The sequence below is a fragment of the Aotus nancymaae genome, unplaced genomic scaffold (assembly GCF_030222135.1).
Source record: "Aotus nancymaae isolate 86718 unplaced genomic scaffold, 86718_ANA_hifiasm-v0.15.2.pri h1tg000138l, whole genome shotgun sequence".
NCBI classification, from domain to species: domain Eukaryota; kingdom Metazoa; phylum Chordata; class Mammalia; order Primates; family Aotidae; genus Aotus; species Aotus nancymaae.
The window spans coordinates 2,176,908-2,280,901 of NW_026988553.1; the positions used below are offsets into that span (position 1 = coordinate 2,176,908).

Genomic DNA, 103,994 nt, shown 5'->3' on the forward strand with positions numbered 1-103,994 from the left:
TGACTATTTTTGGAAACCTAGGCAGTCAGATTTATTTTGCTCTTATACGTGAGCTCTGCTGGGGAGCCTCTGTCCTGAGGAGAGGACCCAGACAGAGGCATCTTCTGCCAAATTGTTCTCCGAGAGGGCTTTTTGCGTCGCACTGAATGATCAGTCTTGCTCGCTGCAACCTTGCCAGCATTAGGTATTTTAATCAAACAAATTGTCACAAGTATCTAGGTCAAAAACATGTACTTTAATTTATGTGTCTTAAATTGCTGGTGAGGGGGAATGTTTTTCCTCATGTTTATAAGTTGTCTTTTCTTTGTGAGTTATCTGTTCCTACCCTCCTCCTTTTTTCTGAGACAGTCTTGCTCTGCTGCACAGGCTGGAGTGCAGTGAGGTGGTCTCCGCTCACTGCAACCTCTGCCTCCCAGGTTCGAGCAATTCTCCTGCCTCAGACCCCCTAGTAACTGGGATTACAGGGCACACCACCACGCCTGGCTAATTTTTGTATTTTTAGTAGAGACGGGGTTCCACCACGTTGGCTGGGCTGGTCTTGAACTCCTGACCTCAGGTGATCTGCCCACCTCAACTTCCCAAAGTGCTGGGATTACGGGCGTTTATTGATGTCTTAGTGTTTCTCCTGTGGGCTTGAATAAACTGTATACATGAAAAAATAGTGACAATTTAACATATTTGTTGAAAATAATTTTTAACACCTTTGTTCTTTACCTTTTTTTCCCATGCAAAAGGTAAACATTTTGTATCTCACAATTATTTATGATTTCTTCCATTGCTTCTAGGCTTAGAAAATCCCTTTCGGAAAGTTGAGAGCTGTTCATTTGTGAGTTTTCCATGTGTCTTCGTGTGTGTGTGTGTGTGTGTGTGTGTGTGTATTGGGGTAGTGTAGTTGCATTTTTAAGATATTTAACTCTTTAGGTATCAGCAAGCTTTTTCTGCAAAAGGCCAGATGGTAAATAGGTTTCCAGTTTGCAGGCCACATAGTCTCTGTCCCAAGTACTCAACTGTGTGTGGTAGCCTGCAGGTAGCCACAGACAATGCAAAACGAGTGGGCCTGGCGTCTCAATAAAACTTTATTTGCAAGAGCACGGGGCTGCCAGATTTGGCACTTAAGCTGTGATTTGCAAAACTGTTGAATCCAAAGGAGATGTGTCTTGGGGAATCGTATGAGGTGACAGATTGCTAACCGATTGTCCCATCTCTAGTCGCAAATCGGTTGTTCCCTGGATGGTTTGCATGCACTGGCTGCACGGGCTGTCCCGCAGGCCCCTCTGTCTGCTCCTGTGCTGATGATGTGCTTCTGCCTCTTGTACGTGATACCGTTTCATACCTGACCTGCCAGCCCCACCTCAGTAATCCTAAAGCTTGCTTCTCCGTCTGGTGAACATTAGAAGCACTTCGTCAGTCCCCCTTCCTCCCTCCCTGCCAACATAAATCACTGGGCGATACATTCTCTGGGCATCCTCAGAGTTCTGATGCCGCCGGTGAGTCCTGTCCCCACTGGGTTGGGTGGCAGCTGGCTCTGTGCAGACGCTGCGGATTTGCCTCTCGGCACAGGAGGTGGGTGTGGGCAGGAGAGCACCGTCCTGAGCGAAGGCCTCCAGCTGAGGGTGGCCAGACGGGCACAGGAATGCCAGAGGCTCCTGATTGAGAAACACGAAACAAAGCTGGCAGCACAAGAGCCACTGCGGGGCCATCAGAAGGTGACCTCACATGACAGGACTTTGGTCTTTCCGCTGCTCTTTTGGAAATCACTGTCCTGACACTCAGAATTCCTTGCACTCTGGTATTTCAAATCTAATTCTGAACCAGGCTGAGGCCCAGGGCTGTGACAGTGGCACAGGGTGTGACCAAGTGGGGAGGGGCCCCTTCTCCAGATTGGACCAGCCTGGTGGAAACTGCTTGGCTCCCCCAGAGAGCAGCAGTGGCAGGAGAGTGTGTCCAGCCCCGAGTCCTGGGCAGAGCAAGGGCTCGCTAGGCACAAGGGTCCATTCCACCCCCACCATGGGCCTCGGCTCCATTTCTCCTGGAAGCATCCTGGACCACACACTGCCCCAGGCCCAGGAGAGATGGGCTCAGGGGTCTCCAGGTACTCTCCTGTAGTCAGAGGACGGCTGCCAGCTGATGGTCCGACGCCTGGTGCAGGAGAGGAGAGTGCCCGCCTAGCCTGGTCTCCTCCTCCTGGCCTGTGGTTCATCTGCCCATAACACTGTGACCAGCAGCGAGGCTCGGAAACCTCTGTCCTGGGGAATGGAGCAAGAGTCCCTCCTTGCAACCCATCTATGGGGCCAGAGGGTGAGGATGGGCTGGCCTGGGGGCCACTGCCCCAGACCCCTGCCCTGGTAGGCCCTAGAGAGGCCCCCGTGGCTGTGTCTGGAGGTGGGATGGGGCAGTGGGGGTGGGTCAGGGCTCCCGAGCCACCACCTGGCCCTCTGTGCCCCATCCACCCTTCCCTGAAGGAGGAAGCTGGGCTATAGCAGCATCATGGGAGGGGTGCGTGAGAGGGAGATGGGCAGGGTTGGGGTCTCCCCTAAGGGAGGAGGGAAGAGGGTGAGCACGCAGAGCAGACATCCACCCCTCCAGGTCCTGTCCCCACCCAGCTGTGCTCTCCCGATGCCTTCCCAGCGGGGAGAGCGGGCGTCTGTCCATGAGCACAGAGTGGGTGGGCGGAATGCGGCTGATGACAGAGGATGATAAGAGGGTCAGGAACTGGAGGAGTGGCTGGGGGTGGGGAGCTGGGGGACCTGATGGGCTGTGGGGCACGCTGAGGGAGAGACACGGAACCCTGCGTTGGTATTGCTTCCAGCCTGAGAGGTGCCCTCTGCCTCTGCACCCCCTTCAGGCGCCCCTGGAGTGCTGCAGGAGCTTTGTGGCACTTTCTCTGGGCTTTGCTGGAAGAGCTTTGGGCTCATATGCTGGGTTCCTCGGTCCGAAATCGTGTTTTAGGAGCCAGCAACACTCAGTTTGTGCAACTCAGACAGCAGCCAAGCCCTTGGTGACCTTCAGATCCTGCTGTCACAGCCTTGGCTGCAGCCTCTGAGGTGCCCTCTGTCTGGGTACCCTCACCACTTGCTCTTCCTCCATCACCGCAGTTGGCAGCAGGCATTCTGCCCCCCAGCGGGGAAAGTGGCACAGATGCTCCTGTGTGCTCATTCCTTGGGTCTGGGTCACACAAAGGCAGCCTCGACTCCCGTCTTCAGGGAGCCCCCATTTAGAAGTTTGCCTTCCAGATCCTTTTATTGGCCTCTGACCTTGAACCCAATGAGTCCCCCCAGCCTGTCCTCCCAAAGACTTTGGCCTGCTTCCAGAAACCAGGACGCCCCTTCTACTGCCCCTGCCAGGATTCCTAATGGAGCCCCACGGGACTCATTCCCTAAGAGGACACGTGTGTGTGTCCTGGTAGCGCCTTATTTAGTCACTGCCTGTCCGAGCTGGAAGGACTCAGGCCTGCCCACAGCCCGATGGCCTCCAGCTGCCTGTAATTTCCTTAATTACCTATTTAGGCCTTGACGGCTTCCGGTCCTCAGAGCTGGCTCTGAGATTGGAAGCGGGGTGGGACGGGCACCAAGGTACCCAGACAGAGCTGGGGCGACTTGGGGCACCTCTCCTCCCATCCACATGCTCTCTGGCTATGAAGGGCTGGGAGGACAGGGACCCAGTTTCCTACTGGACCCGAAACACAAGGTCTCCGTCCCTTTGCAAGCTAGAGTCTTCCACGCTGGCCACAGCCACCACGTTTCTAGGTCCCTTTGCCATCCATGCCATCAGAGCTGCTGGGCAGGCCAGGGCTGGCAGGACGGACGTGGGGAGTGCGTGGGAGTGCGTGGGGAGTGCATGGGGGCGGGGTAGTGGCTGGCCAGGCTCAGGCTGCAATGCAGCTGGCAGCCGGCTGTAATTGGATAATGCTTCCTGCTCCTTCGCTCTCTCCTTCTGCAGCTCTTGTCTTCTCTGGCAGGAAACAAATGACTGTCCCCAACCCTCAGTGCCCTCAGTGCATACTTCTGGCCCCAGTCAGGAAGGGGCTTCCAACCTCCCTGTGGGATCCAGGGACAGTGGCGTTGTGAGGGCCACCTGCGTAGGAGACAGGAGTGCTGTGGGGTTCCAGGCAAGTTTGGGGAAGCATCCAGAGACGCACATGGGTTCAGCCCCCTGCTGAACGGAATGTTCTGGCTTCACCGGTGGAGCTTGGTCCTGACCTGTGAACCCCAGGGTCCAGCTGGAGTCCAGCTGAGGACCTCAGGACAAGCCTCGGGAGGGGCGCATGCAGTAGGAGGGGCTGACTCAGCAAAGAGCATCGCCCTGTTTGGCTTCCTGGAGATCTCAGGGGCTTGAAGAAACCTCCCAGAAAATGAGCCCAGGGCCCTGGGGACCCAGCTCAGGGTGTGTGGCTAGGTGGAGCCCTGTCTACTCACCAACCCAGCGAGAAGGAACAGGAACCCATTTCACAGATTAAAAAGTGAAGGGCCAGGGAGCTTGAGTGAAAGCCAGCTGGCATGGCTGGGCCTCTCCAACTCCAGCACCTACACTCCGGAGCCCTGAGGTTTATGGGGACAGATTTCCTGCCCAGTCACTTTGTTGAACTCTTTTAATTGGTTCTAAGCACTTGCTTTTTGCTTTTCTGGGATTTTCTGGGCAGTAACTTGGCAGAGGAGCAATGTAGAATCCAGTGGAGGGCACGTTGGCCTCTCCTCCCGGCTTGCCTGTGACCTTGACTGAGCTCCTCCCTAACCACGCTGTATCTGAGCCACATCCACTCTTTGGTGGGGACCATCACCCCATGCCGTAGAGGCTTATGGCAGAGTGAATGCTAGGGACCGGGGGTGCCCATGATAGGACTGTCATTCTGCCCATTGCTCGTGGCTCTATCCTCTCCCTTCTGCTTAGCTAGAACTTCTAGGGAGCTCAGGGGAGTCTGGGGATTTTGTAGGTCTTGGAGTGAAGATTTACTCGGGCTATGGGCTTAACCTGTCTAACAGAGACCCCACATAATAGTAGCTTCAGTGAGAGAGAGTTGACTTCTTTCTCACGTAAGAGTCTGGCTGGCCAACCCAGGCCCAGCGCGATAGCTACTTGGCCCTCAGGGATCTGAGCTCCTTTCATTGTGTCATACATCGATTCCATCTGCAAGGTGGCAAAAGATGGATAGCTGCGGCAGCACGTGTTCCCACATCGGCGTTCCAGCCAGCAGGAAGGAGGGGGAAGGGCAGAGGAGGGCACATTCCTTGTCTTTAAGGACACGGCCCTGAAGGGCTGTCATCCTTGCTCATACCCGATTGGCCAGGACATAGTCAGATGCTCATGGTTAGCTGCAAGGGAGTTGGGGAAATACAATCGTTAGCCGGATGACAAGACGCAAGTTTCTGCCACACGCCTCTGGGGCTTCATTCACACCTCCTCAAGACACATTTGAGAAATGGAAGGTACCTATCTTCAGGCCAGACCTTCCCCACGTGACCCGGCCAGCCCTTCTGGGAACGGAATGGGGTCCATACCTTTGAAGAAGTGTGGCACGAAATAGGGCGCCCACCTGGCTGGGCAGGATATGGACAGTGTTAAAAGCCACAGAGGCTGTAGGGTGGGGGTAGGGTGCGTGGGGAAGGGTCTGCTTGGGTTTCCATAACCAGTAGGGGGTTTCCTGGAAGTTAAAATCCATGCGGGCAGACTGCTGGCTGATTGGGCTCGAAGGCACTGAAACTTGGGCACCACGGGAGGCCATTCAGGCGCAGCGTGCACCACCCTGGACACACAGCGAAGTGGCTGGTGGGGCCCGCTTGCATGTTCTATTGTGGACATACACATCTCGTAAAACACACCACGCTCACCATGTTTAAGTGTGCGTCCCGGGCATAAGCACGCTCCTGGGCTGTGCCGCCATCTCCGCCATCCAGCCGCAGAACCCGTTCATCTTCCCCAACTGAAGCTCTGGCCCCGTTCAGCCCAGCTCCCCACCCCTCAGCCCCGGGCACCCGCCCTTCTGCTGCCCGTCCCCCGGGAGTTCACGGCTCTCCTGTGAGGCCCGTCGCAGGAGTGGAATCCTACGGTGCCGGCCTCTCTGTGACTGGCTCCTTTCACTGAGTCCCATGTCCTCGAGGGTCAGCCGCGTGGGAGCCCGTCTCAGAATGGCCTTCCCATTTTTTTTTTTGAGATGGAGTCTCACTCTGTCGCCCAGGTTGCAGTGCAGTGGCTCGATCTCGGCTCACCTCCGCCTCCCGGGTTCACGCAATTCTCCTGCCTCAGCCTCCCTAGTAGCTGGGATTACAGGTGCCCGCCACCACGCCTGGCTGATTTTTGTATTTTTAGTAGAGATGGGATTTTGCCATGTTGGCCAGGCTGGTCTTGAACTCTTGACCTCAGGTGATCAGCCTGCCTCAGCCTCCCAAACTGCTGGGATTACAGGCGTGAGCCACGGCGCCCAGTTAGCATGGCCTTCCCTTTGAAGGCTGAACCCTACTCCATGGCCTGGATGGACCATGTCGTGTTTATCCAGCTGCCTGTCAATGCACATGGGGCTGCATCCACCTTTTGGCTATTGTGAGTAATGTCGCTATGAACTTGGGTGGACAAATATGTTTGCATGTTTGTGTCCCTGCTTTCAATTCTTTGGGGCCTATACCCAGCGGGGTTGGTGGGTACTCTGGGAATTCTGGGTTGAATGTGTTGAGCTGCCACACTGCTTCCCACAGCGGCTGTGCAATGTTCCATTCTACGGCGGCGCTTGTTTGAATGAGGGAATTCTGGACCGGACCTGGAGCCTCTGAAGGCAGGCAAATGTGTGATCTCAAGCTTGGCTAGGCACCCAAATCCCCAGGGGTTGGGGTGATGACTGTGTCCTGGTCCCCCTGCTTCTGAATGGAAGCCTCTGGACCCAGACTCTGTATTGGTAAAGTTCCCTGAGAGGGGAGGAGTGCCCACTCAGGGCTGGCATGGGCTGCTGTAGATTAGACTAGAGAGATCCTGCCACCTCCAGGCTGTTTCTCTGGGTTCCAGGATCCTCTGTGGCTGGACCCTCGCTAACGGGGCCTTCCAATGCCTGTGTCTTTCTGTGGCATCTGGCGCCGGACAGGCGGTTGCTTTGGCCTTGCCCGCAGCCGCCAGTGGGTCTCCAAGGTGTCCCCTCCAGGACTGCCCTGCATGGCAGAGCTTCGACAGGTGGGTGCACGCGGGAGTGGGGAGGAGGCACCATGGTGACGGGTATTGTTTTTGCCCAAAGCTGTTCCAGGCATGAGAGCCACTTGGCGCGTGCACAGACTGTACCAGGAACAAGGAGGAGGAAGGAATGAAGGGGGCGGGGGAGGGGAAGCCTGCCCCTTTAAATCTGTTTTCTCGGATTTTCTTTCCTTCTGTTTTCCCGTCCTCCTCCCTCCACCAGCACAAGTGGAGCCGTGAGGGCTCAGGAGCTGCAGCGGTGGTGCCTCTCAAATATTAATGAGGCTGTTCTCTGCCTTGGCTCCTTTCCTCCCCCTCCCTGGCTGCAAGCACGCCTCTTCCTTGGAACCCTCCTTTCCCCTCCAGGGGGGTCACCAAGGTGCATCATGCAGGGGGAGGGGCCGGGGGCAGACAGGAAGGAGAGGGCCTGCCACAAGGGAAGGAAGATGTGGGGTTAAAGGGTCTCCCAGGTGCACACCGGCCGCCAGCATCTCTGCCTGCTTGGGATCACGCCGGGCCAGGAGAGGGCAGGGGGGCTGCCAGCCTGAGTGCCCTCCTTCCATTGCGCTCTCCCCTCCTGCCCCCGCCTGGTCTGGGAGGCCACCCCGGGCCTGACCTCTCCTTGTCTCCTTGGCTTGCTCTTCCTGAGCCTGGAGGTGGAGAGAGACGGGGGATAATTATTTCAAGGAATCCCCGTAGTGAGTCACGTTGCTAAGTGATGGGCCTCTGGATGACGGGCCCATGCTTGGTGGGTCTGTAGGGAGCAGGTGACGGGCAGTCTGCTTCCAGGAGGGCCCGAGGTGGAGGGCACGTGCCCTGGTGGGCCCCCAGGCCTCCGTCTCCTGCCCTCTCACCCTGAGTTCTGCTTCGAGGCCACGGCATCCCAGGCCTGGCTCTGGCATCTGGATGGTCTGAGGCCCCAGGGGCTGCATATTCTCATCACTCGTGACTAGGGAGTGACTCCGGGACTGGGACTTCCTCCAGTACATGCCTCATCACCCCTGTGGGGACATATGTCCACACAGACCCCAGAAACTGAAGGGGTACTCAGCTGGGGTACAGCGGGGCTATTTTCGGGATGGAGAACAGGGCAAATCCCAACGCGTGCCCCACCTGAGATCTGGAGGACGGTGGTGGGGTCTCATCCCCGATCTGTCTTCCTTTCCGTAAAGGTGGAGCAGATGGCTGAGTGCCTGCTGGGGAGGCTTCTGCGGGTGTCATCAGAGCACCCCAGCAAGAGCGGCCGTGACCCACCTCAAGTCACGTGGAAGGCAGGGCCGGGAGAACTACCGCAGAAGCAGGAGCCTTTGTGAGCCTCAGTTTCCCCTCTGCAAGGCGGGGAGCGTTCTCCGGGCCCTTGTAGGGTGTTTCTGAAGGTGTAGTGAAAGAAACATGTCTGTCCAAGGCTGGCATGCAGATGTGGGCTGGAAACTCAGTGCGTGCTTGGGTCCTGAGGGGGCAGCCCGGGGGTGGAGGTGCCCCCACTTAGGAAGTGCCCAGCCTTCTGGAGGGTGCTGGGAGAGCCCCCAAAGCCCAGTTAGGGGTGGCCAGGGGAAAGAGGGCCCCTGGGTTTCTGGCCAGGTGGGTTTGAGTCACTGGGTGGGGAACAGGCACTGTGTGTGAACCTAGCAGGGAGGAGAGGGCGTCTGAGCCCTGCTGGAGGTGGTTGAGTGATGGGCCTGGACTTGGGCCATCCCCTCCAGCAGCACCCAGAGACATCTGCCAGGGACCGCCCTGGCTGTCTCCCCCAGCGAGGCCGGACAGTCTGTGTGGGGATGGCTCAAATGATGGAAGGTGCGAGGCCCCCTCTGTGGAGGTTCTCAATTAAATTAAGCCAATTAAGGTCAGAAAGATGAGAGAGCACAGAAATGGTATGTTCCCTGCCCTTTTGGTGCCTACAGACCGTTCTCGGCAGCCAGCCCAGGCCGGAAACTCTGTCAGGCCTGCAGAACTGATAGGCCTAGTGACTTCGGTTCTTGGCCATTTCAGTGATGGCTGCTGTCTTTATTGGGAATCAGGGAGGCCATCGCCCAGGCTTATATAGAACCCAGGGAAAGCAGAGTATATGCCATTTGGTCTCTACAGCAGCTGACAGTCAGTCTAGATGGGCTTTACTTTAACTGATGGCTCCTGTCTCCCCTATAGCCCATTGCATTCATGAAGACGATGAGAATTAGCAAAGCACCCCCAGCTCACCCTGTCCTCCAGGATGGAGACTCCACCTCCCAGGGCTCCAGGCTCCTCCTTTGTGGGCCAGGCCCCCATTCCCTCATTCCTTGAGGCCCCCGGCCCCATGCGGCCGCTCCATCACCACGTATCTCAAAGAGCTCAGGACCCAGCTCACGGGAGACAGGCTCACAGATCACTGCAATGCCAATGAAACATGATTGGGTCGTGGGATTATAGACTCAGGCGCAATCAATTTTGGCTGGGGAACTGGCAGAGACTCCTGGAGAATGTTCCACTTGAACTGTGACTAAGAGGATTCGTCAGAGGTCAGCAGGTGGACCTGGAACAGAGGGCGTGCGGTCAGGGCTCAGAACTGGCAGGGCTGTGCAGCTGGGGCGGGAGTGGAGCTGGGAGGTACTCAGAGGGAATCTGGCCTTTTGCTTGATGGGGTTGGGAGGCTGAAACAGGGGCTTGCTGGAGCGATGGTACCTGAACCAGGGAAAGTGGTGATTCACAGAAGGGTCGTGACCAGTGGCCGGACTGGAGGGAGCTTGCTTGTGGGGGATCCTGAGGTGGGGAGGGCCAGCAGGGCCAGCCGAGAAGAAGGAACTTGGCCCCGGGACCATGGCAGAGGGGAGGACTCCTCCTGGCACACTGCCCTCCCCATGAGTCACTGTGGGTCCACTCAGCCACAGCCATGGCAGTACTAGTCAGGAGGATCTGGTGTGGTTCCGTCTGGGCCACCCCTGTGGGGTCATGGGCAGGGACCAGGAGGGGAGGACAGAGCTGGTCTTGAGTATGCCCTGGTCAGAGGAGGGAGGATGAGCACGTGCCAGGGTGACCATGCCATGGGGAACCCTGCTCTGAGGAACAAGCATTTCTGTCATGGCCATGTGCCACCCAAGAGCTCACCAGACCAGCCATTCACTCTGTCACCCCCTGGGGCACAGAGAGTGACCCTGACAGTTGCACCAAGTTGCTGCATAGTGGGAATGTTGAGGCATGAGGCTACTGGAGCCCAGGGAAGCAAAGGTCCTGGGGCAGGGAGGGGAGGCGGTCTCAAGAGGATGAGGAGTGCAGGTGACAGCCGAAGCACTCAGAAGCCCTGCCCTCCCCATGCACCCAGCTGTCCTCTGGCTCTGCCACTTCCCCAAGCCAGCCTGTTTCTCACATTCACAAAAGCAGGTGCGATTCATCTACACGGCCCCCTCAGAAGGAGCTCTGCTTGCTGTCCCAGCCCCTGTCCCCAGCTGTCACACCTTCCAGTCTTCTCTCCCTGTGCCTGTCCCCTCACAGTTCTTGGCCCCAAGGCCTGCTGCCTTCTTTGTCCCAGCTGGAGAGGGACTGGGTTAGTTGAGACTTATCGAGTGCCAGGCATGTAGACAGGTGACCAACTGCAAGACAGGGCAGGGAGAGGTGGGGAGAGAGGGCAGCACAGGCACATGGCCACCATTTTGTCCCCTTATCTCCCAGAAGTAAAGGCTGCTTCGTGTGGAAAATGTTGCGAGATTAAACATGCAAATACCCATGCTTTTCAAACGTGAGTGACGATGGATGGAGAGTAAGGCATGGACTTGGCTGCCTGAGGCCTTCGTCACCTTGATTCGGGGCTCTGGGCCACTCATTTCCAGGGGATCCTTCTGAGCCAGGAGCTTCCCCAGAGACGAGGGGTCAGGGCCCCACTGAGGCCATTTCAGTTCCATGAGGATGTGGTGGGCTTAGCATGTGGTCCTGGGAGATGCTTCCACTTCCGCTCGGGCCAGGAAGGAGTGGGGAGAGACAAGCTGCAGGCTCAGTGGTGGGGGAGGAGGACCCGCCGAACACTGTGATGGCTGCAGGAGGAGCAGCCTGGGTGCTAGCGGGTCCCTGGATAAGGTGAAGGGGACAGGGAGAGGGATGACAACTTTGCGATGCTCGGCAGAGGCGGGTAGGCAGTCTGGCCAGGGCCGTGGCCTGGATGTTTTCAGTGTGGGGAGACCTTAGCTCCTTACCTTGTCATGTGGAGGGAAGAAGGGCATGGAGGGGAGTGGGTGGGACATTGGCAGACTCGCCAGCGACCCGTGGTTGCTTTGGCTTTCTCCTCCTCCCCCCTCGGCCACTCCCTTTATCCCCTCCCTCTCCTCCCTCCCTCCATCCCCCTTTCCCTCCCTCTGTTTGCCCCTCCCTCTTGTCCCTCTCTCCCCTCCCCTCTCTCCCACCCTCCCTCCAGGACTCCTCCTTTCCTCGCCCTGGGCCCCCCAGGCACCCTCAGGGCCACAGAAACTGAGCCACTAAAGCTGCACCAGAAGACCGCCAGGGACTCATAGCATGCCAGCTGCACCGGGGTGTCTTAACCAGATGAGAGCAGGGAGTGAGCTGGGCTGGACAAGCCCAGGACTGGTGGTGGGGCACGGGCAAGACCAGCTGCTGACCAGTCCCAGCATGCTGCCCTCACTCCAGCGTGTGTTCCCGGTGGATTGGGAGGCAGCTAGCTAGTGTTGGCCAAGGCAGGGTCCCGGCAGCACGCACCTGTGGTGGGCAGGACCCAGGAGTGGCACGGCCGGTTGGGCCTGGCAGAGCATGAGGGCCACTGGCCCAGCCTGGGAGGTGAATTTTGCACTTCGTGGATCATGGCACAGACTGAGTGAAGACTTGCAGAGAATATTCTGGAAGATGGGACCTCAGTTTTGTCTCAACTGCTCCTCGCCTCCTTCTCCCCAGGTGTCCACGCTTAGCAGCTTTCCCACCACTGCCAAACCTTGCCTGGGCACTGGGACCGTGGGTGGCCGCCTGGCCCTAGCTGCGGCTGAGCCGAGGTTGAACCTGTGAGGAGGTCTGACAGGCAGCATGGGTGACATGGCCAATAGTTCCATCGAGTTCCACCCCAAGCCCCAGCAGCAGCGGGAGCCCCCCCACGCTGGAGGCTTTGGGTGCACGCTGGCAGAGCTGCGCACCCTCATGGAGCTGAGAGGGGCCGAGGCACTGCAGAAGATCGAGGAGGCCTACGGGGACGTCAGCGGGCTCTGCCGGAGGCTGAAGACCTCGCCCACAGTGGGTAAGTGTGCCACCCAGCCCTCCCCCCAGCCTTCAGAGAGGCATCCTGCAGGCGTCCTTACCCCCAAGGCTGGCCAGGGTCAAGGGCCACCTGTGCCCCTCCTCAGCCATTTTCCTTGAGCGGGAGAGGTCCCAGGCAACCTGGGTCCTCAAGGGGTTGTGACCTGACCCCTCATCCCCACACCTTCAAAATCAGCAGTTCTCCACTCTATAGAGCCAGGTAGCGGAGGCGGAGATAGGAACCTCATGGGAGGTGTCTGCAGGGGGCACGCAGGCTGCAGGGAGGAGTGGGGATGGAGGAGGGGGGCTTCGGGCCAGGTCAGGAACTCTGGGTCAGCCTGGGTCTCCCTAGCTTTGTGCCCTGGAGCTGGTGCGCCCATCACACCCTGCCTCTGCTGCACACACCCGCACCGTGCAGCTGCTTGGGGCCTTCCCTCCTCCTTGCCCAGCCCCCAGGAGGTTGGGTGGAGGGCCATTTAGCCACAAGGGCTCTGGCCTCTCCCAGATCAAAGGAAGCAGATGGGCCTCAGCTGGCTGCTCTTCCCCCTGTCTGCCAGGCCTTGTTAAATATTTAAAATGTCAAGGCCCCTGGGAACCTGCCCGATTCTGCCATGGACCTCAGGAGCTCTCGCGTGCCTTTGGAGGCGGGGGCACGGAGTAGGGCAGGTGCACAGGTGGATGGCTTAGCCTCTGATGTGCTTCCGAGCGCCTCGGTCCTCAAGGCCACAGTGCAGGGAGCCGGCCAGGCCTCGATCTGCTGCCCGAAGAATGAGCAGCAGAGAACCGGCCCCTCCCTTCTTCAACCCTCAAGGTCCTCGGGCTCAAGCTGTTTGGGTGCCAAGAGTGGGCGACTCGATCCCCGCATCCCCCAGCCCAGTCATGTGCCCGGACCCTGTTACTCAGACGCGCCTGCCCCTCATTCCTCAGACACAAGGGCCTGAGCTGGCTTCGTCGCGTCCCAGGCCCCATGCCAAGACCCTGGCAAGGTGGGCAGACTTGGGGCTGGGCAGGAGGCAGGCACACCCCCGTGGGCAGGTGCTTTCTGGCCTGTGGCGCATTGCGGGAAGGGGACTATCTTCTGGCGGTCCGCTCATCAATCCACTCCCCTCTGCCTTGGGAGCACTCCAAGGGGATTCCAGAACCATCCTGGAAACCATGCTGCTGTTGTCAGGAAACCTGGATCTCAGGCTGAACTGAGAGGTGGGTTTGCCCGGGAACCTGGCCTCGCCTGGTCCCCCTCTGGGCTCCACAGGACTAGCTGGAAGCCAGCACAAGATGCTCCTAATCGAATTCTGATGGCATCTGGCCTCTGCTCCAGGCAGGCCACCCATCTGTGTCCATGCCGACCGGCCAGCCCCTGCCCCCACGCCCTGGACCTGGACTGCCTTCGGGCCTGCTGGGGCCGCAGCTGTGTTCCTCCTCCCCGTCAGTGGCTGCTGCGGTGCGGTGGTCAGCAGGACCCCGAGCCCACGGGAAGGCTAAGACCACAGGGCCAGGCTGAGGGCAGCTGCCCATTGTAGCCAAGGAGGGACGAGCCAGGCTACAGCTGCAAGGGCAGGTCAAGGCCAAGGGAGAGGCTGACCAGAGCGAGAGAGCTCCTGGGGAAGGGGCCAGGGTCCCGGCTGCTCTCAGGGATGAACTGGCCATGTGAGGCGGGGCAGGCAGGAGACAGACTCACATGGAGGCTCCAGGCTAAGGGAAGTGGAAACTCCAGGGGTCTTGGGAGCCCTCTCCTGCCCCTCCCCTCCCCCTCCCCCTCCCCCTCCCCAGAGGTCCTGAGGTTAGCATCTGCTTGTTCTCAAGTCACTGGGGGGTCTTGTACTGCCTAGTACTGACCCTACCTGGCTTAGCTCCTGTCATTCCGGGAGACAGTCCCAGTCCAGAGTGAGGTGCACACCCCTCAGCTGGGTCCCTGGTCCCCAGCCCCTCCCCACCACCCAGGAGCTAAGGTCCAGCGTCGCCCCCAGGCTCCCGATTGGGGCAAGCTCGGGCCTCAGCAAGAGGTCTTTGGCTCCTGAAGAAACCTGACCCAGGGGGAGAGAGGCAGGCACAGCTGTGGCTCTTCTGGGTGGGGAGGGCGCCTGTGGCCAGCGCCTAGCTGGGTTGAATGAGCCGCGGCTGCTTGGGCGGCGGCTTCTGTTCCACCGTGGCCGGGGCCTCCCCTGCCCTCCTCAGAAGCCCCACGGTTAGCCCATTCTGCAGTCATCCAGGGGGTCTTGTGTGCCTTCCCAGACCAACTGTGAGTGCCCCATGGGCTGGGGCTGGGCTGTCTGGCCACCTTGTCCCTGCAGCGGATGGCAGCATGAGGCCAGCTGCCCAGGGCTGGGAGCGGCAAGCTGCTGTTTGGCCACTAGGTGTCAGTGTGGGTCTGATCACCGCCCAGGACAGCCCTGGGCACTGGGTGAGCGCTGCGCGGGAGGGCTTGGGATCAGCCACAGCTGAGAATCCTGGGGCCGAGGGCAGCCCCATGTGGGGAGACAGTGTCATCCCACATGCCTGCCCCGGGAGAAGGTGGCTGAGTGGGTGTCCATGCCTCGATGCCAGTCATACATGTAAGCCTCCAGTACCTTCAGGCCAAGGAAGGCTGAGAAGTGAGCGTCTTCAAGGATGACAAGTGACAGAATTGGATAGGGACAGGTGGCTCTGAGTGGCTCTGGGTGTCATTCAAGTCACCATGTAGACGAGCACTTACACAGCCCAGCGGCCTCAGCATCCCTTGGCTGTGAGCCCCGGCTGAGGGCTTGAAGTTGGCCCTGGAACCGCGTGAGAACCAAGGCAGCTGTGTCCTGACAGCCCTGTGCTCGCCGGGTCCTATCAGGCCATGTAGGCTCTATCCTGAGCTTGGCCGTAGGCCAGAGGTCTGACTCATGGGCACCGGGCCCTCCCCACCTCCAGCCTCAGTGATGAGCAGCCCGGGGGCAGTGTCCCAGTCCCTTGGCACTGACCATGCTCATGCCCCCGTCCTTCAGCCCCACCCGCCCTCTTTGCAGGCTGTTCCTGCCCCCATAGATTGGGCTGTGCAACCTTGCCAGTCTTTGGGACTGGCTGGCCCCATCTTACAGAGCTGGGGAGGGGGGCTTTGGTCAGAAGCCTGAACAGGAAATTCATAGGCTGGGAGCTGGAGAGGTGTTTCCAGACGGGGCAGAGCCCTGGCCTGGTCTTTGGTGTCTGGTTGAAGCCAGGCTGTTGCCATCCCTGCCTCTGCTGATTGGTGGCCCTCCCCATGTCTCCACTAAAGTCCCCTGGACATTCACTCCCTCCCCAGGGGACAGTTGGCTGTTCTCCTCTATCCCGTATCCTGGCAACCCTTGGCTGTATCTGGCCATACCCTGCTGAGTCCCCTCTGTGCTCCCCTTGTTGAGTCCCGTCCCCTGCCTTCCAGTGCCCCCTCGGTGACAGTGTGGAGGTGACCAGGACAGCACAGGGACCTGGGACCTGCTGGGGTCCGGGAGCCTCCTGGCCTGTTTTGTCATCTGCGTGTCAGGAGGAGGGTGGCTAGCATCCCTTCCTCACACTAGGGACTCCCCGTGACAGCAGCCAGAGGGCTGCATGCTCGCTCCCACGTGCACCCCCCTCCCCAGCGGTCTGCAGAAAGGGTCGTGCCACAGGCCTGTGCAGGTCTTGCGTTCTGAGAGCTTACTGTCTAGAGGGAGAGCCAGGCACTGGCCAGGCGGCCCCAGAGGGCTGCTCCCACCCCAGGAGCAGTCAGGCAGGGCCACATAGGAGGCCTGGGACACACAGGCCCTGCTGGTCCCATCCTGTCCTCTCCTCTGTGCTTCCCGGGCGCTGTGCAGGCCTGGCGGACAACACCAATGACCTGGAGAAGCGCAGGCAGATCTACGGGCAGAACTTCATCCCGCCCAAGCAGCCCAAGACCTTCCTGCAGCTGGTGTGGGAGGCGCTGCAGGACGTCACGCTCATCATCCTGGAGGTGGCTGCCATTGTCTCTCTGGGCCTCTCATTCTATGCACCGCCGGGAGAGGAGAGTGAAGGTGAGGGCCAGGGCCTGGGCTGGAAGCAGGGACAGGAATGGGACTTGAGGTGAGGGGAGGGTCACAGGATGTCGAGACCCCAGTGACAGGGCTCTCGGTGACGTCTCCTCCACCGCTTCCCTTCTGTCCTCGGCACAGCCTGCGGGAATGTGTCAGGAGGCGCAGAAGATGAGGGCGAGGCCGAGGCTGGCTGGATCGAGGGGGCCGCCATCCTGCTGTCCGTCATCTGTGTGGTGCTGGTCACGGCCTTCAATGACTGGAGCAAGGAGAAGCAGTTCCGAGGCCTGCAGAGCCGGATTGAGCAGGAGCAGAAGTTCACGGTCATCCGGAATGGGCAGCTCCTCCAGGTCCCCGTGGCTGCGCTGGTGGTGGGGGACATTGCCCAGGTCAAGTATGGTGAGTGCCCCGGTCTTCACCCACCCCGTCAAGGAAGCTCAGCTCTCATTTCCAGGGAGCGTGGACCAGGGAGAGCCCTGGCACAGGTTCTCCCTGGTGAAGTGGGTGTGGTCACCTGCAGAAGGCCGGAGGTGGGGGAGGTGGGGGAGCACAGGGCAGGGCAGAACAGGAGAATTTCAGACACAGCAGGCCCCCCAAGAAGCGACTGTCCCCACAGCCTCCACCGAGGGCTTCCCCCACACAAAGAGTGCAAATGACCTTGTTCCCCAGGAGCAGGATGACACGGCTAGCTGTGGGTGTTTCCCCCCAGAAGGAGGGGGACTCCCAAGTCCCTTTCCCGGGTGGCCCATGGCACCTGATAGGGCCTCCCCCGGTGCAGCCAGGAGGAGGCAGTGGGGAAACCTCTGCTTCCCGCTGCTCTAGGAGACCTGCTGCCAGCCGATGGCGTGCTCATCCAGGCCAACGACCTCAAGATCGACGAGAGCTCCCTGACAGGCGAGTCTGACCACGTGCGCAAGTCAGCTGACAAAGACCCCATGCTGCTCTCAGGTGAGGGCCACCCTCCCAGCCAACCTGGCACCAAGGGGCATTGGCAGCCATGTGGCCCAGCATCCTGTCCAAGCCCTCTGCTGGGCTTGGCTTCCACCAGGGAGAATATGCAGTGGGGGTAGTGTTCCCTTTCCAGAAGGTTCCAACGTAGCCCAGTGTTTATCCCAGTTGGAAACGTACTGTGAAGCTGGACAGGAAGGCTGCAGGCCCTAAGTGGGCCCTGTGGGGGAGGGGGCTTCAGCCTAGTTTTAAGATGGACACAGCCTCTAGAGGCCGGGATACCCTGGAAGACAAGCCCCCACCGGGTGGTGCAAATTCCTGTCTCAGTCTCTGTGTTGCTGTGCCAGGCACTCATGTCATGGAAGGTTCTGGAAGAATGGTGGTGACTGCTGTTGGCGTGAACTCCCAGACAGGCATCATCTTCACGCTGCTTGGAGCTGGCGGAGAGGAGGAAGAGAAGAAGGATAAGAAAGGTAGGCTGTGGTGCCGCTGGGGGCCTCCTTCCATGCAGCCCATTTCTCCTTTGTGGGCCCGTGCAACTGGGGGCTCAGGGAGAGCCAGCCCAAGTGGGTAGGAGGCCAGGTCCTCTCTTCTGATTCTCCTTAGGGAGTCCTCTTCTGAGGATTTTCCCCCGGAGAGCTGGCAGGCCAAGGGCCCCTCCAGTGCTATGAACGGGAGCTTCCCTGAAACCACCATCCCCAAAGGCTTCAGGACCCCATGCCTACCTGGGCATGAATGGGGTCAGAGGGACAGGGGCTGCGAGGACCCTCGTGCCCACCCTCAGGGCCCATGCCCTGAGGTACCACAGATCCCAGGCCTGCATGGGAGGCAGTCAAGGAGGTGGGGGTCAGAGGTCAGAGAGGACTGGGACAGGTAAGGGCAGGGCCGCCCGCCTGTGAGTGGTGGCACTGCCCTGGGGCTTACAAATCAATGCAAGCCTGCGCCCGAAGGGCCCATTCCTCGCCCTGTGGCTGGAGTTGCCACTGTCAGGCCCTGCAGTGGGCAGAGTCGTCAGATCCTGGAACCTGAGGACTGTTCAGGGAGGCCCTGATGGACAAGATCAAATGGCTGCCACGGCCCCTTCTGGCCTCTTCTGCAGCCGAAACAGGGTAGGGAGCCATGCCGGAACGGGAAGGCTCTGCTTCCTGCCAGGGGCCTCCAGCCAGGGCCCTGGGGCCAGTGTGTAGGGCATGGGGGCCAGGGTCAGGCAGTCAGGGCCGGGGAAAAGGTCAGCCCTGAGCCCAAAGCCCCTGCTCCTGGGGCCTAGAAGCTTTGATGAGCCCCGCCTTCTGGCAGCCTGGGCCTGTGTCTCCCTGCACTGGCTCCTCTTGGTGGCACCAAGTCCCATGTCCCTGTAGGGCTCAGTGCAGTGTCCCACCCCAGCGAATGCCCTGGGGGTGCACAGGCAGATAGGCGACCCTGGGCCTCGTCCAATCTGGGCTGGAGTCCCGAGGCCTCTGTCCTAGGAAGCCCAGCTGCCCCTGCCTGGGCTGCGTCCCCACGCCTTGCACACAGGGCCCTCTCCCATGCCCACGGGAACCCATGCTCCTCTGGAGCCTCCGACGTTTTCTGTCCCTTGAATGAGTGTGTCTTTCCCAACTGTTCCAGTCCTCTCCTCTTTGAAATTGACAAGACCATACAGCCCCTCCCAGGCCCCATCTACCCCACCCCCCACCACTCTCCAGGCCCTCAGGCTGTGCTACTTAGGAGTCAGAGCTAGAGGGCTTCCTGCAGAAAGGGAACCCTGAGGGGGCCCTGGAGGGAGAGCAGCAGCTGGCGAGCTGGAAAGAGGGTAGCCGCAAGACCAGGGGGCTCCCTGCTCACCCTCCCCGTCGCTCCCCCATATCCCCGGTGGTTCATGCAGCCTGCCAGGCACACACCTAGGATCCATCCCTCCCACCTGCACCCAACTCCCTGTTTCTTGTCTCTTGACCTTGACTCCCACGCACCTTTCTCCAGGTGTCCTTCCCCTCCTCACCTTCCTCCACTCCTGTGTCTTCTGGCCAGGCCCAGCCTTCCTCTTCCAGCAATGCTCATCCCAGGCACCCCACTGCCTGCCTCCTCCAGAGGCCTCCCAGGGTCTGTGTGCAGGCTGGGTCTATAGTCCATGCTTACTTCGGGCCTCCACGGCCCCAAGGCTCTGCCGTCTCCCCTGCTGTGCTGCAGGATCATCCCATGTCTATAGGGGTCTCCCGTCCCTGCAAGAAGGCCGTCCGTGCCCACAGGAACCCTGGGCGGAGAGGGCCTGATCAATGCCCCAGCCCTGGCTGAGTGAGGGCCTCTCCCTGCTCTCCAGGGACCCCAGACCCCAACCCCAACTGCCTGGGAGCCACCTGGCACCATCTGTATCCCTGGATGCCCAGTGACATAAGTCATTGGATGGAAACTGACCACAGCCACCGTGGTTGCCCGCAAGCCCCTCCTGCCCTGGTCAGTTCGATTCTAGAGCTGGGGCCGGTGCAGATGTGGCCCCCAGGAAGCTCCTCTAACTGCAGCTCTCAGAAGGCGTGGCTGCACCCACCACCTGAGCCCCTGCATAGGGCCACTTGGGGCCCAGAGCGGCCTTCCAGGGCTGCTGCGAGCTGGTGCTCAGGCGGGCACTCCCGTGCAGTGGCCCTAGGTTGACCAACGAACTAAAAGTACTTGGCGGAGTCCTAAAGTCTTATTCCTTCTTCCCTTTAAAATACACACTGGGGCTGGGCGCAGTGGCTCATACCTGTAACCCCAACACTTTGAGAGGCCAAGGCGGGAGGATCACTTGAGGTCAGCTGGGTGCCGTCTGCCCGGTTTCCAGGGGTTAGGGGCCGTTTAAGTGAGCACCTTGAGCTGCTTTGCAGGGAGCAGGTCCCAGCTTCCGGGAACCTCCCACTGCCAGCCACGTGTGACCCAGGGCCCATCCAGGGCTGGCTTTAGGGGTTCACTGTAGGTCTGGGCTCAAGGCTCAAAGACCACGGGTCTGGCTCAGGAATGCCAGTGTTCATGGTGACTGTGTGCTTGCTGGGAGGTGCAAGCAGGCCCGTCCTCCCCACCCACTCTGCCATGTGCCCCAGGCTGTGCCGTGCATGTGCATGCCACACGGTGTCCTCAAGCCTTCGTGTCTGTCATCCCTCTTCCATTGTAGGCAAGCAGCAGGATGGGGCCATGGAGAGTAGCCAGACCAAAGGTAACGTGCACTGCTGCTCGGGCGCCACTGGCTTGGAGCCCTCGGGGTGGGCTGGTGGAGGGCGCGGTGCGGGGGAAGGGTCACCTGCTTTGGTGGCAGGAGCAGCACTTGGAGACCAGGTGAGTGGGTTGCACAGTCCCGTCCTGGTGCAGAGGTAGGAGAGGGCACGCCCCTGGGGCTGCTCAGGGCATCCTGGCCACAGACACAGCGCCTAGAGGAGACCTTAGCCCAGCACGGGTGTAAGGATCACCTGTAAGTGGGCACCCCAGGTCCACTCTGGCCAGATGAGGAAACTGAGGCCCAGAAGAGCTGACTCGCCTGAAGCTCTGGGTACCAGCCAGGGTGTTTCCCAAGCCAGCTTCCTTTCAGCCAAGTCTGTGGACCTGGGAGACAGAATGGTCCACTGAGGCACAGAAACTCGACTCTCCTCTCAGCCCCAGACGCCTGGTAGGTGCTGACACCCTGGGGCTGGCCTGCTCCTGGCTGTGAGACTCAGGAAGCAGGAGAAGGGGAGTGGGGGAGGCCAGTGTGGCCCACAGAGGAGATGTTGCCCAATGCAGCAGCCAGCTCTAGGTGCTGGGACTCCACGGGGACAAGGCAGGTCCTGGCCCTCAGGAAGGTCACAGGCAGAGAGACAAGCCGGCAACGCCCAGTGTGGAGCTGGGTTTGGGAGAGCACCGGGGGCAGCCTGATGGCTGAAGCCCTGGGTTGAGAAGGTGGCAGCAGGTAGGGTGCAAAGCTAGAGGGGCCCAGCTGGGTGGGGCCATTGCGTCCTGAAGCCCCTGGGAAGAGGAGCCATGGCGAGTAGCCTTGGGCTGCCAGGTGAGCAGGAGTAAGAGGAGGCAGAGGTGATGGCGGTAGTGCCAAGAACCCCAGTGGATGGGGGGCCAGAGTAGTGAGGGAGAAAGATGAGTCTGCTGCCCCCAGGTGGCTGTATTGGTCCTGGGGCCGAAGAGGAGGTAGGGTGGCCGGATTACTCTGGGACATGGAGTGGGTGCAGCCGGAGCTTGGTGAGGAGCGAGATGAGGAAGTGACAGAGGCAGAGGAGTGGGGACAGGAGTGAGCCAGAGCGGAGGACACACCGCCACCATGTCAAGAGTAGCGCGGATGAGGAGCACAGGACCCACAGGGAAGGAGGGAGAGGAGCCGTCTGCTCCAGGGAGAGGCGGGGAGGGTGCTGGAGGGACAGATGGAGCCTGAGCAGGTGCAGGGCTGGCTGGTGGGAGGACAGTGCACGGGGCTCCTGGGCCTCCCTGAGGGAGGTGGGAGGTGACATGGACACCAGTAGGCAGATGAGTCAGCTCAGGTTTCTGGAACATTCCATGGGCCACAGCCCTCTGCTCGCAGGTATTATTTGGGGCATTCCAAGACCGGTCACCCTGTCTGTGTGCCCAAATTCCTTGTGCTGTGTCTGTCCTCCCTTCTCCCGAGAGAACCATCTCTCTCCCACCTAGAACAGTGCTGGAGCCACCCCACCCACGCCGAGAGGGCCTGGGCTTAGGTGGCAGGAGAAAGGAAGTGGGTGGACTTGGCAATAAGAAAGCGCCACTGAATCCTGCATCCTCTCTGTGGTGTGGAATGTCTTTCCCCATGAAAGTCCCTTGTAACCCCTTCTCCCCAGCCAGGCTCTAACCTTGGCGATGGGGTTCCTCTGTGTGCAGCTAAGAAGCAGGATGGGGCAGTGGCCATGGAAATGCAACCCCTGAAGAGTGCGGAGGGTGGGGAAATGGAGGATCGGGAGAAGAAGAAGACCAGCGCACCCAAGAAAGAGAAGTCTGTCCTTCAGGGGAAGCTCACGAAGCTAGCCGTGCAGATCGGGAAAGCAGGTAGGGACGGCAGGAGGTGGTGGGCCCAGGCAAGCAAGTGGACATGGAAGATGCTGGGCTCCTGGAGATGAGCCCAGGCTGTGCAGAGCGAGGTGGAGGGGATGTGGCAGGCGATGTGGGAACCAGGCAGCCAGGGGCACAGGCCAGGGCCAGCAATGGCCATCAGGGCCTGGCACAGCCCTTCCCTAGTGAGCATAAATCCCAGACCCTTGACCAAAGCCCTGGGTCACACACCGAGCCACTGCCCATGAGGTGCCCCCACCCAAGGCTCCAGGCTCTGCCCTGGCACACTCGAAAGGCAGCTGGGGGCAATGTGGGGCTGGTACCCCGACTTCTGGGGGTTAGTGGGGGATAGAAGCTTGCTGGTTCTCCCCAGCAGTGCCTTTGATGCCATCAGGACTCCAGAAGAGGCCACACAGAGCCCCCTTGCAAACAGGCCCCAACTCACCTGCTGAGCCAAGCCAGGGCTGTTTATCCCAAAAGGCAAGGCAAATCCACAAGCCGTTCGCAAACGCCTCCGAGACCGTGACAATACCTCTTCTTCCCTCCTCCTGTCTCCTTCCCTCCCTCACCCCTGGCAACCACTTTTCTGTCCTCCCCCGGCTGTGGCAGGGCTGGTGATGTCCGCCATCACTGTCATCATCCTGGTCCTCTACTTTGTGATCGAGACGTTTGTTGTGGAAGGCCGGACGTGGCTGGCAGAGTGCACGCCAGTCTACGTGCAGTACTTTGTGAAGTTCTTCATCATTGGTGTCACTGTGCTGGTTGTGGCTGTCCCAGAGGGCCTGCCTCTTGCTGTCACCATCTCCTTAGCTTACTCTGTCAAGGTAATCATAAAACTTACAGCTGATACCGTTTACAGAAGCGGAAACTTGGGTAGGAAGCCATTAGGCACCTCGGCCGCAGTATAAACTGGGGGAAGTTTGGGATGGCTCAAGGGAGGAAGGGAGGTGCCGGGCAGGGACCCAGTGGGCCGCTTTCCTGACCCATCAGCTCAGGTTCCCCAGGGGGTCAGTATCTGCACAATGTGGGCAAGGGGATGGAGGTGCTGCCTGCAGATGCCAAGCGGGGAGGTGGGGGTCAGGAGAGGGCCCAGGACAACAGGAGGCAGTGGGAGGAGGGTGGGGGAGCCAGGGATGGGGTGGTGAGGTGGGAGAGCGGTAGGGGTGGTGGGTAGCTGAGAGGGGGCTCGGGCAGGGGAGGCCCTGGGTGCGCATCCCGCCCCCGCCGTAGGATGAGGCTGCTGGTGCCTTAGAGCCTTGCTGTGGGCTTAGTGCCACGCGTGGGGCTGGCTGAGCAGAACACAGTCACGTGGTGTTTGTGTTGCCATGTCTCACTCCCCCACCCCAACAAGCACCTGGGCCAAATGACCCCGCCCCCACCCTTTGCAGAAAATGATGAAAGACAACAACCTGGTCCGCCACCTGGATGCCTGTGAGACCATGGGCAACGCCACAGCCATCTGTTCCGACAAGACGGGCACGCTCACCACCAACCGCATGACCGTGGTCCAGTCCTATCTAGGGGACACCCACTACAAAGAGATTCCGGCCCCCAGCGCCCTGACCCCTAAGATCCTTGACCTCTTGGTCCATGCCATCTCCATCAACAGTGCCTACACCACCAAAATACTAGTGAGCTGGGGCAGGAGCGGGTGGGCAGGGCCGGGGCGGGAGCAGGGGAGGACCCAGCCAGGGTGCCAGGGGATCCACCGTGAGGCGCTCATTAGGCCCCCCTTGAGAACTTTTGCTTAGAGCCACAGTGGTCTCTGGGGTGCCGCTAACCCTCCTGTCCATCCTCACGGGTGGCTCTGGCTGTCGGGCAGGGCCTGCCAATTCTGGAAGGCCCTTCCAAGCCCAGTGAATGCTGGGAAACTGCCTTAGCTAAGGCATGGCCCTTGCAGTCCTCTAGGGAGACCTCCCTCTGCTCCCCGCCTCCCACACGCTGACAACGTGCTGACCACACAGGGATGACAGGGAGGGAGGTCTCAGGTCCCCGGTGCAATGCTAGCCCTACTCATCTTGCAGCCTCCTGAGAAGGAAGGCGCCCTCCCACGCCAGGTGGGCAATAAGACGGAGTGCGCCCTGCTGGGCTTCGTCCTGGACCTGAAGCGGGACTTCCAGCCCCTGCGGGAGCAGATCCCGGAAGACAAACTTTACAAAGTCTACACCTTCAACTCAGTCCGCAAGTCCATGAGCACAGTCGTCCGCATGCCTGACGGCGGCTTCCGCCTCTTCAGCAAGGGGGCCTCAGAGATCCTGCTGAAAAAGTGAGTGGCTAGTGGGAGGCACATGGCTATGCACGCAGTTTCTGTTTCTATTGTGGTCAAAGAGGGCAAACATAAAATTCACCATTTCAAGCACTTTACAGCGGACAGTTGAATGCACATTCACAATGTCCTGCAGCCATCACCACAACCCAGTTCCTAAACACTTCCATTGCCCCAGAAGGAACTCCAGAGCCACGAGCAGCCTCTCTCCACGCTCCCTCCCCAGCCCCAGAGCCAGTTCATCTGCTTCGTGTCTCTGTGGATTTGCCTTTCTGGACATTTCCTGTCAGACAACTCCTACTCCGTGTGGCCTTTTGTGTCTGGCTTCTTCCCTCAGTGTTAAGTTTCTGTTTCACCCAAGTCACGGATTTCCTCTTTTTTTTTTTTTTTTTTTTGCTCAAGCCATCCTCCCACCTCAGTCTCCCGGGTAGCTGGGGTTATATGTGCACATCGCCATGCCCAGCGAATCTTTAAATTATTTGTACAGATAGGGTCTCATCGTGTTGCCCAGGCTGGTCTTGAAGTCTTGGGCTCAAGCGGCCCACCCGCCCCAGCGTTGCGGGCATGAGGCACCGCCCCATTGGGCCCTGCTTTCTGTTTCAGGTTAATACCATTCGGTAGGTCATTCATCTGTGTACCTGCCCGTGACTTGTTTCCACCTTTTGGCTGTAGTGAGTCACGCTGCTGTGAACATTCATGTACATGAATGTGTGAACCCATGTTTTCCATTCTTTTGGATGGATGTCTAGGAGAGGAATGGCTGGGTCATGGTGTGTAACTTTTTGAGGAACCACCAAACTGTTTTCCACAGGGGCAGAACCATTTCACATTCCTACTGCTGACACACGAGGGTCCCACCTTCTCCCCATCTTCAACAGCACTTATTTTCTGCTGTGACAATGCTGGTGGGGCCATCCCCGTGGCCGTGAGGAGGTATCTGTTTCCCTGATGACTAATGACGCTGAGCCTCTTTTGATGTGCTGAGTGGCCATCTGCCTGTGTTTTTATCAGCGGGTTGTAAGGTTCTTCATGCATTCTGCATCCTAGATCTTTATCACGCTGAGGACAGTGTTCTGAGATGCACAAATGTTGCTGCTTACATGGGGTTTCTTTTAGAGATGATGCAAATTTTCTGGAATTGGAGATGTGATGGTTGTGCAAGTCTATGACTAAAAACCACTGAATTATCTACTTTAAATGGGTGGACTGCGTGGTGTGTGAATTATATCCCAATAAAGCTGTCAGAACAAAGGGAGGGAGCTTCACCTCCAGGCGCCCTGGCTTCCCCACACCCACTCAGCCTTCCTCGGCCTTGACCTCTCTGTCCCCCACCCACCTGGCTCCTCATGGCTGTCCTCCCAGGGCCCTCAGGACAGGGTCCTCTGCAGGACATCCAGGGCTCCCCAAAGGCCCAGGATCACCCTTCTTCCTGCTTTCAGCAGACTGGACCACCAAGTGCATCCTGCCTGGCCTCCCTGCCCACAGCACTCCCCCCAGAACTCCCCCCACCAGGGCCTCCTCCTCCCCAGAGCCATCCGTGCTGCTGTGGGGGCCTCAGCTGGCGGGCACTGGGATTCACAGAGGGACTGTCAATAAAAGGCCCAGCCCAGCTTCACTCTGCTGGCTGAGTGTACGTGAGCGAGTTACTGCCCCTACTCCCATGCCTCAGTCTCCCCTGTGGTACGGAGATCACAGGGCACTTATCTCTGGGAAGGGGTGTGAGAATTCCATGGGTGAATCCACATCCGTAGGAGGCCCTCCATCCGCACAGCTTCTGTTACATCATTTCCTTCGTTACCAGCGTTCCATGCGGTGGCAGCACGTGGCGCTCACAGCCCCACTGGCTTCTTCCACCGCGCCCGCCTCTGTGGCCCTCGGCTCCTTTGCTCCCTCCTCTCCCCACCCGAATCCTCCCAGTCCTGTCCCTTTTGAGAAGCTCCTGGAGTCATGGGCGCTCTAATGAGACTGTGGCTGCCTGGACTTGGTGATAGCGATTGTCCACTGAGTTCAGTTTTTGCCCATGGTCCATGCCCTCGCCCCATGGAGTCTGTGGCGGTGCTGCCGTAAGCCACGTGCTCCTGCCCGCCTCCCGGTCTCTCAGCCCGCAGCAGTTCATTAGTATCCGGGGGCTTCAAGCAGCTGAAATGCATTCTGCCCCAGTTATGGAGGCCGGAAGTCCAAAAGCAGGGTGTGGGCAGGGCTGCAGCGCCTCCAGAGCACCTCGGGGAGAATGTGTCCAGTGGCGGCCACCAGTGCTCGTGTTCCTCAGCTTCCAGCTGCCCCTCTGCAGTCTCTGCGTGTGGTCACACAGCCTTCTCCCTGTGTGTCTGTGTTCTCACATGGGGCTCTCCTCTCGATAGGACCCAGTCCTGGGCTAAGCCCCCAATCCAGCGTGACCAGCGCCGTCTCCTGTTTTTCTCTCTTGGCCTCCACTTTGTCTCTGCCCACCCCCTGCCTAGGTGCACCAATATCTTAAACGGCAGTGGTGAACTCCGCAGCTTTCGGCCTCGGGACCGGGATGACGTGGTGAGGAAGATCATCGAGCCGATGGCTTGTGACGGTCTCCGCACCATCTGCATCGCGTACCGGGACTTCCCTGCAGGCCAGGAACCCGACTGGGACAATGAGAACGAGGTCGTGGGTGACCTCACCTGCATAGCTGTCGTGGGCATTGAGGACCCTGTGCGGCCCGAGGTAGCCACCGCCTTCTCTGTGAGCTGCCCTGGTAACTGTGCCCTCTGCCCGAGCTTGTCTGGACTGGTAGGGGTGGCCTTTCTTCACACATAGCCGCTGCGCTCCCTCCGAAGCTCTCACCCTGGCATCCGCACAGGTCCTGGGTGGTCCAGCTCAGGCTTTACCTTCTTCCAGCTGAGAGGGTGGCAGTGGCAGAGAGACCCTCAACATTTGGGATCTGGTCCCCCCAGGATGGATGAACTGGAGGTAGGGCTGAAGCCTGAGGGACACAGGTTTAGGGATTTGGCTGGGGCCACTTGAAGAGCAGGACGTCCCGTAAAGAGCTCCCAGCAAAGGTCCTGGTGGGAGAGGGAGCCCAGAAGCATATCTCCATATGAACGATGCCACCAGGGGAGTGCAGGAAGGTGGTCCTCAAGGGTCGCGTGGCAGATGCAAGAGCAGACTGAAGGCGCACAGGTCAGTCTGGGCATGGCTTTGATGCTGGGAAGTCACTTTGCTGTTGAAAGATGGCAGAGCCTGGAGAGCGTGGAGGATACTGGGCCCCGGAGGGACAGTGCGAGGCGTGGAGGTACCCGTCTGTCTCCCCAGGGAGAAGCAGGGCCACTGAGACCTTGTATTTCAGGAGCCGCCCTGGGGCATGCAGGTGCAACCCCGGAGGAGAAGCTTCGGGACGCTCCTTCGGGAGACAGGGATTCATGTATTGGATCACATAGCAAAGACACTCAATTCAAAGACAGTACATCTAAATGCCAGCCATGGGTACTGGCAACAGAGCAGCCCTGCGTCCCGAGAACATGGCCACAACGTCTGGAGGGGGAGCACCTTGAGCCTGCCCTGGTGGAAATGAGGACAGGGACAGGAGTCCAGCCGAGGAAATGGGCCCTGCAAAGGCAGGCAGGGGCATGAGTCCCGGGCCCCACTGGGCCCGGAGAGCAAAAGGAAAGGGTGCCGATGAGGTGAAGCAAGGCCACAGCTGGGGAAAGGTGGGGAGGCCTCTCCCCTCACTGACGTACAGAGCAGAAGAGGGGCCTGAGGAGCAAGGACAGCTCCTTTCTGGCTTGAGAGGGGTTGAGAGAGAGTCCAAGTGGCAGACCACAGCGACAGTGCCAGGCTGAGGACGCCAGGAAGACCCCGGGTGCTTGGGGGTGTGGCAGGGCTGCAGCCAGAAGAGGGCCCTCGGGGCTGGGCCGGCCGGGGGCACTGGCAACTTCTCCAGACACCTGGCTGGCTGCGTGCTGGGGGGCCTTGGGGAGAAGGCGGGGAGAAGGCAGGGAGCAGGGCTGAGCAGGCGAGGAAGGACAGTTTGGCCTGGCCCTTTGCGGCCATGGGGAAGGAACAGGGCCACACACATCTGGCCTGAGGAGGCAGCAGGCCTGGGTTCACAGCTGCAGGTTTCAGGCTAGTCACGGCCACTTGGTGGCAGCAGAGGGGTGGCTTCCAGACGGTTCAGGACAGGAATTCACTCGCCGGATGGAGAGTTGTCTTCTTGTGGCTCTTGATCTTATCCAGCACCCCAAGACCCTCAGAGAGTAGAAAGTGTCCCCGAGGCTGGCAGCAAGGGACTCACCCCAGGGCTCGTCCTTCCGGGCCACTTGGTGGTATTTGCTGCAGGGATCATTGGATCACCCTGCCACAGCCTGAAGCAGGGCCCCCAGCTCTCACCGTGGCAGAGATCACAGCCCCCTGCCCATGGCCTCAAGGGCCGCCAGCATGTGGGGACTCCCAGGTCCATGTCCTTCCCTGCCCCTGTGTGTCTACCCCACCTGCCCCAGGCTCCCTCGGCCTGCGGGCTTGGCCACACCTGGGACACCCGCCCACTCTCGGGCTCTCCTCCTCGGGCTCAGCGACTGTCCCTCCAGGGCTTCTGCACTCACCCAGCGGAGTTCACAAACTCTGAACCTGGCTTCCCTGCCCCTCTGCCTCAGTAGCATCAGCTGCCTGACCCTGTCTCACTGTCCCCGAGCCCGAAGAGCCACATACCTCTTCATTTGGGAACTGTCTTCCCTGTCCCTCCACCACTGGGACAATGCCACCACCTCCCGGCCAGTCTCCTGGCTTCCTGCTCTCAAGCCTTTGCAGGCTGTTCGTCTTCCACTCCGCACTGGGGAACCTCTTTCTCTTTCTGTTTTTCCCGACTCTCATATGGTGCAGGCGGTCCCCAACTTTTAACAATGTTTCAACTTGGTGCAGAAGTGATGCGCATTCAGCAGAAACTTTACTTCGCGTCCCATCCAAGCATTCTGTTTCCCGCTTTCAGTGCAGTCGCCAGTGACTTTGTGTTCAATGCTTTTGCGCCACTGTAGACTAACACAAGTGTTCTGAGCACGTGTGAGGCGGGCTGCGCTAAGCTATGTCTGGCAGCTTAGGTGTATTAGATGCATCTTTGACTTATGGTATTTTCAACGTATCCTGGGTTTATCGGGACCTAATCCCATCGTAAACTGAGGAGGATCTGCGTTTGAAAACTGAAATACGTGCTACACAACTGAGGCCACATTTGGCTTGCCCTGGGGTGGAGTGAGATACATTATCCTACAAAACCTACAACTCCAGGAAAAACATTAACTCCTGAGAAAAATGTCTTAGGTTTTATACTGTTTAAAAAGAAAAAAAAGGGCTACAGAGGCAAGTGAGGAAGGAGTCCAGGTGGGAGCCCTGGAGGTGGCTGAGGGTGCGAGGCCCCTCCTCCTTCCTCCTTAGGGCTAACATGGCCCCTGCCAGCCTGTCCATTACGCAGGCTAACCCTACATCAGCAGCCCTGGGTCTGTTTTCCAGCTGGAAAATGAGGTTGACCCAGGTGACTCTTCCAGATGTGAATCTGATGATGCCCCAGGGCCTGGGTCTGTCATCACTGATCCCCAGGGCCTGGGTCTGTGTCGTCACTGGTCCCCAGGTCCTGGCATGGTGAAGGAGGGAAGCACCCACTCATTGTAGTTTGGCTGGGGCAAGACAGCCCCACCACCCTCTGGGCCCATGCCTCCACAGGGACCCCGCATGGGGACCCATGGTTTGGCTTGACTGTCACCTCTGCCGGACCTTGCGCTGCCTGCAGATCTGATAGAGGAAGGGCTACTGGCTCGACACAAAACATGTCTTGCCTCGATGGCCCCACCCACTCTCTTGTCTCTTCCAGGTCCCTGAAGCTATCCGAAAATGCCAGCGTGCTGGTATCACAGTTCGCATGGTGACTGGTGACAACATCAACACGGCCCGGGCCATCGCGGCCAAATGTGGCATCATCCAGCCTGGGGAGGACTTCCTGTGCCTGGAAGGGAAAGAGTTCAACCGGCGGATCCGCAACGAGAAAGGCGAGGTAGCATCCAGCTGTCTGCCGCCCCCGTCCCCCTCTCCTCCCTGCCCCCGCGCGCCCGCCCTCGATCTGCAGCGTCCTGTGCTTCCCCTCCCCAGATAGAACAGGAGCGGCTGGACAAGGTGTGGCCCAAGCTGAGGGTGCTGGCCCGGTCGTCTCCCACCGACAAGCACACTCTGGTGAAAGGTAGCCGAGCCCGCACACCTTCCTGGGGTGGTTGGCCTGAGGTTGTCTGCTCCCTGATGCCAAAAGTCAGGTTCCCAAACAGGTCCCCAGGGCCTGCCTAAGAAGCCGGGTCCATTTGTCCCATTAGCCCAGAACAGCAGGGCTGCGGCCCATGAGGTAACGGGGGTTCAGGGAGGGCCAGTGACTCACTCCAAGTCACATAACCTTTCTCTAGAAGCAATGGGTCTAGAGCCAGGGACCCGGGATTATGTTCCCAGGCCTTAACCAGTCAGTCCCCAATCCCCATCCTTCCACCCTGGCCCTGTCACTCAGTGAGACTTGGTTGCTTATTTGGGGTTAGGAGATGGTCCCGGTGATAGGGAGCACAGATAATTGGGACAGTCAGCACGTGTGCAATCCCAAAGGGTTTTCACGGCCAGCCTGTCCCCATAGCTCCCTGGGCAGGGGTTCACAGGGATGTGTTGACAGATGGGCCCAGCCCTGCCCTGCCCTGATCTGTCTTCCAGGGATTATTGACAGCACCAGTGGTGAGCAGCGGCAGGTGGTGGCTGTGACTGGGGATGGCACTAACGATGGGCCGGCCCTCAAGAAGGCGGATGTGGGCTTTGCCATGGTAAACCACCTGGTTGGGATCCCAACTCACCACAGCAGATGGGGCCTGTGTGTGTCCCATGGACTTTAGCTTTATACCAGGAAGTAGGAGCCAGTGTTGGGGCAGGTTACAGAGTGACTGAAGGTTCTTTCTCTCACATCTGGGCCACTTGGGCCTGTGTGGGCTCTGCCAGTCAGGAAACACGTGTTTAAAGGCATCTGTTGTGAGGCCCAAGGTGATAGTGGGCCCTAGACGAGATGTGCTGTGGAGAGGAAGGGGACGGGGGCGGGGGCTCATCACTGATGGAGTGCCCACCCCCAGTCCTCTCTAAATGCACTCTCAGCCCCAGAAGAGGTGAGCAGGGTCCCCAAATGTGCTCTTCCTCTGTACTTCCCTCCTGCTGCTCACCCACTGAGCAGGGTGGTCCTGCAGATGCCACCCACATGGCTGCTTGCGGCCCCACAAGAGGCTGGGCTCCTTTTTCGGTAGGCCACCTGGGGAACCCAGCCCAGTCCTTCCCGGCACCTGTAGCCCAGAGAGGAGCTCCAGCGCAAGCTTCACGAGATAGCGGCTCTCACGGGCCAGACTTGGGGCAGGGGAGAGGGCTGAGCAGCTTGGCACGGCTGCAACTGCGCCTCCCCAGGCTGTTCCCTGCAGGACTGTCCAGCGTGCCTTACACAGCAAGCCTCTCTGGAGTGCTAAGAACAGACCAGGCTGTTCGGTGGCCACGTGGTGGCAGCTGGCCTTTATGTGTAAAGCCGTGTTGATGCCATGTCATCAGTACCCTCTGCGTTTATAAGGAAAGGCCCCCTCACCATGACATGTGACAACTTACCGTGTGTAGTATAAGAATGTGTGAGATAAAAATCAGTCCTGTTCTCAGCTTTGCAGGGGAGGGGTGAGATGTTATTCAGAAGGGAACGTCAGGGAGCCAGCCCAGGTAGGGCAGGTGATCCAGGGGGGCTGGGGAAAGGACCCCCCAAATACTCTGTGTGTGTGAGTGTGTGTGTCACCCGTCAGGGCATCGCAGGGACCGACGTGGCCAAGGAGGCCTCCGACATCATCCTGACTGATGACAACTTCACCAGCATCGTCAAGGCAGTCATGTGGGGCCGTAACGTCTATGACAGCATCTCCAAGTTCCTGCAGTTCCAACTGACAGTCAACGTGGTGGCCGTGATCGTGGCCTTCACAGGCGCCTGCATTACTCAGGTACGCACTGAGGGCTACTGTGCCCCGGCTAGGACACCTGGGCTCAGGCCTGTGGGCCAGATGATAAGAGTGAGGGTTTTCTTTTCTTTGCTGCAGATTATTTTAATTGAGATCAAATTCACATGCCAAAAATTCACCATTTTTGAGTACACAATTCAACACTCGAATTTTGAGGACTTTCACCATCGCCTCTATCTAGCTCCAGAAGATTGTCATCATCTTGAAAAGAAACCCCGTGCTCCTGAGCAGTCACTTCCCCATTGCCCCCAAACATCCCAGCCCTCGGCCGCCACTCACGGGCTTCCTGGGTCTATGGATTTGCCTGTTCCAGACTTTACATTCCAATGGGATCAGATAATGTGGCCTCGTGTCTGGCATCTGGCTTAGCACCATGTTTTTCCTGCCTTTTCATGGCCTCAGAACACTCCACGGTACAGACTGTCACCGTGTGTCTGTCCTGATGAACACGTAGCTCGTTCCCACGTTTTAGCGCTTGTGAACGGTGCTGCCAGGAACATCTGTGTATGAGCTTCTGTGTGGGCTGTGTGTCCCATGGGAATGCTTTCTCAATAGTCCCATTTTCCTCATGGGTGAGTGTCTAGATTTTCTTCGATGCCCCCCTTAGAAAGGGGGTGCAAAAAAATACCCGTTTGTTGCTGACAGGGATTTGAAATGCCTGCTGATCAACTTGGTCTTTTCAAATATATTTTTTTAACTGAGACAAAAATCACGTAACAAACTTCACCAGAACCATTTTAACCTCTCTCTTCACCCCAAAATGATACCCTGTCCCCATGAGTAGTCACTCTCTACTCCCGTCCCCCAGCCCCTGACACCCACCCATCTGCTTTCTCTCTCTGTGGATTTGTCAGTTCTGGAAGTTTCCTATGAATGGAATCAGACAGTACGTGGCCTTGTGTGTCTGGCTTCTGTGAGGCTGATTTTTAACCAACAACTCAGAGGAGCTGAGAAGAAAGGTCCAGCTCAGAGTTTCTGCCTCCTCCTCCTCCTGGGGTGCAGGAGACAAGGAGAGCAGCCCTCACTCTGTTGCCCCAAATGGCAGACCCCATCGTCAGGCTGTTTTGTGTTCTGGGGTTTTTCACCTCCTGCGAGGGATTTGGAGCACACCTTCTAGATCACTGCCACCAGGTGAGAGAAGGGAGGCGGGCGTGTGACAGCCCAGAGAAAAGGAGATATCTGTTTTCACGGGCGTGAAATCCCAGTGACGTGGACCCCACGAGGAGTTTTCCCCCAGGCGTGACGGGGTTCCCACAGAAAGGTGAACGCCTCCTCTCCGTAGGACTCTCCTCTCAAAGCCGTGCAGATGTTGTGGGTGAACTTGATCATGGACACCTTTGCCTCTCTGGCCCTGGCGACGGAGCCTCCCACAGAGTCGCTGCTGCTGCGAAAGCCATATGGCCGCGACAAGCCCCTCATCTCCCGCACCATGATGAAGAATATCCTGGGCCACGCCGTGTACCAGCTCGCCATCATCTTCACCCTGCTCTTTGTCGGTAGGCTGGCCAGGGGCACGCAGGAGGCCTTCGGGACACTGTTGCCAGCACCTCGGGCTCAGATTCTGTCTGGTATCCCTCCGCCTGTGTCCCCGGGCCCAGTATGGGGTGGGACGATGCAGTTCTTGACTGGACAGCACCCAGGGGAAGGAGCAGATGGGCCAGGCCAGCAACCCTCCAGCGAGGCCCGCTGGGAGCCTGCAGCTCTTTCTCAGCCTCTCCTCCCAGGCCCCTTGAGCAGCTGAGAAACAGTTTGTCTCTTGACATCCTGCTCCCAGCCTCTACCTAGCCCCAGAGTGGCCACGGTAACCCTAGGAACAGAACAGCCCACAGTTACCCCGTGACGATTGCTCCCACGGAGTGACAGGGGTGCTGTGCTGGCAGCTGTGGAACGAGGCGGGCATCTGAGGAAAGCCAGCATTAAGAGCATCCCTTCTTAACCTCTTCCTTCTGCCCTCAGGCTCAGGGACAGCACCCCTGGGTCTGTCACTGGCCTGATGGGGTCTCAGGACTCTGGTCGGTTGAGCCTGTGGTCTGGCTGCCTTGTCTGTGGCCTTGTCTGTGAGCTGGAATTGGCCCCCTCTCGGCAGCTACACACTGTGGTCTCGCTCCTGAGTGATGCGTCACGCACTGAGATGGCTGTGCCTGAGTGGGGAATGTTGCCCGGCACCCGTGGGGGCTGCTCCCTCATGCACGCGCCCCCACCTTCCAGGAGAGCTCTTCTTCGACATCGACAGCGGGAGGAACGCGCCCCTGCACTCGCCCCCCTCCGAGCACTACACCATCATCTTCAACACCTTCGTCATGATGCAGCTCTTCAACGAGGTCAACGCCCGCAAGGTCCATGGCGAGAGGAACGTCTTCGACGGCATCTTCAGCAACCCCATCTTCTGCACCATTGTCCTGGGCACTTTCGGGATCCAGGTAGGGGCCGGGCCAGGGCAGGAGGCCTCCCCACCTCCACTCCCAGAAGAAGCCCCACCCCATCTGGCTTTCCTGTAGCCCCCAGTCCTCTCTTCATCTTCCAAATATCACTGGCCTTGCCCTGGGTTAGCCCACTGGTTTGCAAAACGGTTTCATGACCCTTCCTCAGAGCTAACTTTTCTCACGGGTGCTGGAAGGAGTCCTCCCTGGCCCCTCTAGATCTGCCATTCCCATTCCTAGTGCTTAATTCCTTGGCACGAGGCTGCCATAGCTCCAGAAGGTTCTTTTGCAGATGCCCTCTGTGATCAGTGCTGACACACTAACCTCTGCTTCCCACAGGGCTGTGGACAGGCTGGTCAGCCCCACTGTCTATTTGTAGAAAAACTGAGGTATAGTAAGGCCAATAGGTCAGGAGACAGTTGCCATTGGAAGACAGTTTATGACTCACAGATCCCTAGAGGAGGGGACATGGCACACCACAGGGGCCCACGTGGTAGAGCGCCAGGCAGGAGCCAGGGTGTGGGAGCTGTGGACAAGAGCCTGTGCTGTGGTTCCTTCGGGGAGGAGCGGGTGAGGCAGCGTGGCTGGTAGGTAGGCTCAGGACTGGCACTGAAGGCAGGACGATAGTGGCCGGGACTGCGAGAGTCCAACAGGGGGCAGGGTGTTTGCATCTGAGAATTGAATGCCTCCCAAGGAGGCGGGAGGCCAAGGCAGGGTGTGCAGCAGCTTCTAGGGTCCTCCAGAATGAGGCGTGTCCGGTGTGCCCTCAGGCCTGGTGTCACAGCCTCTGGTTCGCACCCAGGGGTGGTGGGGCCACACGCTGCTCTGTCACAGCACCCCTGGACCTGCCTCTCTCACCTGCCCTCTGTAGATTGTCATCGTCCAGTTCGGCGGGAAGCCCTTCAGCTGCTCCCCTCTGTCCACGGAACAGTGGCTCTGGTGCCTGTTCGTTGGTGTTGGGGAGCTGGTCTGGGGACAGGTGAGTGACAGCCCTGCCCCTCATTCCAAACTGCCCTACAGACAGCTTCTGTGATGGCCCCACTGCCCTAACCCTGCTCCAAAGCCTTGGGGTCCACACCCCAGGAAGCATACTGTGTCCTCAGGCCTCTGACACACCAGGACCCAGGGACAGGCCACAAGGGATGGTGTCAGCAAAAGAATGCAAAGGAACATGGCCGGGATGTGACATGGCCCAGAAAAACTGCCCATGATAAGAGTCAAAAATTGTCCCTTCAAACTGGGGGACATAGACTGGGAGCCTTGGACATCTGAGACCAGGGAGCCAGCGGGCCGGTTCCTGGCGAGGGCTCCTTCCTGGCTTGCGACAGCCGCCTCCTCAATCTGTGCTCACGTCTCTGGTGTCTCCTTTCTTAGGAGCACTAAGCCAGTGGGATCAGGGCCCCACCTTGGTAACCTTAATGAACCTTGATCACTTCCTTACTCCAAATCTAGCCACACTGGGCACTAGGACTTCAACACATGAACTGGGGAGCACATTCCGGCTTTTGTTTCTTTTTCTTTTTCTTTTTCTTTTTTTTGAGACAGGGTCTTTTCCTGTTGCCCAGGGAAGAGTACAGTGGTGCAATCATGTGTACCGTAGCTTCAAACTCCCAGGCCCAAGTGACCCTCCTATCTCAGCCTCCCACATGCCACCACAAAATACAAAACTTAGCCTCCCACATTCCACCACACCAGACTAATTTTTGTATTTTTTGTAGAGACGGGGTTTTGCCACGTTGCCCTTGAACTCCTGACCTCAAGTGATCTGCCCACCTCAGCCTCCCAAAGTGCTCGGCCTGGCTTTTGTTTTTGATCTGCTGGTTCTCTGTGCTGACCACAGGGGCTGACCGCAGCATTAGTGTCCTCGGGGACAGTCCACCCAATTCCTCTGCATCATTTAAGAATCCTCCTTTTCCTCTGCTACTGCACCTCACCTCCCAATCACACTCGAATCTGGTCTCTCCATGGAGTCCCTTCACTTCCCGAAACGTGGACTTTAACCACAGCCCAAGGGGGTGCCAGGCCCTCTTCTTGACCTTCTAGCTCTCAGGCCACTGGCTTTCCATATCCCCCCAGGAACATGGCACCAGCCTGTAGCTCGGCATCTCAGGGTTACCAGCTTGTCTTTTTCATTTTTAACCTTGTTCAATTACAAAGATAAAGCATCTTCAAGTGAAAAACTAATAGAAGGGAATGTCTGTGAACTAGTCCTCAAGTCCCCATCTGGCCACATTCAAGAAGGACACTGGCTCAGACACACAAGACAGACGGGACGTCTTATTCTGGAACTCCAGATGCCCATCATCCCTTCCTGCAGCTTCCCCTGTGTCCTTCTAGACTGTTCCCCCACTTCCCAGTGGCCCTCTCTTCACTCCTGCCTTTCCAGCTGCCACCCTCCTTGTCACTCCCCACCTTCCCCAGATGCACAGGTCTTCTCTAGGCCGATCTTCCCCCGGGAGATGCCCTCTCCGGGAGAGACTAGGCCAGAGCTGCAGGTGTGTCTCCCAGCAACGGTGTGGAGCAACATGCAGGGAGTACTGTCACCCAGCCCCTGCGTCCACAGCTTTTCTTGGGGTGGTTCGCAGAGCCATGCTGTGCTCACGTGGCTGGCCTCCATCTCCAGCCTTCCGGAGGCCCGGCTGTTAGTGTAGAGTACGGGGCATGGCCCCCAGCCCCCAGCCCCGGTAAGCGACACTGCTTTTAGGCAGGATATTCCAGGGGCTTAGCGATCTCTCCCAGGAGCCCTTGCTGCACAGCGCTCCACTCCTGGGCCCTTTGGCTGAATGGGACTCCATGGAGGAGGGGTGGGCCCAGAGCGCCACATACTCCTAAAAATGCACCTCAGCCCCCGGGCGAACACTACGCCGGTTCCTCAGGGGCTGCCAGTTCCTGGGGGACAGAGATGGGGGCTGCTCTAGCTTTACTCCCTTGGCTTAATCACAAAAAACAAATGACATCCTTTAGAGGAAGGAGGCTGCCGTCTCCCTCTGCAGAGAGGACCTTGACACTCATGCAGCTCAGTCCAGCTCTCACGGCCATCTCTGCGTGGCTCCCCCAGGTCATTGCCACCATCCCCACCAGCCAGCTCAAGTGCCTGAAGGAAGCTGGGCATGGGCCGGGGAAGGATGAGATGACAGACGAGGAGCTTGCCGAAGGCGAGGAAGAGATCGACCATGCCGAGCGGGAGCTCCGCCGGGGCCAGATCCTCTGGTTCCGGGGCCTGAACCGGATTCAGACTCAGGTAAGCCCCACCTCGCTCTTGCCCAGGTGCTTCCGTCCCGAGATGGTAGAGGCAAGTTGGCAGCCGAGAGCCGGCTGTCTGCACCCAACACCCGCAGGGAAACCCTCTGGTCTTGCTGCTCACGTCACAAAAGCAGCTGCTGGTGTCCCCTTTGCCATTCCAGGATGTGCCCACTGATGGCTGTGGCACTGAGGTCGCCTCTCCCTGACACCTCCTTCACAGCCCAGGTGTCCCTTGTAGCTAAAGGTGTGTGTGGGTGACTAATGGCTCTCTCAGAGGCACGGGCCAGTGCTGTCCTCATCACTGCGGGGGCTTCCTTTACTTGGCGGGAACTGCCCCAGATCATAGGCAAGTGACATTCTCGGGAAGACAGGCCCATTTCGAACAGCCACAGCGAGCTCAAGATTGACTGGATGACACCATAAATGCGATGGGGAGGCTTCATTTGGGATGTGGACTCTGGCCACCTAGTTGGTCCCTTCTGTTCATCCAAATCACGAACCGTTAGGGCCGGCCAAGACCAAGGCCGTCAGCTACGTTCCCCGCTGAAGTCAGGCACTTGCCATAGCTACCCCACTCCCTTGTTCCCATCTCCTCCCAGCCAACCTCCTTGCCAGAATGTTCCAGACTCGCTGTGTCTCCACACCCCTCCCTGGAACTCTCTTGTGATCCCACTGCAGCCCGGCCTCTGCCCACCACTCCCCAGAAACGGCGCACTCCTAGGTCTGCAAGGCTCCCCTCCGGCTCCTGAGGTCGGGCTATCCCTGCATCGCTCCTGCCTGCTGTGGGCACTGCCTGGAGACTTGCTGTCCTCACCCGCCTGGCACCCCCACCTCCTGCTCAGCCCTTGCCCCACCCTGCTGTGGCCCTTGAGCGCTGAAAGTCCTGGCCGGGGAGGAAGGAAGAGCCGCGCCCCTCTCCCACAGCAGCCCCTGCAGCCTCCCCTTCATGGCCTGCCCTTCCCCCAGCAGCCTCCAGAGGGCCACCCAGCATGCTTCACACTCCACCTCCTCCTGCAAGGCCTGGGCCACCGTCTCTCAGGTCACAGCCGTCGCTCCCTGCCCCTCCAGCCTCTGTCCCGGACCCCCAGTCGCACTGCCCCTGACATGGAGCGACTGACTGCTGCTCCTCCCTGGGGTCCTGTGCACTCGGCCGTGCAGCCAGGGCCTGCCTAAGCCACCAGCCCCAGGTAAAGCGGGAACACCTGGCTGGGCGTCCATCAGGAGTCTATCTAGGTAGGGCCTGAGGCCACACCCCTTCCCAGGGTCTGTCACACATCACCAAGGGCTTGTCCCAAAGAATCATCCATGCAACTTGCCCAAGACTGTTCTCGGTGCCCTGGGTCCTGTTCCCGCCCAGCGGTATCAAGGGCCCAGCCTCAGGGCAGCCCCACCCCCCAGGCCGCAGCCTCCCTTGCTTGTCTTGGCTCCACTGAGCCCCTGCAACGCCGCCCTCTGCAGTGCAACCGGTGGAGCCTCCCTCCATTGTTCTAAGGATGAAGTCCAGGCTCCTGACCATGGCCTTCAAGCCCCTGCCTCTCGATGTCCACCCATCCTCCTGCACCCCTGCACCCCCGGCTGCCTTTCCAAACATGCCCTGCCGGCCTGTGCACTGCATCTCCCCAACTCCCATGCGCCTCCTGGGGCCCTCATGCTTACAAAGCCCTCTCTGACTCCACTCCCACCATGGGCCACCTGTGCTGCCAGCCCGGGGCACTAGAGTTGGGGCATGTCAGAGTTCCTGCCGAACTTTCCAGAGCTACAGAGTCCCTAGGCCTACCCCAGAGACCACAGTCATGCAGGGCTAGGTCGGGGCACAGGAGAACTTCACATTTAAAGCTGAGAACTGGGAGGTGGGGCTGGCATCCGAGGCACCTCACACAGCGCAGCCTGGGAAGGGTGTCTTAGGTCTGCACTCTGAGCACTGTTACCTACCCCCTGGCCTGGCCGGAACACAGACAGCCCCGGCAAGGAAGGATGGCCTGCATCTCCCTCCCAAGTGCAAGGGCTAACGCCTCAAGCCCAGTGCCCGGATAGGCCAGGGCTGCAGTACAAAGAGCCTTTTCTCATTCCCCAAAATACATATTTGTGTGCTAAATTTAAAACACATCAAATGTTAGAAGCAGCACCCGTCTCCCCCAATGCCCTCCTAGCGGTTCAACTGTGCCTTCTACAAGACCATGCCTATGAGCCCCCCCAGCTGCCCCCAGATGGGCTCTATCTGTCATACCCCTGTTGTGCTACAGAGCCCAGAGCTGCCTAAGCCTGGGGGGGTGGGTGCGGAGAGCAGGACGTTGCCCCTCAGAGGCCTGCTTCACTTTTGCCAATGCAGCCGAAGGCAGCGTTAGTTTTTCCAGCAGCTGAGACAGCAGCCCTGCCCTGATCTGAAGTGTCAGGTGGCATCAGTGGTACCCTGGCCACCCGTGTGTCTCGTGTCCTCTGGCTAGTAGAAGCGGGTCCCATCGGCTAGTCTTAGAGCTCCGGGCTGTTCCAATTGTCGGTGCCCAGAGAGACACGGGCTGGTGACGCCCCTGCTTTGCCTCTGAGGAAACGGCGACCCCCAAGGCTTTTCGCTTTGACTTTGTCACGTGCAACTCACCGTGTTTCTCAGGAATGCCAAACCAGTCAGTTCTTTTAGCCAACTATGAAAGAGCATCTGCTCTCTTTGATTCGAAATACCTGCTTGGAAAAAATGGAGCTAAAGGAAAAGCCCATCAGGTTGTACATATGTCCTAGGCAGCTGGCCCCAGATTTCTGCATTTTATGAACCCCAAAATTGCTCTCCAGATTTTGGAGGCCGGCACACGCTTTTATGTTGCTAAGTGAAGGCATTTTGTAAGCTGCTACCTGCTCGCACCACGGTTCCACACTAACACATCAACGCACCAGGTGGGCAGGGTGCCTTCCAGAATAAAAGAGTCCTTCAAACCCACAACACGTAGCTGTTTGAAGTGCTCATGACTCGGTCTGTCTTTTTTTGCACCCGTTATAACCCAAAGAGAAGCTTCACCAGCGACTGGGCCTTGCTCCTGGCCCAGCTCTTGGGCTTCTGGGTATGGGGTGGTGGCAACTGTGGTATTGTCACTGATGTGGCTCTCCCACTGCGACACCATCTGTAGCCAGGCCAGGCCAACGCAAACCTTTTGCGGCAGGGAGAGTCCTTCCCTGAATCTAGACAGGAGACCACCCCAAGCCACCGCGACACCGTCACATCAACCATCCTCCCGTGCGCTGATACACTCAGTATGCATTCCTCACAGTCGCAGCCAGCACCACGAGGTTCCCCTTGTCACAAGCGAGCAAGTGGGATGTGCTGGCCAGAAGGGGACCAGGCAGGCTGAGAAGAACGAGGAGTCCTTTCCGAAGCACGTCAAGGGTTGAAGTGGCGGACATCCTCATTTTGCTCAGTTACGGGGGGAGTCTGAATACTCAAGCTGCCTTCTCCCGCGAAGCCCTGGCCCGTGTCAAGACACCTAGCTGAACCTGGTGGCCACCACACAGCCACTGCAGGACTCGGGCTGGAGCAGGTAGCTTTGGGCTCCAGATGCGCACACTGGCTTTGCTGTTCACGTCACCTCCAGCAAGATGGACACGAGTCCCCATGCCAGCCAAGGGCAGGTCAGGAAATCCAAAGACACTGGGTCAAGGCCCTCCCGTGGGCCTCAGTTTCCCCTTCAACTTGTGGAAAGCTGTAAGAGTGAGGACAAAGCGAAGCCATGGCTGCCGTTCAGTGGGAAAACGCCCCTTCCTGCTAGGTCCATTCGGCTACTGAGGTTCCGAGGGGGCGCCCCGCCAAGTCACTGCAATGAGCCGCAGAAGCTAGCAGAGACGGGCAGGCAGACCCAGCGTGAGGCACAAACCCTCAGGTTCTAACGGGAGCGTGTCCTGTCCCTCAGGTGTGTTGGGGCGGAAAAAAAACATTGAGAACTACGAAGTGCTTCCTGACGAGTGGCTTGCAAGGGGCATTTCTGAGATGCTTGCTGTATGCCCCCGACTCGCGACCCCTTCCCTTCCAGATCTCATGACCACTAACCATCTGCTCAGCAATCCCTCTGTCGGTGGGTGGCACAGAGGCCAGCCTCGGTCGGGGCCCTGTCCAAACATCGCCAGCTCCCAGCGAGCAGGGTGACCCAGTGAGGCTTTGCTGTCACCCTGGACAACAGTGCAAGCCACACTTTATCTCATTTTCTCTCCCACAGATGGAGGTAGTGAGTACCTTCAAGAGAAGCGCTTCATTGCAGGGTGCTGTGCGCCGGCGGTCCTCGGTCCTCAGCCAGCTCCATGACGTAACCAATCTTTCTACCCCTACTCACCTAATTCTCTCTGCTGCCAATCCCGCCAGTGCTGCTGGGAGTGAGTCTTGACTTCCCTTTTCTCCCATAAATGGCATCTCTGGGGAAGAATAAGCCTCCCCAGCTCGGCCTCTCTCTTTTCCAGTCTTGCCTCCCGCTCACCGTGGCTTTTCTGTTCCTTCTTTACCGCCCTGTCCAGTCCTTCCCGCCCAGACGGTGTCTCTCAAAAGCCATATTCTTTTATGAAATGTACCCAACGCACGGCGTCCGGACCTCCCGTTCTTTGCTCTGTCTGCTGTTTGCTTTGTGTTCCTTTCTTGAACCTGTCTGCCTTTGCCGACGGTTCTTCATGAACTTGGGCCGCTTCTGGAGGTGTCGAGGGTCAGGCCGGGATCTTGCTTGGTGTTCAGCGGTGCAGCGTCAGGGCAGCACGTGGGCTCAGGCCCGCCTTCCCAGGGCTGCAGGGGTGGCGGGCGCCTTTCCCGCACTGTTTGCCATGGAAAGATCCAGCCCACCTACCCAGGAACTGGAGCAGCCGCTTCCAGCATCCTCCTTGAGCTGGTTTCCTAAGGATCCCGCTGTCACCTGTCCCCAGGTGGGCTCAGTGGTAGCCAATTACTCCTGCAGAAGTGGTGCTGCGCCGGCAGCGTGCCCAGGTGTTCCTGAGGCACCTTCACTGTTTCCACATGAGCCTTAGCCCGATCCTTAACCCACACACTCTCCTCTTTGCTCTGAGAAACAGAGAAACCACTTCCGTTTGAGAGGTTGCCATGAAAAGTTCCCACCATGTTGGTCACATTTTAAACAGAACCCAGGGGCTATCCTAAGGCGGTAGAAACTTCCATAATTGCTCACATCTTTTACAAAGACAAAGGAAAGGCCTCTCTACTGCTGACCATACGCCCCGGGTGAGAGAGAACGCAGGGAACCCAGTGGGCCCAGCCAGGCAGTAAGCGTTCGCGCGTGGGCCCAAAGCCTTGCCGGGACGGTTCCATGCGACCTCTTTCCTTTCCTTCTAGCGAGCCCCCGAAGCGCTCCCCTCTGCCAACATGAACACGCCACCCCCTGCAGACCTTAACCACGCCTTCTTCCATCACAGACTCTTCCAGCTCGATTTCTTTTCTTTTCCTTTCTTTTCCTTTTCTTTTTTTTTTTATTTTTTATTTTTTTTAGGAACTGGTGAGAGGTCCCTGGTGTGGGTCACCCCTCCTCTTGCATAAGCTGTCATTTTGGGCCACTTTGTCCTTAAAGGAAGGGAGGAGGGCCGTCCTGTCCCGCTTGGGAACACAGCACGTGCACTCAGATTCAGACACACACACACACACACACACACACTCCTCCGAGCCACAGGCCACGCACACCTCCAGCTTGCTCCACACTCATCACGGGGCCACCTACCCGGGTCACAAATATTGGCCAACACCATGGTGGTTGGGCTGAAAAGCAGCCAGCATCCCCAGTGCCCTAGACGTGGGCCCGGAGGGTCCTCACCGCCACTCCACCAGGAGGCTCCGCCAAGTCAATTAATGACAGGAATGGATCGTGGCCTCCCAGCACCTTCCTTCCTGGGAGCTGAGGGGCAGCTTGGGGCATGCCTGTGCCCCTGCCTCCCTCCCCCTTGACTTCTTCCATATGTTGCTTTGCCATCTTTCTCTGTGCTTCCTGTCTGTCTGTCTGTCCATCTGCCCATGTGTTGAGTTAAGGGAAGGCAGCTGCCACGGCCCCACTCTACGTAGAGCCTTCTCCACAGCTGTGGCCTCATCCCACCCTAGGGCCAGCTCCTCACCCCGCTCCAGGTCCAGCCCAGCCCTGCAGTGGGGCCTGCTGTCTCTTCTCCCTCTGGATTCCCCCCACTTCCTCCCTGGGGCGGCCTCTCTCTCCTCTCTTCCTTGGCTCCTAGCACTTCCTTCCTGCCTTCAGCCCGCAGCCATCTGTTCCCCTCCTCCCCACCTCTGGAGCCTGGCAGTGCCGGGTAAGTACAGTGGGAGAGACGCCACCCCTCCTGCTGTTCACAAGCTATTCCATGGGGGCCCTAAGTGGCAGATAGCCAGAGGAGGGCAGCTGTCCCTTGCACACTGTGGGCTTCAGCAGAAGGCGGGTGGCAGGGCCCTCTGAAGGGGGTGCTGCTGTAAAGTCACAGGAGTCCTGATGTCCTGCCCGACAAAGGCCGGCCTAAAAGGCCCATCCCAGCTGAACATCAGTACCCCACAAAGGACTCTGCCGTGGAGGAAGATCTGGCTAGGGACCTGGCAACACCAAGGATGTGCCTGCTTCTGGAAGCCACCCGCCAAAACCATCTCCCACCAAAACCGCCTCCCGCCATCACCACGGTGCAGCGGATTGGTTTAGAACTCAGAACCCAACCCCCACTCCACGCCTCAAGGACCCCAAGACATCACCAAGCGCAGCACCCTCATCCTAGAGATCAGGGGAAGGAGGGGCAGCCAGGCCAGGGCTCGTCCCCACCAGTGCCCACCCTCTCCTAGACAAGAGGGCTGCCCCTACTAGGCCTGCAGGGTCTTCGAGTCACGTGGTTTCCTAAGGCAAACCCAGAGTTTCCCATCCTCTTTGCCTGCTCCAGGCCAGGCTACCTTTCAGCCCACCAGGAGTCTGGGGCCTTTCTGGGCACTGGTGCTGCCTCCATCCAAAGCCTTTCCCACTAAGGACCTCAGGCCTTCCAGGGAGAAGGGCCAGGGGTTGGTACCATGACATCCCCTCACCCTGTGCCCCCGGGGCCAATGCAGAAAGTAGCAAGAGGGTGACTAGGAGGAGTCCAGAGATGCAGGATCACTGGGGCTCAGGGTCACACATTCCAGCCCTCCCCACCCTATCTAGCCCTCCATGCTTTTGCTGCTTCCGGACTCAGGAGTCCCAACACAGGCCCGCCCCTCCTCTGCCTGCATCGTCAGACTGCGCTAGCCATGACCTCACTCCCGGCTTCCGGACAGCCTCCAGTGCCCCTCGCCTACCCAGCCTGCCCACCCGCACCATGCCCCAACCACACACACACCGAGGCCGCAGCATCCCTCTCCCGATGGGGTGTCCATATTCCAGAGAGCTGGCCAAAGAGGGGGGTTCAGCCGCTGGGATCTACTAAGGGCAGCAGGCCCAGGGGGCTGCGTGTCAGCCCCCAGGAGGGACGGGAGGGTGCGGGTCATTTGGAAAGCCCCACCAAAGCCACTCGAGAGGTCTTTTATGTCTGTTTTCCACTGGGATGCACAGACACACCCCAGCCACGCATCCTTCCTGCAGCGCCCACGCCAGGCCTGTGTGAGATGCTCGCTGTTGGAGCAGCTCATGAGATGGCTCCTGACCCGGCCCAGCAAAGGAGCAGGGGTTGGCCAGTGGGCCATAGGTCTGGTCTCATGTGGCCACAGGGGGTCCCTCGGGGCCGTTTAGTTCTGGTTAATCACACTGGAAACAGATCACAGCAGTTGCTTTGTTTTATTGAGTTTTGCAACAAGAAAACCTTGTGGCCAAAGGGGCCACATCGGGCCACGTGAGTCCCAGGCTTTCCTTGGACACTCCTTTCCAGGGCCCGGGGTGACATGCAGTCCACACTCGCAACCCATTTCTGGAGTTCGCTCCACTCTCAGGAAGGTCATGCGCTTTGAGCCAAGCCTCCCTACCTGGCTTCTGGGAGCAGTGTATTGGCATTTTTTCTCAGCTCTTTGATAGTCTGTAGTCTGCCTCCATGCTGGAAACAGTAGCAGCCCTCCCCAAGAGCCTGCCCTGCCCCAGGTTTTCCTGGAACCCTGGGCTCTACCACAGGAGAATGCCCTTCAAGGCAATTCCTAAAGTAGACACCAGAACGCAGCCTAGGGCAGACCCCAGAACCCCTGGTCCAAGGCCCTCCCCATCAGGCACTCTGAGTGCAGACTTCTAAGAGTGATTGGAGGTCCTGCAGCTGTACTCGCCTTCCTCCTGGGTCCTCTTCAGTCCAACCACCTGACAGGCCTGGGATTCGCCGCACCCAGGTCAGTTCAGCTGCTCAGTGCTGCTGTCAGGAGCACAGATCGAGGCTCACACGGTCCATGGCACGAGTGTGTACACAGGGTGGGAGGCCGTTTTCCTGAAACTTGCCAGCTGCGAGCAGTTCCGGCACTCGCAGACCTATGTCCGTTGTTTCTATTCTTTGGTTCAATTCTTTGGGGAGAGAGCCAGCTGTGGAGTTTGCATTTTCATTTTTCCTAATTCAAGCACGTGACATCCCCTGGGGGAGACAGGGGCCTTCCCCTTGCTCTTCCCCCACGTAGAAAGGCAAGACCGAAGCCATCTTCTCATCAGTGTTCAGGCTATCTGAGCTTGGCTTCTCATTGCCCGAGTTGATTGATGGTTCGTATCGCTACAAGCTCTTGAGGACACCTTTGTGTCACTTTCGAGTTGTGATTCACCCTCACGCCTACAGGGATTGTTTTGGGCCTGAAACCCTAAAGTTCCTGGCGAGCAGCTCCCCATGGGTCTCCCTGGCTGCTGTGCTCAGAATCTGCTCTAAATTCAAAGCTCAGATGCCTGGGGAGCTGACAGGTCCCTGCCTCCAAAGGAAGGTTCTGGACCAGTGGTTGTTGCCGAGCAGTGGACAGGCAGGGAAGAAACCGAGCAGAAGCATCTGAGCTCTGTGAGCCGTAGCGATTGAGACTGAGCAGAGAGAGTGGAGCCCCCGGGCACGCGGGTGCCCAGCACAGCGGCAGCAGGATGGGGTTTGTCTCTGCTTGAGGAATTAGAAGGAAGAGTGAGAAGGTGCCAGGCGCAGCTTCTGTGGTTTCTTTTTCACTGTGGTTCAGGAGCCTTTGCCTGACTGTCCTCTCTTCCTTCCTTTTCTCCACTCTTCTCGGAAGGGCAGGTGTCCCCCAGGCCTTTGCTTGTCTCCCTGCTTCCTCAGCCCTTCTCCACCCTCACCCTCCTCCCCGGCCCTGCACTGCCAACTCCATCACTTGAAGGCTAAGCAGGGGTACGTCTCCCCATGCACATAGCAGGCAGCTCCACTCCAACCGGCCAGCAGTGGCATCGCACATGGCACTCTACACCCACAACCCTTCGGCTTTGGCTCAGTGTGGCCAGGGATGGGCCTTGTCAGTCTGCAGCGTCACTCGCCCTGTGTAAGGCTCAGAACTGCTTATCCACGCAGATCAGGAGCCTGGGCCAAGCCAAAAGCACCTGGCGTGTGTCCTCTGGGCAGCTGGTAACAAACTGGGACAGCCTCTCTAAGGATGGGTACTTGAGCTAAGGTCAGAGGAAGGTAGCCCAGCCAGGCAGCAGAAACGACAGGGCGTTAAGAAATAGCTCCAGCCAGCTGGGCATCACGGAGTGGGTGGAAAGCCGTGGGGAGGGCCGAAGCCAGCACAGAAGACTGGTGCCAGGCCGTGTGGGCCCCAGACATTAAGCCCCGTCTGCTGAGACCCTGCTGGGTGCAGCGACCCAGACAGACAGACCCCTGCCCCAGGGGGATTCTCTTCCGGTGAAAGGCAGATGCAGGGGGCACTTGAAGGAAGGAGAAGAAGTGGGCACCGGGCTGCTGGGGGGAGCCTTCCTGGTGTGGGGTGCAGCCAGAGCAAAGGCCCCGAGGTGGGATGTGCTGGACGCTGAGGGGTGAAAGAGGGCAGAGCCAGAGAGGCCAGGGCAGGCCCCGAGGGCCACAGCCAGTGGAGAGCTTCCAGTGGGGGAGATCAAACACGCTCTGGCTTTTGTGCTGCCATGCTAAGGGCAGGGAGGGTTGGGGACGAAGTGCAGGTTCTGGATGGCGTTTGAAGGGAGCTGCGCGGCTGGGGCCAAGGGGTCATGCCTGCTAAGTTTGAGACTCGGCTTATAGGCCCAAGTCTGGAGCTGGAGCTGAGAGGCTGTTAGTCATCAGGAGAGTACATAGACCCAGAGGAGGGGTCCTCGGGTGTCAGGGGATGGGAGAGGAGGAAGGCTGGAGGATTGTCGGGAACACAGAAGTGTGGCAGAGGGAGACCGCAGGAGGGCACGAGGTGCGGACACGCAGCGGGGAGCCACCGTGCCTCACCCAGATGAGGTGGGGAGTCCCCCAGCCCAAGCTGACCCTCCTCAGCGTTCGCGGTTGCCTCGGCCACAGCCCTAGGGCCATCTTTCCCGAGAGTGCTTTCATTTCTTTTGTTTTTAAATTGTCCTGCAGTAAAACAGGCTTTGGGGGTTCCAGTTCAATGAATTTCCACACAGTCAGGACCTCGGCCAGTTCTGTTGCCTACTGGAAGGTTTGGAGCCAGATGGGGGAGCAATAGAGAGAGCTCAGAAACCACCTGGAGAACGGCCAGGCAGATGGAGGGCTCTGCTGCTGGGGACCCCAGGCGGGACACAGCAGCAGCAGCGGAACATGCTTCTGAGTTAGGGTCAGTCCCACAGGACGCACGGATGTCTGGCAATTGGGTCAGGGGGTCAGAGTGCTGCTAACGTTTGGCCAGAGCCCTGCACGGGGATGGGAAGGCTGCTGGTGGACGGAGTTCAGCCAGAGCACTGATAAGAGTTCTCCTCGGGCCTCCTGCAATTTGAGAGGTCCCTTAGGTATCTGAGGGGGGACACCTAGGAGGCAGCCAGGGCGGAAGTCTGGCAGTCTGGGAAAAGGTGGCGGTAATACAGCTGGCAGCTGCAGTATTTACGGTGGCCTGATGGTCTGCAGACAGCTTTAACAGCCTTGGAGGCCATGAGATTCCTTTGGGAGCAGCAGCGGTGGGGGCGGGGCACCCTGGGCTGGGAGCAGAGCAGGAGGTGGTGCAGGAGCCTAAAAAGATGGCAGGCGAGCCCAGGCTGGGGGAAGGAGGCCCAGGGCCGTGGGGCATCCTTGAGCACCAGGTAGGAGTCCAGCCCTCCGGATGCACCTCTCTTAGAAACGTCTGCTGCATCCATAAGACCAACGCCGAAACATTGTTTAATGGCTCAGGATTAGAATCCAGGGAACACAGAACCTGGCGAAAGCTGCTCACTGTCAGCTGTAACAGACTCACCTGGACGCCAGCCGAGCTTAGCAGCCCCAACAGCAGAGGCACATTCCCCACCTGTCTGCTGAGCAGCTGCTCTGGGCCAGGCTCTGGTGTTTAGCAGCAGACAAGGCAGATGCCATCCCGGAAGGGCACGCTAGAGCAGCAGAAGCCGGGCCTGGCTGCCCTTTGCGGGGTCGAGGCCTGCAGCTTTCTGTGACTCGATGGGCGTGGCACCAGCTGGAGTAGGCGATGCCCCAGATGCTTCCACCCTACCATCCTGTACCAGAAAAGGCCTAAAGAATGAGGCTACATCTGCACTGGCTGCGAAAACTGAATTCTGTTTCTTCTCATTAAAAATGTCAAATGATTCTCAATTTCTGTGTTACCTCTAATTCAGACAGCAGTCCAGCGATAAAGGCCTGAGTGAAAAGAGCTGACCATCTGCCATCTGGCAGAGGTGGCTTTCCCAAATCCAGAGAAAATCCTAACCAGATTTCAGATAAGATGCTAGAAAATTCCAATTTTGCAGAGCTTTTTGCTCACTTTTTTTTTTTTAGTTTAAATAGCAACCGGGTGGAGTATCTCACTCTGTTGCCCAGGCTGGTCTCGAACTTCTGGGCTCAAGCGATCGGCACACCTCAGCCTCCAGAAGTGCTGGATTACAGGCGTGGGCCACGGCTCCCGGCCCTGGCTGACTTTTTGCACTGGAAAGGGGATGAGGTTGGCATTGTTTCAGTTGATTCGGGCGCGCTGTGCCTGGCCTAGCTGAGTGGTTAGCCCCAGGGTCCAGCCCCTGGAGGGCTCAAAGGAAGTCACCAAAGAGAGTGATTCATTGTCTAAACTAGGGGGTGGCTAACTTTTCCTGTACAGGACCAGAGAGGAAATATTTTTAGCTTTCCAGGCCTGGTCTCTGCTGCCCCTACAGCATGAAACTTGAACCAGTAAAACTTTATTAACCAAAACTGGCAGAGAGCTGGGGTTAGCCCAAGAGCAAGCCCTGACACCTTGTCTAAATCCAGGAAACCAAATCCTAGCTAGAACCTTGGCACCGGAAATGCTTCAGAACTCCTGTGTCCACCCGCTCACATACGGAGGGACAGGCAGGTGCTGGATGAACCCCAGGGTCCGCCTGGCAGCTTGGCACTCCATCTGCTGCCCTCTACAGGGATGGCAGTACAAGGTGGGCCAGCTACCATTGGTGGCTCGGCCGATGCTGGCCTGTGCGAGGCCAGGCAGAGGCCTCCCCATCAACTCCAGGCTTCTAAAAGCAGGAGGGAGTCCGGGCTGAGAGGCCAGGGAGCAAAGAGAAGCAGCAGGGACTTGAGTGCATGAGGCAGGGTGGAGAAGCCGGAGGAAGGAAGGGCTCATTCTTGGCTCAGTGCCCTGCCAGCCAGTCAGGGGGCTTCAGAGGTGCTGTGAACTCAGCTGACGGTAGAGGGCCACTGTGCTAGGGGAGTCTGGGGCATGGCAGGAGCTCTTTCCTGCAGAGAGTTCCACTGATCTGAGGTCCGCAAACTCCCGTGGAAAGGGATGGCCAGGGAACAACACAGGGCAAAGCCCAGGGTGTGTGGGGAGGGGAGCAGCAGAGACTCAAGTTTCAGACTGTCTGACTGGGAGATGGAGGAGGACGAGGGAAAGGAGAGGATGGGGGAGAGAGGCCACAGGAGCACGGGCATCAGATTCAACCAGACCCAATCAGACTCGGGGGGCTGAGGAGGCCACAGAGGTATCTGAGCAGAGACGGGCTTCAGTGGGTGCAAATCCCAAGTGTGGCCATTCTTGATCTCAGAGTTCTGAGTACTGTGGCCAGGGCAGAGAAGTATGGACAGAGAGGAGGAGGGACAGGGCCAGGTCAGAGCTCTGGGGCAGCCAGGGACATAAGAGAGCAGTGGAGGAGATGGAGCCAGAGCAGCTGGTGAGGTGGAAGAGGGCCCGGCAGGGGCATTGTCAGGAAGCCATGAGAAGTTTCCAGAAAGAGGGATGATCAGCTGTGTTGAGTGACCTGAGGGATAGAATAAGACAAAGATAGAGAAGTGGCCAGTGGACACAGACTGTGGGCATGGCAGGTCCCAGCTCCGGCCGTGGGAGCTGGGGATGGAGGCCGGGTCCGTGAAGGAAGACCCATGCGAGAAAGGTGGGCGGTGCCCATAAGCTGGGGCCTTGCTCATACCAGAAGGTACTTCGGACTTTCTGGTAAGATCGAGAAGAGAGCCCCTCATCAGCGTTCTCTCCTGTTCAAATCATCTTTCTTTTCTACCAAATTGGAATTCACATTGGGCACAGACCCCAGAGGCCACCAAAGCCAGTCATCTCCCCAGGACAGGGAATTGGGAGGTCGCAGCCCAGAGCCTAGTGCTGCACTCTTGAGTTCCATAATATCTGCCCAGCTCAGCCTAGAGAAAGCCACTGCCACCTTTTCCTGCTTGCGAATCGGTTGACCAGACCAAGGCCCACACCTGAAAACCCTTCCCAAAGCCAGGCAGAGCCAGCCCATTCCGTAGCAGCCTCCAACCAACGGGTGGACATTTCTCATGCCATGATCCCCAGCCATTGATGTGGGTGGAACTTGCCAGCACCAGCAGGCCACTGACTATCTGTTTCCTTCCTTCCTTCCTTCCTTCCTTTCTTCCTTCCTTCCTTCCTTCCACCTTTCCTTTCCTTTCCCCTCCTTTCTTCCCTCTCTGCTCACACTCTGTCCCTCCGCCTCCCACTCCAGATCCGGGTGGTGAAAGCGTTCCGTAGCTCACTCTATGAAGGCCTGGAGAAACCAGAATCCAAGACCTCCATTCACAACTTCATGGCCACGCCTGAGTTTCTGATCCACAACATCCCGCTCATCGACGACACAGACGTGGACGAGAACGAGGAGCGCCTCCGGGCCCCCCCGCCCCCGTCCCCCAACCAGAACAACAACGCCATAGACAGCGGCATCTACCTGACCACGCATGTCACCAAGTCAGCTACCTCTTCGGTGTCTCCGTCCAGTCCCGGGAGCTCGCTCCACAGCGTGGAGACGGCCCTCTAATGAGAACTTGTCTCAGCACATGCACACATGCACACGGACTCACACGCAGTCACATGCACACACGCACGCACACACAGATAGCGACCCGCACACCTGCAAAACGGGGGAACAAGTAAGGTGGCTGAAGAGACGGAGGAAGAGGAGGAAGAGGAAGACAAGAAGGGGGAGGAGACGGTTCTTCATCCAAAGGAGGAAGGAGGAGAAGTAGAGGGTGCGCAGAGCTGAGTTCCACCTTTTTCTATTGACGCTTCTTTTTTAACGAACTACAGTCCCACCGCGTTTGCCGTTTGGGCTGTGCGGTGGGCAGGGGCTGGTTTGGGTTTATTGGGAGCTTTTGTTGCACCCATTCGGGAGAAATCAGATCAACATACTCATGCAAAAAAAAAAGTTGAGTGCTCTGCAGGGCTGTGAAGGGTGCCACCCGAGGGCGCCGCCTGCAAGCGTCCCTGCAGCCACAAAGCAACCCGTCCGTGACAAAAACTAGGCACACCTGCGGTGTGCATGTGTGTGTGTGCGTACACATATATGTATGTGTGTGGATCTGTACACACGCACATATATATGACCAGAGGCATATTTCAACAAGGAACTATTTATTGGCATGATATTTGCATTCCTCTTATCAGGCATTTTCATTTGGAAACTTGATTATTGAATGTAGTAAGGTTTTTTTTTCAGAGAACTAGACTGCAGGAATATCTGGTCAATCCATTTTCACCCCTCATCACCCACTCCCACCCTTCGCTCCTGCCCTCTGCCCAGCCCTACTGAGATTCCCAAGGAGAAGGCGGAGAGGGGACGCTCCAGGTCCGGACCGGGTACGATCAGAGCATTTGCACTGAGACTCCTGCCAGAGAGGAGAAAACCCTTTCAATGGAAGTCCTTACCTAAAAGGAAAGCACTGAAGCATTGATGAGAAGGAGCCCTTTCTTTGGTTTCTCCAATTCCACGTCCTTCATCCTGGCCACGCCCCCAACTTCAAGAGCACTCTTGGAGGTGCGGGTCCTGCCCAGAGTCCAGGGAGCAGCCCCAGCTGAGCACAGGTCCGAGGGGCCAGGTGCAGGGCCGAGAGTTCGAAAGAAGCCAATGGAGGGAGACAGGCCCTCAGAAGCCCAGAGGAGCTGGCGGTGGGAGAATGACAGCAGGCGTGTGGCCACAGTTCAGACTCTGTCCCCTCGGCACCCGGATGGACTCCCACTGTTTGCTCTGGCGAATGCTGAGGAGTGGTCAGTAGACAACCTCAGTGTCCACCCTACTCTGTGCGTCCAGAGGCCAAGCTTCAGCCATGAAGGCATGGATTTGTGGCTGAGCACCAGGTCCTGAGGGGAGCCTATCCCGGCAGTGTGGGCACCTGGCGGGCCAAGCCTCAGTTTCCCCCAAATGAGCAATCACTTGGGAGGGAAGTACAGAGAAGGCAGAGGGAGTAAAGAGGGGCCTGACTTTTGGGACCCTCCTGAGAAAGCCCGTAGGTCCACATAGGCACGCCCACGGTGACGCCGTGGAGGACCCTTGCCCTCGGCACTTGCCGCTGTCACGTTTTGCAGGGAGGTGGTTGGGCCTGGGGCTCAGCCGCTGGAGACAGCTGGAAGCTGAGGGACGGAGGTCGGAATGGAAGCCACCGACATGGACTGGCACCTTCTGGAGGCTTGTCTCACCTCCACCGTCCCCACTATTGCCATTAATGCCATGTCACCCCTGAGCAGGAGGAGTCAAATCTCGGGCAAAAGAATTGCAGTTAAAAAAGAAAATCCCACTTGAAAATGCCAGCTGCAGATAACTCAAAGCCATCCTTTTTTCCTAAAGGGCACACTGAGAATGTTACCCATTTGTAAACTGCTCCCTGATGTCCTTGTTGAAAGGATAATAAGAAAAAGGATCTTTGTGTTCTTCAACGAGAAATAAAATTCGAGACATTGAAATTGCAGAAGATGAGGCGCGTGCTGCTGCACTCACGGGCTTCTTCTCATTCTCTGTCGTAGACACACCGATAGGACCAATGGCCAATAGCTATTAAAAGCAAACCCCCACTACTGCTGTAGAAAGTTGCCTATGTAAATTTCAATTGTTTAGTCCCTAGGTCACCTTTGTACTGGGGTGTGGAGTTCAGAAACGAGGCATCATGACCTGGAATCTGTTGCTCTTGTTTCTGCGGTCTCATTGGGAAGCCCCTCCTTATAAAGCATTGTATTACCTGGAATGGCTTGGTCAACTGTGTTGAGTTCATAAATATGTTTTACATTTTTATCTGCCTGTTATAAAGATGAACAAAAAAATCTCAATGAGAAAGATCACAGATGCATAATAATTTAAAGTCTGTAGTTGAATTTCCTAAGTTAAAGAATAGACGAAAATTTCTGTGTATATTAAAAAAAATGAAAGGCTCCTATATCCTGGTCTGGATAACGTGTGTGATTTATTATTTGGGGAATTCCTGTATGGAACAAAACTAAGGTGCCTTCATGCATTTTAACAGAGCTGGAGAAGCCACAGGCAGGAGGGCGTTTCCCCTGGGTGTGCAGCAGCCTGGCCCCCGGGGCGAGGCGCTCCAGCTTCTGCAGGAGTCAGGGCTGTCTGGACTCGAAAGGGCCTGTAGCGGCAGCGCGGCAGCTCAGGCCAGTAATCCGAGCACTTTGGGAAGCTGAGGCGAAAGGATCCCTTGGGCGCAGGAGTTTGAGGCTCCCTGACACACATTGCACACTCCTCACTTCTTTTATTGTGCCAAAATACACATCTCGTAAAACACACCACGCTCACCATGTTTAAGTGTGCGTCCCGGGCATAAGCACGCTCCTGGGCTGTGCAGCCATCTCCGCCATCCAGCCGCAGAACCCATTCATCTTCCCCAACTGAAGCTCTGGCCCCGTTCAGCCCAGCTCCCCACCACTCAGCCGCGGGCACCCGCCCTTCCTTCTCCTGTCTGTCTCTATGGATTTGACCAATCTAGGCCCCTCATAGAAGTGGAATCCTATAGTATTTGCCCTTCTGTGGCTAGCATGGAGTCCTCAAGGGTCATCTACATTGGAGCGTGTGCCAGAATTTCCTTTCGAAGGTGAATCCTACTCCATTGTCTGGATATACCACATTTTGCTTATGCAATCAGGTATCCCTGGACATTTAGGGAACACGGGTATGCGAACCACCCTTCCACACCTTGCCTTCCATTCCTTTGGGCCTATACCCAGCAGTGGAATTGCTGGATCCTATGGGAACTCTAGCCTAACTTTCTGAGAAACCGCCACTCCATGGCAGCGGCACCATTTTCCATTCCAATCGTAGACGCCTTTGCTAACCCAAAGCCACAGGAAGAAAGCCCGCCATTTCACTCACTCCCTTAATCCACATGCGTAGGGTCCAGCCCTACAGGGACGTGGGGTGTCCCCTATTGCTGTGCTGAGGTGCTGGATCCGAGAAATAAGCAAAAACAGAAGGACAAAGAAAGCACAGCTGGGCTGGGAGGGGTGGGCATGCCACTTACACGCACAGACAGGCGAGGCCCTGAATGTCCAGGAGCATCTGTATTTATTGGGTTTAGGTTAGGGGACAGGGTAGTGAGTGAGGTCATCTTAAGGACAGTGATAGGGTCAAGACAATCATGTGCACGATAAACAAGGGGCCCACCCCCATTAGGTCACCTAGGCTAGGAGGTGGGCTGTGTGCAGTGAAGAGGATGCAGTGTGCACCATCTCTTATCTAAGGGCAGGCTACTTCTAAGGAATTCTATAGGAGGATGCTTTGAGTCAGCACAGCAGCTAAAGAGCTGACAAGGTCTACCGCCACCTGCTGGCAGCTTCCAGTGATTTCTATAGGAGGATGCTTTGAGTCAGTACATAGCAGCAGGGCTGACGAGGTCTACAGCCACCTAGGCGTGATTATACCGGAGGGGTTTAAAGCCCTGGGACGCTCGAGGGCTTGCTGGCCTGAGGCCAGCTTTCCACAAGAACTGGACGCAAGTTACTCCGACTCCTTTTCAGGAGGAGTGACTCTTGCTCCAAGCCTGCCATACAGCCAGTATCAGCCTGCCATGTAGCGCATGCCCTTTCAGGCAGAGGCACTACCACCTGAGCCACAGATTCTTGTCCTGGTATAACTGTTTTTCCCTTAAATCATGCTCCGCACCATGTCTGCTCTAGACATTCCTCCGACTAGAAGCAAGATATGATTATATATGTATAGCTGCTTATTCCTTAATTCATGCTCTGTACCGTGTCTGCTCTAGGCATTCCTCCAACTATGAAGTAAGATATAATTTTAAATATATATAACATGGAAAGAACGGAGTAGTACGATATTCTTCAGGCACTAATTGTTCCGACTATAAACTCATACATGATTATATAGAAAGGATTATATAAAGGAAATAGCTGAGTAGTAACACTATAAACTAAGATATGCTTCAGGCACTAACTGTGCCGGGGATCTGCTTAGGTCTCCTTCCTCGGTGCCCAGATGGGGGGTTGCCCACACACATGCTGCATCCCTGAACAACTGCGCCTGTGCATGCCCATGCCCCATGGTCCCACCCTAGCTTGAGCCCGGAAGAGCCAGGAACGCAATCCTGTAGCCAAGACGTGCCGATAGCCACCCTGGCGATGCCACTAAGGCCGCAGCCCCACACTTCACTGGATTTCTCTTTCCATTCTCAAGTTGGCAGCACCAGAAGATGGATTTTCCAGGAAGGCTGCCAAGAGAGGAGAAAAATGGCTTCAAAGTTACTCAAAGCAGCAGAGTCCATGTTTTAAAACCGGTGAAAAGACAAATCAGGCCATTCACAGTGGCTCACGCCTGTAATCCAACACTTTGGGAGGCTGAGGCAGGTGGATCACTTGAGGTCAGGAGTTCAAGACCAGTCTGGCCAACATGGTGAAACCCTGTCTTTACTAAAAACACAAATATTAGCCAGGTGTGGTGGCACACACCTGTAATCCCAGCTACTTGGGAGGCCAAGGCAGGAGAATCGCTTGAACCCAGGAGGTGGAGGTTGCAGTGAGCTGAGATCACATCACTGCCCTCCAGCCCGGGTGACAGCAGGCAGAAGAATTGCGGCATGCCCTTGCTGCACTGGTGTCCAAGTGCACGCTGAGCCACAAAGATGAGTGAGTCCAGATTGACCCAAAGTCCATGCCAAGACAGCTGGCCCTGCATGGAGAGACATCCTGCTATTCCAAAAGAATCGCAAATTCGTGTCTGTGAATTCCCGTCCACCAGCTGCTGCCATCGAACATGACACCAGTACCATGGGGGAAAATCGGTGCTCAGTGAAACAGCTTGGGGCGAGGAAGTCCCCCAACAGCTAAGCCCTGGGAGTAAAGCCTTGTGCAGGGGTCTCGGGGAGGCCCGTGTATGAGTGTCCTGTGGCTGCTCACAACAACAGAAACTTCTCTCACAGTTCTGAAGGCCAGAAGTCCAAAATCAAGGCCTTCAGGGGACACTGTTCCAGGGCCTCCTCTTAGCTTCGGGCGTTGCCGGCGTCCCCAGAGCTCCAACCCCTGCCTCTGCCGTCGTGTGACTTTCCCCCGCGTCTGTGTCTCCCTGTGCGTGTCTGCCAGTGTCTCTCCTCCTTTTTTCCATAGCTGAATTAAGAAGCTTCATTCTCACCCACAGCACAATTCAATGCATGCAGGAGGCTCTGTTAGGCTCCAGAAGCTGTTTCCAGCTTGCAATTCTGTCACCTCAGAGTCCTTTCTTTCTGGAGGTTCAGATGAGAAAACAGATGCTCTCATATGCTTACAGTGATGTGTCCCCGGGCTTAGCACATGACCCTATCCAGAATCACTGGGCACTAATTTTCTCCACCACAATGATTACCTGTTATTTCAAGCAACCACTATGTTCCCTATTGGTTTTACATTTTAACATTCCAGACCAGGCATGGTGGCGCACGCCTGTAATCCCAGCACTTTGGGAGGCCAAGGTGACAGCATTGGCTTGAGTCTAGGAATTTGAGACCAGCCTGGGAAACAAAGCGAGGCCTCACCCCTACTAAAAATAAAAAATGAAATTAGCCAGGCTTGGTGGTACACACCTGTAGTCCCAGCTACTCAGGAGGCTGAGGTGGGAGAATCGAATGAGCCCAGGAAATCAAGGCTGTGGCGAGCCATGATTGCAAAAGAAAGAAAAGAAAAAAAGAAGGCAGAGTGACGGAGGGAAGGAGGAAGGAAGGGAGGGAGGGAGAGAAGGAAGGAAAGAAGGAAGGAAGGAAAGAAGAAGGGAGGAAGGAAAAGAGGAAGGAAGGAAGGAAAAGGAAAAGAAAGGAAATACATTTAGCATTCCAACAAAGAGTGTGTTCTGGAATGAGACCACTTGGCTGTGAAGGCTGGTCCTATCACCCGTGTGATCTTGGGATCTTCAGCTAATTGATATATCCCTTTCCCTGCCTCAGGTACCTCATGTATAATAATAATATCTACCTTGTGGGGCTGTGAGCATCAAATGTGTTAGTTGATACAAGTAGAAGAGACTTAGAACAGTGCCTGGCAATACATGCGAGCTACTCAGAAAGTGCAAGTCACTGTTTCCCCATTTTATTGCTGAAGAGCCTGAGTGAGAATCAGAGGCTCAAGAGTCTGTGAACAAGACAAGATTGGCATAGATGACAGATGGCTCCTTAACATCACCAACTTCTTCATCATCAGTATCATCTGTCATAGGGATAGGGAGGTAGCACTTGGGAGGCCGAGGTAGGCAGATGGCTTGAGCCCAGGAGTTTCAGGCCAGCCTGGGCAACAGAGTGAGATCCCCTCTCTACAAAAAAATACAAAAATCAGCCAGCTGTAGTGGTGCACACCTGTAGTCCCAGCTACCTGGTAGGATAGGGATACATCCCACAATTGGGTATGTATCCAAAGGAAATGAAATAAGCGTGTGGAAGAGACAAATGCACTCGTATGTTTGTTGCAGCGCTGTTCACAATACCCGAGATAAGGAAGCAACCTGTGTCCAACAACAGATGAATGGAGAAATGCGGAATCCCATTCAGACAGAACAGAGAAGGCAGTCCTGCCGTTTGCAACATGGATGAATCTGGAGGACATTACATTAAGTGAAATAAGCCAGGAACAAAAAGAAAATTACTACATGACTTCACTCGTGGAGTTTTTAAAAAACTCGGTATCACAGACTGGAAGGGGAGGGGGAGGAGGAGTTGGAGAGAGGGTGGTCGATGGATACAAAATTACAATTGATAGGAGAAATAGTTTCCGGATGTGTGATGTAGAGTTAACAGTAACATATTGTATGCTACAAAATAGCTAGAAGAGAGGCTTGTAAATATTCTCACCACAAAGAAATGATACATGCATGAGGCAATGGATACACTATCCCATTGTATCATTATGCAACATAGTATTAGTGGAAACATCAAATTGTACCATAAATATATACAGTTACAAGGTAGTGGCTCACGCCTGTAATCCTAGCACTTTGGGAAGCCGAGGCAGGGGATCACTTGAGGTTGGGAGTTCAAGACTAGCCTGGCCAACATAGCAAAACCCTGTCTCTACTAAAAATACAAAAATTAGCTGAGTGTGGTGGTGCATGTTCATAATCCCAGCTCCTTGGGAGGATGAGGAACGAGAATCGCTTGAACCTGGGAGGCGGAAGTTGCAGTGAGGCAAGATCGAGCCACTGCATGTCAGCCTGGGTGACAGAGCAGGACTCCATCCCCCCGCCCAAAAAAAAATTAAATTGTAAAAGAAAATACTTTCTCTAAGACCACAAGATTTCACACCAGCAGGTTTTAAAATTAAAGAATGGGCACATCATTTTTTTATTTTGTGAGACAGAGTCTTGCTCTGTTGCCAGGATGGAGTACAGTGGTGCCATCTCGGCTCACTGCAACCTCCACCTCCCAGGTTCAAGTGATTCCCCTGCTTCAGCCTCCTGAGTAGCTGAGATTACAGGCACACACCACCACGCCCAGCTGATTTTTTATATTTTAGTAGAGACGGGGATTCACCATGTTGGCCAAAATGGTCTTGATCTCCTGGCCTTGTGATCTGCCTGCCTCGGTCTCTCAAAGTGTTGGGATTACAGGTGTGAGCCACCATGCCTGGCCAAAATGATTTTATAATTATAATGAGATGAACATGGTTAAATCCCACCAGCTGTGCAATCCAGAACATGCTGGGGTTTTTTTGTTTTTCATTTTTTGGTGTTTTTTTTTTTTGGAGATGGAGTCTCGCTGTGTCACCCAGGCTGGAATATAGTGGTGCGATCTTGGCTTACCGCAACCTCTGCCTCCTGGGTTCAAGTGATTCTCCTGCTTGAGCCACACGAGTAGCTGAGATTACAAGCGCACACCACCACGTCGGGCTAATTTTTGTATTTTTAGTAGAGACGGGGTTTTACCATGTTGGCCAGGCTGGTCTTGAACTCCTGAGGTCACCCCGGCCTCCCAAAGTGCTGGGATTACAGGCGTGAGCCACCGCGCCCCGCCTGTTTTTGTTTTTTGAAACAAGGTCTTGCTGCTGAAGCCTTGCCTGGGCTCAAGTAATTCTCAAGCCTCAGCCTACCAGGCAGCTGGGACTACAGGTGTGCACCACTACAGCCGGCTGATTTTTGTATTTTTTTGTAGAGAGGGGATCTCACTCTGTTGCCCAGGCTGGCCTGAAACTCCTGGGCTCAAGCCATCTGCCTACCTCGGCCTCCCAAGTGCTACCTCCCTATCCCTATGACAGATGACACTGATGATGAAGAAGAAGGATGTGGATGATATAGTAATTCTTTTTTTTTTTTTTGAGACGGAGTCTTGCTCTGTCACCCAGGCTGGAGTGCAGTGGTGAGACCTTGGCTCACTGCAAAAGACAAAAAAAGTTAGCTGGGCGTGGTGGCCTGTGCCTGTAATCCCAGCTACTCGGGAAGCTGAGGCAGGAGAATCGCTTGAAACAGGGAGTCGGAGGTTGCAGAGAGCTGAGATCGCGCCACTGGACTCCAGCCTGGCGACAGAGCAAGATTCCATCTCAAAAAAAACAAAACAAACAAACAAACAAACAAACAAAAAACCCTTACCCCGTCCGACATCATGGAGCGCCCCCCCGACATCACGGAGCGCCCCCCCGACATCACGGAGCGTCCCCCCAACATCACGGAGCGCCCCGTCCGACATCACGGAGCGTCCCCCCAACATCACAGAGCACCTCCCCGACATCACGGAGCGCCTCCCCGACATCACGGAGCATCCCCCCGACATCACGGAGCGTCTCCCCGACATCATGGAGCGCCTCCCCGACATCACGGAGCGTCTCCCCGACATCACGGAGCGTCTCCCCGACATCACGGAGCATCCCCCCGACATCACGGAGCGTCTCCCCGACATCATGGAGCGCCTCCCCGACATCACGGAGCGCCTCCCCGACGCTTTCTTGCGGTAGTTTTCTAGTTTCAGGTTTTGCATTTAAGTGTTTATTTCATCTCGAGTTGATGTCTGTGTAAGGTAGGAGGGAGGGGTCTAGTCTCATTCTTCTGCACGTGGATACCCCATTTCCCCAGCACCATTTCTTAATGAGACTGTCCTGTGCTCACTGTGTCTCTTGGCACCTTTGTTGAAAATCAGTTGGCTGTAGGTGCGTGCATTTTAATTTCTGGGCTTTCTATTCCGATCCATTGGTCTATGTATCTGCTTTAACGTGACATGCTGTCTTGATTACTATACCGGTTGTAGCATATTTTGAAGTCAGGTAGTGTGATGCCTCCAGATGGCTTTGACTATTTGTGGTTCCATGTGAACTTCAGGATGTTTTTTCTACTTATGAAAAATGTCATGGTAATTTGGATAGGGACTGTATTAAATCTGTACAATGCTTTGGGTAGCAGGGCCTTTTTTTTTTTTAACGTAGATTTTCACTCTGTGTTCAAGGCTGGAGTACAGTGGTGCGATCTCAGCTTACTGCAACTTCTGCCTCCAGGTTCAAGTGATTCTCCTGCCTCAACCTCTCCAAGTAGCTGCCATTACAGGCGCCCACCACCACATGCGGCTAATTTTTGTATTTTAGTAGAGACAGGGGGTCACCATGTTGTCCAGGCTGGTCTCGAACTTCTAACCTCAAGCAATCCGCCCATGTCAGCCTCCCAAAAAGTGCTGTGGTTACAGGTGTGAGCCACCATGCCCAGCCATCAGGGCCATTTTTACCATATTAATTCTTCATTTTGTTTCTCATCTCTCCCTCCACATAAGCAGTTTCACCTGGCTGCCAGAGCTTAGGCAAGGATGGGGCACACAGGGCTGCTCAATAAATGTGGTTCTGTGACTGATTAGTCCTAAAAAGCTTATGACAGGTAAAGCAGGAGCCCACACTAAGAAGAAGTTAATCATGAAACCCCACAACGAAGGCCAGGTCAGCCGCGGCAAGCCTGCCCACCAGGAAGGCCTGTGACATCTGCTCGGATTCTTTACCCTGAGGACACTGAACACAGTCACTCTGTAAAGTCACTCTGCCCTGACCTGCATCACCCCAGCCCCACCTGCAGGCGCCAGAGTCCACCCTGTGTACAGCCAGTCCCTGGCCCTACACCACATGCTGAACATACGTCTAGCCTAAAGGGGTTCCCAGAGTGCGCCTCCTGGTCTATTTTTTACCCACTCACTTTTGAGCAGGGAATCAGAGGGGTGCCAGGGCCCACAGCTCTGAGTTTCTCCAGCCTCCCCATCCAGACTAGCTGTCTTGACATTTAAAAATGCATTACTTTTAGTTACCTTCGATCAGGTCTCGCTTTTCTGAATGCAAGTGATCCTCCGTAACCCCAGGCCTGCCGCCTGATGGCTGGGTCACTCTACCTGAGAGCACGCCACAGGAAACAGAGCAAAGCCAAGGGTCTGTTGATAAGTATCACTTTTTATTACACAAAATAAATTTCATCCTTGTTGCACATTCATTCTCGCTATAAATCTGGTTTTAAAAAAATCCCTAGGGATTCAGTCTCATCTATTTCATGGTTTTCCTTTCACTGACGTCATGCCTCTATTGTAGTCAGAGTCCTCTCAAAGGACAAAAGCAGATGTGGCTGCCTTGGGTCAGCTGCACACAGTGCGCTCCCGGCCTGCCCGCTGGAGGCGCGGCTCCCATCATCATCTGGACTGCGACTGCTAGGTACTGTCAAAGTGGCAGCATGTCATCGCCTTCACCAGCCCTTCTCCAGCAGCACAACCAGTCCTCCCAGCTGGTCCTCTGGGGACCAGCCATCATGGCGACGTGGTGGCAGTGTCCCCAGGCAGCTGACCATCCTGGGCTTCTCTTTGGGCAGGCCTGGGCCAGGGCCTTAGGGGATCTCTGTGTCCATGGTATAAATCTGAATGAGATCAGACACAATATTATCAATGATTGGCTTGGTAAGGTCGTCACTAAATACCTAGAAAGAAGAAGGAAAACAGGTTCCAGTTAGACTCCCTGTGTTAAACAAGGCACTGGTCACTAAGCACAGAATCACATTTCATGGGCAGGGGAGGGGCACAGGGACTTGGGTAACCAGAAAGATGGTAGCTCTTCTGCAAAGCCAGTTCAGTTCCAGCCTGTTGAGGCCAATCAAACACTTTACAAAGCCGAGAACATTCCAGATGGAACAGGCCTTGGTGATCCTCTGACCCAGACAGGAGGGGACCTGTCCAGGGTTGTGCAGGGAATTGGTAACACAGCTGGGCCCAGAGCACAGGCTCCTGCCTCCTGCCTGGGACTCCCTCAGGTCCAGGGTCTCTGGGGACACTGGCAAGAGAGGATGGCAGTCCCTGTGCAGCCACAGGCAAGCTAAGTACCTGGACCCCACGCCCACCCTAACCCAGCCCCTGGGGAGCACATGGGCCCGCTCCACACCAGGACCAAACACCTGAACCACCACGTGCAGGAGCACTCGCAAGATGGCAAAGGACATCGTCCTCGGGGCCCAAGGCCATGCCACGGGCCGGGGTCCACACCCTGCACCTTCCAAAGGCAGGTCTGGCCTCTGCCTGGCTCCTGGAGGATAACACCTAGGCCCCTAGAAAATCCTGCCCGGCGCAACCATCTTGGTTTACTGGACTGCCAAGCGGCCTGTGCTAACCACACCATTTATGGTGAAGGCCCTGGGCCACAGAGTCCCAGCTGGACCTCTGGTGGCTGCAGCCCAAGTGACCAGAGTTGGCCACACAGGCACTCCATGACTACATGACCCACCCCCAGCAGAAACCCTGGCTACCACAGCTGGGGTGAGCTTCCCCAGTTGTGACTGTGCACGCTGTCCCACATCTTTGCTGGGAGAAACAGCTGCTGTCTGCACAAGTCCCTGGGCAAGGAGCCACAGAAGCCCACATCTGGTTTCTCCTGGACTCCGCCCTGTGCGCCCTGAGCCTTCGCTGACTGTAACCTGTGTCCTTTCCTTGTAATAAACTGAAACTGGGAGTGTGACAGCTTTTCTGAGTTCTCAGCCCTCCCAGCACAGCAATGAGCCCCAGGTGCTCTTGGGGACCCCCAATGATAAGGGAAATAGTAAGCAAAGCAGCAAGACGTTGGTCAGATGCTGCTTCTGTAGCCACCGTTGCCAGGGCTTGCTGCCTGGGGAACCAAGGTACCAACAGGCCAAGGCCTTGGGCCAAGTCAAGGCAAGAAGTGGACCTACATCCACTCCAAACGAATGCCCCCCCAAAACCCTAGGATCCTCTGTGGCCTACAACCTCAGGTAGGAGATGGTGGCCTGGATGCCCTCCAAGTCCTGACTCAGGAAGCATAGCTGTCTCACCCTGGGCTCTGGGTGAAAATACTTCAGAAATGCACACTTGCTTGCTCCTGCAGACCCCAGGCTCAGAAACAATCATTAAAAAGCATTCAGGGGCTGGGCATGGTGGCTCACGCCTGTAATCCCGGCATATTAGGAGGCCAAAGCAGGTGGGTCACTGGAGATCAGGAGTTCAAGACCAGACTGGCCAACATGGTGAAACCCTGTCTCTACTGAAACTACAAAAATTAGCCAGGCATGGTGGCAGGTGCCTGTAATCCCAGTTACTCAGGAGGATGAGGCAGGAGAATCATTTGAACCAGGGAGGCAGAGGCTGTAGTGAGCTGAGATGCCTGGGCGACAGACTGAGACTCTGACTCAAAAAAAAAAAAAGGAGGACCAAAAGGCAGAAGCAGCCTGTGCCCATCGATGGATGAATATGTTAATATCATATGGTCCATGCAGGCCAAGAAAAGGAAGGCCATTCTGAGACGGGCTCCCACGCGGCTGACCCTCGAGGACATGGGACTCAGTGAAAGGAGCCAGTCACGGAGAGGCCAGCACCGTAGGATTCCACTCCTGCGACGGGCCTCACAGGAGAGCCGTGAACTCCCGGGGGACGGGCAGCAGAAGGGCGGGTGCCCGGGGCTGAGGGGTGGGGAGCTGGGCTGAACGGGGCCAGAGCTTCAGTTGGGGAAGATGAACGGGTTCTGCGGCTGGATGGCGGAGATGGCTGCACAGCCCAGGAGCGTGCTTATGCCCGGGACGCACACTTAAACATGGTGAGCGTGGTGTGTTTCATGTGATGCATATGTCACAACTAAATATAACAGTCCAGAACAGGTGACAACGCTGGGGCACCTGAGAGCAGAAGGGACACAGCCCCAAGTCCTAGGAAGAGACACCGCTCTCCTCTTGGGACTTAACTCGGCCTTTTTGGGGATGTCAACCTCCTCCGCACAGACGGTCCATCTGTTTGTAAGACAAAGAGCAGCAGTGGCTGGAAAGAGGCAGGTTCTCCCTCTGCGCAGGAACAAGGAGGAGGAGGGTACTCAGTATGGCTCTGGAGGTGGAAGTTTCAGCAACACTGTGTGATGACCTGTGGCATTTCTGACCCCGCCACAGTCCCTTCTCGTCTCCAGGGAAGCACATCAAGCTGCCATGCTAAGCCCACGGCAGGCAAGTGACAGAAGTTGCTGCAAGAAGCGGCAGCCGAGAGCTCACAGGAAGAAAGGCTTTCAAAAACCAGGCTGCGAGCTTCGCAGCACCTGGATGGGGGAGGCCTCCCAGGATCCCGTTCATCATGAGGGGTCAGGCCCTCACACCCCCAGCCCACAGGACGTGCCTGGACTCCGGAAGCTCCTGGCGCACAGCCCCGAGCTGTGAAGCAAAGGTCAGATCAAGTTTAGCAGTCTTTCAGAAGAGCTGGGTGAACACAAGCTCGCCACCCCAAAAAGGGTAACTTCTTCCCAGTCTGAACAATTACTGGGTGAGTATGGGCCACCATAAAACAACTTCTTGGTGGAGCTGCTTCCAGGCTGTGCAGGGCCACAGCTCCTCTGGGAGGGGCTGAGCATTGGACACAGGTGCTACCGGCACACCAGGTGAGGTTCATGAGCAAGTGCAAAAGACAGAGCAGAAAGGAAGAGAGATGCGCCAGGGCCACACCCGCCAGATGTCCTCAGAGAGTGTCTGCCCCACCGGAGTCCAACCGAGAGCACGAGGCAGCCACGTTAATCTGGAAGTCCCCGAGCAGCCCGAGCATGGAGCAATACTCAGGCCACACAGACGGCCCTGCACCACCTGCACACTGCCACAGGGACAGGGTGTCTCCAGCCTGAGACTGGGACCACGGGTGCTTGGGTTCAAAGGGACATGTGGTGGCACGAGGCAGACGAGATTCCTGGCCTCGGGCGCTCACAATTGACTGGGGGTATGGGATCAATCAACATGCAAAATCAGCAAATGCTGTGGTCTTCCACAAGGCACAGGGGCCAGGGAAGAGAGTGTGTCAGCACAGGGGCACCTCTATGCAGAACAGCACCCCGCGACATCTGAGCGGAGGCCAGCGCTGCTTTTCGACATCCAGGAGCCCTAAATGGCAACTGTGCCGAGGGGGCCACTCCCGTCCCAGGCCATCGCAGCAGGACGCTTTCAAGCTTCCACACTCCCCAGCAGCCCACATCTTTCTTCATGGATAATTGATAGAAAGCATTTGGTGAACACTTCAATACAGAGACTTCCAGAAGGAAAAGGGGCACGTCCAGTGCACCAAGCAGCCACCTCACCTGCCACCATGGCTTCTCAGCCTCGACCTCAGCAGGTACCTCGACTCCATAGACCTGCAGGGCCAGGTAGAGCACTGCCACGGCTATGTGCTGGGCCTGGAAGTGGAGGCACAGCCCCCCGTGGTAGCTGTCCCGCAGCAGGGCCCAGGCAGTGACGGCGACAGGAGTCCGCTGCCAGCTATGGCGGTTCAGCCAGTTCTTGAGGGAAACCAGGTAGTGGAGCAGGTACTGCAAAGACACGTGCGTCAGCCTGCAGGCTCGCAACTGCGCTGAGGCCCCTCCACCCGTCAGTTGCTCTCCCCACGCTGACACAATCACATCAGCACCTGCTCCAACCCTCCAGCAACTTCCATGTCACGCAGGAAGAAGCCCCAAGGCCTCCCGCTGGCCCCATCTAGGACCTTCGCACTCGCATTTGCAGAGCCCTCTGCCTGCAATCGGAGCCCACTGCCTGAAATCGCTCACCCCACGCACCTGCCCACTCTCATCCTCCAGGCCCAGCTCTAGGGAAATCTACCAGGGCTGACCCCACCGCCATCCCTCTCCACCACAGGGCCCGCTCTGGCCACCATGAAATCCCGCGAGGCCTAGTGCTCCAGATGACTCTCCTCATGGGCAGGACAGAGGATGCTGCTCCCCATGCATCTGGCCTGCTGTCAAGGTCACCTGCTGTCCTTGGCCACAACACCCAGATGACATCCCAGCCCAGCTGCCAGCTCCTGCTCTCAGAGTACAGATGTTCTGCCAGAACCTCACGCACTAAGAAAGCTGCTGCAAGCTCTCTGGACAGACTGGAACACACGTGTGTGCAACCCCAGCACGCAGTGCAGGAGGGATGCGTCTGTTACTTTCCACCCTAGCCCTGACTGGAAGGAGGGGAAGGGGCTGGCAGGCTCTCAGCCACACCAAGCCATCAGTTCCCGACCCAGGCACGGACCACACAGCCCCCGAGATCCGAGTGCTGCTCTTTCCTAAGCCTTGTCGCCTTGACAACTCCAACCTGCAGCCACCAGCGTATCTCTACTTTGCCCCAGGATGCTGACCAAGCATTCTGCCCACTAAGACACTCCTGTGCAGAAATCCCGGACCAGGGCTTTCCAGGGACTAAGGCGGGAGTGTGGAAGGCTGGAGGCAAGATTAGAAAAGCGACATGAAGAACCCGTGCGGGAGGAACTGTCTCTCACCTTGGCTGTGGTGGTGGGTCCGTGAGCAAAGTCGTGATAAAATGGAACAGAAAAAAATACACGCACGAGTACAAGTGGAAGTGGGGACGCCAGCGGACTGTGTCGGTGCTGACATCCTGGCTGGGTTCCCCCTGGGGAAGACTGGGCCAAGGGTACACGTCACGACTGCGTGGGAATCTACAATGATCTCAGTCAGAGTTTTGATGAAAAAGAATGCAACTCCTAGCCCAGAGCCCCAGACCTCAACTCCTCCATCTCTCTCTGGCCACCCATCTGAGCTGCCTGCACGTGGGGCTGCAGTGCCCGGAGCATCGAGTGCCGGTGCGCCTAGAGTTCCACTTTCACTTTTGCTGCTGTTCGAAATGGTTCTTCTGTTGAGACTCACACACTTCTAGAAGTTAAAAGCAATCTGGCTTTCCCCATGGCTTCCTAAGCACAGCTGAGCTGGATGTGTGCTCCGAGGCATCACAGCATCTCATGGGGATGGGGACTCTGGCCAGTCACGAAGCCAGCCTGCTTCCCTGAGGCCCAGCGTGCACACCATGTATATGGGCCACAGGAGCTGTCACAGCTTCAGCGGGCCACACGGACCCCGCCCACAGGTGAGCAGGCAGAAAGCAGACGGTGAAATGAGAACTGGCTGAGAAAACCCACAGGAGTGGGACGGGAGAGGCCGGCCAACCCAGCCACGAAGCATGGAGCCGGAAGACCCAGTTCCCAGCCGCAGCCCTGCTCTCCTTCTGTGCTGTGCTCCTGTATGAGATGGGATGCACGTTCGTGATAAAGAACAAAGACCAGAGCTCGAGCTCTCGGAACAGGCACCGATTCCCCGGCATGTACCTTGTGTGGGTGCTGGAAGGAGACCTGGAAGCGCAGAACTCTCAGCATGAGAAGCTCGCACTGCACAATGCTGTCTCGGAGCTCCCAGAAGCGGGAGTCCAACTCCAGAGGCTCACCACTTGGGTTAAAGTACCTGCGCAGAGAAACGGCAAGGCCTCAGCAGCCAGGGCAGTTGTCCCTGAGAACGGGATGGCTCAAACTGCTTAAGTCACACGATGTCCGGATGCAAACTACATTGTCCATGTGCAGTAGATTAATATAGGGCCATTTTGTGTTTTTATACAATCATCTTCATCTCCATGTCTAGTGTACAGAATGAAAACAGTAACCAACAGAGGAAAGAAGCCAGCTCCTAGTTTTAGCCGGATGGGCTGTCCGCTATCATTCAGCAAAACGTCAAGTGCAAAGACTGGCTGTTGATGATGGCTCCAGAGGAACCGGAAGATTGGGCACGCCAAGTTGGTTGTGCCTCCCGTTGCACTCAGCCTGGCGTTAGGCAGTCTTCATCACCTGAGGTGGCAATGCCCAGGGCTCTCACTCTGGGCCCAAGGAACTTTTTTTAAATTTATTTTTATTTTTTATTTTTTGAGACAGGGTCTCGCTCTGTCTTTCAGGCTGGAGTACAGTGGTGTAGTCACGGCTCACTGCAGCCTTGACCTCCTGGGCTCAACCGATCCTCCTGTCTCAGCCTCCCGAGTAGCTGGAACCACAGGCGTGCGCCACCACGCCCGGCTAACTTTTGTATTTTTGGTAGAGACGAGGTTTCACCATGTTGACCAGGCTGATCTTGAACTCCTGGGCCCAAGCGATCCACCCGCCTCAGCCTCCCAAAGTGCTGGGATTACAGGCGTGAGCCACTGCGCCCGGCCATCCAAGGAACGTATTTAAGCATCTCATGGGAATGACATACTCCAAAAAGTGAACATTTCTCACTCTTCTATTAACCAGACTGTCTTTCCTTCCTTCCAGATCTTTCTGTCATGCTTATACTGTAAACATCCACTACCTTCCTACCTATGCAAGATTCCCTGAGAGGGTTGTGAACAGGATTCCCATTCAAGCCATCAAAACTCTCTGCCAATGACTCATCCCCTCAGTGGCTCACTCATTTCTGATTTCCTGCAGGAGCCCAGCCCATGTCCATGTCTAACTAGAGCTCCACAGGACATCCCTCCCCTGCTCCTCCCTTCTGAGGCCTGGTAATGATGGGCAGCCTCCAGTGGCTCCCCTCCTGGCTTTGCCTCCATCGCTCGTGTGCACTGTGGACCTGCCATGCTCAGGAGGGGGGGAGTGCTTTTTCCATTACCTGTTTCTTGACAAAGAACGGAATCGTTTTCTTTCCTAACGATTAGAGTTCCTGGAAAGACTCAAGACGCACGGCCAGTTAGTAACTTTCCACAGATCACATAGCTTGCTCCTGGACTCCTGGGCCTTGGTGAAGACCCTGCATCCTACCCCAGCAGGAACACACCTGCTTGGTCCAGCTGTGCCACACCCACGCCCACAGCAGAGCGAGGCTCCTGAGCAACTGGCACTGCACACCTGGCTGGGTCCACACCCTCCCACTGCAGGCAAGCTCTAAGACTTCAACAGAATCTTCTTTGACATGCCTCTTCAAGTTCCCTCTGCTCAAGCCCCGCCTCTAGCCTCCATCCAGCTTTCCAGACTCCCCATAATCTGGTCCAGCTTCTCTCTCACAAACCCCACTGGCCTCTGATCTCAGGCTCCTTCCCATGTTTGCTGCTAGTGTTTCTGGCCCTGGTTCAAGGCCATCCAGGTACTTCCAAGCTCCATCGCTGGCACCTGCTGGGCAGGGCCCCATGGGAGCCTTGCCCGCCCTTCCCCCACAGGTAGACACCAGAGGCCCACCCAAATGCTCGGCCTGAAAGCCATTACCTGTTGGCCACGTTGATGATATCACGAGTCCGCAGATGCTGCTCTTCCACTTTGCCAGCCAAGTAAATGGAAGACATGGCGATCAAGTAAGGGTCATAGGCATCCAGGTTGGTCTCGCAGAAGAACTTATGGTAAATGGTACAAGCAGTGGCAATGGGGATGGACCGCATCCCCAGCTTGACACCTGCAGAGAGAAAGCAGGCAAGAGAGTACTCGACCCAGTGCTGGCTCGCTGCTCCGGTGAGGCGACTGGAATGGGCCCTAGCGGGCACAGCCCTGCTTGGACAAGTCTAAGAGCTGCCACCAGAGCTGGTGGCTCCTGCTGGGCCTCTCGCTGGGTTCTCAGACTCTAATGGGCAACCAAAGCCCCTGGGGACGGTGTTCAAACGCAGACCCCTCTTCTGTAGGCCTGCGGCTCTGAGATTCTGCACTTCTGACAAGCCCCAGGTCATGCCCATGTCAGGGGTCTGTGGACCACACTCTGAGAAACAAGGGTTCCGAGTACTGCTCAGTTAGCAACTGACAAGGCAGCTTCTGCAAAATCCTGGGAAAGGACCATAAGCTGTTGTGTGTCTGGGTTCATCTTAGCAAGCAGTCAGCTGGAGGTCGCCCATCCCACAGCTACAATGACAGAAGGGATGCAGCCTTATGGGTGCCCCAAGTCCGAAAGTCATAGTGAAAGGTTATACTGAGCACTGGTGTCCTAGTCCACAGGTTAGAAGAGGCGAGCAAAGCAAGCAGGGTGACTGCCAAGAGTAACCACCTGCATTGCAGAGAAAAGGCAATGTTTACGGCCACGGCCAGGCACTAGGGAAGGACACTGACACGTTACGCCTGTAATCCCAGCACTTGGGGAGGCTGAGGCAGCAGGACTGCTTGAGCCCAGGAATTCAAGACCAGCCTGGGCAACAGCGTGAGACCCTGTCTCTACAACAAAAAAGAAAGAAAGAACACAATTTTTAAGGTGAGCAAAACTCAAACATCAGAGCACGACTCAGTGGATTCACCTAGGGCTTAAAAGCGCATCCCCAGTACATCCCTGAACAGCTCCTAAAACCAAAACAAGTTCACAACAACCAGGGTTCACAAGAGAAGGTTAAATGACATCCACTAGATTGAAAGAAGAAGGTGGAGAATAACCCGCAACCGCCCATGAAAGGGTGGTCAGCATCTTCTGCCTAAGAAGGTGGATTAGCTCCCTAGGGCTACTGCAACACACCACAAGTTCAGCCGCTTCAACCACACACATTTATACTGTTCTGATCCTGGAGGTCAGAAGTCCAGCACAAGCCTAGAGGGCTAAGATCAACGTCCCAACAGGACTGGCTCATTCTGGAGGCTCCATGGGAGAATCTGCTTCCTTGCCTTTTCTAGTTTCTAGAGGAGGGCTGCACTCCTTGGTTGCTGGCCCCTTCCTCCATTGCTTCTAACTCTGCTTCTGTCCTCACGTGGCCTTCTTTGTGACTCCTGCCTTTCTCTTATAAGGACAGCAGTGGTTACACCGGGCCCACCCAGATCATCTAGGATAATCTCCCATCTCAAAATCTAATCACATCTTCAAAGTCTCTTTTGCTATATAACATGATATTAACAGGTTCCAGGGATTAGGAAAGGGACATCTTTGGGAGATTAGCATTTAGTCTCCTACAAAGAACAAAGGTTTGTGCAATACATTTTATAAAGAAGTCCCTCAGAAGGTGTAAACTTGTTGTACATTGGTAACTCCTATCTGGGACTCCTCATTCCAGGACAAGCCAGATAAGTTGCTTTTACTGACATGACCTTCCAAGCCTTCTTTTTACAGCACAAACCCCAGTTTACATGGAGCCTCCAAGCAGATGATGGTAGCAGATGAGGCATCACTGCCATCCTTCCCTAATACACTTTGCAACTCTTCTTGCAAATTACAGTAAATTTACATATTACTGGGATGAACAGTTCTGCAGCATTCCTCCAACTCTCTGCCCTCCTTAACTAGATAGCGCGTCTGTCCAACCCTTCTTCCCCAAACAGTGCACAAAAGGCAGTAAAGGTAGGAAATAATCGTCTGCTAACTAACAGTATCTCCTATCAAGATACTATTGATGGGCCAGTCGATGTGGCTCAAGCCTGTAATCCCAGCACTTTGGGAGGCCAAGAGGGTGGATTACCTGAGGTCAGGAGTTCAAGACCATCCTGGCTAACATGGTGAAACCATGTCTACTAAAAATACAAACATTAGCCGGGCATGGTGGCACACGCCTGTAGTCCCAGCTAGTCAGGGGGCTGAGGCAGGAGTACTGCTTGAACCCGTGAGGCAGAGGCTGCAGTTGGCCAAGATCGCGCCACTGCACTCCAGCCTGGCCTCCAGAGCAGGACTTTGTCTTAAAAAAAAAAAAAAAAAAAAAAAAAAAAATACTGTTGATGGAATGATGGAAACAATGTTTCTACAGAGATCCTGGCTTAATCACCTTGCCTGGGAAGCGCGGCGCCAGACACTATTGTGGATGCCCCAGCAGGGTGCTGAACAGGCAGCCTAGGTACTCCGAGTGACAGGAACTCCCGGACAGCATGCTCCAAACGGCTTCGCGCGACCGAGCGCCATAAAGTCTCCCGGAATGCAGGGCCGCGGGTGCGGCAGAAGGCGTGACGCAAAGAGCAGAGCTGCGGGCGCCCGGGCCGGTCCCCGCCTCGCTGGAGACCTGACCCGGCCACGTACTCTCCTAGGGCCTTCACACCGGTCCGTGCAATAGGGACACCTTGCGGCTCGAGGCCCAGCACACCGGGCGCTGCGCAAGGGCCTCCCGGCCTCCCAGCCTTCGCTTCGGTGAGCATTCCGGCAGGCCGACCTGGCCATCCGCGCCCGCTCCGCGAAGGGGCCCCGGCGCCGCCTGCCCCCGCCTCCCCCAGCCCGCCCCTGGCAGCGGTTACCTGCCTCCATGATGAACCTCGCCACTCGGAAGTGCACTCTGGCTTCGGGCGCCGGCCGTCCCTCGGGGCCCCGCGCTACGGGTCCCCGTCCGCCGCCCTCCGGGCCTTCCATGAGGCCCCGCGGCCCAGGCGCGCAGAGGCCGGCAGAGCGGGGGCGGGGGGTACTCGTGGCGGCCGCCCCGCCCCGCCGCGCCGCGCCGTGCCGCTCCCTAGCGCCGCCGCTCCCTAGCTCCGCCCCTCAGAGCCCACACCCCCGCGCCACAAACGCTGCCGGGCCGCGTGCGCAGGCGCCGGCGCAGGCGCAGAGGCCAACACCCCCGAGCGGCCAGCGAGGGTCCACCGGCCCCTGGACGCCTCTAGCCCCGCCCCTGGGAGGCGCAGGCTCCTCCCCCAAGGAGCGGGACCCCATGGAGCTGCTCTGAGTCCCGCGGGAGGGCACCTCCGGTCACCCGAGCCGCAAATCCCCGCGATCAGATGGTGAAGCGTGGCTTTGCCCAGGGACAGTCGGCAGCTCCTGCCAAGCCCTGGGCAAGGGGGACGCCTGCAGGAGTTCACGGGGAGGCGCCGGTGTCTCAGATCTGAGTACGCAGCGGCCACCGGAAAAGCTGCTAGTGTTTGCGAACCCCGATCCACCGACACATCAAGGAAATGCTGTGCACAAAATTCCAAGAGGGCCTTTTCGAATGGACGCGTGAAGGGTGTTTGTCTCTGGATCGTCCAGCCTCCCGGGATCGGTTGGGAATCTAGCTTCTGCTTGCCTTTCCAGCCCGACGCACAGTAGGAGCCTAACAAATGTTTGTGGAATGAATGTTGAATATCAAACTCATGTATTTACCGTCGCATTTTTCATTCATGTCTTCCACAAGCAGGAAATGGTGCATCAGGCTTTAGGGACATGGAACCCCAAAGGGACTCCCAAGCTAGTGACAATCACTTGAGTCATTCTAATACATTCAGATCATTGCTACAGTGCAACCCCACAGCTGGCAATATGGAGAGGAAAAAGTCACTGCTCCTTCCTCAGCACCCCCTGCTTCCACCACACTCCCCAAGTCCTCTCTCCAGTCCAGCTGGGTTAGTTTCCTGGGGCTGCTGTAACAAATGACCTCAAATTGGGTGGTTAAAAACAGCAGAAATATATCCTCTCTGGATTCTGGAGGCCAGACACCTGAAATGGAGGTGACAGCAGGGCTCTGCTTGCTCTTCCAGTTTCTGTAGCCTGCGTCCGTCCTGGGCTCACAGCTTTGCCACTGCAGTCTCCGCCTCCCTGTCTTCTGTCTCTTATAAGCACACCTGCCACTGGATTAAGGCTCACCTAGATAATCCAGGAGGAGCTCATCTCAACATCCTTATCTTCATTGCATCTTGCAAAGGTCCTTTTGCTAAATAAGGTCACAGTCACAGGGATTAGGACACGGACACACCTTTTGGTGGCTGCCATTCAGCCCACAATACCAACCGCCAGAGCAAGCTTTCTAAAAGGCAAGGCTGAACAGGGCCTGCCCTGCCTAACATCCTCCAGAGTCCCTTCATCTTCAGGAGAAAATGTGAGGTCTCGGCCTCGGAGAGTCTCCGTATCAACTGACCAGCCTCGGATCTCACCACTTTGCCACTCATGGAGGAGGCCTTCGGCGGGTCCCTCACAGGTTATGGTCTCCCGGCTGAAAGTCTCTGCACATATTCTGCCTGGTGAAGGAATTACGGCTCCACTTCCATCACCCAGCTTGCTCTTGTCTATAAGTGCACGGGTGTGCACATGTGTGTGCATATGTGTGTGTGTGTGTGGACAGACCCAGGGTCCTGCTGCTAACATCTGCCATGCCTTGAGCACTGTGTCTGTCCCCAAGCTGTGAGCAGCCCCACCCTCTCCCCAGCCCAAGGACCAGCCACACCTAGATCCGGAAGGCTCAAATCATGTTCCCTGCTGCCTCTCATGTTCCCCCTACCACCACATCTGTGCACACTACACACACACACACCCATGCACATGCACACATGCGCATCATGCATTCCCCTCACATACATACATGCACATGTACACACGCACATATGCGAGCACCCCAGATCATACAGTGCTTCCCTCTGGCCCCTGGCCTGGTGGCCCGCCTGTCCTCTAGGCACAGCCTGAACTCCTCCTTCTCCTCTGAGCCTCATGTACTGAGAAGAGTCCAGGCTAAGCAAATAAAAGTCACCTGGGAATGTGAGCCGAGAGAATGACTCAATGAACACATGAATTTTTAAAGCCCTGGGTCACGGGGCTCCCTCCTGGCAGGCACCTCAGCGCAGTGGTTGATAAATGAATAATTCACTAGCCACCAACTGGAGCTAGCAAACCTTTAGGCAGTACCTCTGCTCCCACTTTCAAGGCTGTCCCCATGGTACCAAACATGGCATCCCCCATCTCATCGGCCCTGGCTCAGATGGTGAGCTCCCTGAGGGCTGAAGCCTGGTTCTCAACCATCAAGGCAGGGAGCAGTCACCATCAGAAGCGAAATTCTGTAATATTTGCCAACGCTTCCTTAGCTATTCCTCACCATGTGCCCCTACACTGATGAGATCATAGCCTTCCCCTCACAATAGCACTATTATGGAAAAGAGTTAGTGACTCATGGCAAGGAACAGGACTCAGGCGGAAGCTCCGAGGGTGAGGCAGAGAAAGAGGGAAGAGGCATTTCGGGTACAGAGGAGAGGCTGTGCACAGGCAGGGCCTGTGGTCTCCAAAAAGCAGGGGCAGGGCCAGGCATGGTGCTTCATGCCTGTAATCACAGCACTTTGGGAGGCCGAGGCAGGCGGATCACCTGAGGTCAGGAGTTCAAGACCAGCCTGACCTTCATTTTTGTAGGTGATGGTCCTCAATGTAGAGATTATGTCATATCACTGGGAGTTGTCAAACCTCTTCTGTCCTTCCTCAGTCCCTCCATTCCCATCACCTTCCTTCAGAACATCACATGGGTCATTGTGACGGAGAAACTCTATCTCTACTAAAAATACATAATTAGCCGGGCGTGGTGGCACATGCCTGTAATGCCAGCTACTCGGGAGGCTGAGGCAGGAGAATCGCTGGAATTCGGGAGGCAGAGGTTTCATTGAGCAGCTGAGATCGTGCCATTGCACTCCAGCCTAGGCAACAAGACTGAAACTTCCTCTCAAAAACAAAACAAAACAAAATGCAGGGGCAATTTCCAAAGCACCTGCCCCGCCCTGGTCTTCATCCTGGCAGCCTCATCAAAGTCCAGGCCCACCAATTGTCCTTAGAAACTCCTCAATACCTGGGAACTTCATGCCACAGTCACCTCTCCCCGTCTCCACAGTGCTCCAGGCCAGCTCCCTCTCACCATCAGCAAGATTCACAGCCTCCATCTCTGTTCTGCCTCCCCGTTCCCCACTGCCTACTCACACTTCATCTTTATTATTATTATTTTTATTTTTGAGAGAGAGCCTCACACTGTCACCCAGGCTGGAGTGCAGTGGCACGATCTCAGCTCACTGCAACCTCCGCTTTCCGGGTTCAAGCGATTCTCCTGCCTCAGCCTCCTGAGTAGCTGGGATTACAGGCCAGGCGTGCACCACCACGCCTGGCTAGTTTTTCGTATTTTTAGTAGAGACGGAGTTTCACCATGTTGGTCAGGCTGGTCTTGAACTCCTGACCTCAGGTGATTTGCCCGCCTCAGCCTCCCAAAGTGCTGGGATTACAGGTGTGAGCCACCGCGCCTGGTCAGATTATAACTTTTTGGTGAATCTACTGCCTGGTGTTATTTTCTTTTTCAGAGATTCGAATAAACAGGAGCCCAATAGAGTAAATGTGTGCAAGCTCTGAGCATACACAGGATCTTGGGTGTGACCAAGTCGGACCTAAGGAGAAGTGCTGGAAAATCTACCCCAGCAACAGACGTGCAGAAGACTGAAACCAGATGAGTGGGTGCCAGGGCCAGGGAGGGGGCACAGGGAGTGACTGCTGATGGACACGGGATGATAAGCGTGTTCTGGAATTAGATAGTGGCGATGGTTGCACAACTCCGTGAATACATTAAAGGCCATTGAATTGTACACTTTAAATGGGTGAATTTTATGTAGGTGAATTATGTCTGAATCGATCCAATATTTTTTAAAACTACCACATGCACTCGTGCCACTGAGGACAAAATCTTCTTATGGGGAGAAGGAGTTTCACAGGGAAGAGCTGTAAGACTGGCCAGCAAAGAAAGTTGGAGGGCAGGGCAGCTGGAAGGAGCGGGCGACGTCACACAGCCAGGCAACTCTCAGAAGGGCCAAGTGAACGCAAGAAGCTAAGAAGCGCAGGGCGTCAGCAGGACAGCCACAGCAAGGGTGGCAGAGCTGTCCTGGGACTCCTGATAGTCCAGGGACTCCTCCTGACAGCGAGGAGGCAGTGCAGGAAGGGACTAGCACCAGGTATACCCTCAAAGTTCTTCAACAAGGCCATCGAGGTCACCTCTGAAAAAAGGCTCTGCTGCAATGGTTGAAGATGAGGGATCCTGGGTGTGAGGGTGCACAGCAGCCAGAGTGGGAGCTGATGGAGACACCTTGGCCCAAGTCTGTCTCCTGGCAGCCCCTGAGCCCCTCCTGTGATGAGCAGCTGGCTCCCCGGCTCGGGTGGGTGAAGGCTCCTGCAGCAGAGGGCGCCTTGTGGAAGCTCCTGCCACTGGTCCTACTGTGACCCTCTCACTGGCGCAAAGCAGGAAAGCCACTGGCAAATGATTTGCAGTTCCAATCTCATACACAGAGAACTCTAGAAGTTTCCACCTGCGCCAAAGAGCAACATTATGCTTTTACTACACACCCCCCCGGACACTTCAGCTCTCTGGCTCTGTCCCTGATCTGTCTCCAGGGACCTTGATCTCACTGTCCCTCACATGTCACATAGGTCCACTCTATCCATGACAATATGCTGACAGGATCTGGGGACCAGGAGCAAGTGTCGGAGGGAGGGAGGGAGGGAGGGTAGAGGTCAAGGTATTGGGAGAGAGGAAGGAGGCCTGCCTGTAGCTGCATTTACCGAGCCCTGAATGTGTTACTTTCCTAGGAGGTATTTGTACAGCAGTATCAAAGTGAAGATATATTTGTTTCCATTTGCAGTCCTCCCTTCCCGCCTTTCCTGTGGCTGTGGTAACAAAGTAACACAACAGAAATGTGCTCTCTTGCAGCTCAGCAGGCCGGAAGCCTGAGATCAAGGTGTCTGCAGGAAGGTGTTCCCTCCTCTGGAAGCTCCGGGGGAGGCTCCTTCCTGCCTCTCCCAGTTCCTGGGGGACCCAGGTGTCCCCTGGCTTGTGCCGGCACCACTCTATTCTCTCTGAATCCACGTGACCTTCTCCTCCGTGTTTGTGACTTCTTTCCTTCTTATCAGGACACCTGTCTTTGGATTCAGGCCCCTAATCCAGGATGATCTCATCTCCACGTGGCCTTCTCCTCCGTGTTTGTGACTTCTTTCTTTCTAATCCAGGATGATCTTATCATCTCCAGATCCTTCAGTTAATCACATCTGCACAGACACTTTTTCCAAATAAGGTTCCAATCACTCAGTTCAGAGGGTTTGTGATTCTGCCTCCCACAGGCTTCTTACCTGAAGTAAGGCCAACCTCAGCCAGAGCTCGTGCCAAACGGTCCCCTCAGCCGACTTTATCTGTCCAAGGCTGCAAGGGGTGAGGGAAGAAAAACAGCCACTCCTCGAGAGGGCGCCGGTTAGGCAAGACCCTCAGGGCACATCCAGAGGACAAAGTGGATGTCCAGGAAGGAAGCTGAGGATTCGGGGCTCTTGCTGTTGGTGGCCCATGAGCTCCAGAGGCCCCAGGACAGCTTTCTGGGGTCAGGGAAGGCCGGGCAACCAAGTGGGACAAGGGGCTATGCAGAGCCATGAGGGGATTAGCAGGTGGGAGGTCGGGAAAGATCAGGCGTTATGAGTTTGTGTGATGATATAGATAGGGATGCGTCCTGTCAGATGAGGCACTGAACTAGGGGGTGTCATGGACTGAATGGCACCCCCAAAAATCTGTCTACACCCTACTCCCCAGAGCCTGTGAGTGGGACCTTACTTGGAAAAAGGGTGATAGAGTTTGGATATTTGTCCCTTCCAAATCTCACGTTGAAAGGTGATTCCCAGTGTTGGAGGTGGGGCCTGGTGGGAGGCGTTTGGGTCCTGGGGCGGATCCCTCATGAATGGCGGAGTTCTCGCTCTGAGTTCACATTACATCTGGTTGTTTAGAAGTGTGTGGTGCCTCCTCCCCACCTTGCTTGCTCCTGCTTCTGCCATGTGACGTGCCTGCTCCCCCTTCCCCTTTGTAATGATTGAAAGCTCCCAGAGGCTCTGCCAGCACCCCGCCTCCTTCCTGCACAGCCTGCAGAGCTATGAGCCAATTAAGCTTCCTTTACTTTCTTTCTTTTTTTTTTTCTTTAGACGGAGTTTCACTCTTGTTGCCTGGGCTGGAGTGCAATGGCATGATCTCGGCTCACTGCAACCTCCGCCTCCCGGGTGTAAGGCTGGTCGCCGCCTAGCCGGGAGCTCGGACACACCCCTCCCTCTCCGGGAGCTCGGACACGCCCACCCCCTTGCACAGCCTAGCCCTCCCTTAAAGAACCCTGCCAAAATGCAAACGAAGTCTTGTAAATCTACCCAATAGCAGTCGAGTCTTGTAAAACTACCCAATAGCATTCAAACCCTGCCTACCTGCCAATAGCAAGCTTGCCTTGTCCACACCCTGCTCTCCCACAACCAATTGAACGCCTCCACTCCCTATAAAATCCCACATCTGAGAGGAGTCTGTGCAACTTCTCCGGCCCCTCCTGTCGGACCGCAGAACCTCGCCCGGGAGCCGAATAAATTCGCATTGGATCTTCTTGTGCTGGCCTGAGTTTCTTCCTTTTAAACTCGGCAAGAACCTAACAACCCTTACACTGGGCTCAAGCCATTCTCCTGCCTCAGCCTCCCTAGTAGTTGGGACTACAGTCACACACCACCACACCTGGCTAATTTTGTATTTTTCATAGAGACGGGGTTTCACCAGGTTGTCCATGCTGGTCTCGAACTCCTGACCTCAGGTGATCTGCCTGCCTCAGCCTCCCAACGTGCTGGAATTACAGGCATGAGCCACCACACCCGGCCGTATTTTCTTTATATCAGTGCAAGAAAGTCCTAATACGCAGTGTCTTTGCAGATGTAATGAAGTTAAGGCTCTCAAGATGAGCTCATCCTGGAATACTTGGGTGGACCCTAAATCCAGCGACATATGTCCTTATAAGAAAAGAAGACAGCAGAGAAGAGGGGGCTGCTAGGTGAAAACAGAAGCAGAGAGTGTGGTAATGTGGCCTCCAGCCAAGGAGCACCTGGAGCCTCCCAAAGCTGGAAAAGGCAGGGAGGAGCCCCCATTGAGCCCCCAGCTTCTAGAGGAGCAAGGCTTGGCCACATGTTGATTTCAGGCTATCTGGCCTCCAGGGCTGTGAAACACTACATTTCTGTTCTTTTAAGTGACCCACTTTGTGCTATTTTGTTAAGACAAACACAGGAAACTAACACAGAGGGGTAAATAAGGGAGTGTCTAAGCCTTCCCCTGACGTCTGTTGGACTCGAGGCTGCCTAGGGAAGGTGAGTGTCACCTCCAAAGCATAGGTCCCTTCTGAACCCCTAGTGGTGGAGGGAAGGAGGCTCAAGGAGGTATAATCTTTATCCGGGCACATTGGAAAATAAAACAGATGAAAAGAATACAGAGGAAGAAAGCAGATCTAAGGGCAGGTGGCTTCCTGAGGTCACCCTGCATGTCAGTGTCACTTCAGATGTAAAGGTTTTAGCTCCTAGCCTAGTGTTATCCCAAATGCCTCCTCATTGAGGTTAGAAAGTGAAGCCTGATCAGTTTCACCTCTCTCCTGCATACAGTGCCCTCTGCAGTTTGCTAACTCAGCCATTTCAGTTGCTTCCACTTCTCTGGATTCCTGTTGTTTGCATTGCTGAGGGTCAGGCCTAAAACCACTGCCTTCCCCACCCTTCTCCTGGCTTCCCTGCTCCTCCTGCATCTTTGGCCATGGGACCAGCACAGGCCAGATTTTCACTTGTGTGCCCACCAGCATTTGATTGACTCTGTCTCTAAGACTCTTAAGTCCAGGCTGAGAATCTGATTGAATGAGCCTAGTTTGCAAACTGATCCCCTGAAATAGGAAAGCACATTTTGTCAAATCATCTGGGGGAGGGTCTCATGCATGAACCAGGTAAGTGGGGCCATGTGCCAGTGAGGTTACTGTGGGGAGGGAGGCAGTAACCCACCATTGCAGTCCAGGAACCCAGACACACTCATTTGGCGGGCTCGCTACAGGGGTGCCCTGGGCCAAGCCATTGCCTCAGGTGTCACAGTTTGTGCACCACTCACACCATGTACCTAGAAAAGGACTCAGGGAAAAGGAGGGGTGAGCCCAATCAGAGATCTTGTCTTTGCTGTTTGTTCACCAAGCAGAGAAGTCAAACCCTCGGTTCTCTATAGAGAAGGTCTAAACTGATAGCTGGATCAACAGTAATATGGAGGTAATGCAAAATAAGGAAGAAAACGCTCTCTATTTGCAGATGACATAATCTTGTATGACGAAAGTCCTAAGGAATACACACCCAAAAAATGCTATTAAAGATAATAAGTTCAGCAAAGCTTTGGGATACAAGATTAATATACAAAAATCAATCATATTTCTATACACCACCAACGAATTACCCCAAATTAAATTAAGAAACAGTTCATTTTACAATAGCATCAAAAAGAATAAAATACTTAGAAATAAATGTTTAAAAGTAAGGCAAGGCCAGGCGTGGTGGCTCATGCCTGTAATCCCAGCACTTTGGGAGGCCGAGGCGGGCAGATCACCTGAGGTCAGGAGTTCGAGAGCAGCCTGGCCAACATGCTGAAACCCTGTCTCTTCCAAAAATATAAAAATTAGCCGGGCGTGATGGCCCACGTCTGTAATCCCAGTTACTCAGAAGGCTGAGGCACGACAATCACTTGAACCTTGGAGGTGGAGGTTGCAGTGAGCTGAGATCACCACACTGCATTCCAGCCTGGCCAACAAAGTGAGACTCCATCTCAAAGAAAAAAAAAAGAAAGGCAAAACCTGGACAATATATTGTGGAAAGACGTTAAAGAGGTGCTAAACAAATGAAAAGATATCCCAGATTCACGGTTCAAAATACATAAAATCCATAATACTATCAAGATGACAATACTCTGTAAATTGATCTACAAGTTCAATGGAATCCTTATCAAAATCCCAGCTGGCTTAAATAAGAAAGAAAGAAAGAGAGAAAAGAAAAGAAAATCTTAGCTGGCTTTTGTGCAGAAATTGACAAGCTGATCCTATAATGTATATGAAAATGCAAGAAACTCAGAATAGCCAAAACAATCTCAAAAAAAATAGTTACAGTTTTTAATTTTCCAAGACTCACATTTCCTAATTTCAAAAGTTACCACAAAGCGACATGACTCAAAACTGTGTGGTACTGGCACAAATATAGACTTATACATCAACTGAACAGAATTAAGAATTCATAAATAAACCCTTACATCTATGATCAATTGATTTTTGCCAAGGGTGCCAAGACTATTCAATGGGAGAAAGAATAGTCTGTTTAACAAATGGTGTTGGGACAATTAGATATTGACATGCAAAAGAATGAACTTGGATCCCTAGCTCAGACCATGTACAAAAATTAACTCAAAATGGATCATAGATCTAAATGTAAGAGCTGAAACTATTTTTTTAAAAAAGAGCTAAAACTATAAAACTGTTGGAAGAAAACACAGGAGTAAACCTTGATGACTTTGGCTTACGCAATGGTTTCTTAGGAAAACTATCCAGTGTTGGCCGGGCACGGTGGCTCACACCTGCAATCCCAGCACTTTGGGAGGCCGAGGCAGGTGGATCACGAAGTTAAGAGATTGAGAGCATCCTGGCCAACATGGTGAAACCCCGTCTCTACTAAAAATACAAAAATTAGCTGAGTGTGGTGGCGCTCACCTGTAGTCCCAGCTACTCGGGAGTCTGAGGCAGGAGAATCGGTCAAACCCGGGGAGGTGGAGGTTGCAGTGAGCCAAGATTATGCCACTGTACTCCAGCCTGGCAACAGAGGGAGACTCTGTCTCAAAATAAATAAATAAATAATAAAAAGAAAGGATATCCAAGTTACCAAACAGGTAAAGAAAAAAATAAATTGGAAAATGAAAAACTGTTGTGCTTCAAAGGGCAGCATCGAGAAAGTGAAATAACAGAACCTAACTGCAAATTGGATAGCTGATAATTGACATATAAAGAACCAGTGCAACTCAGTAACAAAAAGAAATAGCTCCATTAAAGTTGGGTAAAGGGATTTTGTTCACTGCTGCTCTGCTTATGTCGCCACTGTGGTTCCGAGGCAGTGGGAAGAGATGTAGCCCCTGGACGTCATTAAGCTGGCAGGACCCAAGGAACTGGAGGTGCTGAAGCCAGAGGAGGATTTCAGGCAGTTTCTGCTCCCAGTCATCCACGAGATGCACGAGGATATCGCTTCACTGATGAGCACTAGCAGGCATAAATGCGGAAGCGGAGCACGCTGTGGGAGACAGACAATATGCTCATCCAGATCAAAACCGGGTGGAGGCCTCAAAGGAGGATCTTCAACCATCTCCACAACCCAGGCGATGCGGTGGAGGCCAGGGTGGCCGAGAGCTGCCAGAAGGCCAAGAAGGCCAAGGAAATACCGAAGATGGTAGAGATGCTGGTGGGGCTGGCGCAGAGGATAGAGACGAATGTGTCGAGAGCACGGTCGGCAGTTTACAGCCAGTGGATTCGGATCAACTGGTGGAGATTGGCTGACACCCAGGAGAAGCTGAAACCAGAAACGAGAGGGCCTTTGGTTGTTGTTGGTTTTTTTTTTTCCTCTGTTCACTCTCTGTCCTAATTCACACTCAGTTCTCTGCTATGGTCTGTGGTTGATGACCTCAATATGAGTTTTGATCATTCAGTGCTTATGTCTGGGGAAGTACCTTTCGTCTGGAAACTGCTCTCACGTGCAGGAATGAGGGCCTAGACTGTAAGCTCTTGCAGCAGTCACATTTGTCCCCAAGCTTTGGTTGTTATTTCTAAGTTTTTTAGGTGCTTTGCTCTTTCTTGTGTGACCCGATAGCTCCCTGGAACTTTGGGTCTGTGTGTGGCGCATGAGGCTCACAGTTGGAGTTCTCCAGCTCTGGAGGTGCTGAAGGAGCTGCAATCATTCTAGAAGAAAGGACCAGACTTCGACGGGGAGTGTGGATGGGCCGACCTGACTGGGACTCATGAATCTGGAGAAGAGCTGGACAATGCATAGCATTATCTGTATTTGGGAACTTTAATTTCTGTGAGAGACCAAAGGAGGAGAGATGCATTTTGTTCAAAATTTCAATTTTATGTGGTTCACTATTTGATGTAACCTGTCTGGTGAGTTTGTTTGGACAACCTAATTCAGCTTTATCTGCTGTGGAACCTGAAATGGAGGATGAGGTTTTGATATTTTGTACAAGTTGATCAATACCCTGATGCATTTTGGGCACTTGGCATAAAATGAAAGAGATTTGCAAAGGCCCTTGAGGGGCTGGGGGTGAGAATGTGCATTGGACCTTCAAGGTTCATACACTGTTCAGCTATAGGTTCCTTTGAGTAGCAAACCTGACAAATATTTGACGTCAAAACCCTACCATGTTTAAAAAAGCAACTTACCATATTAATAAAAGTATTCATGTGGTTGAAAAGAAAACAAATTGGGGTAAAGGATCTAAACGGGCATTTCTAAAAAGACTATATACAAATGTGCCATGAGCACATGAAAAATTGGTCAACATCACTAGTCACTAGTGATGCAGATTGCAAATCAAAACTAGAATGAAGCCGGGCACAGTGGCTCACGCCTGTAATCCCAGCACTTTGAGAGGCCAAGGCAGGCAGATCACCTGAGGTCAGGTGCTCAACACCAGGCTGGCCAACATGGTGAAACCCTGTCTATACTAAAAATACAAAAATTAGCCAGATGTGGTGGCAGGTGCCTGTAATCCTAGCTACTTGGGAGGGTGAGCCAGGAGAATCTCTTGAACCTGGGAGGCGCAGGTTGCAGTGAGCTGAGATCACGCCACTGAACTCCAGCCTGGGCAGCAGACAAAGTGAGACTCTGTCCCAAAAAAGAAAAAAAAAAACAAAAAACTAGAATAAGATACAATTCACACCTGTTAGGATGACTATAATAACATTAAAATGGAAAATACCAAGTGTTTGTTTGGAGAAATTAGAGCCCTCACGCATTGCTTGTAAGATGTTACATGGTTATAGCCATTTGGGAAAACAGTCTGGCAGTTCCTGCAAAGGTTAAACATAAAGTAACCATGTGACCTAGCAATTCCACTCCTAGCTATACACCCAAAAGAACTGAAAGCATATGCCCACACCAGATCGTGTGCGTGAATGTTCATAGCAGACACAACTGAAATGTCCATCAATAGATGAATAAACGAAGTGCGGTGCATCCAAGCAATAGAACGTTATTCAGCCCTCAAAAGCAAAGAAACACTGGTCCATGCTGCCATATGGACGAACCTTGAAAACATGATGCCAAGACAAAGAAGCCAGACACAAAAGGCCACAAAATTATATCAGTCCATTTCTATGACAGACTGGAACAGGCCAATCCATAGAAAGGAAGATGAGCGGTTTCCAGGAATGAGGGGAGAATGAGGAGTTAGTGCTTAGTTGATAACAGGGTTCCTGGTGGGGGTGATGAAAACATTCTGAAATGAGATCATGGTGATGGTTACATAGCTCTATGCATATTTTTTAAAGTATTGCATTGTACACTTAAAATTTTTTTTGTAAAGGCAGGGTTTTGCCATTTGTTCAGGCTGGTGTCGAACTCCTGGACTCAAGTGATCCACCCACCATGGCCTCTCAAAGTGCTGGGATTACAGGCATGAGGCGCCATGCCTGGCATGTATACTTTAAATGGGGGAACTGGGTGAAGGGTACATGGGACCTCCCTGCACTGTCTTTGGAGCTTCCTCAAAATAAAGGCCAACCAACAAAAAACGTGTCAGCTGGACTGGGCTCATTCAGTTCCTTGGCGCTGTAGGGCCTCCTTTCAACTTCCAGCCGTCAGTGGTGCCAAGACCTCTTCCCACCATCTTCGCATCTTTCTGACTTCCGATTCCGGTCTCGGCCAGTGAAGCTCTGCTTGTATGAGCTCACCTCCCTATGTTAAGGTGAACTGATGAGTAGCCCAGATCGCATCTGCAAAGTCCGTTTGGCCGTGTAATGTAACATACTCACAGGGGTGATGTAATACCGATGCATTTCGGGAACTCGGCATAAATTTAGATTAGGTGGAATACTCTGATGCATTTGGGGGACTCAGCATGACCTTCACGGGGGTGAAGGTCATGGAGGCCAAAGTGCTGCCTACCAGAAGTGGATTATTTCAAAGCTATTTGGGATGGAGAATCCCCAGGATCAGTGAGGAGGTGGATGTTGGGGAGGAGGAAGAGGAGCTATCAAAGAGTTCTCCCACGTTTGGGCAACCGGATGGGTGCAGGTGCCAGTCTCTGAGATGAGGAGCAGGTGTGGGAAGAAGAAGATGAGCTCAATTGTGACATGTGGAGTTGGAGGGCCCAATGTCTTCCTGGGGGTTGTCCCCTAAGGGAAAGGCCTGGACAGCCATAAGAGGGACTGAGGTCGTCCAGGGCGAGGGTGGCGGGTGAAAAGGAGCTGCCCGGGCAGCGGGCCTCCGCGAGCCCCTCCTGAGATCTTGCGCCCCAAGCCCAGCCTGAGGTTCTCTCTGTGGACCCCTTTTCCTTCCTCTCCGAAGCCCTCGCGGGAAGGAGCCTCGCGTGCTGATCGCAGCTGCCGCTAGGGGGCAGAGCCGTCTACACTAAAAGCCACTGCGCTCCAGCGTGCGCGTGCGGGGAGGTGCGCGAGCGCGTGTGCACGGACGGCGGGGGCTCGCTTGGCGCTGAGTCCCGCGAACTAGGCTCGCCACCCCCACCGCATCCCCCCGCTGCCGGGAGCCCCAGGCAGTCCCCGGCCAAGGGGCTCCAAAAGGTCCCCTCTGCTGGAGACGGGAAGCCGGTCCCCCCGCCAGTGCTCCCAAAGCGCCCGCCCTCACCTGGTGTGGCTGGAAAGGGGTCTGACGGGCGGGGCGGGGCCGGGAGCGGGCTCTCCGCCAGGGCCGGGGTTGGGGTGGAGGGCGGTCACTGCACCGCCCCGCCTCAGCCCCGTACCCTCCACGCCGTGTCTCCAGCATCGAAATTCACCGCAAAATACACAACTAGTGAAGAACTGGGCGCGAGTCCCAGAAATAGGCTGCCCTTTCCAATGGGTGACGGGAATATCCTCCCTGCTTCCCGTTGCCATGGTTTCCGCTCAGCCACCAGGCAGCCTGTTGCGTGGCAGCCATTTGCCGCGACGCGATGCTGCTGCTGCGGGTGTGCAGCGGCCCGACACGCGAGGAAGGGGACAGACTGTCCTGGAGACCCGCCCGCCAAGGAGAAAAGGCCACGGATCTAAAGGCTTCGAAGGGCGGCCACTCAGGCTAGGTGGACAAATGCGAGCGTTAGCACCTGTCTGAAGGGGCGCCCTTGGCCTGGGACCTGGACCTAGGCCGTCAGGACTGGAGAGCCGTCTTTTCTAGCCGTAGAAAGAGCAAGGGTTAGCTTCCTGACAGGTCCAGAGCTAGCACCGCACAACAGAGCCTAGAAAACCACTAGGCGGTCTGAGCTGCAGCCTTCCCGCCAGACCCAGTCTTCTCAGGGACCCCTCACAGCCCAGGCACGCCCTGCCCAGCCGCCCAGCCTCAGTGAGTGGCAAATGTCGGCGCTGCCCGCTTGTCCTCAAACTTCTGTCCTTGCTCAGCTGCTCCCTGCTCTGCCCTATCCGGAGGGGACAGGGTCAGGAGGCACCCTGGAGACCTGGCCCCACCTGGGCCTGAAGCCCCTCCAGCACTTCCTGGGGCCCTGCTGGCCATTCCAGCCCATTCCTGTTGGTGGAACTCATGACAGGGCTTGTTTACGCCAGTCACTGCGTTCTGGCACCTCCCCCACCCCGATCATTAACTTTTCTGGTCCTTTTCAGTTATTAAAATTCAGCCCAGACTCACATCCCACGGGAAACCTCCCCTCCCCATCGTTGTGGCTGGAATGGACTGGAATGGAGAGGAGGTGGCCTGACCTCCTTCCCTCCCTTCCACCCCCCTCCTCAGCCCAGGGCACGCAGAACTTGTGCCAAGCTAAGAGAGGCCCCATCTTTGCCTGGGTTTTTTGATGCCTGCCAATGGGGTCACCCTTTTCAGAGTCTCAGCCCCCTCCTTGCTAAGGCTAAAGACCCTTTCGGGTTGGGAAGCCCCGTCCTTTCTGGACTTCACCAGTGTCTACGGGCCCCCCTCAGATCTCTGGGCCCCACACCTTGTGCCCTCGGGGCAGAAGGCAGCTGGGGTAAGAGTGTCCTCAGTCCTGCCAGGCCCTGCATGTGTCCTGCCTTCAGAAACCTCAGTGGGTGGACAGGCAGGTGCCTGCTCAGGAATCCAGCATGTGCCCCATCCCCAGGGGGACACACCCAGCTCTCCCCACAGCCTCCGGGGACTGCGGGCTGTGTCCACAGCTCTTGAGGGGCCTTAGTTTCTCCCAGCTTGTTGGCATTTTATGGAATAAAAACAAAGCATTCCCCTAAGGGCAGCCTGCTTCCGTGCTTCTGTGGGAGTGAGCGAGGCTGGTCGCCCCACCGGCCCACCTGAGGGGTCAAAGGCCAAGACGAGCCAGGAGGCCACTTACGCCTTTGGGACATCTTGCCCTTGTTGTCTGTTTACTCTGGAATACTTAAGGACTTTTTGGCCTTTTGCATAGAGGCCTTTTCCTAAGCTTGTTTCTTCCTAGAAGTAAGCATAGTTATGAAGACATTTTGGGTTGATTTTATGGGTCCTGATGCAGTTTTTCTTTCTGCATTAGATATAGTGCAACACACAGTGTGGTTGAGCTCAGGGCCACACTGCCTCGCTCTCCTCTCCCCTCACAGAGCTGGGCACCTGGAGCCAGAGGGGGCAACGCCAGCCCACGGGCAAACGGGCAACCCGTGCAAAAGGCTCCGACAGCCAGACTGTCTACTTTGGAAGAAAGGAGAAGAAAAAGCGCCCCCTGGAGAGGAAGCCACCCCTAACCCAACTGAGAAGCAATCCTTTTGCAGAGACAGAAGGGCCTTCAGTGAATTGGTTTCAAAGTGCTTGATTTCTTAAAATCAGAACAATTGATCATTAGAGAACTGATTAAGCTACAGCCGCTGTTGAATGAAAGGTAAAAATAAACTCCTTCATTTGAATTCCAAATTCAGGTTTGGAGGTGACCTGGCCATGAGGCAAACTGGCTGTGGGTGGACAAGGCTGCACACAGAGCTGCTGGGTGGACGCCACCTGGAATCTTCTCCTCCCAAAATGTGGGTGCTGGGACCCTAGGGACACAGTGTGAATGTTCCCAATACTTAACACCAGGGTGGCCCGGGTACAGAGGCCGCTGAGGGGCTGGTGCAGGTTCTCCAAGGACCACTGCTGTGCCCAGAATGAGCCGCTAGCTCTGGATCAGGAGGAGCTGTGGGTGAGGGTTGGGGGAGGTCCCAAAGGAGAGATTGGTTCGGGGGCAGCTGCAATTTACCAATGGGTGCAGAAGTACTTTGATATCTTAGCCACTAACACAGCCCTACCAGTGGGTACCAGCTGCTGTGACCGGAGAGGGCAGGGGTCAGAGCCCATCCTGGGACCTAATTTCTCCCCTCGTCTGTTACCTGGAAGAGTCATCAGGTTTCTCAGCCATGAAAGGATCATGGTTCCTGTCCACATGGAATTCGGCAGAACTCTCACCTTTTAAAATGGTCTGGTAGATACTGAGTAGGCACAAAAGGGTATTTACAAAATATGTGCAAAGGTAAAGAGTGCTACAGTGACCCTCTGTGTGCTCACCACCAGCGTAGAAGAGAGAAAGGTAACGTGCCCTTTGAAGTACCTTGGGTACATCCCCCGTCCCTACTTCAGAGGTGACCTCCTTCTGGAATTTTGCATTTACCACTCCTGTGTATTTCTTTATAGTTTCACCACCTTTGCATCCCTAAACAATGTGCTTTTTAGTTTGGACTGTTTTGAACTTTATGTAAATGGAATCGTACTGTCTGTATTATTCTATAACCTGCTTTTCCATTGAACGTGGTGTTCCTGAGACTGAGAGCTGTAATCCATTCTTCCTGCAAGAGTTTTGTTCTGTTGTGGATTAAACTACAACTCGTCTCTGCATCGTCTGCTCAGTGGATGGGTGAATTGTTCCCATTTTTTGGGCTGGTACCAGAGTCCTGATGCCCAGCACAGGTTTCACTAGTGAGCATATCCAGGGGAAATCCCTGGTCCATCATAAATGTACAGCTGCAACTTTGCTAGGCAATGACAAATTGTTTTCTCGAGTGGTTGTACCAATCCATATGCCCTCCTGTAGCGTACAAGCTTTGTAGTGCCCTCACAGCCTCGCCAACACTTGATGTTGTCAGCCCTTATTTTCCATATGGATAACCATTGTCCAGCATTATTTATTGAACGTGTCCTTGCCCCACTGGCTAGCAATGCCAGCTTTGTCATACATGGAGGTTTTCGTTGTTCTTGTTGTTGTTTGTTTGTTTTGAGACAGGGTGTCATTCTGTCACCCAAGCTAGAGTGCAGTGGCACAATCTTGGCTCACCACAGCCTCGACCTCCTGTGCTCAGGTGATCCTGCCACCTCAGTTCCCTGAGTAGCTGGGACCACAGGTGCCTGCCACCATGCTCAGCCAATTGTTTGTACTTATTGTAGAGACGGGGTCTCACCGTGTATTGCCCAGGCTGGTCTCAAACTCCTGGGCTCAAGTGATCCTCCTGCCTCAGCCTTGCAAAGTGCTGGGATTCCAGGCATGAGCCACTGTGCCCGGTTCACACTACCTTAAATATGGCACCTTTATAATAGTTCTTAGAATCTGCTGAGGCAACTCCGCCCACCTCCTCCCCTCCACGAGCGTCTTAGCGATGCCATTTGCTCTTCTATATAGATTTAAGAACCACCTTGTCAAGCTCCATTTACAAAATGGCATTTAGATTACAATTGCATTCAATCTAAAACTCAAATTGGGAAGAATTGGCATGCTCAAAACATTGATTTTCTGAGAATCCTGGATATCTCAACAGAGCTTCCAAACCAAATTCATCTTTAAAAAGCAAGCACAAATAAAACCACCCAAAACCCACATCAAGTCACAAGGATGCGGAAATACATCCTCACGGGAAATACAAATGCAAACAAGTGAAGCCAACCATATATCAAATAATAACACAACCGCCTTGAAAGAGAAGAGAGCTCGGCAAGCAACCTGAATGCAGTATGTGAAGACGAACCTGGAAATCTACAGAGTAGTCTTCTTGTCTGCAGAGACATGAGTTGATGCTTCTGGAACTACTTTCCAAGTATTCTAGGACTGAGCAAGTACATAAATATATTGCGGATAATGGGAGCCAACTTTCTCAGCAACTGATGCGATTGGGTTGGAATTGGATGCGGCAGTATGAACTCACAGTGGATGGGTGGATAGCGAGGTAGATAGATAGATAGCAGGAGAAAGAAGAAAGCAAGCAAGAAAGAAAGAGAAAGAAAGTGGACTGCACATACATGTATCTGCATATATATCTGCATATGTGTATGTATTCTCTGTGTGTGTATAATTTCCCAGTAAACTTCTAAGTGCCGTTATCCACTCAAAATAAATCAGGAATCCTAGGAGAAATGGCTGATTCCAGAAATGGAGACCAGGGAAAGTCAAGATGAACCTAGAACATCCTGTTCTCCCAGAAAGTAAGAAACCCCCAGGTCCACACTGATAAAAAGAAATAACTATAGTCGTATACTGAATAGACACTTGGGTCAAAAACAAACTGCACATATTACAGTGGTCTCATAAGATTATAATACTGTAGGCCGGGTGCGGTGGCTCACGCCTGTAATCCCAGCACTTTGGGAGGCCGAGGTGGGCAGATCATGAGGTCAGCGGTTCGAGACCAGCCTGACCAACATGGTGAAATCCTGTCTCTACTAAAAATACAAAAATTAGCCGGCCATGGTGGTGCACGCCTGTAATCCCAGCTACTCAGGAGGCCGAGGCAGGAGAATTGCTTGAACCCAGGAGGCAGAGTTTGCAGTGAGCCAAGATTACACTACTGCACTCCAGCCTGGGCAACAGAGCAGGACTTTGTCTCAAAAAAAAAAAAAAAAAAAAGATTATAATACTGTAATTTTGGGGAGAGATGAGGGGATGGGGTCTCACTCTGTTGCCCAGGCTAGAGTGAAGTGGCATGACCTCCCAGCCTCAAGCAATCCTCTCACATCAGACTCCCTAGTAACTGGCACCTGCCACCAAGCCTGGCTATTTTTAAACTTTTTTGTATGTTTACATACATAAAATACATACATGTTACATACACACATACTTACATATTGACAACATAGTAAGATGGGGTCTCACTATGTTGGCCAGGCTGTTCTCAAACTCCTAGGATCAAGTGATCCTCCTGCCTCAGCCTCCCAAAGTGCTAAGATTACAGGTGTGAGCCACCATGCCCAGCCTATAATACTGCGTTTTGACTGGACCTTTCCCACTGAGTTACAGCTGCCTACATTATCATGCTATACAGGTTTGTAGCTCAGGAGCAATAGGCTAACCACATGGCCCGGGAGTGCAGCAAGCTACACCATCTAGGATGCTCGCACAATGATGAAATTGCCTAACACGCTTCTCAGAACATAGCCCCGTAATTAAGCGACACATGATTGTGACGGGGGAGAAAAGAAGCTACCTCTCACGGAAGAAAGCCAAATAACAAATGGGGAAGGAATGATGGAAATAGGAAATCATTTGGATGAAAAAGCTAGTGGGTGGAAGATTGCTGAGGAACAGAATGTTATTACACTCTCAAAATGTCTCCCCGCAGAGGGAAAATAGTAGGAACTAGAAAGTACAGACACCTGGAAGATGCCACCTTAACCACATGATCAAAGTGACCATCATCCGCAACAGCACGGACAGGGATGCAGCATTTCTGAGCTATTCCCACGGAAAGTACAAAACCTGGATGGAATCATGAAGAAGCATCACACAGAAATACTCCAAAACAACCGGCCCATGCTCTCGAAAACTGTAGTGTCAAAAACCATGAAGAGCAGAGAGCTGCTCCAGACTTCAGGAGACTGAAAAGCTAGGTCAACTGCATAGAATGTGTGATCAGAGGTGCTTCTTTTCTGGAAATAACATTATAGAAAGGATATTATTGGCGCGATTAGCAAACTCTAAGTCTGTAGATTATAGTATTTTTTTTGTTGAGACAGGGTCTTGCTCTGTCACCCAAGCTGGAGTGCAGTGGTGTGATCATAGCCCACTGCAGCCTCCACCTCCTGGGCTCGTGATCCTCCCATCTCAGCCTCCAAAGTAGCTGGGACCACAGGCATGCACCACCACACCTGGCTAAATTTTATTGTATTTTTTGTAGAAACGGGATTTCACCATTTGCCCAGGCTAATCTTGAACTCCTGGGCTCAGGGATCTGCCCACCTTGGCCTCCCAAAGTCTAGGATTGCAGGTATGAGCCACTGCGCCCAGCAAACACTTGCGGGTGTCTATCCTTTTGATTCGAGCCGTCTTGAGTGTGGCTATTTCTCTGATGACTTGTGTTGTTAAGCATCTTTTCATGTGCTCATTGGCCTCTCATACATCTTATTTGGAGAAATATCTATTCAAACCCTTCACTCACTATAAAACTTGGGTCATTTGTCTTTTTATTGTGGGGTTTTGTGAGGTTGTTTATATATTCTAGATACAAGTCCCTTATCTGATACATAATTTGCAGATCTTCTGCCGCATTTGTGAGTTGTCTTTTCACTTTCTTTTTTTTTTGAGACGGTGTCTTGGCTCACTGCAACTTCCATCTCTCGGATTCAAACAATTCTGCTGCCTCAGCCTCCTGAGTAGCTGGGACTACAGGCGCATGCCACCACGCCCGGCTAATTTTTTGTATTTTAGTAGAGGTGGTGTTTCACCATGGCCAGGAAGGTCTCGATCTCCTGACCTCGTGATCCACCCACCTCAGACTCCCAAAGTGCTGGGATTACAGGTTTGAGCCACCATGCCTGGCTGTCTTTTCACTTTCTTGATAGTAACATTTGCAGCACAGAACTGTTCAATTTTGATGAAGTCCAATCTATCTAGATTATCTTTTGTCTCTTGGGCTTTGGGTATCATGTATAAGAAACTATTGCCTGGGTCAGGCACCGTAGCTCACTCCTGTAATCCCAGCACTTTAGGAGGCCAAGGTGGGGGGATCATGAGGTCAGGGGCTCGAGACCAGCCTTGCCAACGTAGTGAAACCAAGTTTCTACTAAAGGTACAAAAAATTAGCTGGGCACGGTGGCGCGCGCCTATAATCCCAGCTACTTGGGAGGCTGAGGCAGGAGAATTGCTTGAACTGGGAGGTGGAAGTTGCAGTGAGCCGAGATCGTGCCATTGCACTCCAGCCTGGGTGACAGGGTGAGACTCTGTCTCAAAAAAAAAAAAAGAGAAGAAAAAAGAAACTATTGCCTGATCAAAGGTCATGAAGACTTACACCTGCGTTTTCTTCTAAGAGTTTCGTAGTTTCGGTGCTTCCATGTGGGTGTTCGATCCATTCTGAGTGAGTGTTTCTGTTTGGCGTGTGGATGTTCAGTTGCCCCAGCACCATTTGTTAAAGAGATGATTCTTTCTCCCACTGAATGGTCTTGGTATGCTTGGCAAAAATCAATTGACCATTGATATGTGGGTTTTCTCTGGGCTCTCAAATTCTATTCCATTGATCCGTGAGCCTTTTCCTACGTCAGTACCATGCAGTCTTGATTCCCGGCGGTTATCCTGATAATTCCGCTGTGACTCTTTTCCCACCGTCTGCCTTCTCTCTTCACTTGCCTAGTTATTTTTATTGTTTGTTAAACATTTTAATTGCAAACACTTTTATAGTGATAACTTAAGGATGAAGACAATGTCATCTTCCTCCAGAGAAGATGCCACTTGGCTGTGCCAGCCTCTGAGGATGCCAGCAATCTAAGGTTAGTCGCCCTAATCCTTTTTTGAGTATTGAGAGGCTATAAATCTAGCTAGAAGTACTAGGAGACTCTTTCTCTTGCTGGATCACCTTTACTCCTAGGGAACAGCCCTACAGGGTCCCCACCAAAATGAGAGAGATGTGCCAGGGTGCTCCACTAGCCCTGTCCTGCTAGCCCCAGGAGCTGTCAAGAGTCCTGGACAGTCCGTGCTGCCCCTGTTCTCAATCTCCAGTCACCCTCGGGGTGTGAGCAGCTGCAAACACTGGCCTCACCTCCCTAGCATCCTGCCCTGGAAGGTCTTCATCCTTGCTCTGTGATGCTTCAAGCAGATGACTTTTATATTTTTCCAGCTTTTCTAATTGCCCTCAGTAGGAGGGAGGCACGAATTCACTAATTTATCATTATCACAAGTGGAAGTCCTTCACTGAATTCTTCAATTCAATTACCATATTTTCCACTTTTAAAAGTATAATTTGGTTCATTTTCATATATCCCTGGCTGTTTTCATAGAACGCTGCCCTTTTTGATATTTAACCCCCTCTTCGATTTCCCTTAATGTGTGAAGCACACTGGCGTGACGATCCCAGCAGCGGCTGTGGGAGCTGCGCTCCGCTGGCACTCACTCACGGAGTGCTTTCCTTTTTCACTTGTGTGTTCGGATTTTTTGACTGGATATTTTCCTTCTCAGATCTTCACAGTGGGAATACCTTGAGACCTGGTTGTCAGTGGGTCCCTCCAGAGAGGATGTGCCTTGCTTTCTGATAGTTTTCCAGGGCACTCTAACCCAGAACCTTTTTCTTTTTTGAAACAGAGTCTCACTCTGTCACCTAAGCTGGAGTGCGGGGGTATGATCATGGTTCACTGCAGCCTCCAACTCCTGAGCCCAAGCGATCCTCCTGCCTCAGCCTCCAGAGTAGCTGGGACCACAGATGCCATCACACCCAGCTAATTTGTTTTGTATGCTTTGTGGAGATGAGGGTCTCTCTATATTGTCCAGGCTGGTCTTTAACTCCTGAGCTCTAGTGATCCTCCCATCTTGGCCTCCTAAAGTGGCGAGATTACAGGCATGAGCCACCGCACCTAGCCCAGAAGTATTTTAAGCCAAATTCTCAGTTTGAGGAGTTTATGGCCTATCTGGGTCACGTGGTGCTGGCTTGTGAGTACAAATACTCAAGAGGAGATATTTTCCCCTCCCCCTCATGCCAGGCTTGGAAATGAGGGATTTGATGAAGACGTAGTGGTCAACATTTCCAGTTCATTCTGATGATGGTGGCAATACCTTTTATGGTCCCACCTTCATGCAGATGGTGGTGGAAGGAGTTCCTATTAGACTTCTCATTTTGCAAATCCTGGGCTTTGTCATCTGTCCCCACAATCCATGAGGCCATGAAAACTGAAGCCCAAAGTCACTGGGGTCTGCAAATGCCCGAGACTGACAGCCTTACTGTTCTGGTTACCTCTTGGAGTTCCTGCTTTGACTTAATTTTTGGACTCTGGGAATTTCTTACTTCTATGTCATGTCATTGGTGCATTTTTAAAAATGATTTTAAGGCTGGGTATGGTGGCTCATGCCTATAATCCCAGCACGTTAGGAGGCTGAGGCAGGAGGATCACTTGAGCCCAGGAATTCGAGACCAGCCTAGGCAACAGAGTGAGACCCCCATCTCTATAGAAAATTAGCCAGGCGTGGTGACACCTGTAGTCTCAGCTACTCAGGAGGCTGAGGTGGGAGGACTGCTTGAGCCCAGGAGGTCAAGGCTGCAAGAGCTAAGATCATGCCACTGCACTCCAGCCTCGGCAACAGGGTCACACTCTGTCTCAAAAAAATAGAGATGATTTTAAAATATTTTTATTAGCGTATTTAGTTGTTTTCATCAGAAGGGTCATGCACAGCACCTAGTCTATAATTGTAATGAAAACAGAAATCAGCTTTTACCTTTTGAAATGTCACAAAACTGACATGCATGCTCGCATCAAACAGGTGCTTTCTTGGCTTTGCCATTGGAAAAATCGATACATTCACCAAAGATGAGTCGCTCTCTCTCTCTCTCTCTCTCTCTCTCTCTCTGTCACTCGGTTTTTTCGTTGAGGGGATGGCCTTGTATTTTTCTTTCACAGATATTTTTGCAACAATAATTACACATTTACTTATTATGTGTGTCATTAAATGACTATCCCCCACTTGATAATAACAAGACCACATCTGTTTGATTCTCTCCTCTATCAAATGTTGAGGTTCAGCTACACAGATGACCAAAAAATGCATACAAATGGGGGAGAGGGAGGGAGGGAAGGAATCTTACAGACCTGACAAGTAAAGGTGATTATTTGCAATATCAAAGTACTGGAAACGCTGCCGCCATCCATCAGCTGAGCCTGTTTGAACAAGCTGGGCCTGACCTGCGTGTTAGAATACTATGCAGCTAGAGCCAGCGTGCGGCCCGGGGCGCCTCCAGCATACCGAGATACACCCAAAAGTGGGGCACATGAAAATATGCCATTTTTGTATTAAAATGGGAGATATGAATGCACATATATTGTTAAATGAAAAATGTTTTCCATGATAGAAAAAAAAATCAAAAATAAACATCACTGCCATCCCTAAGAATCAAAACAAACAGAAACAGATGAACCAAACCATATAAAAGTTGACAACATAATCATATATAGAAGTATTTCAAGTATCTTGAAAACACAATATTTTGGTTGGCCAGGAGCGGTGGCTCAAGCCTGTAATCCTAGCACTTTCTGAGGCTGAGGCAGATAAATTACTTGAGGTCAGGAGTTCAAAAACAGCCTGACAAACATGGTGAAACCCCATCTCTACTGAAAATACAAAAATTAGCCGAGTGTGGTGGTGCATGTCTGTAATCCCAGCTACTCGGGAGACCGAGGCAGGAGAATCACCTGAACTTGGGAGGCAGAGGCTGTGGTAAACCAACACTGTACCACTGTGCTCCAGCCTGGGCAACAGAGAAACACTCCATCTCAAAAAGAAAAAGAAAAGAAACACACTATTTTTACTGTACACACCTAGTGGGATATACGTGGGTTTTTGAAACAGGGTCTTGTTTTGTCACACAGGCTGCAGTGCAGCCTTGACCTCCTCTTATCTCAGCCTTCTGAGTGGCTGGGGCTACAGGTGCACACCACCACAATGGCTAATTTTTGTTTAATTTTTTGTAGAGATGGGGCCTCACTCTGTTGCCCAGGTTGGTCTTTAACTCCTGGGCTCAAGTGATCCTTCTGCCTTGGCCTCCCAAAATGCTGGGATTGCAGGCATGAGCCACCGTGCCCAGCCCCTAATGGGATAAGAATGAAAAGAATTGCAAAGAAATCTGTAATGGTATTCAGTAATGCCTAGGTGTGGTCTCTCTGAATACATTTACCCCTAAAAGGAACTGGGGTTCCTTGAGTGATGTGTATACTCATGTCTAAAGTAGAGAGTGAAGATGAGCCAGGCACCCCACTGGCCATGGAAAAAAGCGCGTGACATATGCCACAGTCAGAATTTTTTTTTTTTTTTTTGAAACAAAGTCTCACTCTGTCTCCCAGGCTGGATTACAATGGCACAATCTTGGCTCACTGCAACCTCTACCTCCCAGATTCAGCCAATTCTCTTGCCTCAGCTTCCTGAGTAGCTGGGATTACAGGCTTTCGCCACCATGCCCGGCTAATTTGTTTTGTGTTTTTAGTAGAGACGGGGTTTCACCATGTTGGTCAGGCTGGTGTCAAACTCCTGACCTCGTGATCTGCCCGCCTCGGCCTCTCAAAGTGCTGGGATTACAGGCATGAGCCACCACAGCTGGCCCAGAGTCAGAATATGCTTAACGATGGGTCACTTGCTGAAGTTGTTGGGGACTGGCTTGTGATTCTGAAGGGTGATACATAGAAAGAAGACTGACATGGCTATCTGGCTTTTCCTGACCCACCTGTTTCGCATGGTGATCAAACAGTCGATGAGGGAAAGCTCTTTTGTTACAGAATTCCAACTAGGAAATGCAGGAAGAATTATAGAATCAAAAAATCACCATTTTTTAACCCTCAATAATGGAATTAGGTGCTAAAACTACTGGGCAAAAGGACACCAGAGAATTCTGTAAAGGCCAGATCAGGCCGACATCACCTGAATCTCCTCATCAGTCTTACCTTCATCAAGAGGTCCATGCAAAGGGGCTTAGTGTCACCAGCCATTAGGGAACACGCAAACGAACACCTATCCCATGGCTGAAATAAACCATAGCAGGTGCCAGAGTGGGTGTGGAGAAACCAGCGCTCACCCATTGCTGGTGGGTATATCAAATGGGGCAGCCACTCAGAGCAGTCGGCAGGTGGGTAGCACAGGGAGCTTTGTGGTGAGGAAACCGTTCTGTCATTTGATTGCACTGGCAGTTACGTGAATGTACACAGTGATGAAGTTACATGGAGATGCGCACACACATGCACGAGTGCATGCACACAGGAGACACCTGAGCATCGACGTCACATCCGGGTTCCAGCTGTGTTCAAGCAGCCAGTGTCTGAGGGACCTGAGGGGAAGGGCACAGCCTCCCAGACCCTTCTCACCAGCGTCCTCGTGAATCTAACGGTTTGAAAAGAACACATGGAAAAATATTCCAGGGGAAAAAAGAAAACTATAAATGAAAAACATGGCCGAAATGCTGTCAGCTGACGGATCCTCAGGGTTTCATGACCTCTCTTTTTCTTTATGTTTGAACTTTTCCATGATACCCATTTTATTAAGAGTCACCGCTAAACCAGTGTCTGTTGAATGAATAAGTAAGTGCAGTCCAGCTCTGTCCTTCCAGAGATAATGCCAGCAAGATCCCGCAAGGGGAGATGACTGCTCAAGGTCACACAGAACAGTCAAGGCTACTGAGATCCTGTCTAGCTCTTTCTCAATGTGTGTTTTGAACTTTACACAAGCAGTACATTATTTTTAAAGGAAAAGTGACCATAAACTGAATGCTGCAACATAGGAGGGGGAAGGGCAAAACGAGACCCAGGATGCCAGCTTCGCCCAGGGTCAGGAGCAAGGCAGACATCCTGGGGGCGTGGGGGGCTCTGCTGTGAGAGCATGTCTGCAGGACCAAATCACTCAAACACTGGCTGTGTTTGGACATCTTGAGAGAACATTTCCACACACAGATGGGGTCTAGGGTTGAGTCCGTGATACGTGCAAACCCAAAGGGCAATGATTAACTCCTGGGAAAACAAAATGCAGTTTCTATGGCTCCACTGTGAATGACATTTATGTGGCCACATAATTTCCCAGCACGGGGATAAGAAGGGGGATGGGGCTGACGGAAGCCTTCGAGAAGGCCCCCAAGACGTGGCTAGACCCTTGGCTTGGCACACTCCTGCCCGCCCCATCCGTCAGGCCCCAGACTTCCCTGACTGACGCCACTGGACCTGCTGCCCCCACAGCTCTGCTTCCTGCCAGCCTCCAGATGGCCTGTCCTTGCCCCCTGTGTTTGCTCCCTCCCAAGGTTGGCCCCTCTGCAAGGACACCTCCCCTCCCCTCTGGCTAGGTTAGGTCAAGGACTTGGCCTCTCCAATGCCCACTCCTCTCAGTCACAAACAGGGATGCCTCAGGCACCTACCTGTACCCAAGCCCAGCCACCGACACATGCGGGCCCCCAGAAGGGCCCTCAGCTCTCCAGAACCAAAGCAGGCAAGGGCGACAGAGCATGTGACTTGGGTGGCTGGGCCAGGGGGAGGGGGGTCTCCACTGCAGGGCTCAGCCCTCTCACACTTCAGCAGAAAGCAGCCGCCCTGTCAGCACCCACACGCTGCTGTCCTCAGAAATGGGGTGCCCCAAAAGATGTGTCCACGTTCTGGAGCCTGTGAGTGGGACCCCATTAGGAAACAGGGTCTCTGGAGATGACGTGGTGACAGTAAGGCTCTCGAGATAAGCTCATCCTGCATGATGAGGGGGTGAATCCAATGACAGGACAGAGGAAGAGGCCATGCGGAGATGGAGGCGGAAATTGGGGCCCCCAGGAGCTGGAAGAAGCAGGAAGGGTTCCCCTAGAGACTCAGCCCTGCGCACGCCTAGGTCTTGTAGCTTCCAGAGCCATGAGGGAATAGATTGCTGTATCTGAAGCCCCAGGGTCCATGGTCATTTCTCATGGCAGCCACAGGACACTTGTTTGGTGAGAAAAAGCGCCTTGAATCACACGAGTGATGGGGTCCATGGATTGAGGGCGGCCAACCACAGTCAAGCCCCAGGGCCCCTGGCTGAGCAGACTGGACCCCACAGAACCAAGCCACGAGGAACACCCCCTGACCTGAAGGACAGGTCCCCGTCAGAACTGGTTCAGGAGGAACTCACCGACTGGGCCACCGGAAGGAAGTCTGGGCACACGGCCAAGGTGGGGGAGGGACAGGCAGATGGGAGCACTTCCAGCTACATCTTCTTGCTCACGGGCCTGCGCCTCCTAGCCAGACTTCTGGAAAGCCTGGTCCCACTTGACACTCACCCGCTCCAACCTAGTGTCACCCCGCCCCCCTCCAGGGCCTGGTGCTTCAGCTCCATAACCTCTGGCTTCAAGTAAGGGGGAGGGGCGGGAGGGACTGGGATGGCTCAGCAGCCCATTTACAGTGGCTGGCACTGTGGACAGGAGGAATGAAGGGTGCAGCCAGGTGACACCAAATGTGGGCTAACTGCAAGGAAGGAGGGAAGGGAAGGCCACGACGGAGATGTGGAGCCTGTAGACTGCGGGCCAGAGGTTCTATTGGGCAGACCCACCCCACTGAAAGCCGCAGGCTGGCCAGAGCCCCAGCACTTCCCATGCTGAGGGAGCCCAGGATCAGCATGAAGCCCAGTGGCCACAGGCACTGCCACCCAGGGCCCCGCAGGTACCAGAGGACAGGAGGTTGGCAAGCCGGGGACCTGCCACAGCTACGCTTGTTCTGAGGGGCTCAGAGGATGCCGGGCCCAGGTGCACCCTGGCTTAGAATAACTTGACCTTCATTTGGGTGACCTTCTGGCTCCCCATGACCAGCACCTAGCCCAGCACATTGGCACATCACAGGTGCTTCAATATGTATTGAATGAAGGAAGGAAGGAAGGAAGGAATGAAGAGGTCCGGTATTTCCTGCAGGGTGCAAAGGGTGGCCTGGGCAGCCTCTGAAATGGATGACTGTTGTGGAGGCATGGCTGGTATGCCCTCCCCCTCTTTGAAGCATAGACGGCGGACACGGGGGAAAGGGCCTTCCGCTCCCTGCCCTGCAGCCAAGCCTCTTCCTCATGGTCAGTCTTCTCGCGCCACCCCTCCGGGCATTGGCCCAGAAGCCACTTGCAAAGCAGCCACTGCCCGGCAGGTCAGCAGTCCAGGGGGTGAGACAGCCCCTGGCAGAGCCAAGGGAGGAGAAAGAGCTGGAGTGTGAAGGTGGGTGAGGAGGGGCTGGGGAGGAAGGTAGGGGTCTGGGCGTGGGGAGGTCCCCTCTCCTCTCTGGGTCCCCGCCACCCCTCCCAGTCTGGCTCCCCAGCTCCAGTCTCCCATTCTCCCCTTGGCCCAGGATGGGCAGGTGAGGTAGCCGGGGCAGAGGGGAGCCGTGGTCCTGCCCACTGTGCCAGGG

At 55.0% G+C, this 103,994-nt stretch overlaps 2 protein-coding genes across 13 annotated transcripts; one reads left to right on the top strand and one right to left on the bottom strand.

Annotated features, from left to right (window-relative positions):
* The first annotated feature begins 12,018 nt into the window (after window positions 1-12,018).
* Window positions 12,019-54,856, top strand: ATP2B3 (ATPase plasma membrane Ca2+ transporting 3). Of its 11 annotated transcripts, none has more exons than XM_012437889.2 (21): window positions 12,019-12,352; window positions 16,146-16,343; window positions 16,482-16,739; window positions 17,163-17,288; window positions 17,636-17,761; window positions 20,410-20,451; window positions 22,077-22,277; window positions 22,890-23,104; window positions 23,669-23,911; window positions 24,305-24,546; window positions 27,006-27,240; window positions 30,374-30,553; window positions 30,649-30,736; window positions 31,243-31,349; window positions 32,349-32,540; window positions 33,841-34,054; window positions 34,767-34,978; window positions 35,850-35,957; window positions 38,037-38,219; window positions 42,418-42,504; window positions 52,162-54,856. In XM_012437889.2, the coding sequence occupies exons 1-21, from the start codon at window positions 12,145-12,147 to the stop codon at window positions 52,468-52,470; spliced, it is 3,774 nt and encodes a 1,257-aa protein (XP_012293312.1). In that variant the 5' UTR covers window positions 12,019-12,144; the 3' UTR covers window positions 52,471-54,856. The 11 variants fall into 11 exon arrangements, with proteins under 11 accessions (XP_012293312.1, XP_012293319.1, XP_012293313.1 ...); XM_012437896.2 differs by having other exon boundaries at window positions 22,113-22,277; window positions 42,418-42,543; XM_012437890.2 differs by having other exon boundaries at window positions 22,113-22,277.
* An 8,423-nt stretch (window positions 54,857-63,279) lies between these two features.
* CCNQ (cyclin Q) lies at window positions 63,280-74,414 on the bottom strand. Of its 2 annotated transcripts, none has more exons than XM_064371567.1 (5): window positions 74,267-74,414; window positions 71,357-71,540; window positions 69,461-69,593; window positions 67,437-67,664; window positions 63,280-63,753 (listed from the first exon to the last, which is right to left on the bottom strand). In XM_064371567.1, exons 1-5 carry the CDS (start codon window positions 74,376-74,378, stop codon window positions 63,724-63,726), a joined length of 687 nt encoding a protein of 228 aa, XP_064227637.1. In that variant the 5' UTR covers window positions 74,379-74,414; the 3' UTR covers window positions 63,280-63,723. The 2 variants fall into 2 exon arrangements, with proteins under 2 accessions (XP_064227637.1, XP_064227636.1); XM_064371566.1 differs by having other exon boundaries at window positions 63,280-63,813.
* Between the last annotated feature and the right edge of the window lie 29,580 nt (window positions 74,415-103,994).

Excerpts from the sequence above, each read along its gene's own strand:
- ATP2B3 (XM_012437896.2), top strand. The coding sequence starts at position 12,145 with ATGGGTGACATGGCCAATAGTTCCATCGAGTTCCACCCCAAGCCCCAG. Across the intron at positions 20,452-22,112 it reads GGAGAGTAGCCAGACCAAAG|CTAAGAAGCAGGATGGGGCA; the intron begins GTAACGTGCACT and ends CTCTGTGTGCAG. Across the intron at positions 22,278-22,889 it reads CGTGCAGATCGGGAAAGCAG|GGCTGGTGATGTCCGCCATC; the intron begins GTAGGGACGGCA and ends CGGCTGTGGCAG.
- CCNQ (XM_064371566.1), bottom strand. The coding sequence starts at position 74,378 with ATGGAAGGCCCGGAGGGCGGCGGACGGGGACCCGTAGCGCGGGGCCCC. Across the intron at positions 67,665-69,460 it reads CCTTCCAGCACCCACACAAG|TACCTGCTCCACTACCTGGT; the intron begins GTACATGCCGGG and ends GTGTCTTTGCAG. Across the intron at positions 63,814-67,436 it reads CTGAGAAGCCATGGTGGCAG|GTATTTAGTGACGACCTTAC; the intron begins GTGAGGTGGCTG and ends TCTTCTTTCTAG.